This window comes from Aulonocara sp. 'chitande type north' Nkhata Bay, linkage group LG4 (assembly GCF_057382095.1).
Source record: "Aulonocara sp. 'chitande type north' Nkhata Bay isolate Kocher_YH1m ecotype deep benthic linkage group LG4, A_spYH_male_GT1.1, whole genome shotgun sequence".
Lineage (NCBI taxonomy): Eukaryota > Metazoa > Chordata > Actinopteri > Cichliformes > Cichlidae > Aulonocara > Aulonocara sp. 'chitande type north' Nkhata Bay.
Window position 1 is genome coordinate 14,976,302 of NC_141347.1, and position 108,939 is coordinate 15,085,240.

A 108,939-nucleotide genomic window follows, 5' to 3' on the forward strand; every position below is an offset into this window, starting at 1 on the left:
TGGGGAGGCCAATCCATGACTGACAGTGTTCCATTGTGTGCTTTTCTATCCATGTATCCATTGGCAGTGCATTTGTGGTCATTTTCATACTGAAAAATGAAGCTGTTGCCAATCAGAAGCTTTCCAGATGGTATTGCATTGCGGATCAAAATCTGATGGTATTTTTCTGCATTCCTTATTCCTAATTCTATCAATTGTCACCCAGAAGTCACTCAGAAGTTGCCAGTGGAAACTACAAATCTTGATTTGAAGGTAAACATACTCACAGTAGCATCGAGTAGATTGCTATGAGCTACGGTAGACTGAAGCAAGGCTACTGGCTTTTTCACAAGGGTTGGAAAAACCCCCCATCAGTGGTTATATCGTCCCAGCCACAGTTGTTTGTCCTGAAAATACGTGACAAAGTTTTATAAAAAACAAACAACATATCTTCATGCAAGGGTAATATGGAGTAATATGGAAATATGGAATCCTCATTAGAAGATTTTGATGAGATGCAGAGAGGCCAGGCCACCAAATCTGTAAGATTGGAGGGGATGATAATAATACTGTACTGGAGTCAGCAATAAATCACACTCTGATAAGGTCAGCATCTGAATAATGTTCATAATAATGAGTTCCAGCCACGAGACAGAGCCCGTGGACATTTCCTTTGGAGACTAAAATTGTTGGAGTGGAGCTGTTACACAGCGCGTATGGGACATTTTTATATGTGTTGTAGGTGTTTGTATGTGTTGGATTTATATGTGAGCAACAGTGCGCTGCAAAAAGGTTTAGTGAGAAAGCTCATTTTGGCAAGGCATCTGCCTTTCCCAGCCCCCGTAGCCAGAAAACAATAGCTCCTCTGCTAAATATAGAACGTCTGCAATTTACCTCGCCCTTCTTTCTCTCTTCATCCCACCTCTCTCTAACACTCTCTTATCTCTCTAACATATAACACAATCCTTCCTCCTTGCAATCTCACATCCTTTTAGCTTTTCTGGAGGCATGGCTCCAGGGACGCTCGGTCTGAATCCAACACTTTGATCCTTTTGGATTGCTGTGAAATTTGTTTCGACTTCTGCGGTCACATGGGGATCAATCCAGATGACTGTGGTGATTCACTGACTTGTCTGCTCTCTTACATTCTACTGTAGTTCATAACTAAAACCCTCAAAAAGTACTAGTTATTAAAATAATCAAGAGTCATTTATAATAGTTAATTTATAATCATATGATTGAGGACATTTTATGAGGCCATGATAAACATTCACTGTCCTTGAATTCTCAATTACATTACATACAAATACAACAGTTGGGGAACAGCCATAACATAAGGAGCTTGGAAAAAAAGTAATTGGACTTCTTTAAGTTTCTGAAAGACGTCTCACCTCTCATCCAAATCATGGAGACTCCCAGGTATTTAATCCATAGCGGGAGTTGTGCCTTAAGAAGATGGCTGACCCATTTTTGATCATTTGCCTCATCACATGAGCCAAGGTGTGAAAAAGGGTGTGCGTCAATCTTCTGTGTATCATAATCCAATTTTAGTGTACGCACTTGCTGAAGCAAGACCTTGCCTCACTCTATCATGTGACTTATAGAGATCAACTGATGCGAGATGTGAGTGGGCGTTAAGGCGTCTGGGAAGGGACCTCAAAACTGGATTGTAGGTGGCAGACAGTTGGTGCCGAAAACCACCCCCTCTTTTTAAAGATGGTCGTTCACAGTGAACATAGATGACTTTTTTCACTCCTCTTGTGTTTGGGAGTTTTGCCTTTGGGATGAACTGTTTTTTGTCAGAATGTGTGGCTGGGTCTGAAGTGCACTGGGATACAATACAATGCTGTTCCGATTGTCCTACTGTTACTCCCCAGTTGGTGTCTGACCTTCTTTACTAGGCATTTTTGCTGATTTGATGAAAGCCCAGTTTGGATAACCACATGTTTTAAGAGCTCTCTTTACATATGTGTGTTCCTTTTCTTTCGCTTCTGGCTTAGAGGGAATGTTTTCTGCCCGGTGTTGCAGGATCCTGATTGCTCCAAGTTTGTGTTTCAGAGGGTTGTGGGAGTCAAAGAGTACTGGTACTCATCTGTGTGTGCGTTGCTTTTCTTTTCAAGCTTCTTAGATTACTATGATGACCTGGATAACTGAGAACCTACACAGACATATAACCATAGAAGACAGACCCTTGTCACCCACTGGTTTGAGAAGTTTTTCTGAAGCCACATACTGAGTGTTTCTGCAGTTGCTAAGTTGATTGTAAAAAACTCGGATTTAAAGGAAGAGGCAGGAAACTGACTGCATACTCACTAGCTAACAACTTGTCAGTCTCAAGCTTTTGGCCAGTGAGTGTGTGTGTTTCATACCACACACCACATCTCTATTTTGAAACAGTATGACCAAGATTTACAAAACAGATTCCATTTTTTAATAAATATTACTCAATATAAGTGACTGGGCCCAAGACTCCTCAGGAAACAATCACAGCTATCGCCCCCTGGTGGCAGTCAGATTGAATGCAAATTTAAGGCACTTCTGCGGTGGCTTCGTTTTTATAACCTGGAGTGTTTTATACTGTCTATGGCAGGGCTGCCCAATCCCAGTCCTCGAGAGCTACTATCCTGCAGCTTTTAGATGCATCCCTACTCCAACACAGCTGAATCAAATGGTTTGATTACCTCTTCAGCAGGCCATCGTGTTTGGCAAAGGCCTGATAACAAGCCATTCATTTGATTCGGGTGTGTGGGAACAAGGATGCATCTAAAAGCTGCAGGACGGTAGCTCTCTAGGACCGGGATTGGGCACCCCTGGTCTATGGGAACAAGCTGTTTGCATAACATTAGCATAAGAGCATTAGCAAACATTTGCTTGTTTTTAGGATTCAGAGAGGAATGAGTGAAATTTTAATTTAATTTTCTTTCTGCTAACATTTAAGCATTATACAGGAGATGGCTCTGTTCCCTAGCTAGCTGCTAATTGTACTAGGGGTAGTCAGACCAGCTGACCTCCCACAGCACATATTGCTGTCAAGTTGTCATACATTATCATTTAATAGATTATACCTGCTTTATACTGTATTGTACATTTTGCCAAGTGCTTGACCTCATGCATTGACGCACGCTATAGCCATGCTAGTGTATTACAATCAAATTACTAGCACGCTAACTTCTTCTGTCTCACTGACTGTGTGTGTCCTAATATGTCCTGACCCTCTGTATACTATTGCTGAGCTGTGATCATTGTGAGCTCAGCTTTCTAATGCAATAGGGTCACACTGATGCGAACGGCTTTAATGCATGTTTTTTTGTTGCTCTATTATCGACCCCACTGCCCCCATTACCAGGCTTCCCCTCAGCACACGCTGTGTCAGCTTTTTGTGTGTGTCAGAGAAAGCACAGGTGGAAGCGTGTTGAGTTTGATTGCTTGTCGATGCAAACTGATTCATGTCATTTGCATTTTGCTGTGTGTGTCTGTCAAATATCTTTAAATGTTTGTCTCAGTACTGACTACGTGACATGAAGCACATGCAAAAAGCGCTACCAATTTTAATTTTAATGTACACACCTATCTGTGGTGAGAGCTGATGAGCATGTTGCTGCTGCTGCAGTTTTTAATTGAAATTAATATGTTAAAGCTCTCACTTGTTTTACTTAAGGTTAGGTAATAGGATGATATTACCTGTAAGCCAGTCTAAGCAGCCTATTTACTGTCTTTTTGCATCACACCAAATGAGCTCAGACAGATGAGCTTTTATATAAACTTGTAATTAAATGTAATACGGTGCCCTTAATATTGTAAAACTTGAAGATAAAGATGTTTTTAATATTCTTGAATTTTTGTGCTCTTCATTTGTGAAACTCAAGTCTAGGAACCAAAATGAAAGAATTTCAAATTATAGCTTGTGACTATAAAAATATTTGTTTGTGTGAATAATTTTGTGTATTATTAAAAGTCCTTAGAGGAAAGTATAACACTTAAAAAAGTACAGCAAAGAAAATCTAAAAATAAAACAAATAAACAAAACAGCAAAAATAAAAACCTTTTGCAACTGGTACAGAGTAAGAAGAGAAAATTACAAACAATAACCCAAGTAAATAACGCAGGAGACAATGAGGAAAATTCCTAGAAGAAGCTTTTGGTTTGACTGCACCTGTTTGCCAGTGATCGGATTTAATGCACTCGACCAGAAAATCCTGCCTTCAGTGAGGTATTCATCACGTCTCCACTGTTTCTTGAGTGTTCCTTATTTGCTGCCCTGGGATTTGCCTGGGGAGCTTAATTCAGTTTCAAAGTTTTCTGTACTTTGAGAAGTTTAGCAAGACTGAGAGGCTCACTTGACTGGCTACATTTATTTCATTTTGAGGATGAATGATCATCAAAAGATGAACCTACAGGGACAGGGCCGAGGAAGACTCGGGTGTGGTAAATAGGAACATCACTGGCATAGCCTGGTTAAGATAAAGGCCAATAAGTCCTAATTTATTATATTAAAAAAAAACATGAAATCAATTAAAAAGCTTAAAAGAAAAACACATTGAGACTAGCAGTGAAAACAACCTGATTGAATAAACTGATCAGGAAGGCTTGCTCTGTGATTGGCTGCAAACTGGACTGTGAACATCACTTAAACTGCTATGACAAAAGGATTTTACAAATATGGAATTGTTTTTATCTTTATTTTTTGAGCTGTATAAGGCCTCAGTAACAAAAACCTAGAGCCTAGCAACCACCGGGCAACCACCAGTCAAGAAAGGCAAAAAGGTTTCCATTGGTTGCAGGATGTTGCTGATAGTTTCTAGCATGAAATTGCTCACAAAGATATACAGTGCTGCACCGAAAAACCTCCTTGTGATTGCTTTGGTTGCTAGCTGGTTGCTGCTGTCACCTTTTATTTTTTTGCATGGAAGATGCTGGCTTGTCTGCAACCACTCATAAACCACTTGACAAGCGGCAGTGAAGCAGTGAACATCTGATGGACACTTGAAACACAGAATGTTTGGCTTGATAGTTGAAATGTGTGACCTCCAGTATTAACAGTAGGGTATTGGATATATTGAATGCCACAAATCATTTAAAGACACGGGACAGATATGTTTCACTAAAGGGCAAAGATATATGGTGATGGTGTGGTGGACCACTAGAGGGCTCCACTCACACCCAGTGTTGAGGAAGTCTGTTGCTGAGTTTTGTGGCGCTATGTGTTCAGTTGATGTGAGGTGGAGAATAAAGCTGAAGTGAGAACTGAGAGCTCCCGTGTCGTCTGTGCTTACCTCCACAATGGAAACATAAGGCCAAGGTGTCGCTACCCATGCTGACATGCTCCTTCTGTCTTCTCCAATACATAAATGACTGGTATAGATGGGACAGGCAACTGAGGCAAATGTTAACACCAACTGGAAATCTGTATCGTCTATAGCATTGTAAGTGTGTGTGTGTGTGTTTTCAATATGTTACGTAGTAACATTTAGATAGATAGATTTCCTGCATGCAAGAAGCAAAAGGCTTGGGTAATGGACACATTTTATTCAAATGGATCAGAAAGAGAGTCCTAGTGCAGGTCTCGCTGTTCTCGTCTGATTGTGTTCTAGATGATATTTTTACAAAAAAGCACAATCAGCAAGCTGGTTGCTGAGATGACACGTGTTTTATTCCCGCATAAAGATAAAAGGCTCTTTGATCTCTTTTTGTACCATTTTGTTTAAAGCTCTTTATGCCATCATGAATATTTAATTGTCATTTTACAGTGTGACAGGCAATTCAACTGGTCTTAAAGAGAGAGAGATATTACGGCTTTTTCCATCACATTAATGCTTGAAGTTGTATTCTCCCTTTATGGAACCGTTGGAATCCACACTCAGCCTTTTCTTTCATGGCCGGAGGACTTGATCTCTTTTCTTTTCTTTGAATTTTCTTTTCTTTAAAAAAAAAAGAAAGAGCCCGCTGATAACTCTTCCAAGTGATGGCATACAATCATTCCTTGTGCCTGTATTTCATTATTCTTCTTATAATTTCATTTTTCTCAATGTTATCATAATCTTCTGGAGTGGCTTCAGGTTTCAGCGTGATTGTTCGGTGGGTTACGGACAATATGAGGGTCGATTAGTTCCTTTCTGAGAGGGTTTGTAAAAGAGAAAAATATCATCATGGATTGATATTGGTTATCAAGTTATCTGTATTTATCCAATTTTGTCTCATTCCTTTCTTACTGTGCTGTACAGCAGGATATTCCCAGTTACTATTTGCAATATGTTGATGCTGCGGTTATATCAGGATAACAAGAAGATGAGAGAGGAAACAGAAAGAGTGGGGAACAATCTTCTGAGGCAAAAAATGTTTGTTGCTTAAACCACTTTCCTGTTGGAAAAGCACGTTCTGTGACAGCTGATGATCATAGAAGATGGTTATTTAGAGAATAACCCTCATATTATAAAAATTCCCAAAGAAAGTGGTGACACGGGGCTCTGCATTTTTACAGAAAATACCAAAACATTGTTTACATCCAGCATCACTGCAGCCTCTGTATTTACATGCTCGGCTGCAGTTATCTGGCAGGCCTGACACTGTGATCACAAGTTAAATAGCATGCTGCCAGACACAAATCACCCTGCCTGCTGAAGCATGTATTGGAAATCAATTCTGTGCAGGCAACCCATGCAGCACTGGAGAGGGGCTTTCCGATGTCCCTGTTTTGCCTTATGTGCTAAAGAGGTAAATACCATTGCTATGCTAAAGAAAGCCCAGTCTAAATTCTTGTCAAAATAAATAATTAGTGAGAGTTAAATGTTTTAAATGTTGATGGAAATCAAAAATTGTTATTCCCTTTTTTTGGCATAGAATATGCAAGAAAATCAGGCAAAAATAAATGAGATCCATGAAATATGATCAGCCAACCCTGATCCATTGTCCTGTGTACATTTGACACTATTGTCTTACTTTTGCTTGTCTGTTATGAAACTGCAGAATGCTTATTTTAGACCAAATTTGGGTTTAAAATATACTGCTTAAAAGTTTAAAGGGAATATTCAAGCTAAATGGCCCACAGTATTCATTAGGGCTGCCACAAACGATTATTTTGATAGTCGACTAGTCACCGATTATTTTTGCGATTAGTCGACTAATCAGATCATCATCCATTGGACGTACAGCGTACAGCTTATTGCACCAGCAGCATCTGGTCTTATATAACTATCATTAGCTTACAGCTTGAAGTGTTTGTGCTAACTAAAAATAAAGACAAGATGGTAGTTTATTAATTTTTAATGAAATTTGCAGATTATTTCGGTGAAGTTTAATAAACTCCTTGCTTTCTAAAATATAACAGGACACCGGAGTATATTCTCCAGCGTCTCACACTTCTGATAATCAGCTGTCTGCTTGACAGTTTTAGCTGTGCAAAAACTATAACTTTAATCTCAGCCAAACCGATTTACTCAGGAACAAATAAAATACTAAAGAAAGCCAAACAATAACATTTTTAAGTTATCTAAGTGACTTATATATATGTTTAACCTGACTAGCGAAAGACAGCGGTGGGTTTGAAAACGATTTGCCGGGAGTCCGGTGTTCTCACGGCTCTAGTTAGCCTTGCCCCCGCCTAGCTAACGAGCTAGTGGGTAACAGACGTCTCCGAAAACGTCGGAGCGCTTTTGAAAATATGTGGTGTCTTGATAAACTGAGCAGATATTTGAGGTTTACACAGCTACATTCAAACCTGAAAATATGTTAAACGTTTATTTTGTGCCCCAGAAAGAATAATAAGAGTAAAGTTAAAACTAACTAGCTGCCGCCATTGTTGACAGCTGCGCTATGAATTCTGGGACACAGCTTCTTCTTCTTCGGGGTTTAACGGCAGCTGGCATCCTTGTACATGCAGTGCTGCCATCTTCTGTTTCAGTCCGTTATTACACTCTTAAATCCTACTACCGGTACTCATTCCTGCGTCCTTTGTGATCTTACAAAGCTTCAAACGATGCGTCAACTATTAAATTAGTCGTGACGATTTTAATAGTCGACATAATCGTGACTAGTCGACTAATCGTGGCAGCCCTAGTATTCATGCTGACTGTATGAATACTGTGGGCCGTTCCCTCAGTTTGATAGCTACTATTCACAGAGCCCAGCTGTACAATGGGGCAAACCAGATATTATAACTCCTTCCTCTTCTTCATGGAGCACAAATGACAGAAACTGCCCAGAAACAGGCCCAGATGCATCTACTGGAGTGTGTGAGAGTCACACACATGAATATGTGTGTGACTGGATGAATGAGACTTGCAGTAGAAGCTGACTAGAGAGGTGCTATTTAATTCAATTCAATTCAATTTTATTTATGTAGTGCCAAATCCAAACAACGGTCTCCTCAAGGTGCTTTATATAGGAGAGAAAACCCCAACAATCATATTGCACCGTATAAGCAGGCGCTTTGGAAACAGTGGGAAGGAAAAAGTCCCTTTTAACAGGAAGAAACCTCCAGCAGAAACAGGCTGAGGGAGGGGCATCCATCTGCCGCGATCGGTTGGGGTGAGGGGTAGGTTACCAATCCATTTACCATTTATCATATATTCAGGTCTTCCAGAATTGTCACCACACACCTAGAAGGAAGGTTTGGTGGCAAAAATTCATTTACAAACCCTCCATGCCTCCTGTGCTCTGTAAACCAAAAAGAAAGGCCAGACGAGGCTGTCAAATCCAAAATGTGAAAAAGCAGACAAAATTGGGTGACGAAAACTAACCAGCTGGAGCGAAGGTATCTCACAATGTGAGATGCCAATCATGCCTAATACGCCAAATGCATAAAAGCTGCAGCAGGCTTCTGCTGCTGGAAGCTGAAGGTAGCCTTTAATCACAGCACAATGAGAGATCTTAGCTTGTTTAGTAAAGCTATACTTAAATATTCTACTGCTTGGATGTTTGTTCATTTATCTGATTTTCAATTTCGGACTTCGCATATTTGTTTTTGTCTCAATTTGTGTATCTGACATCCCTCCCACTCACAGAAGTGATCATTGTGCTTCAGTTTCGTTCATTATTGCTATAATTAGCCACTTTTCTCTTTACCATTCGTTTTTCTTTTTCAAAAAAGGCCCAGTGAATTATCTGTGCACAGAGGACTGCTGATTTGCAATGATGTCTTGCTCTCTTGGTGCAGGAAAACTGCTCTCTCTCTCTCTCTCTCTCTCCCTGCAGTGTTCATGGGGTGAGCGGCGAAGATTCAGAGAGTGATGGAGAGCAGAGTTGCACAGACCTTCTGTGGCTTCTAACTCTCTCCTGCAGAAATCTCTTTACCTGCAAATGTAGCCAAAATTACAGCAAAGATATTACCTCTATTTAATGCATGCGGTGATTTAGTCAAAGGTTTAAAATGAGACACAATAACACCGCTCAGAGAGTTAGCATGCTTTTATGAGCGTTCACTGGAAAGCGCAGTGTGTCAGGATTAGGGAGAGCTGTGCTGGTGCCTGAGCCCTGCAGCAGGGGTTGAGTGACAGGCCCAAAATTTGTTAAGTTGTATCATTTAGTCCAAACCTTAGAAACTGTTGAGTTTCACAGAGTGACTTTTAAATCACCTCTTCTTTGTCTCCTCTTAAGCAGCTTGTTTATTTCCTCCCCGATAGCTATTGCTGCTATTATGTCCCCTAAAGCAGGGTTTACTTCTGAGAGGAAATGAGGTGCTCTGCCCTGGACCTGCAATTGGTAACCCATGGCAACAGTTCTCTTTGCCCAATAAGCAGGTGAACATATGAGCCACTCAGTAGGTGAACTTATAGCTGACTGACCTGCAGAAGTCTGGAGGTGTAATGGAAAAGTGGCAAGCGCTGTAAACATTTTTTGTGATCACCTGGGAAATATAGGCAACCACCTGAGGTAGCAAAACTGTATTAGGGTGCATGGGGGTGATGTACATGGAACACTGAATGCCTTTTGGGACTGGATCCACTTCTACTCGGTGCCAAAGCTGCCGGAGGACTGTGTTTTCTCTCTGGGAATACTTGGGACCTTTGACCCCACCCAGGAGGCATGGCCTGACACAGGTCATCAGCCTTAAGGTCTTCAGTCATACCCTGCGGGAGTGTGATCCCATTATGACTTAGTGTAAGGATAGGTTTATTACTTAATAGCAGAACGTTAAAGAAAAACAGCACAAAAAAATCAATGACTGCTTATGTGTGTACGAGATGTTTTTGGAGGCAGAGTATACCTTTATTTGTTCACCGTTATCTAATTAGATCATTCTTTTTCATTTCTCTTTCCCAACAATTGAAGATAATTTATTGGAATTTCATGGTCGGGAGCACACCTCACACACTTCCCCTCTGGTTCTGAGAGTGTATATGACTTTCTGCAGCACAGCCTATTTGTTTTACTTTAATCCTCAGTTGTCACACCTCTGAGGATCGGCTCAGCCCAGTCCTCACTGAGGCCTTTCCCAAACCACAGTCTCAACCCTAGATCCATTTTTTTGTTCCATCCACCATTGTCTTTCAAGAAACACTGTCTAATTTCAGGATGTGGTGCCTGTTAGTGAAAATACATTTCCATTTTAATTCTCCCTCCTTCATAACACTGACCCTGCTTGGTTGGATTCAATAACACGTCTTCCTTAATTAAACCAGCTGTTTTCATCCCACCTTTTGTCTTATCTCCAACAAAAGTACTGCGTGGACTGCATGCCAAAGAGTCTGCATGGAAGAGGACATTTGATCATGCTCTGTGATCATGTACTACACCTGTACCATAGATAAGAAACAGACCAGTTATAGACTTGCATATCTAACCGCATTGCCATTTGAATTCCGTGTAAGAACACATACCTTCAGTGTCTTTGGGTTTTTCATGTGCTGACAGAGTATTCAGTGTCATTTTATGCAAAGCCATGAGTGGTTTATAAAATGCAAAGCTTTCCTATGTGTCTGTATGTATGCGCACACACATATTTCACCTCAAATTAGAAAGATGGATCCTCAAGATGTCATTTTCTCATCACCGCAGCTTATACCCATTTCCTTATTTGTTGTATTTTACAGATACATAAAATCCCCTCATTGTATTTTTGTTTACAGTGTTAAAACTGGCAGGTGTTATCTGTGAATAAGTAAAATACAAAATGATGCTGTGTAGAGAGGGTGAAAGAAGCCACATGAGACGGTAGAGGCTGGGACGGGAGGAAGAACAATATCCAGAATGGTATTTGCAAAGATAAGGTTTTTAAATGATAAAAGAAGAAAGTTATAATTGGAGGACATGGATAAAGTGTTAAAATAATTATGGAGAGGTGTCTGGATCCTTTGGTAAAAATGGGCAAAGTTAAGTATAGATTGAGTTCATGTTGTGTTCAGATAAGAGTGAAATTTGATTTGCACTAAATTTATGTAAGTCCCGTTTTAGCAAAGTGCAGCAAGAATGAACACGTCAGGATGAAAGAAAGGGAAAAATCACAGCGCTGTGGTTTTATCTTGTACTCTAGGTGGACGCAGTGAGTTTCAAGGGTTCCAGAGCTTCTTTAGCTCCAGTTGAAGTAAGTGACATAAGCACTAAACTAACACATCCATACACTGGGCTGGACTGACTGTTCTGCGGGAAATGACGACCACGAGTTGAGAATAAAAAGAAAAGAAAAAAGCTCTGCCTCTCCTGCTCTGATATCGATCCTTTTCTGTTTGTTTGTTTTTTCAGGCCATTGTGGGTCTAATGACATTATCAGAGCAATGCTAATTCATGCAGACCAGTTTTAAGAGCGAGGTCAGAAATGTCTCACCCAGTATTGCATAAAATATTGGAACATCAGCGCAGCTTTATGGTGCAAAATCCATTTCACTGTACATAGGTACTGGGTAGGTTAATTGTAGCTTAGAGCAAGTTGTGTAGTGAGGCGTGCTCTGTGGGATTGCTATTTGTGTTAGTCACAGCATCTAATCTTTTAGCAGCACCTCCTCCTGTTAGAGAATCTTCTTTGGCATCTGTGTGGAAACAGGTTTAAGTCTGGACTCAGTATCAGACAGAAGAAAGGGGCGGAGGAAACTGAGGAGATGTTTGAAATTTGAGGAACGAGTGAGGAATACGAGTAAAGAGGAGAGATTGTGAGAATGAGCAAAGAGCCTGAGGGTCTGATGCATAGTGTAAGTTTGACCTCAGATGGAGGAAGACATGAAATGAGGATATTTGTGGGAGTGCCGACATCAGCACATTTCTATTTGCAGTCATTCACATGTGTTCACCTCACTTCCTTGCAATTTAACCTTTTCCTTCCCCAGTGAGGAGGTCTGATAAATGATCAATCACAGACAAATACACACAGACATCTGTATGTGCAGTGCTTAACAAATTTATTAGACCACCAGCAAGGCCAGGGTTTATGTCACAGCTGCCCTAAATTACCAGCATATCTAGTTCCCCAAATCATTTTTATGCTACTCTAATGTTAATCCAATACCTGTGAAGCCAAGCATAGTATTTAAACAATATAATACTTGCACAGTTGATATTTTTGCATAAAAGAAGCAGCTGAAAATGTAAGAAACTATAATAGCTCAACAGAAAACCAGAACCAGAAACTCTGTGGCTCTGTGGTTATGACATAAAACTTTGGACATGAGGAGAAAGATGAGATCAGAGGAAAAATAATAAGATTCAAACTCCACCTTTAAGCTGTTGTCAGGGGAAATGTGAATTTGCAGAACAGGAGGAGGATAAGCTCTCTGCCTTGATCTTTACTCTTTGGGAATATCACAAACACCTTCTAATATCCTTGACTGAGAGTACAAGGGAGCGCAACTGACTCATTGATCATGCCAGAAGGTTTTCAGAGAGCGTGAGCGGGCCGGGGGTAAAGTAGAGACTCCCATCATTCTGTGGTTTTGCTTCTGCGTTCATTTAAGATGGTGCACACTGTGGAAATCTGGACAGGGAGATAATAGACTGAAATCAAGAACACGTTTATCCTGCCAACAAGCTTGTGTATCGCTTCGACCTGAATGGCTTCTTCTCTGCAGAATTTTATCATTGTCTTAAAGCAATTAAGGATAAAAAAAACAAAACAGGAAAAACACATTTGGCTTGGTCAGCAAAGTCTCAGCTTGTAATTAGCTGATTCTTAGTAATTAAATATATACTTACAACAGTGGAAGGGATCTTTGGAAAAACAGTATGTGATTAGAAAGTTGCAGACTGGTGTTTAGGTAACACACGAGAGAGTAAGTATCCACAGCACTGCCCATTGTAGTAAGATGGTAGTATTTCCCCTGTTTTCTTCTGCTGTTCTCATCTTTTTTTTCTAATTGCGGGGGTGCATGTGCTCCACTTAAAGTAGGTCAGGCAACACCTGCACCACAGTCATGCATCTTGCAACTCACATGATAGATAGGGTGGAAGGAAAAGACTGCTTCTGAAAAAGATAAAAGGGTGAGATCGTTCGGCCCTCTGTTTGTCTCAGCACTGGTGATAAATGCATGTTTGACGGGCCGCGAATCAAAAACATGACGTAACATATTTTACGAGTATTGATACAACAAAGACAACTGAAAAGCACACAAGTTGGATTTTGCATTATTTGTACATTTGTAGAAATTGCTATATATATTTTTTTATCATTGTCTTTGTTACAAACACATTTGTAAATCATTGTTTTTATTTGAAATTAGCTGCTCTGGTCACTGCCGTTGAGAAGCACACTCATAACAAGAGGCAATCGCTACCATGCTTCGCTGTATCTGTGGTTGTAGCCACATAATGAGCATTGTTCTGTGTTTGATGGGTATGACTTCTGCTCAGATATTTCAGTTTTTGACTCTTCACATTAGAGGATGGTTTCCATAGTGTCTTGAGTGCTCTTTGAATATAATATGGTAAACTTCAATGGACTTTAGCCAAAAACAATCAGGCCAAGATACACTAACATAAAGACCTGGCTGACAGTGAGAAGCTCAAATAGTTATCTTTTGACAGTTTCTTCCGTCACTGCAGAGGACTTTGCAGTCTCCCTGACCAAGGACCTACTTGCTCAAATACTCAATATTAGCTGGATGGTAAGATCTTCAAACAGTCGGCCACTTTATCATGTATGAGTGTGATGGACCGAGCAGCGAAGGAAATTTAGGCACAGGTTAAAGTCCCCAAAAAAAGATTTTTTATTTAACCCAAAAACACAATTGGTTAAATCATGCAAAAAGAATCAAAATCTTGGGCCCATAAAAGAGGTCAAAATAACAGCACTCTACTCAAAGTTGCCAAAACTACTGCTAACTAAAACAAACTGACCTAACTTAACAAGACAAAGGGGAAACTTAAATAGTGGCTGATCAGCCCACAAAAATACAAAGGGGTAAAACACACAAAACCTAACTGAAACTAACATAATGAACTCCAATTCCCCCCCCATGGTCCCGAGTTATGGAATGAACCAATTTGCAGTCTTTCTTTAAAGCTTGCTCTGCCCCTTTTCCACCTCTTGACTCCTCAATCAAGGGACTGGAGCAGCTGCAACTAAGGTAACTCAGAAAACAAAAGATGAATCATACATAACAGTGTAAACTAAAATGTGCGCACCTATTTTAGAATGCAGTGTTACATGGATATGTGAATTAATTCTGAACCAAACCAGTTATTTGTCCTGTAAATTAATTCCTATACTTAAAGACAAATGTGAATGCAATGTTATGTACACTCAACAAAAATATAAACGCAACACCTTTGTTACTGCTCCCATTCCCCATGGGATGGACGTAGAGACCTAAAATTCATTCCAGATACACAATATAACCATCCCTCCCAAACAGTGGTCACAAATCAGTCCAAATGTGTGGTAGTGGGCACATCTGCTATATTGAGATAATCCATCCCACCTCACAGGTGTGCCACATCAGGATGCTGATCTGACATCATGAGTAGTGCACAGGTGTACCTCAGACTGCCCACAACAAAAGGCCACCCTGGAATGTGCAGTTTTTTGCGCTATTGGGGGTCTGGGGACCCAGAACCGGTCAGTATCTGGTGTGACCACCATTTGCCTCATGCAGTGCAACACATCGTCGCATGGAGTCTATCAGATTGTCAATTGTGGCCTGTGGAATGTTGGTCCACTCCACTTCAATGGCTGTGCGAGGTTGTTGGATATTCGTGGGAACTGGTACACGCTGTCGTATACGCCGGTCAAGCACATCCCGAACATGCTCAATGGGTGACATGTCCGGTGAGTATGCTGGCCATGCAAGAACTGGGACATTCTCAGCTGCCATCTGCCCTGAACAATGTGAACCATGATTCATCCGTGAAGCGCACACCTCTCCAACGTGCCAGACGCCATCGAATGTGAGCATTTGCCCACACAAGTCTGTTACGGCGACGAGCTGGAGTCAGGTCAAGACCCCGATGAGGACGACGGGCATGCAGTTGAGCGTCCCTGAGACGGTTTCTGACAGTTTGTGCAGAAATTGTTTGGTTGTGCAAACCAATTGTTCCAGCAGCTGTCTGGGTGGCTGGTCTCAGACGATCTTGGAGGTGAACCTGCTGGATGTGGAGGTCCTGGGCTGGTGTGGTTACACGAGGTTTGCGGTTGTGAGGCCGGTTGGATGTGCTGCCATATTCTTTGAAACGCCTGTGGAGACGGCTTATGGTTGAGAAATGAACATTCAATGCACGGGCGACAGATCTGGTTGACATTCCTGCTGTCAGCATGCCAATTGCACGCTCTCTCATTGCTTGTGGCATCTGTGGCATTTTGCTGTGAGACAAAACTGCACATTCCAGGGTGGCCTTTTGTTGTGAGCAGTCTGAGGTACACCTGTGCACTACTCATGATGTCAGATCAGCATCCTGATGTGGCACACCTGTGAGGTGGGATGGATTATCTCAATATAGCAGATGTGCCCACTACCACACATTTGGACTGATTTGTGACCACTGTTTGGGAGGGATGGTTATATTGTGTATCTGGAATGAATTTTAGGTCTCTACGTCCATCCCATGGGGAATGGGAGCAGTAACAAAGGTGTTGCGTTTATATTTTTGTTCAGTGTAAAAGCCTCTACACTAATATGGTGATATTCCCACTGTGTGGCTGTAAGTGCAGCCATCACAATGAGTTATTATCATCGAGCTTTGCAGGGGTAGTTTTGGCAGCATGGACTGGGTTTTATAGTTGCTTTTTAAACTGTATAAAATCCCATCAGTTTGTAATAGTAAGGCGTTTAATGTATGTTTATGTGTCAAATCTAATTCATTACTCAACTGCGTGAGTAATGAATACAAAAAGTGATGGGGATTCAACAACTGCAGGCTGTAACGTGTGAAGGAAGTGACTCGTTATAGGCATGGCAAAAATAATGAAAGTAATATAAACTCTGTAGAACAAATCTGAGTCAAGATTTTGGGCTTTTGAGGATTGATGCCAAATACAGACAAATCAACATGAGTGAAAATGATGAGTGAGATGAGTTAACGTTGTGAGTAGACAGCAAAAAGTTCAGCTGCCATCTGTTAGGTGCTCACGCAGTGACCTCATAGGACAGAGAGCACAGGCTACATACTGCACATTATCATATCAGATGATTACATTAAAACAAATGCTTAAATTTATCTTCCATTAAAGTGTACTATAAACACAAACGTACATGCTATAGACTAGATGTATACTTACATACAGTAGCTACATACAAACACCAGTCATATACAGTACACAGCACACCTTATGTCTGAAGGCGCCCACTCCACAACCAGAGGAAGGAAGGACATGAAGGCTTTTGAGAGCAAACATTTAAACCTGACAGAGACGCTGACAAGAAAAACTGCACACTGCTGTAAACAGATGGGAGCCCTGGATGCAGAGCTACCAGGCTCTCTCTCTCTCTGCTCTCAGGCTCTGGCAAGGGTTCAGCAGTTTTATTGAGCAGAGGGGGAAAGTATGGAAGCTGTCAGTGGCCATATGATGCTGCCTCTGCAGTTTACACACAGAAACAGACCTTGAGATTGATGGCAAGGACACAGAGACATAAAAGGGTTCTCCTACAGATAAGTGAATGTGAAACACAGGGTTAAAGGTGGAGGTAAGCAACAGCTTTAAAACTAGACAATGTACTCCATCATTCCTCCACAATATAATATTATATTAAAAAAGAAAGAAACACACATACACACAAGAGAGCGTATTGAGCCTCCATGGGAGGAGCCTAAACAAGCCTGATTCATGTCCCTGTGCCAGAACCCACAGGACACCGCCAAAGGTTCATGCCCTGATGGGTCAGATGTTTTTTGGCAACATGTGAGGATTTAGATATTATTAGGTAGACAAATTAACAGTACAGCGAAAGTCTCAAATAATTGTGAGACTTGGTGGTTCATTTTCCTTTATTGTTTGCTGTGTTGTTACTTCACCTGTAGTTTTTTCCAGGTAATGTGTGTTGTTTGTGGTAAAGGTCAGTACTGTCTCCACCAGTTGGCTGACCTAGATTTAAAAGGCCCCTTTATGTGCTCATATGATGATGCACATGCTTTGTGTGTGTGTGTGTGTGTTTGTGGGTTGGTGGGTGGCCTGTCTCTGTATAATCCCGCTGGTAGAATTTGGTTTCAAGCATAAGTCAGAGAACAGTCACAGACACAGTTTGCAATACGCCTGACCTACATTGGCTGCTTACAGTGTGCTTAAGACGACACATGAAGTCACACTTACTGTTTCTCTCTGAAAAATATCTGCTTTCAAGAGCATGTTTGTGTGTGTGTGTGTGTGTGTGTGTGTGTGACTGTAGTCTGTTTAAACAGACATGCACACACTGAAGATCAACAGTTTAGTGATGACGGTAGTTTTGCAGAAATGCTGCTGTCATATTAAAGATTAGATTAAGCTTCTGTCACCAGGCAGCGTCTCGTCAGGTGGTTAACTGGAGAGGTATAATCGCCGTACGCGTACACACAAACATTCGTGTGCGCAGACACACACAGAGGCACACGCAGTAACAAAGCAGGCACTGAGACATAGAGACTTGACATGTCGTGTAAAAGCACAAAAATAGGGCGGAAACCATATTTTACATATAGATACTATGTACGCAAATATACCTACGCAAGGAGAAACACACGCACGCATTCACATACACACACTTCCCTCACTCAGTGCTATTTGCAGCAATGTGGCAGCAGTAATTAAAGGTGTGACAGCCAGACAGGTAGAGGTGATGATAATGGGCCGGAGCTATTTCTGTTCTCCTCCCTCCTGCTCCTGAGCTCTCTGTCTTCTCCCTCGGTCTCTCTCACTAGCTCATATCTTTTTATTTTTCACTGCCAAACACTCACCTCTGGTCCAGGTGGGACCGAAATGTTCTAGTGCACACACTCCAACACATGCATGTCTGAGTCCTTACACGCACCCTTTTCTCATCTCCCCCTTCACCTCTTCCTGGAGTCTCTCACAACATATCGCTCTTTCTCTCACCTTTCAAAACTGCACTTTCTTTGTTCCCTTTGTCTGTTTTGGCGTTGTCTCTATAGCTATAAATAGGGATTGCAACTATTTCCAACAGCAGCACTCATTTTCACAGTTTGGCAAAGGGGCAAAGATGGCAACTGAGATACACAGTGTTAAAAAAAGCACTTTAGTACGAGAGTCTATTAAAGTGATGTCATAGCCTTTAATAGGGGGCTTGCAGGCAGTTCTGTAAACTAAACTTCACCTGATTTCTTAGAATAAGTCCCACCAAAAGGAGAAAACCTATAAAAAATACATAAATATTGTACTTCATGTTAAAACTTTTGGCAAATAGATTTTTCCCTTACTCTTGCAGGGAAGTAAACAGTACATTCAGCATTTGCGTGCTGTCACCTTGCAAAGCTGATGTGGTGAATGTGTTAGTCAAGAGTTTACAGATGCAGCAGACGCAGCCCCTCTAACCACCAAACGTCCACAGACCTTTAAAAAGACATCTAAAGTTGGTTGGTAAGTAAAAAAAAAAGGTGGAAAGTTTTGTTTTTGTTATATTTTCTCAACTTTTTGCTGGGTAAGTGAGTGACATCAGCAGCGATGTGTCTGTCCACCGAACTAAACACTCACTTAGCTGCTGTGGTCTCCTGAGGCATCTGTATCTGGCTCTTTAGCTGCTAAATGTTCCGCTGTGTTCACCAGCTGGTCTCTAAATGTGTCTGCCTGTTGTTTGGTGCTACACAGGTGCATATGATGTTATTTTAGAGCAAAGTTTGAGAAGAGAATTAATCAGTAAAGTTGTGAGCCATAAAAACTTTAAAATGTAAATGATGATGAAGTGTTGACAGAGCTGACAGGGATGAAGGTTGGTGTGAAACTCTCCAGTTGAGTTCAGCGTTATGAGAGAACCCCTTCACTGTGTAAAATTATTGATTGATGTTATAAAAAGGAACCAGTGAAGTTATTAAAAACTAAATGGAGTTTACTGCGTAACGCATTTGTAGATTTCGATGATCCTTTTGTCACACAAGTTTGTGTCAATACTGAGATGTGCCGTTTTAGTTAATCAGCAAATGTATTAAATGAAGCCTAAATATGAGGGCCACTCGTTATAAACAGAATTTAATTTCAGCTTCTCATTTCTTATAGTTGTATCATTGCAGGTCTTTTAAGGTGAGATGCAACACGAGTCACTGGGCAGAAGCTAAGCACTAATAGATCGAATCAGTCATTTCTGCGTTTGCCCTTGAAGGTGACTTTCATCTGATGGCGGCCACACAACTCACGACTGCCAGACCTCATTTTCTAAACCTTCACCTTAGTTCAAACAATAGTGCAATAAATACAAGAGTATGTATGTGCTTGTACAGTCATGTGATAAAGAGTGATTTCTCAGGATTCTCTGCACTCCACTAAAAAAATTAGATACATGCTGCTTCCACAGGAATTAAGGGGTAAATAGCAGCAAGGGGCTTCTTATGGAGTGCAGTTGATTAATTGGTCATCAGTGAGTGTGAGTGTCTCTATAAAAGTGCAGGTTTTGGCAGTTAGCAAGACTGGAGCATTCAGGTGTGTCAATTCACCCCAAGCTCAGACTGTGCAATGTTCAGAGAAACTGCAAAAAACTCAGGAGCTACATGTCAGGCTCTACAGGCCTCAGTTAGGATGGTAAATTTTAAAGCTAACAACAGCACAATTAGAAAAAGACTGAACAGTTCAGCTCATTTGGAGAAGTTCCTGAGAGAAAAGCCACTTCCCTGTATGAAGAATATATCAGCATGGCTTAGGTTTGCAAAGTTGCATCTGAACAAAGCATAAAACTTCTGCAGCAATGTCCTTTGGACAGACGAGACCAAAGTGGAGATGTTTGGCAATAATGCATAGCATCACAGGTGGTAGACACCTAAGAAACAACCTAATGCGGCACAAACACATCATGTCAACCACACAAAATTGCAAACTGACTGAAATGCTGTGGCGGGAACTTAAGAGAGATGTTCATAAACAAACCCATAAACCTCTATGAACATCTTTTTCACATGTTTTCTTGTTTAAAAAGAGTTCTCCAGCCCTACTGTTGCTTTCCAAAAATCAGAGATCCATTTCAGGATCACAGCAGAGTGTTGAGGTTCTGCCTCTAAGGGTTCACTCACACTCGGCATGGCTGCCTTGTTCTTGCGCCCAAGCACAATTGTTCCACTTCCCCACTGGCCTGCACTCACACTGCACCAAGTACACTTCAGATTGTTTCAGCATCTTAACTCTTCCCTTTTGCACTCACACGCTCTCTTTTTCATGTACAGACATACTCACAAAAAAAAAATATATATATATATATATGTCTTTTGAGTATTTACTGAACCTTTCCATTTGTATTATCGACATCATGTCTGTTACCCACAACTGAAAGGAAGGAGGGGTGTGGGACTTCCATTCCCTCAGTATTAGTCTCTTGGCAACAATCCTAGTTCCAGTGGCCCCTGCAGTTTAACCGGGAGTAGCTCTGACGTCAGAGAACATCCAAAAATTACAAGTTCAGGTTCAGGCTGTAAAGGTTTCATATATGCCTTGGAGTACCAGTCAAAAAGTATTGTACCAAAAGCCTCTTAATGAGGGACAAGACCAAAAGGCATGAAACAATGTACCTTCTGCCCGTCTGCACCTGTCACAAATTGGAGAGATAGAAGGATAAATCTTGTGCAGTCTGACCTTAGAATAGTGTAGCCGGTGGAGGATTTTAAATTTAATTAATTGATGTTATAGAGCAGGAATGGATTTTGGACAGACACTTACTTCACATAGATTCGGGCACCCTCATCCCCGATTCTTTCTCCCAAGCCTGCCTAATCTCAACGGTATGCACTGCGATAGAGTCGCCAAATAATTGTAAAATCTTTTTGATAAGATGTGTGGAATCAGGTTGGCTCTTGAGTATTTCATAGATCCCGTGCTCCGAATGTAAAGTTGCAAAGTCTTTAAACTTAGTTTGAATGTAATGCCTGACCTGCAAATATCTATAAAAGTGTGAATGCGGCACATTATATTTCCCTTTTAGTTGACCAAATGACGAGAATTTATTATCAATATACATATCTTTAATAGACACTAAACCCTTGTCTCTCCAGTCATGATAAGTCTTGTCTTGCCAAGGAGGCATAAAATTATGATTAAAACATATTGGCGTAGGTACAGATGTGTCTGGCAATGCCAAAACTCTTATAATCTGATTCAAGATTCTAATGGTTTGTTTTAATACAAATCCCAGACATTTATAAGAGTCTAATTTTCCAAACTTGGTAAATAACATAGCCGACAGAGAGGAATTGTTCACTGATTCAGCTTCTAACCCACAATGGGGGCGTCGATGCCTGGTTATCTGGGGAGTCCTGCTGCCAGAACACTAATGCTCTGATATTAGCAGTCCAGTAGTAATGTTTAAAAACTGGCAGACCCAGCCCTCCTTCTCTCTTGGTTTTCTTCAAATGCATTTTAGAGATTCTAGCCCTTTTACCATTCCAAATATAAGACTGAATGACTGAGTCCAAATGTTTGAAAAAAGCTGCTGTAAGATAAGTGGGGAGATTTTGACATAGATATAAAAATTTGGGAAGTGAAATCATCTTAATTGAATTAATGCGTCCAATCATTGACAGAGGTAGTGTTTTCCAGTATTCAATGCTTTGCTTTAGACCTGACAGATACTCAGTCAAGCCGAGATAGTTTAGATGATTCCTAACTACTTTGAATGGAACTTGCTGCAGAAATTCTGGCGAGCTGTTGTTGGAAAGAGGCATAAACTCACTCTTTGGCCAATTAATGGTATATCCTGATTATTTACCAAAAGCTGCAATCAGGCAGAGGAGCAGAGGAACAGATTGTTCAGCATCCTGCAAGTACAGTATTACATCATCAGCATACAAGCTAATTAGTGATTCAACACCTCCAACCCAGAGCCCCTTGATATCTGGATGCACTCATATAGCCACAGCAAGAGGATCCAAAACAATGGCAAAGAGTGCTGGGGATAGTGGGCAGCCCTTCTGCACCGAGCACTGCAGAAGGAATGGGGCAGATTGGTTGTTATTTGTCAAAACAGAGCACATTGGTTCTGTGTAAATCAGTTTCACCCAAGAAATGAAAGATTCACCAAACCCAAATCTGCGCAGTGACTCAAACATGTAAGGCCACTCGACCTGGTCAAAAGCTTTATGTATATCCAAGGCCAAAACAGAGGCTCCCTTAGAATTTTTATAGTCAGAATAGATGATATTGAGTAATCGCCTAACATTAAAAAAGGAAAGTCTACCTGGGATTAACCCCGTCTGATCAGGATGAATAATGGATGCCAAGTGCTTGTTCAATCTAGTAGCCAGGATTTTTGTAACTATCTTATGGTCAGGATTTTGAAGTGCTATCGGCCTAAAATTAGTAGGGTCAGTCATATCTTTTCCCTTTTTCAAAATGAGAGTAATATTGGCTTGACATAAAGTTTTAGGCAATTTTCCTTCTTCTTTTGAGCTGCGCAGCATCCTAAGCACTAGTGGTGCAAGAATGTTGCAAAATGTCTTATAGAACTCTCGACAAAAACCATCAGGTCCCGCTGTTTTGCCATTAGGGAATGATTGTATAGCCTGGATAACCTCCTGAAGAGTAAACTCGCACAAAAAGCACTCTTGCAGAGCACAATGAGGCTGATGGTTTTATGCATTTAGTGGCTTAATTGGGGCCATTTGCAAAGCAATTACACACTGTCCACTCATGTAGATCTGTTAACTGCTTGACATAGATGTCTGAGGAGGTATTTGCATTACATGCTCTCCAAACAGGGCGTCGTACTCAGCAATCAGTCTTTAACCAAGCTTTAGGGGTACAGATCAGACAGAGGGAGTAAACTCTGAAGTTGCATGGTCTTAACAACGTAAAGCCCTTAAGATGGCTGCTGATGTAAGGTGGAGCTACAAAAATAAAACTGAACTGAAGTGCATTACTTCTGTGTGTGAATGCTGGCGTGTTTATATGTGTGTCCATGTACTTGCAGACATGTCTTACCCATTCACATGTGTATCTGACAGCCCGTGTCAGCATTTTTATTTACACATGCAGCTGGAGCTGAACTCTGCCACTTTAGTATAAGTGTGTCTCTTTGTATGTCACTAAACATGTCATCACTGATGGTTTCCAGACTGGTCCACATTTTGCATGTTATTTGTCATTTGTCATATATTCACCCCAATCTGTTAAACCTAAATCAATTTCACTCCTTCCATCCACCACAGCGGAGTCATGGTGTTGGCTCTGAAATAACCTCAGCTTTCAAAGGACTGTCAAATGTCCTCTAAAACAACAGCAGCTTCTCACGAGGTCATCACATCAGTGCTTTTGTTGTCTTAAACTGGAGACACACACACGGACTGTTAAGCCAATAGTAGTGACTCATCGCATGGAGATGGACTGAGTCTGATCCAGTTTGAGTCAGTGGGTGTTAACAGTCTGCAGATGAAATAGTGTTTGATATGCCTTCTTTAGTCTTCATGTTCACTTGCTACCAGTGATTGTCATGTTCGATGTTTGCGCCTGACATCTACACAACCAATTGCATCACTTTTGTGTTGGCTTCGACCCTATACTCATCTCCACCACATGTTTTTTTTGTTTGTTTGTTTTTGAGGAATTTGTACTGAGCCCTGCAAGGGACATGGGAGAAAAAAAAATTACGATGAACTTTTGCGAGATCTCGCAAAACAAACTTGGGATCTCGCAAAACTTTTGATGAAGAAATTGATGAAGCTGGACAGGAAGAGGTTAAAGAAGAAGTGTCAGGCCTGAAAACCATCCAAGAACAAAAAGAAATCAGACCTAAGATGCATCTGTACCTCAGTTGATCCAACTGTTCACTGAACCCTCACGAGAAATGGATCCAGTGGAAGGTTGGCAGTCAAAAAGCCATTGTTAATGAAGAGAAACAGGGACAAAAGGCTGTTGTGCCTAATTACACAAGAACTGGGCTGAAAATCAGTGGCAACGGGTCTAATGGAGTGAAGAATGCAAATGTGAAATGTCTGGTTAAGTTTGAGGGGATCATTCAGCTAATGAAACAGGAGCAAATGATACATTTGTACGACAGGCTGCTTGTAACTGTGCCTAAAAATACAATTTTAAATAGGTTCTTAGCTAATGTGTCTATTGTGTCTATTAAACAACTAAAAATGGATGAAAAAGAAGCCAATGTCCAAAAAAATTCCCTTTAGAAAACCTGGAGAGCTATTGCTCAAGAAGGATAAGGAACAGACTCTACTATCACTGTATCAGTTTCCTAGCAAAGTATAGACCTTTGTTACCACCACAATGTTGTAATCAGACATTGCTCTGAATCTTCTCAAAATATAAGTTTGTGCTCCTGTAGGAGTGTTATAAAACAGCCATTGTGTACTTGGAAGTCCACGTGTTGTAAATGTAGGTATTGTGTATATTTGTGGATGCATGTGTTGCTGTCTGTGTTTGGAAATGCTAACATACTTCCACATCACAAGCAGACCCCCTACTGTAATGCTGAGGCGCATCAAAGCATCTGCAGAATCACTTCAGGCTGTCTAATATCAAACCCCCCTGCTGTGGCTCATATGCCAAAGGTGAAGCTCTGCAGTCAGGAAAAGCGAGATAATGGGACAGTTTGCCGGGATGGAAGCTTTAAGGACATCTCCACAAGTTAAGAAGTTGTCTGGTGTGACAACGCAAGCTGCTTGATTGCACTGACGTCAGTCAAGATCAAAACTTGAACCACATCTCCACTTTTCCTTAAGTGAATTTTAAAACAGTTAACAATGATATACTATAAAGAGGAGCAAATGTGAAAAACTGCCAGTGCATGTATAGTTTAAGCTACCTAGTGATAATTTGCATAATTGCTTCAGAGCTTTAACCTTTCAGCATTTTTCTCAACTACCTCAAGAGCACACCCAGCCGTAATATTTGCTTTTTTTTCTAGGATGAAAAGAAGGAAAAAAGGACGAATGATGAAGGTGGAGACCAGCCGCCATGTTATGGGTTTGAGTGAAAGGCAATGGACCCCCACTGTGGAGTGCCCGCTCCCCTGCATTAGACTGTAGAGTATGTTATCATTTTCAAATAAACCTCCGTCTCCCTCATGGTGAGAGTCTGTGTGTATTCATCTGTGTTACGTTTCATATGTGATCTGTGTTATCAGTGATGTGACAACATATAATTCACCCCCTGTTCAAGTACTGAAATGCATTGAGGAGACACACTAGTGTATATGTGTACTGCATGAACACTGGATTGCATTCCTCGTTCTCCTGTAGGTCTCTATGAATTTCTATTTCTGAGATTCTATGCATCTTTGAAAATAAACAGCAAGCTTGTGGGTGTGAAGATAAGCCTGCAATTATCTTCAGTATCATCGGCTTTGCTAAATCAGAATATCAAGGAACAAACAAGCAAACCGGAACTAATCAAAGAATGAATTCACTGAAAAACTGTTTTATTCTGGCTTATAGAATCAAAGCTTCTGCTGCTGAGTGAGCGTGAGTGTGCTGTAATGGTTATCTAAAGAAGTCAATCCGTATCTGCAAGAGAACAGTTCAAGGTTTATTAAATGTACTGTAACATGTCTACTTTTACATTAATATTATTATAGCATATGTATTTTAGTGGGTACAAATATGATTATTTGATGATTTTATGAATTTCAAGATCCACATATAACAAATTATTTCCACATTGTTAAAGTTATATAAAAATAGACTCATGCTAGGTCCACAATGGCCAGTATCAGTACCATGACTGACATGTTTAAGTACGTACGTAGTTAATTATAAGCACTGATGGGAATAACGGCGTTAAGAGTAACGGTGTTGCTAACGGCATTACTTTTGTCATTAACGACTAATCTAATTACTATTCCCATCGTTACTAACAAGAAAATGCGGTGAGGTCGTGTTACTATTTTTCAACAAACAGACGGTCGAAGCTGTGTTCAGCTTACCGCATTTTATATCAGTTGCACGGAAGTAGCTGTAAGTAATCTGGACGCTACAGCTTTAAGCAGCTGCGCGTGCTCCCGCGGACGGCAATCACTTTCTGGTAGACGATCACTTTTTGACACAACACCTGGAGCTAAGGGGGCAAAACAATCACATGAGTGCTGCTGTTTGACTGAGGAAGAATAAAGTAGTCGTGGTAAGTCAATCACATGACCACTTCAAGACAAAGCAACAAGGTGACATACACCAGTTTATAAATTGTGTCGATAGACCACGTAAAACCAGAGTCATGATAAATAATATATAAGCGTGTTTTTCCTGAATAGTTTCGCTACGTTTACTGTCTAAGGACAGCGCAGCAAGCACTCTCTGCTTATGAGCCAAAAAATAAAAAAACAAAGCAAAAAACAGCCCGTTCGTTTTGGTGGAAAAATGTACCATGTCAATCCAAAAATGATATGGCAACATGACATTTGGTTGTTTAGGAAGAGGGGGAAGGTTCAGGAGAGCGAGAGAGAGAGATAAAGACAGCAGAAAAAGAGAGAGAGGGAGTTTTGGGATGTGAGAGATTTGTGACGTTTAGCGTGTTTGGAGCGTGTAGTTAATGTGTTGTCTTGTGTAGTTAGTGTGTAGTGTTGTGGATAGTATTGTGTTGTGTGTCAGAACAATGAGGCGACTGCTGTCTCCAGGTAGAGACAGGAGTGATACACCTGCTGCTGTCAGACCTGCAGGTATCAGGCTGTGATGTTCTCCTTCATAGTGGACAGAAATAGTTTTTTTGGAGTGGCACAAATAATTTGTGAGGCATCTTATTGAATGCAGAACAGCTGATGGTTCTGTAAATAGTTTGAAATGGTTATAAAAAAAAAGGGTAAAAGGTAAATGGCTGCAAATAACTTTGTTTGCAAAACTTGTGCAGAGGATTTTAAAATTGACAATTTATATTTGCATTTAAAATTATGAAATATGATTCAATAAACATGTTTGTGGTTGTTACAGTAAAAAATATAACTTTCTACTCGGATTTTATGTTTTTTGTCTGCTTTTATCAATTGTGTTAATACAGTATGTAAAAATGAAAACATAACTGTAAATTCAGACACGTGAGGTTGTGCTGAAAAGGATGATACCAAACAAGGCAAAGTAAATAGTTTTCAAAGGTGAAATGTGGAGGGAAAATTAAAAGTAGTTAAAAATGGCCAATTATACCCTGGACAGAGGGTTAAACATTTTTTTTAAAGTAATGCAATAGTTACTTTTCAATTAATTAATTACTTTTAGAATCTTGAAACTCAGTTACTAACTCAGTTACTTTTTTGAAGAAGTAACTAGTAACTATAATTAATTACTTTTGCAAAGTAACTTGCCCAACACTGATAATAAGTAAGCTTATTTAATAAGACATAGACAGTCACACAGCACTGTACACAAAAAGAGTGCAGTGGTGATAGTTTTGAATGTCTTCGGGCAGGTTTTCAACTTTTCTTTGTGTTGTAGCTTTTGCATTCAAACACCAAAGAAAGGGGGATTTTGTTGGTGTCCTCTTTAGGATAGGGATTTGTGTCAGTGTGGGTGTGAAATTTATGGTTTTCAGGGTTTCTATCGGTTTTTATCATTATTTCTTTTTACCGTTTTTCCCATTAACTCGGTTTCCCCAGGTCTTTTTCCATGTGTTATGAATAAATCTTCCTTTTTTGTACGGGTACTGATTTTATTTTGTTGTATTTATCTGCGACACCTTAAAGGCCGGTCCATGAAAATATTGTCAGACATAAACCGGTCCGTGGTGCAAAAAAGGTTGGGGACCGCTGGTCTAAAGGGTCTTTGCATCACCATCACCTGACTGTATGTGTGACCTTAGGACCACTGCCCACTTTCTACTCTTCTTCCATAGTAGAAACCTGAAGATTAGACAAGCTGAAAGGAAGCACAGACGAAGAGAGTTCTTCATCTGAAAAGAATAGTAAACAAAGAGCAACATATGAATAGTTAAAATAGAAAAGAGTAGCCTTTGGGACTGTCCTTTCTTTGGCACTAAAATGCAATAAATATTTCTTCCACCTACAACAGAATGCCTGAAATATTTTTTCCCACAGGGGAAACATGGTCTTATGACAGTTTCCACAACACTTATAAAATATTAGTATTGCGTAAAACAAATTCAAAATGCAGTAGCAGCTCTTTCATAGGAGCCAGAACATTACACATTTAGTACAATATAAATAGTAACGCACTGAAAAATGTAATGACATGTATATTGCATGTGCATGGTAAATTCAGCATATGTGTTCATGGATATCATCATAGTTGTCTACATTGCCTTCAAATGTTTTGTTGTTGTTGTTATTCTCAAGACAAATTAATTTCTGATCAAACAGCACCAAGAAACCTGAATTACACAAGAAGAAAAGAAGAAAATTAGAAACAAATGTGCCTTAAAATGGTAAGTGTTCAGTGTCTGAAATGTGAAATGACAGCACTAAAAGCTCTGATACAGTACAGGACAACTAAACAAGTAAAAAACAAAATAACTGCAAAAATCCTTTAAGAATAATTGAATTCAAAATAAGTGAATCAGACATCAAGAGTTTCTCCTTTTATATCATATCTTATTCTCTTTCATCATCACGTGTGCATTGATCATTTATAACAAGAGCAAACATAAAGACGGCTGAATACAGGCAATGTCCAATCCTTTTGGGGATCACTAATATACCATAAATACCAAACAGTATATAAACAGGAAGCACTGTGAGCATATCATACCAACAGATTCACACATTAAACAGAAATATAAAATGATCAGAGTTTTTTTTAAAATAATGTTTCATGTATTTACATTTATATCATTTTGGAACTCTAAAATAAACCCAAACAAAACAGTAAAACACTGGGCATCACACTTTATATTGTCAAAAACACTGATCAGTTCAACATTTTCTATTGAAAAAGTGCCAAATAAATTGCGGCATTGTTATTATATTGTTTATTTCCTCATTATTTTCAAGAACCAGCAGCTCACATATCAGTTTTCACGTTCCATACATTCAAAACCAGGGATTTGTCTTTGGCATACAGTTAATCTTCTATATAATGTATATAATATTTCTTTAGGAGAAGCTGGGCTGTGAATGAAACAATCAACAATTTTCAGTAGTTTCATTCCATAACTCTCCTGTCACAATCAATTTTCTATTTTCTTTTTTTTTTTTGCATAGTTTTATAAATTCAAACGCAAACAGTGCTGTGCAGTCTGGGTTTTTAAAACCAACATTTAATACCAACACTGTCATTGTTTTTGTTTTCCCCACTATACTGTGGGACTTAAGCCAAATACAGCCTTTAAACTCCCTTTATTGTAACACTGTTAATTTTGATGTAATAATTCATGATTGTTCCAAACATTTTGCATAAGCTAAGTGTGTACCTAAGTTTTGATGTTGTGCTTGGATGATTTTTGTACTTAATTCTGGAGATAGATGTATCCTGTACCACAACACTTATAACATATTAGCATGAAAATGCTTGTGAAATATCAACAGTTTGATTTTTCATGGGAATGAATCCTTGAAAAATCCAGAGTTCAGTTCCAGAGCAGTAGCACATACATAATGTGTGTAAGTTTGACTAGCACTAAATACAGTAGTAACACTTTTATGGCTGTAGCCTGCAAAATATCCAAAGTTATTTCCATAACATGGAGCTACAGTCATTGTAAATCCCACTATTATTAGCCAGCATTAGATATTTGATGATCTATCGGTATCTGCATTTATTGGCTGATGACTGAAAATTTTAAAGTAAAGAAGAGAAGGGAGAAACACCCTTCAACCATGTTATGTGGGTTTGAATTTGCATAGTTTGCCCAACAAAGGGCGCTTGCAACTTCCCTTTTGGCAGTAAATGTGTTTGCAACATCAGTGTTGCATCGGTGTCCCACTAGTCCAAGCAGAGTTGGGCAGTGTACAAACAAGTAAATAAATAACTACACATAGCAACTATCGAGGAAATCTGTTTGTGTTTTCTGTGCCTGAAAGGAGAAAAAATATCAGCCGATATATCAGAATATCTCATTTTAAAATTCACCCAATATTGGTATCGATCTTAAAAGTTTCTCCTTTAACTTTGGTTATTGATTACTATTTAAATTACAAGCAAGGAGATTGCATTGTCATTAGACAAATATCAAGTAAGTTTTCATACCTCTTTACTTGAACACTGTGTCTATGGTAAGACAAGAGTAATTTATATTTTTGGGGATTATGTTGGAGTTAAAAGCACAAAAGTGTCAACAAGACCTTTGCTAAAGATGCACTAACAGATATAGGACCTGCCTAATAAGAGCATCAAAATCAGTGCAGCAAAATATAAACAAATAAACAAAGGTCAAAGCTCTTGAAGATCCAATATCCAAATGTATGAGAACATAGAGACTAAGTGCCCTAATCAAATACTGAAACCTCAGCAATCAGTTGCATGTTTTTATGTGTAAGTGACTGGATAATGAGTAACTGCACCCATCTACATAGGATATCAGTTTTCCAGTAGCTCTAGGCTATAGGGAGAATTCCGAATGTATGTGCAGGTCAGAACTATCCAGGAAGTCTGTGGAAAAGACACTAGGGGGAGTTTGGAGTGATGGACTTTCCTCTTCTCTATCTCTTTCTGTGGTAAGATTCAACCAGTCCATACTGTCCAACCCTTGCTCCCATGACGCCGTGTCTGAGGTATCCATGGGAGAAAGGGGGTGGTTCAGAATGCTGGAAGTGCACAGCATTTGGTTGTGAAGGTCATCAATCAAGCTAAGTAGACCTCCGGGCTCCACCCCGAGAAGAGGCCTTCCAGTGGTGCTTTCGAGGAAGTCCTCAAGGCGCCCACTTTCAGCATGACTAAGGTGTTGTTTCTGTCCTGTGGTGTCGGCCACAGTTTGAAGCTCAGGCTGCAAAGAGGGGTCAGGGTGTGGAGTGCCACAGCAAGGCGGAATGGGGGGAGACGGGGGCAGCAACATCTGGAGTGGTGAGGGAGGAAGTGAACAAGCAGAGGAGTCTTGATTAAGGCGGTTCAGAGAGAGGTCTGGTGGAGGCTTACAGGAAGTTTCTGAAAGGAAAGACAAAGATAACATTAAAACAACAAAAATAGAAAGAACTCTAAACCAAGTATTAGGGGCAAAAGAAGATTATTTACATCTCTCTCTATTTCCATCTGCAGTAATTTATATTTAGTGGCTCGCTCTGTTCTGGAGCATATCTCCAGGGAAGGCTTAAGGCAGTGAAACCAACAGCACGACCCCCACACAGAACCCAGCAGGTATTAGTGACAACAAATCAAAACACTGATTAAGTCAGAAACCTACAGAGTAACTAAATATAGCTTAGAGCTTGACCAATCAGCGGGCCAATATTACTGGCTGATATATGCTATTTGCTGATAACTTTTAAATGAGATGTGATGAAAATGTGATGACAAAAAGCCAATAGGGGAAAAAAACAACAACTTTGGACCTCTTGAGCTTTTTCAGTGCCCCTGCTTCTCCAGATTGAGTTGAAAATGGTGATGAACATGTTGTTGAGGGCAAAAAACTCGAACATGATCTATCTATCTATCTATCTATCTATCTATCTATCTATCTATCTATCTATCTATCTATCTATCTATCTATCTATCTATCTATCTATCTTGAGATCTTGAGATCTTGAGATCTTACCTCCTCTCTGCAAGATGATGTCAATGAAGTCATCTTCATGATCTATGTCCTGATGAGAAACAACATGTAATGTTTTAAACTACATATAGTGTTACTATATGATACAAATGCCTCATGTGAAAGCCCATGATCAAAAACATAGTTTAAAAAAAGGGTAAATTTTGCGACTGAAATGTCTTTTTTAATCATCATACTTTGTCATCGGGAGATGAGGCTGCTGTCTGAACAGAAGCCGGAGATACAGGACTAAACAAGTCCTCCAGATTTGGGCACACCTCCTGGTAGAGATAAGATGAAGTGAGCGAAAATGAATGAAGAACTAAAAAGTTCCAAGTCCTGTTCCAGGCCCACCATGACAAATTATTCACATCAATGCTGGATTACTTACACCCTGAGAAGGAGATGAAGGGGTGTTTTTTCCTGAGGGAGCAGGCTCTTGGTCCCTGAAGAATGGCTGTAGACTGGGAGGTGCTGACAAACACTGAGCTGTGCCCTGGTGTGGTTTCTCTACAGACACTTGAAGTACTCCATTCTGTGTTTTCAATTAAAGAACAAAATTGGAAAGGACTGTAAGCACCGTAAAAGTAATAAAAGTCAGCAGTACTGATGTAGTTACCAGTAAATTTATTCATAAGATGTAGACAAGTTCTAAATCAAGTGTCACAGAAGGCAAAACGAGACACGGAAAAATTGCTAATCAGGATACAGTGTTCCACTAAATCCTGAGGTGTTTGAGGCAGGCTTTGGCCGAGTGACCACGCGCTCCAGCACACCTGCACTCGGCAGGATATACTGTGCATCTCAATTAGCCAAAATGCAATAGAGTCTTTGTTCTTCCTCCATTAACACCGTAAATCATCGTAATGGAGGATGTCGTAGGAGTAATTAGCAAAGCAATAATAATCAGCATCGGGCTAGTGTCAGAGACTTATCAAGGACCGCTGTCATTGTCTCAAACAGCATACATCATTAATTTTCGATGCGATTGCACTCACTAGAGCAGTTCCCTCACACTCTCATGTTTCTCTATCTCTTTGTGGCGCATTAACAGACTTGTTTCAGCACTGGAGATGGCTCAGGGTGTGTGTGGTTTTCATTGAGATTAAACTGTATAACTCATCAAATATAAAAAGAAATGGTACAAATATTTAAGAAAATTACTTGAGATCTTTTATACGGAAACTTCATGGATAGCAAATAAAAAGATCCCAAGGATTTTGGTTTTTCTCCTCTCACTGTAGTCTAATAGAGATAAATGATATTTAAAAATACAATTGCTTAAAGCCTTGAAGACGATGTGCCTTTTCAGATCCTTGATATGACAGATAATCTATATACCTCAGAGTCAGCAATTTTTATTACAAAATTTTGCTACAAAAGAAATATGCTCTGAGCTAAAACCCACTCAAAGTGGCATATTGACCATACTGATCTACTGTAGTGAAATGTAACACTTTAAGTTTTTCAATACAGTTACAATGGGGTAAAAAAAATAGCTGATCCCCTGTTGAAGATTCTCTAATTGTTATGGTAGTTTTGTGTTAATGGAGAGAGACAGAATATAAACCAAAAATCCAGAAATGTACATTGATTTTTATGTTAATGACCGAAATAAGTACTTGATCCCAAAGTAGAGAAACTGTTGTTGGTTAGCTCAGTAGTAAGGCATTTCTTGTAGAAGGTCACCAGGTTTGCACACATCACAGGTGACCCCCCATCTTTAAAGAAATCTTAAACTCCTTTTGGTTTCTTCGATGGCTCTTGGCAACTCAGAGCTTCAGCTCTCTCCACAGATCTATGAAGCGCCTTGAGGCGACTTTTGTTGTGATTTGGCGCTATATAAATAAAATTGAATTGAATTGAATCTTCTATAAGACTGAAGTCGGAAGACTGCCTAGGGTACTCCATGACATTAATGTGCGTCTTTGGTCACTCTTTTGTTGCCTTGGCGGTGTTTTGTGTCACTGTCATGCTTGAAGACCCATTCATGATCCACCTTCAGTGTTCTGGCTGACGGAAGGAGATTGTCATCCAAGATTTTACTGTACATGGCCCTGTCCATTGGCCCCTCATTGAAGTCATCATGTACCCTCAGCAGAAAAACAGCTCCAGTGCAGAATGTTTCCACCTCCATGCTTGACTGTAGCATTGGTGTTCATAATCAGCATTTCTCTTACTCCAAATATGGTGAGTTAAATTGATGCCAAATAGTTTGATTTTGGTTTCTTTTGACCACAGCACTTCCTCCCAAGCCTTCAAATTTAAGATGGGCCTGTACATGTGGCTTCTTGAGCAGGGGATCCTTTTGGGTGCTGCAAGATTTCAATCTATTACACCCCATGAGGTAAGATCTTCCATGGAGTGGCAGGCCAAGAGGGATTGATGGTCGTTTTAGATTTCTTCCATGGCGCCTCAACAGATCCTTACCTTCTCATCAAGTCTTGTAATCGATTCCAGCCTTGTGCAGATTGACATTGTTTGACAACTCTTGGCCTATGGTGGTGGAGAGGTGGAGAGAGACAGATAGCCTCACTACTTTTAAAGATTAGGCCTAACACTTTCTGTTTTGATAAAACATATAGTTAGGGCTGGATCAGGTGACCCTGAATTCTCCCTTAGTCATGCTCCAGTAGGTTTAGGTTGCTGGGGGGTTCCCATCATGACCTGAGTGCTTCTTCTTCTGTCACCTTTTTGACTCACTATGTGTTTATACACCTCTCTGCATGTAATTATTAGTTACTATTAATTTCTGGCTCTCTTCCACAGTGTGTCTTTGTCCTGTCTTCATCCCTTCACCCCAACCAATTGTGGCAGATGCCTGCCCCTCCCTGAACCTGGTTCTGCTGGAGGTTTTGTCCTGTTAAAAGGGAGTTTTGTCTTCTCATTATTGTTCATAGTTTCCTCTGTTTTTTTCTGTAGTATTTTTGGGCCTTTAGCTTGGAATATAAAGTGGAAACTGTTGTTGTGATTTGGCTCTATATAAATAAAATTGTAAAAGGTTAGAATGGAAGAAAGTGATGCTGTGTACAGGTGTGTTTTATGCACACAACGAGTTGAGATCTTTGATTGATTGACCGATCGATTGACCGATTGATCGATCTTTGTTCCACGTGGGCACATAGCACATCTGTGGAAGCCAGAATTCTGGCTGATTTGTAGGGGATCAAATAATTATTTTACTCAATGAGATGCAATTCAGTTCAAAATTTTATGTAATGTGTTTTTTCTAGAGTTTTGGTTGATATTCTGTCTCTCTGTTAAAATTAAACTACCATAAAATTTTGACGCCTTCCATTTCTTTGTACACGAGCAAACTTATGAATTCAGCAGGGAATCAAAGAATCATTTCTCCCATTGTATACACTACCTAAGCTTGGGCAACAAAGTCATATCAGAAATGTCTTGTTTTAATCCTCACCTTAGTGTGCTTTTTCACAAGCTTCACTTGCATGCTTTGCTGAGCTTTACTATCAGCTCTGGTCAGCTTAACAGGGTTGTGGCCTGGACGTTTGGCTGGAGTAGACTGGAGTCGCTATAGGAACAAATGAGGTAGTTATCAATGTAAGAAGTGAACGGACAGCAAAGCAATGAAACAAATTTCATGCAGTCCAGCTCAATTAACAATGATCTGCTTATCCGTTTTTGGTCTGCCTGTGTACACCACCAACCTAAAAGCTACTCGGCTTCCTGATGCTTCTACAAAAAGGCCAGCCTTAAGCAACATCCACCTGTAGGATCTGAATACAGCTTTGCCCTGAGTTGCTGAGTTGAGCTTGATACTTTTTTGCAGGAAATGCAGAGATCAGTGCCTGTGTGGCCAACATTAATGCTGTATAGACTATATCGCACTATATATTTATATAATAAATTAATCTATGTAAATATGACTGACAAAGCTTTTGTGAGTCAGTCCTTCAACATTTTAACACTAATGCTATCATTGTAAAACTTAAAATGAATCTTCTTAAACATTATGTTGAGAATTGCAGTACTGTTTGATATTCTTTACATTTAACTATAATTGTAATTCTGTAGCTCAAAAAGCAGCAAGATTGCATGCACACTGAGTTTACGTACCTGCAGTGTAATGTGATTGGTTGCCTTTCCCTCAGCAGGGTCCTTTATTTTGTTTCCAGTAAGGTGATTGGTCAGCGCGATCAGAAAATGGTTACCGTTGGTGTCAGTGACCAGGGTTGGGGTGGAGTCAATCTTAAGGTGGTCCAGTGAGAAAGAGGCACTTGAGCCTGACTGCTGTTTCAGGTATGCTTGAGGCACCTGTTCAACAGAAAAGAGAACTTTTATGGGAAGAACCTACACAGTCTAGTCTACACTTCACTGCATACCAGCATGGCAACAAATTAACTTCCGTTTTGATTCATCATACTCAGTGCTTGCTAGATATGATTGTTATAATTATTCTCTTTATTCTAAATTCTTACCAGAGCTGATTGTTCAGGATCCTTCTTAAGAGCAGAACTTTACAAGCAATGCAGTTAAATAAAACTCCAACCCCACACACTATAGATAAAAGACAGTCCTAACCTTAGATGGCTGCTGCTGCTGCTGCTTCACCTGCTGTTTGGGCACCTGTTGCTGCTTCAGCTGTATTTTGGTCTGAATCTGGATTTGCTGTAGTTGTTTAGTCTGTTGTTTAGTCTTCATTTGCTGTGGCAACATGTGCGACTTTTGTTGCTTCAGCAGAAGCTGTTGCTTCAGCTGCATCTGTTGCACGTGTTTTGACTGTTGATGCTGCTGTTGTGACTGCAGCAGGAGCTGCTTTTGCTGGTTTTGAGATTTTTTCTTTCTCTGCTGACAAAGTTTCTGCAGGTCGTGCTGATTCTCCAGCGTCTGATTCTGGATGATGTGCTGCTGCTGCTGTAGCAGGACTTTCTGTATGGTGTGTTGTTGAGCCAGCTGCTCCTCCTGTGTTTGGGTTGAGGACTGTGGCAATCCATGAGTGATTGGGGACTGGAAATTTTTCTCAGGTTTAACTTCTTCTTCCTCAATTACTTCCTGTTTCACAATTACCTTGGTAATATCCATCTCTTGTGAAATAGGTGATTTTTGCGAGGGAAATTGATCAAAGTCCATTGAGAAGGCAACATCGGGCTCATCGAGAGGTTCTTCTTTTACCCCGAGAGGACTGATTGGCTCTGGAGCCTTTCCTCTGTCTCCATTTTCCAGCTGCATTTTTAGCACCTCCACCAATCTCTGTTTCTGCCACAACATCCTGGTCAGCACCTCTATCTGCTTATCTTTCTCCTGCAGCAATCTGTCTTTATCAACACTCAGTACAGGAACTGTGCTCGTAGTGGCTGGGACACCTGAAGATACTGAGGAGCGTCTTTGAAGAGAGGCAGACTTTAAAGAGTATTGACAAGGAGCGGGAGTCGAGCATCGAGGCTCCTCTTTAACGTTTGTGGAGAGCTGAGCAACTGAAGATGGCTGGAGGCTCAATTGGTTGAGAGGTGAACTCATCTATTGAGAGAAGAAATAGGTCATCTATAAGTGTAAAGCAAACTGTGTGTCTGCAGTTTTAATTATATAATGGTTCACCTTACAATATACAAGGAGCTGAAAAATTAAAGGAAAAACTTGAATACTTATGGTCCAGTGCCTCTGTTACAGTGTGGGATCTGAGCGATCACCTTTATTCTGTCATTAAACATTTCTGGCTAATGCATGGGGGCTCTTCCAGGCTGATAGTGTCAGAGGGGCAGCTGAATAGTTGATGAGTACAGAAATAAGAGGAATCATGTGCTGTAGAATTTTTACAGAATTGAACTAATTTTGGTGACATGTCATGGTTTAACATAGCGGTCCCCAACCCCCGGGCCACAGACCGGAACCGTTCCGTGAGTCGTTTGGTACCAGGCTGCAAGAGTTGAGAGTTTTTATCATTATTTTTTTAGCGTTTTTATCATTAACCCTGTTTCCCTGGGTGTTTTCCTGTGTGTTATGAATAAATCTTTTTTTTGGTACCGGTACTGGTTTTATTTTGTTGTATTTATCTGCGAAACCTTAAAGGCCGGTCTGTGAAAATATTGTCAAATATAAACTGATCCGTGGCACAAAAAATTTTGGGGACTGCTGGTTTAAGACCTCACAAAGACATGTAAATTGGGTTTTCCTTTAATTTGTCATACAAATGTACTTCATGTTCATTCATTTTTTATGGTGGAACATGAGATTCACATCATGGATGTGCATCCAGAAAAACTGTGTGACGCTGTCATGTCAATGTGGACCAAAATCTCTGAGGAATGTTTCACTTTTTTTTTTTTTTACCATAGCCATAATGTTTATTTTTGCTATGTTTATAATTATTGTTTTTGTTAATATAATAAAATCTATCATCTTCCGCTTGTCAACTTCATTAGCAATATAAGTGTCTCATTATCAACACTTGTATTTTAGTTTTGATCTTGAACTTGTCAAACAAGGAAGTTCTGAGAGGAAGTGAATTTATCACTGTGACACTTAAATATGTGTAATGCATGGCTTTCTTCAGTAAATTTCTGAAGTCCTCTAAGGTTTATTATAGCAACAAAAAGGTATTACCAGCTCCCCTAAGAGGTCACTGTTAAAACTGGTGTCTTCTGGACTCATGGAGGGAATGAAGGAGACAGCTGAAGAGGCAAGGCTCCCATTGGAGGTCATGAACTGTTGAGGTTTTGCTGCATTTAGGCTCCCACCGCTGCCCACTTCAGTAACACAAAAATGTCCAGAAAGACTGGTATTAGACAGTTAACAGAAAGTTTATATACTCTTTCTAGGATAACCTCTATGCGTGTATTGTTACTGGTGATGATGAATGCAGCGCTCTTGGATGATTTTCCTGCTCCTTCAGCCCCTGGCCCTGTGGTACACCCTGCTGTTGGAGAGGAGGTAGTGTCACTGCCTCGGCTTAATTCCTGATATGTCCTCAGCCTCTCAATGAGGTCGTTTTTGGTGCCGGAGACGGGCAAGTTACGCAGCTTTAATTCGGACTTCAGTTCCGCAACCTGATGTAAAGACAGCATTAAAAACAGAATTGAGATAGAAGAAAGAGAGACGGGGAAAGCAAAGAGATTAGGATAAATTTGAAAGGGAAATCAAAACGGGAACAAGAAGAAGAAGTAATCCATCACTGTCTCATTGTTTAACTTCGCTGAGCTGGTTGGCTCCATCGAATGAAAGAAACCTTGAGGATTTTTTTTCCATGCATCACATCACATCTCCCATTTACTCCATCTAAAGGGTACGAATGTCAGGCCAGCTGCTCCAGCCTCCCTCTTCTCTTTACCTTAGTCTCAGTTCAGGAGTGGTTTCAGTTGTACCATTTGAATGGACCAGTCACCTTCAACTTCAACTCCACTACAACTCCAGATTGTAGAATCAGCTACTACAGCCGGTTAGTCTCATTCCAGCCTTTTGAATTAATCTGCAAACCTGCTTGTTTCACCCTGCCTCTCCTCCAGCTCTAGCCTCTCCTCCAGCCCCCCTGCCACTAGGGGTGCAACGATATTCGTATCGATATTGAACCGTTCGATACAGTGCTTTTGGTTCGGTACGCATATGTATCGAACAATACAAAATTTGTAATTTATTTTATCAACTTTCCTTCTGACGATGCTGTCTGTGTTGAGCGCTCAGTGAATCTGCATTCGACTACTCCGCCTAGGCTCGACAGTGCAGCCTAGGCGGAGTAGTCGAACGCAGATTCACTGAGCGCTCAACACAGACAGCATCATCAGAAGGAAGAGCGCAGGGCAAGCTAGTGAGACAGAAGTTAAGCTCTCCTTGCAACATGGACCTCCCCCACCCTCATTCAGATCTGGCGTTTGGAATTATTTTGGTTTTCATGTGACGTATGACCCTGAAGGTAAGCGAGTCATGGACTAAAGTAAAACAGTATGTTGGATGTGCCACGCAATGCTCAATTACATGGGTGGGAACTAGTGTGTTAGCCCAGTTAGCTCGTTAACGTGTTGGCCGTCTAGCCCCATGCACGGAGCGATCGGCGGTAGCTCGTTAACGGAGATTTGCCGTGTTGTGGCGTTAAGGTCATTTCAACGAGATTAACCTGAAAGCACTAGTGGGAACACAACGAATATGACTGCACATTTACGCCGACATCATCCTAGTGCAAAGACAAGTGGAAGCAGAAAAAAAACAAGCAAGCATGCTACTAACTTTAGCCGAGTCATTTAGACAGCTGTTAGCACATGATTCTCCTTATATGTTTAATATGCTGCTGAGAATATAGCCCAGAAGAAGCGGATAGTATAGCTTTTATTTTGGAAAGAGACATTTCTCTGTAATAAACTCTCTTTTCCAAAGATGAGTGATTCCTCAATCAGATATAGGGCTCGCAATATCGCTAGCCCGACGTCCTGGGGCTAGCGATTTTTTCAGTCGGGCTACCAAAATCTATCTCTGCCCTGCCCGTCGGGCTATTGTAGGAAGGAAAAATATATGTCAATGCTTTTGCATTCTTTCAGAAATGTAGCTGGGTAATTATGTCATTGGCATCGGTGAGCCACTGTCAATATGTGACATATTGCAATCGCGTTTGAATTTGCGCTTGTTTTTTTGCTTTCACTTTGCAATCGCGCGAACTGTGTATAGAGAGCGACAGCACTGATCTGTGAGTGATGATAATTTGTGCACCAATTCCTCTGACATCGTCTTATTAATTGTTAGCTTACTATGCAAACATGACAAGTGAAATCTCCCGCAGCAAGCTTAAACATGTGAGAGGTTGATCGCAGAGAATCGCTGAGCTTATGTGAGTGCGTGTGTAAAAGCAGCAGGATATATATTTTAGTTCTGCTGAACCAAATAAGACAGGTCAGGGTGAAGAAGTGACAGCCAAAGAAAAGCTTACCACAAAACGGAGAAGTTATGACAAATCAGACTATAAGGCAAAAAGAAAGTGCAGCTTTATGGTTTCATGGACAAAATAATTTCTGTGGCTGCAATATGACTAGCTAAATAACCAGGGCTGCACATAAGTGGTCCGCAGGTGCGCATTCGCTGTCAAAATAAAAAACACGCACAAGGGTTAGGGTTAAATTTAAAAACTGTACTTTTGAGTTAAAATATATATTTATAATTTTAATAAATGACAAATTAAAAAGGCATGAACATTTTTTTGTATCGAAAAAATATCGAACCGTGACACCAAAGTATCGAACCAAACCGAACCGTGAATTTTGTGTATCGTTGCACCCCTACCTGCCACTATATTTTTCAAGAGAAATCTCTGGATTCCCTGAACATATTGCTGCTGTGGCCCCCACCTGGCCACAGCCACCCACTTAGCCCTACCATTACTACACACTTTTAATACATCGTTTAACTCCATCCTTTATTGATAAATCGTCCGTTCCTGCTATAAACCTAGCTTGGTTCTGACAGGTCATAGCACAGACAGATATTTATTTAGACTCTTAATTCTTTACTGGATGCTTAGTATGCAGTCATGCATGTTACTCATATTATAAAAACGACACATAAGGTAGGAAAGGTTTCTCTGGGATGTGCATGTCGCTGTGCAATTTACCTTCATTTCATCGAGGTTTGGAGGCAGAGACACTGGTTTGGTTCCACCTAGCGGGACAGAACTTAGACAGGTGTGGACGAAATGTTTAGAGAAGTTTAAAGGTGCACCAGCAGGTCGAGGTGGGGAGGAGGAGGTGTGCATAGACTTAGAGGAGGAAGATGGCTGCTGAGCTGTCTGGGATCTGCTGGGCAAAAATACAGTGACACAAAAGTAAATCTTAACAGGTGCTCTTGAGTTCTGAAAACAGAAGTTTATGTCCAATGTTCCTTCCAGCCTTTGAACGTGCAATCCTTCAGACTCCACAGAAGAGCATGCATCTGGACTTACTTAGTTGGTGCAGGGAGGATGGTGTGGTAGCGCTGCTGCTGCTGACTGAGGATCTGGAGCTGCAAGAAGAGCTGCTGCTGCTGGAGGATCTTGGCATAGGATGAATCCAGATGAGGAGGAGGCTCTTTATCTCCCTTCTGATCAGGAGGGATGTACTGATGGTACTTTAGCTTTTTTATCTGGAAAGCACCCCCATTAACAGCAAGTCATTATTTCAGCACTGCAGTACAGCATTTCAGACAAATATTTGCCTTCTCTTAGCTGTAGCTACACTGGGTATTTGGAATGCCAGCATTAGAATAGTTTCCTCAGAGAAGGAGACGTTTCTACCTTTGGTTTGTCCTTGGTTTTCTTGTGTCTCAGGCCAGAGCGGTCACAGTTTGGTTTGGGTTGTGGCTAAAAAAAAAAAAAAAAAAAAGATGAGTAATTTTAATGAGAGTAAAATGAAACTTTAAACCACATTTTTTGCTTCCCTCATGGAAGCAAAATGAGAAACCCACAACACATGCGAGATTTCCTGTTACCACCAGAGTTCACTTCATCATCTGCAGTTCTGAACAGCTGTCAATAATAATTTTAGCAATTAGCACTAACAGCTAAAATAATCATTTACGAAAGCTCATAATTTAGTCGTCATTGTGACAGGACTGAAGCGGTCCAGTCTAATGTATGCGTGTCTAACAACTAACAGAGCTGAACTGACAGATGTTACCTTGTTGGCACCTGTCCTCAGGAGAGATGACGCCCCTGTCTCATTGGTCAGCTTGAGTGAAATGGGTGACCCAGAAGGAGCTGTAGGTGGGACCTGATTGGTTGGATGGAAACACTGGCTGATCATTCATGGCTAAACTGCAAGGCATCAAAAAGAATCATCCCATTTGAAAAGGTCTTCATTTTTTTAAAGTAGTGAACATCGAAGATTGTGGTAAATGTAAAATTACATAGCAGAAAAGGTTTACATACAAAACGCACAATGTTCACAAATGCTCAATTTGTCCCCCCTCCAGATGCATGGCAAATGTCCATATGACAATCAAACTCATCTCATAGATGTCTGGAGTCGCTGCATCCACTGCTGTTACTTAGAGGCTGGTGGATCGATCCAAATATAAATACTCTCAATACCGACACTGGTATTGGATGGATATTTTGTTTCTGTCCTCTAAGCTCTAACCCACTAAACTGTGTTTGCTAAATCATTATTTTTTGGAAGCTGAAAAAATAAACTTCAAACATGCACTACAACTATATGTTGACTGTCACAAGTATATTATTTATAGCTCATTTAAACAGCAGAAGATCCAAAGTGCTTTAGAGGCAGGAACATTTACAATCCAGTGAGTCATTACATACCGCTCTCCCCTACGTAAGCTGCCTTTGTAAGTTGGAAGTATCTGTATCGGTACTGGCATTAGCAACATTGGTCATGTATTTACTTGGTATGGGATCAAAACCAAAAATCTGTAGTATCAAATCAAATCAAAATCAAATCACTTTTATTGTCACATCACATGTGCAGGTACATTGGTACAGCACATGTGAGTGAAATTCTTGTGTGCGAGCTTCACAAGCAACAGAGTTGTGCAAAATACAATAATGTAAACAAGCAAAATACAAGAATGGTTACATCTGAAACTAATAAAAATATATACAGTATATATAATAGTATATGCATTTCTGGATGTTTATACTAAATATTTTTCTATGTGTGTGTGTGTGTGTGTGTGTGTACACATATTTTACAAATTAAATAGAGTACACAATAAATAAAATATATAAAATAAAATATACAGAGTGAGACATGTGCAAAACAGTGGCGTTACTGTACAGTATGGAGTGCATAATGTTAAAGTTCCAGTAGTGTATGTAACACGACTATAGCCTCTTAGCTTGGTTTGGAAGTACTGTTGTTGATGCACTTCAATGAGGGAAGAACTGGATTTTAATTTATTCAGTAAATAAATCTCCAGGTAGTTTTCACTGCTTTTTATTCAGTAATTAAATGATACAAAACAGTACTTTTCCGTGCATCAGATGGTTGATGTAGCGAAATGCTAAACTTGCTAGTGTGTGAGTGAGTGGGTGCTCAAAATGTTGTTATTTTCCCCTCACCAAAGCCTGGTTATCCCCTCTGTGACAACTGCACCCACTATAAACTCTCCCACACTGTGCTACACCACCACCAGTGGTAAATCTGATGCACGTCACATATACACAGACAAATGCACTAATTCACAGCCTCTACATTGCTTTTAAGCTGTGGATTTACAGTCTTGCATACATTCTGCACAGCATCTTAGTCCCACTCTCTGCGGTGATCCTACCTGTGTAGGAGACGGGATGCCATGGCCTGTCAGTGTTTCCTTTGGAGTGGGCAGAGGTCCCAGGCCCAACGAACAACCCTCCTCACTGACAGATGTGGACTGCTCTGGAGACAGACTGTCATTAGTGTCCTCATCAAATGAAGAGTTCTCTCCTGAGGCTCTTTGAAACTGCGTCTCTGAGAGGAGAAGCATTGTGGGGGAGACGAGGGAAGGAAATAAACATTATCTAGTTAAATTAGACCATAAAATAAATGTACTACCCAGTGATTCTAGGTCCTTGCCCAAGTCTGTGTGCCTGTGTAACACTATCACTTGCATTAACAGGAGCTGAGCCATTGGACTTCTGCTTGTGACTCTAACACCTTGTGGGCACCTCCAATCCAGACAAATTATCACCGGTGCCTCCTCCACAAGTATCGGTGACTCATCAAAGGCTTGCATTTGTTAATGTTCAATATCCTACAAAAATGCACACAAGACACTCGTCCCCAGTGTCTCGTCAACAACTGACACAGAGAGCGAGAGAGCTGTCTAAACTACTTAAACACTTTTCTGTAGTCATATCATGTCCACCAGAGCCAGTCCTAGATGCACTTGTGATGAGTCAGGTTTTTGTCAAGCATTTTGCTTTTCATTCATCTATGTTCATTTCCCACACAGCCAAACAAGGCTTTTATAACAGTTTTTATGTAACAGATGGCGTCTCTCTAAGGATGACGTTGTGCTGAGGATTCTGAAGGATCGTCTGTGTAATTTATGCGATGAATATTTGAACTGTTTATGTGACGGCTTCCCCTGTTTATGCCTGCTATACTAATAATATTCTCTTTAAAATATCTTTAAAATATGTTTCGTATGCAACAGATAAATGCAGCTGAGCGTGATATAATAGTAAATCAGATACAGCAATGTAAAAAACTGCAAAGAAAATTGTCAACCACATGCCCAAAGTTTCCTTATTAGCCAGCCACAGGAAGGTTAAGACATCTTACAGCATAGCTTTAATCCAAGCCTGCCAGCTTTCCCATGCGCCATATCATATAATCATTTCATTATTATGCAGACTTATGAGTCTTCACAGGGATTTAAGGAATAAAAGTACCCGCTAGGATCCCCAGGACTGCTGTAGAGCCATTTTTTTTAATAATAGAACTGAGTTATTAAATTACAGGAGGTGCTAACGGGCAGTAGCCCACTGCTATTTAGAACACACTGCTGTCCATTAATTTACCATCAGCAGGTAATGATGAAAAGACAACACAGGGCTGATTTAATAATGCAATGACTCGCTTACAGCTGTGCTGTGTGTGGGTGTGGGAGTGCATCATGCTTTGTATGCTCATATGTCAACCTCATCTAGCTAGTTCCTGGTGCTCCTACCAAAAGTGGCGGTAATGTAATTGTGTTTATTGTGTAGCAGTGACAGAGATGGATATTCCACTGACACAGTCTGTTATTAAATCTCAACCTTCTTCCTCTACACATCAATCAAGCAGCTGGACCCACTGATTCCTTGCTCCCACAGTACAAAGAAAAAAAAAGTGTTCTATATAAAAATCCCACTTAGACGATCCTCATCCTTATTTCAGGAAGTGTCTTTTATTCTTGGAGCTGTATGATGCCAGTGAGAGCAGACAACACATTCTCACTCCCAAAGTATAACAATTAAGGCTAGGTGACAAATCATATTACGCTTTTGGCCACCCAAAAGGTCCCTATATTACGAGTTCTGAAAAACGAGGAAACATGAGAACCGTTTGGAATAAATCTACACATGTACGTTTATTTTACTTAAATCGCTTTGAAAACACGGAGGGCTGGAATACAGGGCTGGAACACGTGTTACCACGGGAGCTTCCCTCTATTCAATTTCATCCATAATCCGCCGTGTAGCATAGGAAGGCGGAAGGTCACCATAGAACGCCTCGGGACGTGAAAAATCATCGGTATATCACGCGTCGGGAGTGAGAACGGGCTGGAGCAGATGTACTTGATATGGCCAACTCAAACACAGAATTCAAATCCACCTGCTGCGCAAATCTCTTGACTACAATGGGCAACCAAACATATAGAAAATGACCTTGGTGGGTAAAATTTCACTGCTATATGTCAGTAGACTGCAGTCAACTGAACTCTGTTTTCTTAATTCTCCTAATTTAAGTTCATAATCCTAGCCACCGTGGCATTGTTGGACAAACATGTTCAAGATAGCCAAGAAAGATCAAAACATTGCATTTACACCGGGCCCCATAACAGCCGTAGCAAAAAAACTGGAGTCTTTGATAGCTACAGAATGCCAGATGAGAAGTGTTCAAGTCTATTTACTCTGGAGGAGACTGTAAAACTTTGTGAAAGGAGTTGAACACGAGTCAATGAGTAAGTGAAAGTCACTTCTTTTGCTGAGGATATCCTTTTATGTCAGTAAGCACTGCTATTTTTGCCTGCACAAGTGAAACTTTTGTTGAAGTGGATCTAACATTGTTGGTCTCAAAAACTCTCATATGATGTGAGAAAGTTATCAAACTGTTTGTCAGAGGGGAAATGTGACTGTTAAGACACTCGAGTCTCACATTAGTTGACACAACATTAGCATATAACCAGCTAACTGTGTTGTTTAGTTGCCTCATTGTCAGCTGTCCAGAGATGGAAGGGTGGTATATCTGATCTGCTGACAATAAGTAATTGCAACAATATTAGAATAAAAAAGCATGTTTATGGACGTTTTCATGTGTTACTTTTCAGATGATAAAATATAGCTAACATAGCTAAAGACACAAATCAAAATTTGCGTTCGTTGCTGTGTATTTTTAATGGGTTGATTCTAAGTTTATGACAATGCATCTATTTGTTGGAAGATGTAGTTGCGCACTAATCAATGTATATTTATGAAAACAGCATTCTTTTTTTCTATTAAATTACCTCAAAAAATTACTGGAAAAGAGCTAAAAGCGCTCATTTCAGACTATAGATGAACGGAGGAAGCTCCATTAAGGGCCAGTGTGAAACAACTAAGGATTATTTTTTTAGTGATCTATTCTGAAAATATTAATATGCAATTGAATTAAGCTTAATAGGTCCCCATTATTTTAAAATGTCACCTCTTCAATTAGCAAGTGATTCTCTATTAACAGGCACTGTGATTGTTTAAAACCAACCGAGAACAGAGAAGGAAGCAGTATCTTCGTCTCTTGTCTGTTAAAATGGGAATCAGAGGTCATGCATCATTTACAATTACCCCCCTCCAACCTTTCCAAACTCATAGAATTGATCAATTGAAGTGTTTGCCTGTCAGTGCGCTGTTTGTGAAAAATTTGTATGTTAGGTGGTTCTTGTTGACAGGTATGGATGCCTGTGTGAGTATGTGGTGAGGACAACTGAAGCATCTGGGATCTGGGAGGAAACAGTACGTTTATGATAGGTGGAGGAAGGGGCCAGGAGGGATGTCCTGTCAGGAGCCTCACAGTGTGGGTGTGTTTTGATGAAAATCTATATCACACGTCCTTCTTCCACACAGACTGTGCGCAGGAAATTATATAGCAATGGTACACCTGTTGATTGTTGAGGGGGCAGAAATAATAAAACAAAATTTGCAAAGTAAGGCCTTCTAAAGTTGGCATGACTAATGTGTTATTGTGCAACAGCCCTACATATCGAGACTGTGTGAAGAAACATTGGTATTGGTTTGTGTACTGATGGCTGGAAAATAGAGACTTACAGACAAGCTCTTGAAAGGCTTACACAAGTTGTCCGCAATAACTGCATCTATCTGCTTAAGATCATTATATCTGGTCTCAACGCTTTGTTTGTGGGTTTTTTCTCTGCGGTCAGCTTATTGCAATCAACCATAAATAACTCTGCACTTATAACATTTAAGCTAATAATTTCGTCCACTCAGCAGAAGTAATCCTGAAACTGTTGCCTAAAAATAGTTCTCACTTACCTATGAAGGCTTGTTTAATACTGGAGTGAACGGGTAGAATGTTTTTATGGATCAACTCCATGGGCCCTGGCCTCTGGGCAATCTTATCATTCAAATCAACAGCGAGGCATGCTTTCTTCAGCTGCTTGACCGGAAGGAACGGCTCTGCATAGACACACAAACCAGGCATGGAAATTCTTTACGAGTGTGCATGGATGTAATGGGTCTTTTTCCATTAGATTGACCAAAGTTCCAGAGGTATGAGGCTCTGTGTAGTGTTTACCCTCCAAGATGTGCATCCTGATCAGTTCAGATTTCTCTGGTCGACTCCTGATCTTTCTCTTGAGATAGTCTTCCGTCTGGAGAGAGACCAAGAGACAAGATGAAGAAGAAGGAATGGAAAATCTCTCAGTTTTGCACTCACAAATCCTTTATTGTGCACTGTTAAACATTGTGGTTCCTCTCCTTCTTTAGGTGTAGTTCCACAAACCCTTCTCTTAACAATGTAGACCGTGCTTCCTAAGCTAACTAAAGGGCCTGTGTTTATCTAATCATTTTAGCTAGTTACTAATGGAGAATTACTTTAACCTACTCATCCATCTTCCCACGTACTCACTCACAACTGCTGATGATGTTGCCCTTGGGGCAAGCACTGATTTGGTGGATAGTTTCGCATTACTCTATACAAGTCTATTTGTCTGAGCCAATGGTCTTATCCCAACTCTTTTTTTGGCTTACATTAAAGCAGGAAAAGACAAATCAGAATGCTTCTGTAATGATGCCACGTGTTTTAAAAACTCTCAAAGCTTAAATTGCATCAGTTTTGACATCAGTGACTGATTTGAGGATGGCATACTCACCCGAGCCCGTTCCAAGCTCTTTCTCTGTTCGTGGAAGGCAGCTGAAGTTTTCAGTGCTAAGAGGATAAAAAGAGAGAGCATAGTAAAGAAAAAAAAATCAGGCAAAAAGAGTAAAAGTGTATTGATGCTAGTGGGGGTTAGCAAAAGAGCGTTTCATGGATCTTTGCCTCTTTAGTTCAATTTCAAGTCTATTGATGGTCTCAGCCAAAGCTTTTTCCTGAGTACCAGTTCAATGTAGTGCATAAAGTACAATGATGGCTGGGATACTGGTCCCCAACAACAGCTGCTGTAAAAAGCTTAAAAAAATCACAAAGTCAAAGGAGAAATGTAAAGGGATGAAGTCTGACTGCTTCGATCCAATGAGCTTCTCTACAGCAGTGGATTTCCTGGAAACTGTTCAGCATTCAAAGATGACTTAAGTAGGACTTGTGCAGGTTTGTGATTATGCAAAGCCTCAGGATTAGTGGTAATGGAAACCTTCGAGGTAATCATGACACCGTGATACTGAGTTAAATGCAACAGCTCAACCATTACAATATAGCTTTGCTTCTAAGCAGTCTAAGACAAAAAAGAGGATCTAAATCTTGACCTAATAAATATTCTACATGTGAGAACCAAATTATTTAGCAGCAGACAAAGAATTTTGTTTAAATATTTTAATAAATGTTTCAAACTTTTAAGAACAAGCGGATTTCCAGATACATTTGGTAATGTATTTGACAATACCTGCAAAACCAGCCAACTCTAATGTGTTTCAAAAATAACCAAAATCTGACTTTGTTTTTGGAAACTGTCTGTAAAATTCCTCCAAGTGGCACAGTTATTATTTTACCTTCTCTTTAAATACAATGGTCCAGGTGTCAAATTTCCAAATTGGCCAAGTAAAGCTTATGTTAAAGCTCAACGAGGAAGATCTGTAACCACTAATCTTCCTGTTTTCCTGGATGTTCAGGCTGCTAGTTTATGCTTTACATCACTTCCTCTTCCCCACACTATTAGATTCAACACTGACACCATTACTCTAGTTTGGTCATGTTCTTGGCAATCGGACTCTCACATTAACTGTCAGTAAATTTAGGTCTTGGTGTTTAAATTGCTGTAAAGAAAAACACCACTGTGGATGACCGAGTAGTCACATGTCTTGCACTGACTTGAAAATTTGGACTTTGATCCAAAATGTATGATTAATGATTCAGTCTGTGATCTTTCCATGTGAAGATACCATCAAGCATGGATTGGTGGGTGATGGTGTTGGGGGAGCTTCACTGCTAGTGATTGCAATTTATCCAGAATTCAATCTATCACAGTACTGTGTAGGACTACATGCCATCTTATCTGGTTCACAAAAAGATGCACTCAGTAAAATATTTCTATTTGCTGGTGGGTTGTTTTTTTTTTAAGTTGCAGTGTGTTTGACCTCTCAGGGCCACCATACAGGCAGCACATTTATTATATAGTGTCCCCATATCCATACTACATGTATGTGAGGACACTGGAGTTTTTTGCACTCAAAGTCTTAGACTCAACTTTAGCCCAATGTGTTTACATCACTTGTGTCTTAAACCAAGTATGAAGTTGTCAGTATCTACTAGAGATGGCACGATACCACTTTTTTATGTCCGATACCGATTCCGATATCATAAATTTGGATATCTGCCGATACCGATATGAATCCGATATAGTGTTTTTTAATCAACAAAACTGGGGTTTTTTTTAAATATCTTGCTGCATTTTGTATAAGTTCATACTCAAGTTTAAAACAACAACTACACTAAAGCTATTCTGTTATACCTGTATGCAAAAAAAAAAAAATTTCATAGTTCAGCAATACTGATCAATCTAATAAACTTAAACCTACACCATCCTCCCTATTCTGGTATTTTAAAGAGTACTTAGCGTAAATATTAAGCAACCTAACTAATAGGGTTCCAACTCCCAGGAACAACAAAAATAAATAAATAAAAAATAGGGAACCACCCCTCACGCTCCACCTCATGATGCTTAATCGACGTAATCAACCTTAATTTGATGCAGTGTGAAAAAAAAAATGCACAGAAATCAATTATTTTTCAAGAAATATTAAATAGATTCAACATCTTTCTTCAACAAAATTGCAGACTGCACAGATGGTACCTTCCCAAAGGAAAAAGTACTATAGCTTACTAGGGTATATTAGACTTAATAGTTACTATATACAGTAATTGACTTCTATTCATTTTACATCAAATTAAAACTTTGTGTGTCAGATAATTATTTATTAAAAGCTCGACATTTTAAATGAGAATAAGAAAGAAAAGTATGTCTTTGTGCCCCCTTTTCCCTGTTAATGCCCTATCGGCCCCCCTGGCTAAACTTTGCTAGATCCGCCCCTGCACAGTTACCAGCCGTCAGCTACAAAAGATCCTCGAGTAGAAAGTAATAATAAATACATTCTAACAACAGCTTATCAAGCGCTGCTGTTGTTCAGCCGCTGGTTTCCTCTTTCTGGTGCAAAGTGGGCCAAAAACAAACCAGAGAGACGGACTCGCGACAGAAAAGCCGATCAGCTGATCATTAAGCAGTTTCATGATTGAAGTAGCAGCAAGAAGAGGCAGTCGCTTGTTAAGCTTAACGCAGGAAAGCTTTACAAACATTCAGAGATGGACTTACACACTTGCTTTACTTCTCTCGGGGATAACTTTGTCGGAGATGAAATGCCGGGTTGCTAGCGAAGCTCCACATGCTATCCAGACCACCGACAGGTCACAAATGTCACAGCCGCTCTATCACGTGATGCATACTGCTCCGACTGCTAACGTTCTGAGGTGAGTTACGGCGTGTTGCAAGTTTTGTGAGGTGCTTTCGTGATATTTAATGGATCGGATTACATTTTTTATTTTTCTCCGATATCCGATCCAGTAATTTAGGTCAGTATCGGACCGATACCGATACGTAATATCGGATCGGTCCATCTCTAGTATCTACGATGAGGGCTGCATGTCATTTTCTAGTCACAATATAGTTTCAAATCTCATGCGGCAAAGCTAGGACAACAAAAAAAATGTCTTACTGTACTGTACTTCACACACACACAGTATGGCTGCATTATCAAACCAGGGGCAGAACTGCTGGTACCTAAGCCTCAGTTCACGTCACTGAGCACTGTCACACTGCCGGTACACACTCACTCTCACACACCCTGGAGAGCCCTCTTAGACCTCTCACCCATCCACAAGGAGGTTATGTGTCCACCTTGAGGGTGTATAAACCTGCCTGTCAGTCAGCTACACTGAAAATGAGTGATGGGATTGAGGGAAGGATGGCTGGATGAGCACACGGGGGGAGAGGGGGGTTAAAAGTGTGAGTGAAAGTGAAGAGGATAAAATAGATTTAAGGAAGATGAAGAATCATGAAAAAGATGTAGAGGAGATGGGGAGAGATGACAAATGAGAGGAGGCAGCTGGAAGAAAAATGGAACAACAGACCAAAGGGCAAAAGACAAGGAGGAAACAGAGAGTGCTGAGATGGGGTCAGAGAGAAAAGACCCCATTATGTGCACGAGTGGTTCCTTACCACCCTGCTAGAGCTAAGCAACAATCTTTAAACATTTTAACATTGAACAACATCACTTCCTCTGACAGCAACTGTTCAGTCTCCTGCTGTCTAGCACTTCCTCTTTAATGTCTTTAGCTGTCCTGCAGGTCAGCTGTGTAAAGTGTGATACATTTGCAAATACTGCACCAAGTATACATGCAATACTCAGATATTTACAGAGCTCATAATCTGTGGAGGAGCATCTGCAAAAGTAAATATTGCAATTCCATGCAACTAGGGCAGGTTTACTAATTAATGCTTTCAGTCTCTTTCTTGTGTTTTTGCTCATTATATCAACTGTGTTAACAATTCTTTAGAAATAAAAAAGGTCCCCGTCTCCTTTGTTTAACTCAGCCTGATCACATGCAGGTTAGTGTGAACTCACAAACTATTTTTAGTGTTTTTTCTAAGAAGTGTAAAAATTACAAACTAGGTGAGGTATCACACTGAGTGCTGTGTCAAGTTTCCCCACAAGAACAACATGGCTGTAGCATGGTTTTTACCTTACTAAGGTTAGAAAGAGGCTTAAAGCGAAGTGCAGTGCATACTGGGCCGAATGGTCCAGGGAGAAAGACTGGTCTGTTGTACTGGCTCTGTATATATACTCATCTTGCGGTCATGAAGGCAAGGCAAGGCAAGGCAAGTTTATTTGTATAGCACAATTCAACAACAAGGTGATTCAAAGTGCTTTACAGAGACATTAGAAACAAGAACAAATAAAAAGCATGATTTAAAATTGATTAAAACAAGCAAATAAACTAACTAACTAATTAACAAACAAACAAACAACAGTTTGTTTGTTTTGCATGCTCATTATTGCAAAACATGGCTGACTTATGAGTTTCTTTTTCTCTTAAAGGTTGTTCCCAGGCACCACATAAATCTAGTCAATTAGAACATGACAACAGCAAGCACACCACAGAGTTCAGGGGCGCTGCAATACAGCTTTTACGTGACAAAACTAACTTTCAGGTGCTTTCTCAAACAAAGAACTACCGGTAGTTGATTTTGTGCACCCTACCCTGGCTCAACTGCAACGTTCCTGAATACTTCTGCAGAAAACTAACAAAGCTACACACCTTTTGTTAAGAAGCAAAGAGAGGCATGGGATAACTGAATTAAAACATATGCACATAACATTCATCTTTGATCTCCATGTCAGTTTTTTTTTTTTTTTCAAACATTCGGCAGGAAAGTGGAAGCAGATAAGAACTGTGATGACTCCTGTGGTCACACCTAACATGACCACGATGAGCGTGGTGCGCACGAAATGCTGTCAATAAATAAAATGGAAACTTAACAGTACCAGCATGTTAACAAAGATAACATTTACATAATTCCATTTTAGAGTTGTTGTTTGTCTGCCCACAAAGATAAGATGACATTATTGTATTATAAATGCTACCTATAGCGAGGGAAAATAGTAAATGCATATTTGTGATGGCGAATACATTCAGCAGCAGTAAAGCGCTTGCATACAGAGTCCATATGAATAGTGTTCAGGCTCCCAGTTTAAACATCTACCACATGAGCAGGTAAATATTAGAATCATTAGCAGATAAGACACACTGTCTCTTCTGACACTTCCTGTGTCAGACTGCTTATAGACCTACTGTGAGAAGCATTGTCAGAGGAAGACTGAGCCTCATTTTCTGAAGAAAATAAAATGTGGGGAAAGCTAAAGTTAGCCACACTGAGCATAAAAAAACCACCATTAATAGTACCAGTTTGTAAAGCATTCAGAACTTTGTGCATTACATACTTATATTAATGCATGCACTGAACAACATATTATGCTCCCTAAAGTAGCATTAAATGGAAATTGTCCATTTAACAGGATAATTAAGACTCTATAAACCAAACAGAAAAAAGTGCCTTTTTTAAAAACTGAGCCAAAAGTAGCAGCTAACTTGGATGGCAGATGGGGAACTATCACAATCTGATAAGAAGCAGCTACGGATATGCATGATGGCAGCTGCAGTATGATCTTGAGTAACTCACTGTAAAGATTGAAAGGAGACAATGACACCTTTTAACTGCAATCCAAATCTCTTTAGAATAAACCTAAAATGGCACGGCGGACTGCACTCAGATGCTTCTGTTTTCATTTCATTACTAACTTGCATCAACTAATGTAGCTGTTATGCTGAAATGCATCTTTCTCTGTTCAATGTTGCGTGTTACTTGATTTATATGTTAAATTTTCTTGTGCTGCTTCCATGTTATTTTGTATGAGCCTATATGCAATCCTCAAACGTAAGCATTTGAAAAAGAAGCAAACTGCAACACATGGCACAAGCTTTTTATAACATATGGGGGGGATGAGTCTGCCTACAGGGACAAAGTGGAGCGACTGACAGCGTGGTGCAGGGACAACAACCTGCTCCTGAACACAACCAAGACGAAGAAGACTGTTGTGGATTTTATGGACATTAAACCACTTTACGTCAATGGGGATGGGGTGGAGATGGTGCCAGACTTCCGCTTCATGGGAGTTCACATCTAGGATGACCTGTTCTGGGGTGTGAACACAGTGGAGCTGGGAAAGATGCTCAGGAGAGACTTTATTTCCTGAGAATCCTCAGGGAAAACAACATCCCTCAAAAGCTGCTGGTGTCCTTCTATCATTGTTCAATAGAGAGCATCCTATGCTACCGCCTCTGTGTGTGATTGTAAAGATGGCCCAAGGGATCACTTTCTGTTTTTTACCCCCTCTAGATGAACTGCACTGCTCTCGTTGTCTCAGGAAAGCAGGAAATATCATAAAAGACTCCCCACACCCTGCTCATAATCTCTACAAACTGCTGCCATCAGCAATAGTCACACTGTTAAAAAAAACATCTTTAAAAAACGGTAATATTCCGGCAGCTGGGGCGCCAAAATACTACCGTAACATAACAGAAAATAACTTCCTCATAAAAATACGGTTATTTTCAGTAATGACAATACAGTTTGTTGCGCTAATTTTACATGGCATTCTGCCTTTTCCAAGTGCTTTTAGACATTAAATTAGGAACATCTTAACGTGATCAAACAATGAAATTACCTATAAATAAGGTCAATGAATGTGGCAATATGAATCATAATACGTAAATGTACAGAAATATACAGTTAACAGTTGGTTTAAATAATAATGGATTGCATGCCTTGGGACAGACTGACAGAGCCGAGGCTGCCATATCGCACCATCAGCCCATCACCAGTAGGTGAAGAGTCTTGACCACGGACACAATACCGAGAGTGTCCGAGCCGGGGCTCGAACCGGCAACCTTCTGATCACAAGGCAAACTGCCAACTCTTGAGCTATGATCGCCCTAAATAGCAATGATAATAATACTTATGTGATGTAACACAAGCTTATAGGGATCATGTTATATACTTTTCCATAGCATTACATTTGAATTCAACAGTTCAATCTTTCAAATAACCGACAGATATTTGTGAAATCATGATACATTTGTGAATGTATTTTTACAATCTAAATATGCATATGTACAAAAAAGTATATTTAAAAAACAAGTAAATTGTGTTTTACTATATTTACAGTGATGTTATGTTATTTTACCTTTGACATGTAAAATCACAGTCTACTTATGTAAATTTAATGATATTCTAGAAAGACAGTACAAAACTGTAAAATATACAGTAAGATACTTTGACATTACTATTTTTAGAACAGTGCAGTTCTCCCCTATAGTTGTTAGGGCTTTGAATTACAAGTAATCACTTCCAATACAACCTGACGAATACGGTCCAATGGATGACAGCCTGTAACATCCTGTGCAATAGTGTTTATGTGCAATAAGATTCTTTCCATTATAACTGAAAGACTATTTTATTCCTCTTTTTTATACTATTCTTTTGTAATTATATTAAAACCTTTTTCTCCTGACACCACAGGCACTCCACTTAATAAAGATAATTGGATTCTGATTCATTTTGCGTCATCTTATAGACAAAACTAGTCCTTCTTTTGTAGCAAAATACACATATAATTTTCTTTCTTTTTCGTGATTTGCCATTAATTAATTTTTTAACAAAAATTTAAATCCCATTTTTTCAAAAAATTTTATAAATGACCTTTCAGATAAAATAATATCTGCTACACGCTTAAATGCTATGTCACACCTTTAGTGAATCTAATGGACCAATGAATAAATGAGTGTAATGCCATGCAGAAGTCTTGAATCACTTCTTTATATTTTGATAGGGAAATGGCAAAGAGGCGCAGCAATTTACTGAAACATGCACACATGCATGGAAATAAAGTGGGCAATAAGGTAAAATAGAGTTTGTGCAATTCTAAAAAGCTTGAAAGTCAATATTTGGTATGACCACCTTTAGTCTTCAGTCTGAACTGTCTTAGGCAGCTTTCTTGTCATTTCTTTAAGTAGCCTTCAGGAATAGTTCTCCAGGCTTCAAAGCTTTGGATGTGTCTGCTGTTTGTGCTGATCTCTGTCAAGAAGACCCCACAGTGCTTCAATAATGTTGAGGTCCAGGGGAGGCCAATCCATGACTGATAGTATTCCACTGTGTGTTTTTCACTCATATATATATATTAAAAAACACCCAGCACGCCCCTGCGGGCGGTTTATCCTTCAAGCTCGGGTCCTCTACCAGAGGCCTGGGAGCTTGAGGGTCCTGCGCAGTATCTTAGCTGTTCCCAGGACTGCGCTCTTCTGGACAGAGATCTCCGATGTTATTCCCGGGATCTGCTGGAGCCACTCGCCTAGCTTGGGAGTCACCGCACCTAGTGTTCCGATTACCACGGGGACCACCATTACCTTCACCCTCCACATCCTCTCGAGCTCTTCTCTGAGCCCTTGGTATTTCTCCAGCTTCTCGTGTTCCTTCTTCCTGATATTGCTGTCATTCGGAACTGCTACATCGATCACTACGGCCGTCTTCTTCTGTTTGTCTACCACCACTATGTCCGGTTGGTTAGCCACCACCATTTTGTCCGTCTGTATCTGGAAGTCCCACAGGATCTTAGCTCGGTCATTCTCCACCACCCTTGGGGGCATCTCCCATTTTGACCTCGGGACTTCCAGGTTATACTCGGCACAGATGTTCCTGTACACTATGCCGGCCACTTGGTTATGGCGTTCCATGTATGCCTTGCCTGCTAGCATCTTGCACCCTGCTGTTATGTGCTGGATTGTCTCTGGGGCATCTTTACACAGCCTGCACCTGGGGTCTTGCCTGGTGTGATAGACCCCAGCCTCTATGGATCTTGTACTCAGAGCTTGTTCTTGTGCTGCCATGATTAGTGCCTCTGTGCTGTCTTTCAGTCCAGCTTTGTCCAGCCACTGGTAGGATTTCTGGATATCACCCACCTCCTCTATCTGCCGGTGGTACATACCGTGCAGGGGCCTGTCCTTCCATGATGGTTCCTCGTCTCCCTCCTCTTTCTTGGGTTTTTGCTGCCTGAGGTATTCACTGAGCACTCGGTCAGTTGGGGCCATCTTCCCAATGTATTCTTGGATGTTCCTTGTCTCATCCTGGACTGTGGTGCTGACACTCACCAGTCCCCGGCCCCCTTCCTTCCGCTTAGCGTACAGCCTCAGGGTGCTGGACTTGGGGTGAAACCCTCCATGCATGGTAAGGAGCTTTCTTGTCTTTATGTCAGTGGCTTCTATCTCCTCCTTTGGCCAGCCTATTACCCCAGCAGGGTACCTGATCACGGGCAGGGCGTACGTGTTGATGGCCCGGATCTTGTTCTTACCATTCAGCTGACTCCTCAGGACTTGCCTGACCCTCTGCAGGTACTTGGTGGTTGCAGCCTTTCTAGCGGCCTCTTCATGGTTCCCATTTGCCTGCGGGATCCCCAGGTACTTGTAACTGTCCTCTATGTCTGCAATGTTGCCTTCTGGTAGTTCAATCCCCTCAGTTCTGACTACCTTCCCTCTCTTTGATACCATCCGACTACACTTCTCCAGTCCGAACGACATTCCAATGTCATTGCTGTATAGCCTGGTAGTGTGGATCAGTGAATCGATGTCTCTTGGCATACAGCTTGATGTCATCCATGTACAGGAGGTGGCTGACAACTGCTCCGTTCCGTAGTCGGTATCCGTAGCCAGTCTTGTTAATGATCTCACTGAGGGGGTTCAGGCCTATGCAGAACAGCAGTGGGGACAGAGCATCTCCTTGGTAGATCCCGCACTTGATGGTGACTTGTGCTATGGACTTGGAGTTGGCCTCTAGTGTTGTACGCCACATCCCCATTGAGTTCCTGATGAAGGCTCTTAGGGTCCCATTGATCTTGTACAATTCTAGGCATTCCAGTATCCAGCTGTGGGGCATTGAGTCATAGGCCTTCTTGTAATCAATCCAGGCAGTGCACAGGTTGGTCAGTCTGGTCTTGCAGTCTCGGCTGACTGTTCTGTCTACCAGTAGCTGGTGTTTTGCGCCTCTGGTATTCTTGCCAATTCCTTTCTGTGTCCCACTCATGTATTGACCCATGTGCCTGTTCATCTTAGCCAATATGATGCCTGACAGGAGCTTCCATGTAGTACTGAGGCAGGTTATTGGTCGGTAGTTGGAGGGGACCGGTCCCTTCTTGGGGTCCTTGGGGATCAGGACCGTCCGGCCTTCGGTTAGCCATTCCGGGTGTCTCTCGTTAACTAGCAGCTGGTTCATTTGAAAAAAAAAAAACAAAAAAAAAAACACCCAGCACGCCCCTGCGGGCGGTTTATCCTTCAAGCTCGGGTCCTCTACCAGAGGCCTGGGAGCTTGAGGGTCCTGCGCAGTATCTTAGCTGTTCCCAGGACTGCGCTCTTCTGGACAGAGATCTCCGATGTTGTTCCCGGGATCTGCTGGAGCCACTCGCCTAGCTTGGGAGTCACCGCACCTAGTGCTCCGATTACCACGGGGACCACCGTTACCTTCACCCTCCACATCCTCTCGAGCTCTTCTCTGAGCCCTTGGTATTTCTCCAGCTTCTCGTGTTCCTTCTTCCTGATATTGCTGTCATTCGGAACCGCTACATCGATCACTACGGCCGTCTTCTTCTGTTTGTCTACCACCACTATGTCCGGTTGGTTAGCCACCACCATTTTGTCCGTCTGTATCTGGAAGTCCCACAGGATCTTAGCTCGGTCATTCTCCACCACCCTTGGGGGCATCTCCCATTTTGACCTCGGGACTTCCAGGTTATATTCGGCACAGATGTTCCTGTACACTATGCCGGCCACTTGGTTATGGCGTTCCATGTATGCCTTGCCTGCTAGCATCTTGCACCCTGCTGTTATGTGCTGGATTGTCTCTGGGGCATCTTTACACAGCCTGCACCTGGGGTCTTGCCTGGTGTGATAGACCCCAGCCTCTATGGATCTTGTGCTCAGAGCTTGTTCTTGTGCTGCCATGATTAGTGCCTCTGTGCTGTCTTTCAGTCCAGCTTTGTCCAGCCACTGGTAGGATTTCTGGATATCAGCCACCTCCTCTATCTGCCGGTGGTACATACCGTGCAGGGGCCTGTCCTTCCATGAAAAAAAAAAAATATATATATATATATATATATATATATATTTTTTTTTTTTTTTTTCCCCCTCGTTGTATATTGTTTTCTCTTCTTACTTTTGCATCTCTGTGGTCCAGCTACCCAATCTGGCTGTGCAAGAAACTGCACAATGACAATAAAAAGCTCTAAGTCTCAAAGTCTAAGTCTCTTTTTCTATCCTTTTACTGCATTGGTAGTGTATTTGGGATCTTTTTCATCTTTTTCATCATTCCAGATGGTGTTGCATGGTCAGTCAAAATCGAATCATAATTCTGTGTACATAATTCCATCAATTTTGACAAGATCCACAACAACACTCACTAAAATGCATCCCTAAACCATGACAGAGTGTTGTACAGACAGCTGTAGATACTCATGGTTGTACTTCTCTCCTGACCTCATCAGTATGTGTTGATGACAATTTCAGAAATTTTTAAAGGTCCTGTGTTACTGGAGTTTTTCCTGTTTCTTAGGAGATGACATTCAGATACTGTTCAGACTCTGTACATCATGCTGTTATATGTCATGACAAATAACTGACAAATAATTCTTTCAGAATTGCCTTTTTGATGTGAAATTCAGTTGTATTTATATCAAAATTTGCTACGTTTGACATTTTGGATAAATTCAACTGAAAAAATGGGAACAAAATAGATGTTCTTGTGATAGGCTGCCAGTAACAAACAGTCTATTTAAGTTAAAATGACTTCTTTGATAAGTTGCCCCTTATGTGTAGACACAACTCTGGTTTATCTATTAAGTTAAGTGCTTGAATGATTGATCAGTCAGTGTTTAGTGGCTTAACAAAGAAACAAACAAGCAAAAAGCATTCTACTGAAAATGGCGAGATACAGGGAATGGACTGAAAATCAGTGAAAAAGCAGCCAGTGTCCAAAGAAAAACTTTGAGCTTTCAAAAGGACAAATTAAAAAAATACAACAAAGTCTGGCTCTTTGGCAGCAAAATATAAAAAACCATACAGTGGGACCCAAAACTTTGGCGCAGTACTAGATGTGCTGGTTGTATCTACTAACAAGGTTATTGTAAGAGTTTACATCAGCTTCATTTTACAGTTCATATCAAAATATTTCTTAAAAGTGTTTTGTTGTAACTTACGTGGCATGATCCCCTGGCTGACGAGCTCCTCTCTGCTCCTTCTCTGTTGCAACTTCAGCTGAAGAACTGAACACCAAGATGCAAGTCAGTAGCGGCAGAATGAATGGAAAACATCATCAGACTGAGTGTGTATGCATGTTTATCTCAGTTCTCACCCACCGAACGCCACAAAGGTAGAGACATTACTAAGCAAATGCCCACGAGCAAAATGAAAGCAGTAGATTGAAGCAGTGATATATCCAAGTTACTCTATGAGGACTTTTCTGTCTACACTATTAGCTGCTACAAAAATTGTGATCTTTTATGATCGGATGCACAAAGGTTATGTAACACACTACAAAGGGAAGTCAGACACACACATGAACACACGTACTGGCAGTTTCCTGTTTCACGTTTTTGATGAAATGGCAGCCCACAGTCACACATTCGTGACATTACAAGATCCCACAGAGTGTGAGAAAAAAAAGACAGCAGACTGCTCATTTTGAGAGCACCTGGATTGAACTTGATGCTTGTTTGATTGTATTTTATAAATTATTGATTTGTTCACACAACTTTATTTATATCTGCAAAACATTTTGAGGGCTGAACTTCAAGATGATATGAAAATATGGACTGGCAGGAAAGGATTTTCTGTTCATCAGCACTTTGATCTGAGCAGTGAGTTGCAGTAAAATGCAGTAGCTGGAAATGTTTTGAGTGTGAAGGTCTTTTTCACGCACTCTGACTTTCTGCATCCACAGTATTAGTACACACAGTTGCCACATAGAAGTGTGGCTGAGGTGTTGCACAGCGTATTATAAGTTGTGACTATCAATAAGAAATAACTTCACCTACAATCACAGGTCTTTTCAGAGCAGATCAGGCAATATGACAATGTGACGTGGTGATTGAATGGGATTAATAAATAACTTTTGGTCTCAGCTGCAGGTTTTGGTTCCCATGTAGCAAAGCCAAACATTTATGTTTAGCTTGTTTCTTTTAACACAAATGAAGCGCGTGCATCTTTTGATAGTTTTTGGGGAAAATCTTATGACAAAGTGAGGAAATGCACAACAGAATAGCTGTGTTATAATATTCTTTCTTTTTGTTTTTTGCCTGGTCACATTTTGTTCTCATTTTCCTAAATAGGTTCTATTAAATGTTTAAATTTAACCTTCTACAGTAAGTACAAATCCAGTACTCAGTGCTGAGCCATAATGTCTGATCAGTGGTTTGAAAGGACATATCCATAAAGTGAAAATTTACTGCTGTACTTTCTGGGCTGAAGCTGACTGTCACCCCAGTGACATTCAAACTGTAGCTCATCTTTCCTCATCAGAGTATTCCTCCACCATGGGCTAAGACCCCATGTGGGTATGCTTGATCAGCACTTTGTCAATTTTAGACAAGTAAAAGAAATAAACTAATACAGAAATACAGTTTGGTTAAATGTAGGTGATTTTGGGCTGTCTTCGAACTGTTTTTTCCAGGGGGGAACTGATGTTAAAAAACAAGAATTGGGTAAAAAAAGTTTGAATTTATTATGGATTTTCTCAACACGGGGTCAAAAGTATACATATAGACTCAAATGTACATACACCACCATTAATATTTGGTTAAATGTCCCTCGGCATGTACCACTTTGACCAGAACCCTATGGTAGCCATCAATAAACTTTGGGCTGGACATCGTTCCACTTTTTCTTGACAAAATTGTTAGTTCATTTAAATTGGTTGGTTTCCTGGTTAAGATTTATTTTTCAATGATGGGCCACAAATTTTCAAAAGAGTTAAGGTTGGAGCTTTCAGAAGCCAGTTTCAGAAGCTTAATGTTACCCTTCAGCTATTCCAAAAAAACAGTTTTGCTGAATCTTTGGGATCTTTATCCTGTTGGGGCATTCAACTGTGTCCCGTCTGACCATAAAGATTATTGAATAAAGCAGGCTAACATTTAGACTGACCATTCCATTTTCTGGAATAGGCTTCCGAAATCCCCAAGTTCAAACCTATTAAAATGTATGTACTATTCTTTAAAAGCCAGGTCCATGCAAAGAAACCATCCAATTTACACTAACTTCAACTACCAATTCCTTCACGAGGAATGGTCAAATATCCAGACAGTCTCAAGCCAGAAGCTTTTTGGTGGCGACAAAAAGAAGCTGGCCGAAGTGAAACTTGCCAAGGGACATTTAACCAAATAATAGTGGGGGTCACAGAAAGTTGGTTCATCTGGTCATAGTGTTTATAGAGGAAGAAACTTTTCCTTTTTCATCCAAGTAACTTCTTCAGTCTCACCTGACTGCAGGTTTCCCCCACTTTATAAACAGTACATTTGTGTAATGACCGAAAGTAGCACCAATGACTAACAAAGGGCCGATAATTTCAGAAAACTACATTCGAAACCTTAGGGGTATGAGTTAATTGCTTCCATATGATAAATAATAGACATATTATTGCCCAGTTTGTTAGAGAACTGAAATCAGGTTAACCTCTTAAGCCCCAACGCCTAACCCCAAATGCGATCTCCTGCCTTTTGCCCCCGTATCCGGGGTGTTGGGGCTTAAGAGGTTAAAATAGATGAAATGCTGCACAGAAAACACTGAAACCACTAATTGTAATACAGTACTATGCAAACATCTACCCCTCATTTCTTCCCATTTTCTAGGAAAATGGGAATTAGGTTAAGCTACTTTTCTAAAACATGTACAAATTGGAAATATGGCACATAAGGCAAAAGTTTGTACAATTTTAACAAGCCAGAAAGTCAATATTTTGTAAAACCACCTTTGTTCTTCAACAATGTCTTAGGCAACTTTCTTGTCATTTCTTTAAGAATTCCTCATGAATAATTCTCCAGGCTTCTTGAAGGACATTCACAGGTCTTTGGATGTTGGCTGCCTTTGTTCCATTCTCTGTCAAAATGATCCCACACTGCTAATGTTCAAAGAAAAACTTTGATAGACTTTCAGAAAACCTATAGAACTATTACTAAAGACCACTTGAACAATGACAAAATGACAAGAAATTCACTGGAAACAATATATAAAGAAATGAGGGGCGAGTCAAGATTTTTGCACTGTATGTACTGTAATGAACAAGATTTGGATATTAACAGATTTCAAGTCTTTTCTAAACCTGAATCCAAACTTCCACATCTATCTCTTAAATCTCCTGTCTTCCTTTTACATTTTCAGGTTTTCAGGTTCATGTCTTCTGTCTTTATACCTGTAAAAAGTCTTACTTAATAAGGACAAGCTGAATGTTTTCAGAAATTTGAGTGTGGCCTACATTTTCTTCCCTGAGTTGGAAAAAATGGGACCATGCTGTGTTACTGTGGCCCATTAGAATCTACAGATAGTCCTTATGAGCGACTACAAAAGCATTCAAATCGCTTTGATTTCTGTGATGAGGACTTGGCTGACATGGATGGTGCAGTTTCTCCCCTTGGCAGCAGGAAAGATTTAACTGGCTCCTGCAGGGAAACATGGGCAGCCACACTAAGCAAACACTAACACAGATACTCATTACAAGCATGCATAATATTTGCATACGCACGCAAACATACATTGCAGTGCAGATGCACATTTTAACCTCCACTTATGGTGGCATAGTGTAATCACATATAAACACACACACTGACAAACACTTACATTTGCAAAGTGATGTTACTGTATGTATTGAGAAAGAATCTATGTTTGCACTCACTGGTCAAACGCTACTACATAAGAGGAAGTCTCGCTTTAGCCTAGTCATAAACAGTTTATGCACACAGCACTTTGACCATGCAAAAGAGCCCATTGTGCTCATTGAGTAAAATGAAACATCGGATCTATGTCAAAGGGGGTTATTTGACTGTTGAGGTTTTCTCTGTTTTATTGTAGGGGCTTTACCTTACAATACAAAGCATTCAGGCGACTGTTTTTGATTTGGTGAATTGAATTGCATTATCAGAAACTAAAATTGTCACAAGCTGAACAGGCAATGAAGCAACAAATTGCAAAGACTGCACTGAGCCTAAGAAATTTCTTCATGACTTAAAGTTGTTTGAGCAACATAATATGGACACCAGTGTTATTTCTCTATTTCATAGCCACTCCATAAGCCAGTTACGTGGGCATGTTAAAAAAACGTTTTTACATAGAAGGCATCACTGCTAGAAGACGAGCCTGGTGTCAAAATGTAGGTAAAACGAGACCATTCATATGCGACAACTTATTTTCATCTGTCACAAACCTCTTCTTCCAGAACAAAAAGACTGAGTGTTTATCAGAAATTAGTGAGGCTGATCTCCTGTACAGCTTACTAGGGTATCCTTGGAAAAACTCAGAAGTGGTCATGATCCTAGGTCTTTGACCCAGTATCTTCTGTGTTTGGACTTTTGAATTCTTATTTATTGGATATACTGAGTTTGAGATGGTTATTCCAGGTTTTGGTTCTCATTATAGCTGTAATTCCTTTGTTTTTTACTATTTGTATCCTCACGTCGTCTTAGTTTTGTTATCTTGGTTCTACTTTGCTTGTATTCTATGTTTTTTCTGTAATCATACTCCTCCTGTGCTCCCCATGCATTTTTGTGAAGATAGTCTGTCTCTGTGGTTGTTTAGCCTTCTGTCTTATCTGTGTTTCAGTTCCCGTGCACTGTTTCTTCCTGTTTTATTTTGGCGGTCTCACATCTCTTCTGCTTTGTATTTAGCTCTATTTCCCCTGTCTTGTAACCTGTAATTAGTTTCAGCTGTTTTCCCACCTGTTGGCTGTTCCCTCGTTATCCTCTGTGTTTATATATATTGTCTCAGTATTTCCTTGACCCTTGTCACATTCTTCCTCATGGCTGTGTCCTCCCTGCCAGTGTGGTTTCTTAGAAGATTTGTAGCTTCGGTTTCCTCGTTTCTAGTCTTTGATGTTGTGTGCTTTGTTCAGGCTCAGCGTTAAAGCTGCTTTTTAGTTTACTTTCTGTCCTTTGAATCCTGCATCTTGGATCCAACTCCTGTCTGACACACAGCCTCCCTGACAGAACCTGTTTAATGATGTCAATTCACATCTTAATTGATGCATGATGAGGTGTCCAAAACACTCATTGAGGACACAGAGGTACAAGTACAGGAGGTAGTCAAATATCCATCCATCCATCCATCTTCATCCGCTTTATCCGAGGCCGGGTCGCGGGGGCAGCAGCCTAAGCAGAGAGGCCCAGACCTCCCTCTCCCCAGCCACTTCCTCCAGCTTATCCGGGGGAACACCAAGGCGTTCCCAGGCCAGCTGAGAGATATAATCTCTCCAGCGTGTCCTGGGTCTGCCCCGGGGCCTCCAAATATATATAACAATAATACAATTATTTTCACATATTTGACCGCTTTGCATGTGTGACAGTGATAATGACTAGCCGATGTATCACATCTGGTTCACTTCTGTGTGAACAGTTCACTCAGAGTGCTTTCTACATTAAATTGAATGTGCATGGATTTGTGGACCACCTCTATTTCAAAGTTGTGGAGAGACAGTCAGTTACAGTGTGTATTTATCCATCAGTCTTTTCTTGTTTCCTAAGGAGTCTTCTGTATGGTAAACACGATGTAGTGGGCAGTTCAGACTCTCTTGTCTGCCCCCAACCTGTGGTCTGCCTCTGTGTCCCCCCTCTCTCCTCCGCCCCACAAGTTTTCTATTTCCGACCATGCTGTAACCACTCGAAACCCAATCCCTCTAGACCGCCCTGTGAATTAAGAGGAACATTACTGTAAACTGCCAACTCGCACACAAGTACATAAAGTGTAAGGACAGCTTAAAAGGTTGTGCACACACGGTCTGATGGGAAAACGTGAGAAGCGATGTGGTGAAAGGATGCATGGGCAGTCTCTGCTAGGCATAGCTGCGGCTGTTATTTTGCTATTTATTAGTTATTGCATATTTTTCAATAACTGAAACTGTGGCAATGCACCATAACATGCCTTTAAATTTTTAATGAAAAGAAACTAAAGCCTCTTGGAGTTTGTCCTTGTCTAAATTGGTCCACACTCCTCTCTGTCCAGATACTTTGATTCAAGGCCCAGGGACCTCCAGCCAACAGGTTGCTCGGTTCATCTGCTCAAGGCGACGTGTGCTGTGCCCAGGCTGGCTGTGCCCCAACTGTAACCAAGGCACTAGCAGGATATTTGATCCCATTAACACCTCGGCCCAGAAAATAAACCTCTATTCTTTGATGGGAAAGCCTAAATTTTTAAAACAGTTGATGTAATATCTACAAATATTCAGTGTACATTTTCACAAAATTTCTTTACTTAAAAAGAACTACTAATACAATCAAACTGAGCTACACACATTTTCAAATCCTCATGTGTTGTGTGAGTGCAGCTCTAAAAATGTTCATGTGCTGTGAACTGGAAACGTGACTAGAAACAGGTATCCCACCTTGTCTGAGACTCTGACAGGCTTGGCGCTCTAACTCAAAACACATATCTGGCTTATCCATGTTGCATCTGATTGGCTGAGGCCTGAAAGGGGCAGGGTCAATCCGGACACATGGAGGGTGCTCCAGCATGGCGAGCGTTAGCAAACTGGAAAATTACCCCTGAGTGAGTCATCCACAAAAACACCACAATAGGAACGACAGCCAATGGTGGACATCAGTTTAGTCCAGGTGCTGGATTTCTGCAGCCTTGAAATCCCCCCAAAACAAAGCAATCCGCTTAAAGAGTCAAGCTCTGGGAGACCATTGTTGTGACTGAAATGAAGGAATATCCTTCAAAGTAGAGAAAAGTGAAAGAAGAAGAAATCTGCAACATTTCTGGTGTCAGTCATGATCAAAAGAGATTTGTTCTCATCAAAACAGCCATTTCCAGCCACTTCTTTTGAAGAACTCCTTGGTTAGATTCAGCAAAAACAAAAGCGAGAATGTGTAGAAGAAAATCCTTAATAGAGTTTTTTTTTTTTTAAAAAGAGAGTAGATGAATGCAAACTATACAAACTCCAATGCTGTGCTTTAGAAGAGCGTCTCCTGGATTTGCTGTTGCTACAGGACTGACTAAGTCGCGTGTGCATGCCTTCATGTGTGTCGTATATCAGTGAAGCTGTGCTCGAGAGGTCTGTCACAGCTGTTGCTGTACTCAGTCACTCAGCCGTTGATAGACACAAGCAGGCGCATCTGAACACAAATACACGCACACGCGTTCTCCTCACCAAATTCCTCTCACTTTGCACTTCTGCTCTGAGCTCAGTGTGGTGTCAGTGATACATCCAACATCTCAACAGCTGCTGCCACTCCATGTGCCCGTCATCATTTTTTGTCAGCTTTTTTTAATTTATTTTTTTGTCTTTCTGTCCAGCTGTCTGACTTTTATTTCCTCTTTTTCTGCTCACAATGTTTGACAGAGTTTATTTGGAGTTTGGATTAGGAAAGTAACCAAAAATCGAAAAGTAATCATGGAAAGATACCAAACCCTCACCTTAGATGATGCGAATAAATTCACTTAAAAGATAATGTTTACTTTGAAAAAAACTAAACTAAAGTCTAATGACTATTACATGTAATACATTTTTGAATCATAAAAATGATCTAAGCAGGGATTATGCTTTCCATGTCTATGAGTCTGCTAGGGCCCACTCAGGACCCAGTGACATAAAAATTACATTATCAGATGGTTAGCATAATGGTTCTTACGGATGTTCGTGCACCTGATTGTTTTTGGGCACCAACTAGACCTGGTCCCCAGACGGCAGACCTCGAGTGGATGTCAAAGAAGTATAAAAAGAATGACTATTCCACTATCAGAGGTCTATCTTTCTGTGTCTGTGTCCACAACAGAGTATAACCTAGGCTTTAAACTAAACTGCACTGAAAATGTAAAATTAAATAAAAATAAATAGAAATTAAAAAATGCAAAACTATAATAGCTATCACAAAAGGAGGAGAAGGAGAAGGAAAAGGGCAGCTTTTCATCTATAAACTGCTTTAAAATCTAGTGAGGACAAGCTGTTTATGTGGCTTTTGCTCAAGCTACAGCCAGAGCCATGGCATGTGATGACTTATGCAGAAGAGTGGATTTGCATTTGATGTCCCAGCTCTATCATCCAGGCTTTGATGATAACACATTTACTTGCAAACACTGGCTCTGTTTCTACACATTGCAAAGAATAGCAACTGATCTCAGTGCACTGAAACCAAAGCAAACAGTAGCTTGTCTAGTTCACTAGTGTTCTATAAATTTCCCGTCAAACACGAGAGATTTATCTGCAATGCACATGTGCAACAACCAGAAACAGCTGCTGTCCTCTCAGCTCGACAAGCTTGAACTTTCAAATTGATAAACTTCTGCGTACTTTCAACAACAAAGATCTGTATGCACTTGCCTGCCTGTTTCCAAAGCTATTTGGGTTTTAGTCTATTATTTTAATCACTTCTTTCCCATGCTGTCAAAATCAATTCTTATTCTTCAGCTCTTCTCCATCTCCACTGCGTTAATCAGAGATCAATCTTCCACTTGTTCCATTTCTACTACCACAAGCATCTAGACTGCACAGGTCTTCTCCCGCTTCCTCCTCTGCTCTGCTCTGCTACCTCAGCATAGAGTCCAGTTGCCAAATAGGATATAATTATATTAATATAATATGATAAAAGCTTTGTACTTAAACAAATCTAGTCAATGTTTTCCAGTGAATTTCTCCTTATTGAAATTTCTGGTTTGGATTTCACTGGACAAGCACTGCTTGCCCTGTTGGACCACTGCCGCAAAAAGAAAATATGGAGCATCAAAGTAGGTTAAAGTACATTGTAATTGTTTCCAATATTGCTGCCAAAATATGCCAAAAAATGCTAGTTTCTAGTGGATTTTTTAACCAATTTTGTATTTCCATCTAGTGAACTGAAGGGTCTTCAGTTGTGGTTTTGACATTCAGCAGGAGAGTGTAGTGGTACACTCCTCTTGGAAAATACGTAGCTGTGTATCTCTTTCCCAAGATGATCTGTTTTCTCCCAGTGCCTAATTAAAGTGTATACAGTATACTTGCCTGCAGCCGTTCATGTTGCCTTTATCACTTTCCTTCAGCGTGACTGTCTTCTCCTCTCTGTGCCTGCATGTCAGTATAAAACACCTGTTCCCTTCCACTGACAGTTCCATTCATCTCCATTATTAACGCCCTGTCCCAGGTGACATCAACTAATATGACATGACATTAAAAGAGAGCCCTTTCAAGGTGAAAAAAACTAAGCGCTCTATTCTCATCTGTCAGTTAGCATTACAAGGAGCCGATGGTACTTGTCATGTTTGCATTATGTAAAAAAAAAATATATATATATATATATATATTATTGCCTGTGCTTCAAAAACAAAGAGCAAGCTGAAGATGAAAACACATGATAAAGCATGTGGATTTGTAAATGATAAGATCATATAGTGAGAATCTGCATATTTGTGTTAAACATGCAGGATGACTCCCAAGTGTGTTCTTGATACTGAGGGTGTTATTATGCGAGAAGTGTTGTCCCCAGGCAAAGAACTCCTCAGTGTGACAGGAGAGGGGAAAATGAATCAAGACTCTCATCCACCATTACTTCAGATAAGGCTCCAACCAAAATGCTTACAGGGCTAATCCTGCTCTGCTGCATGTGCTCGTGTGTTTTGTGTGTGCAATTGTTTCCTGTCACAAAGAGTCTATCTACATGCACAAACTGTTTAACTCTGCTCGACACTAATGTATCTGTATAAGCAATGTAAGTGCAAGATTAAGACTTATTATTAAGACTAAATATGTTTACATTGCTTTATATCTGAGTCAAACTTTTTAAAGTGCGTGTCCTGATATCAGTTGTAAACACTGAGATGAAAGCCAGCAAAGAGAATTGTGAATCTCCCACACAGAGGGCTATCTCTTGTTGTTCCAGATAATTGCAGATGATAATCTGTGGATTAAAAAACATAAATAAACATAACAGATCTCAGAGTAGTTCTTGAAGAAGTCATAGTTCTTGACCATTCAAACAAAGGAACAACCAGGGTGAATGTTTTAGTGACAGATTTTCAAATCACCATTGGGCCTCATAGAGGTAAGAGTGGTATTTGAGGGTGCCTGGGTGATTTGAAGAATAAGGTTTGGTGAAAAGTATCAACAATTGGCTAAATTAAAGAGAATAAAGCTTCAGCAAAAGTATAAAAGTATATAGAACAAGTTTATTGTTTGACTGACCTCAGCTTGTGGCCTCATTGGGGTTGTCATAAAGGTCGCACTTCTCCAGTTCATTCATCTATTGCCAGGGAAGCATGACTGTCTTTAAACCACATGAACATATTATCCAATAATGTCTCATTTGTGATCAGTATGTCAGACAGCTATTATTAATCATTTAGTTTTTTCTACTCTACATTTAACCTATTTTTTTTCTGTAATAGCTTATAATGAGCTTTATGAAACCCACAAGCTGAAATGTATTAAATACATGTTAAAATTGCCACTGGCGATTGCACCTCTTTAGATTTTAGTCGATACTCCAAGAACTTTGTAGTTGAAGTTGTGCCAGAAATCTCCCAAATCTCAAAATTGATCAGACATTGATATATTGTGCTGGCGATGATTCTCAATATGTCGTAAATGTATTGCTGTGGGGATCTGAAAGTATATTTGGTAAGTGCTGTATAACAAAGCACTGTTATGGAAGTCTCCATTCCGGTGCTGCTTTACAGCATTTGACAGGAACAAAACATTAGCTCACTCAACTAAAAAGCTTTGAGCTGTTACCTTCATCCTTGTGCCAACTCAGCCAGCATAATAACATGGGAGATATCTGTCTGAAGGACTGCTGTGAAGGACAGTAATGAAACTCCATGCTGAAATACAGTTCTATGCATCACTCTTGAGTCATGTCTGATTTTTTATATTTAGCTGGGAAAATGGGAAATAGGTGAAGGTGAATTATTGAAAACTATGCAAACACATATGGAAATACAGTACACAAGGCAAAAACATTGCTGTACAATTCTAATAAGCTCTTCAACAATTGGTTTGACCACCTTTATTCTTCAGCATTGCCTGAACTCTCTTTGGCAGCTTTCTTATAATTTCTTAAAGTAGTGTTCAGGAATAGTTCTCCAGACCTGGTGAAGGACATTCAAAGCTCTTCTTTAGATGTTGGCTGCCTTTGTTCTGTTGTCTTTGAAGATGATCCCACACTGCTTCAAAAATGTTGAGGTCCGGGCTCTTAGGAGGCCAGATGATGACCTCACTATTGTCATGGGTGGTCAAACTTTGTGTCGAGGAACAGACAATAGTGTTCCATTGTGTGTTTTTCTATCCAGGTATCCATTCCGAGGGTGTTTGGGATCATTGTCATGAATGACGGTGTTGCCATCAGATGCTTTGAAGATAGTATTGCACGGTGAATCTAAATCAGATGGTACTTTTGGTTGAAATGCAGCCCCAAACCATGACAAAGCCTCCGCTGCCTTTTAAAGATGGCTTTCGATGCTTATTGTTTTACCTCTCTGCTGAGCTCTGTTGTAGATACTGACAAATATTTGAAACAAATATTAGAAATGTTGATTCATCACTCCATCTGACCTGTTGCCACTGATTTCCAGTTCTTCTCTAATGTGGCATGCCTCAGCCTTTCCTCTCTGCTTCCTTCCATAATAATGGCTTCTTGACAACCAACCTTCTACTGAGACCATTTCTGGTGAGGCTTTAGTGAACAATAGGTGTATCAGTAGAGCATTCAGATGCATCTGTCAGGTCCTTTGTCAGATTTTTTCCTCTTCGTGACTTTCAGATGTTGTTCATCAGCTACAGATAGTTTTCTTTTAGGGCTGCTCCTCCTTCTTTTTCCCTCCACTTGTCCAGTTTCCTCAAATTTTTTAAGGACAAACTGCACATCGTGTTGAGATGCTTATGCTCATAGCACTTTGGGAATTATCTTGTTGGTGGAAAAATAGCAACAAGGTAATTGCCTGTCAAACTGTCTTAACTTTTGCATTTTTTATAGATTAAACTAAAGAAACTGCAACAAATGATCTTCTTGTTCAACAGGAAGCTAAATACAAAGTACCTAAGGATACAATTTGAAACTGGCGCTTTGCTACATTTAAACACAACCGTGGATCATCTCTTGAGTTAGAGGCCTATTTTATGCTTCCTTGAAAATGGTCAGGCACCAAGGCTGGCCTAAAAATGGATGAAAAAAGCAGCCAACAGAAGATCTTTAAAAAGCCCGGAGAACTATACAGAGCACTTTGAAAAAGCACGAGAAAGTCTGGCTCCTTGGAAGCAAAATATAAAGAAATGAGGGTAGCTCATAACTGGCACACAGTACTGTGTGCATCACCTCTAAAGGCAAATGTAAAGGCGTACATAAAAGGATTTTAGCTGGCACGTACAATGAAAAATACATTTCTCTTAACAAAAAGTTGAGGAAACAGTCACAACTCCACTGACCTTTAAAATCTGCAATAACTTGTTATTGGGCCCTGCACACATGGAAGCAAACTATGATAACCTTTTTCATTAGATGGTTCAAAGGTATAATTTAACATTGTGACATAGTCAGAAGTTAGTTCATTTTAGATACGTTTTTGGTCGCCTGGTGATATTTCCTTTCTTTCTGGCCTGTTTTTTCACCCAACCCTTCAGCTGCTCAGTGCTCTGTTATGCTTACCATAGTCTCAGATGACTGTTTCCGCATGCTGAGCAGTATTGCAGCCCCCAAGGCGCTTTATGTTATAAGGTAAAGATCATAAAATAACAAAGCGGCAGTCCAAACAAGTGATAAATAAACCAAACGTTGCTTACAACCAACGCAGTTGTAATTACTGGGCCACCTTCTCCCCTCTGCTCTCCGTCACTGTCAAACACAATGTGTTCATCAATATCTAAAATGATTCTCTGCTGTGTCACAAAGAGGAAATTATAAGACCAGGTGTCAAAAGTCATTGCCTAGAAGCGGTCGCAGTAATCTAATGAGTCATCTTGTGCGTTCATTTAGAAGCTGACTCAATACTACTGACAGACCTCGAATGAATACAGGAAATTAAAGGCTGCAGTACACAAAAGAATATGTATCCAGGTAGCTAGTCGATGGATGCTGTTTATTTATTTCAAGTCTAATATTTCATCATCATGTCACACAAACTCTTTAAATGGATTAAAAAATAAAACCAGGTCTAGTCTATTTTATCTTTGAAACCTAAACTATACTACGCACATAAATCAACCTCTTCTATATTTTCATCATCCAGACTGCTGCTCTTCCCCCTGGTGGTACTGTTATGTTATTATGACTGTGCCATAACCACTTCTGCCTTCTATTTATTTCTGCTTTCCTAATAAAGACTCCATTGTCTCCTGTAAGAAAGTAACTGAGCAATTACAATTTTAATTAGCTGTTGACTCAGTGGTATCCATTTTTGGCATGTTTATCTGTATCTTTTTTTCTCTCCCTTTGGGTCCCCCTGAGAAATAATTGACTGCAAAACCAAAATACAGTTATTAACTATTGATTCACGTGTCAGTCAACCTGAAGTGTACATGGAAAGCAAACAGAATGAATTAGAGGCTCAGGGTTTTTTTGCAAACTATTCACAATAATGGGACCTTGCTTTGACAGCTCAGAAAGATGCACAAAGTTCTGTCACAGTGAAAACTGCACTTTGGGTTCCGATCATTTTATGCTCACCGGTTTGCTTTCCATATTTTAGTCAGCACATAATTTTTTGTGATTTGTTTTTTAAGGTTGTGTGGATGGTCTATTTCACCTCATTTCTTTCACTTTTCTCTAACATACCAGTCTAATGTATAATGCCTGCAGCTATAGTGCTGTAAATACAGATCGATATAATGAAATACTCATAAAGTGATTTGCTCTTTTCTTGGCCCCTAAGTTTAACCCTTTTCCTCTGTCAACACTCAGCCCTCATATCTCCCCCACGCCTCCTCTGATATTACATCTCTCTTTCCTCTAAACTCCCTTACTCTCTGCCATGGGTTTAAATAGCAGGACCAGCTGGCCACATCAATATACGCAGGACCTCTTTATCACAGGTGCTGGGATTACAGACACACACATACATGTGCTGCAGAGCTTTAAAAATGGGACTTGATGGAGAGTAACACTTGTCTAGAGAGAACAGTGTGTGTTCATTAACCAGACACCATAGATTCGTATTTGTTTCTATCTTGCAGAAATGAGAGTTGTAGTACTTCTGCTGTCCAGCGGGTGGAGACGTGCCATTTTGAAAAGGGGCCCGCAGCATACTCCTGTCTAAATAGTACAGTCATTTGAACAGCTGTGTCAGATTACTGTGAGCTCACTGTAACACCTCTGAAACACCAAAACAAGGCTAGAGAAGAAGATGATACTATGGGTTAAACATTATCCACGCTGATTCTTTTTCTTTAATCATCTCCCTCATGTTCTCCTGCCATTGAAGTATATGGTTGATCTGAAAACTGCATGCTAAAATATTTTGAAATCTGGTTGATGATAACCCTCTGATACTTTCCACTAAGTTTTATGCCCATGGCTCAAAAACTCCAGCACCACCAATGGGTTAAAGTTGGAGGTGCACTTCATACAACAGTTTATTTTAAATGAATTCCACAAGAAGTTTTAGCCAAACACAGAGAAAAACTCTGCAAGCATTATCTCATAGCATTCACCAATTAAAAAAAAAAGAATGTTCACTCTTAACCCAAATAGCAGCAGCAATCGACCTTTATTTTATTTTATTTTATTTTACTTAGTATTACTAGTTGGAGAAATGGCATAATACACATTTAGTGTTAAAGTAAATTCATATTTTGTTCCTCAGTTCTACCACAACAAGATGTAGATCTACCAGCCCTCAGAAGTTGCAGCAAAGGTGAAACCACGAATCCATCCAACAGCTCTTAATAGTAAAATGCACTTTTGCAAAAATACAACATAGTAATTCCAACCCTGACCAAAAGACGCATCATTTCCATTACAAGAGCAGCTTTGTTTGTTTGTTTGTTTTTAAAGACTGGCCTTGAATGCCAAATCCTGCTGTACCTCCTCTTCTTTTTCTCCCTTCTTCGATTTTCATGCTTCACAGTCACACCTGAAAGTCTGGAGAGTAAGAAGAGGCTCTTACTCTCCAGAGTGGCTCTCAGACAGAGGACAGCTGTGACCTATCACTTATCTCTCTAAAGCTGAACAGTCCTTGCACACAGAAGCAGTTTAGGGTTCATTGTCTTGCTGAAGAGCACTTCAACCAAGACAAAGCCATGCACAGAGCCTCAAGGTGAAAACATTTCAACCTGACCTTGATAATATTTGGAAAAATACTGGTCATATCACCTAACATATTATTTGAAATCATAGATTTCATAGATTTAAAATAATAGACTATACAGTGATTAAACACCACAGTATGATATGTAAGCAATAATTGATAAAATAATAAAAAAGAAACCTGAGGTGACCCATGTGCAATTTATGTTTAATATTTATTTCTAAAATATTTCTCTATCTTGGAAAAAATTATAAGTATTAAAGTCTGTCACAAGGTGGCGACATATACATATCAAAGAAAAGGCTGTGGGGGAGGAACAATTCTTTCGGTTGCACAGAGAAAAGGGGACACACAAAAGTGACGGACCGTTATTGCGATGAAACGTTATACAAAATAAGTGAAAGGTAAAAATAACACGCGAGGTTTCCATGAAAGAGATTTTCTCATCCAAGAGGTTTTACATTAAATTGTAAAAACTAATTGGTCGTTTAAAAGAAACAAACAGGGGAAGTTGGCAGTAGGCTGAGCTTTTCTTAGTGAACCATCGTTAGCTCCTGGGAAGACGGTGGCTAAGTGACACCGCGGTTAATGATGTGGGGAGAGATCGACCCTCCTGTTAAAACACAGCCAAGCTTGTGTGAGACTGAAGACGAGAGGAAAATAGAAGAGATAATACTGCCACGGAGACGGAGATGTGACTCCAGCAGCTCTGAAGACACACAGCGGGTGGTGCAGGACATCCAGGTGAAGCAATCAGCGACAACAGCGTTTGTTTGTTTTTTCTTTTCAACCACAGTGTCAGGTGCGGTCTGCCATTATGACGCCTCGCTGATTTACTCTTTCTGCTCATCATACAGAATATAAACCTGAGCGAGTCCAGCTGTGTGAATGCCATGATGGAGGCCATAGCTGTGAGCGGCGTCTTGGTGAAGAGCCAGCAGATCGGAGAGGCTGAGCTGACCGTGCAGGAGCGCAGAGAGGAGCTGCTGCATCAGTACCGCAGCAGGCCGCTGGTGTTCCTGGAGAGGTACCATGTATGTGCCCACAGTTCAACGTGTGTGTGTGTGTGTGTGTGTGTGTTAGTGAAGGGCAACATCGCCCAATATAGATGCTTAGAGGCAATGACATTCATAAGTAAATCAAGGCAAACTTCTTTCCCAGTGACGTGCTGCCATTGATGGCACTCTTTATCACTTAATGTGTTACTCTGTTGGAACAAGGTGCCAGCATTGTAGTTCAATAGTAGTGACAGAGCATGAATTAAATTTAAGCAAAAAAGTAGCCTAGTTAGTGCTAGTGTCAGTAATTCCCACATCCCTTTTAGTGTTCCTGTCATATGGAGTGCAACCAGCGAGTGCTCAAATGACACAGTGGAGTCGTTTGTTGACATTTGGGTCACACATCATCAGCTGTTAGCATCTCCTCCTCCTTAGCCTGGCTGTACTTAGCTTTGTTTTTGCCTTAAGGAGTGAAAGAAGTGTGTCTTGTTTTCACTTTCAGTGGGAACAAATTCCTTGTATATTTTGCAGAGTACAGCATTGGCTGATGGTTGTTGAGCTATATATATTTTTTTTTAAGTACTAAATCTTCCTCTGTAGAGGTGGGCCTATCGATCTAAATATCATTTTGATACCAGTGCTGGCATTGGTATTGGGTTTGTACTAGTGCGATACAACTGATACTTCTGTCCTCTGAGTTTAGTTTGCAGAGCACTGAATTGTGTTGAATAAACTGTTATTATTGTTTAGAAAGAAAAGATGTACTTCAAACATGCACTGAGACTGTGTGTTGACTGTTACGTCTACCTATAGCACATTAAATAACAGAAGCTGACCCAAAAGTTCTTTACAGACAGGAACATTTACATTACAGGTCTGCAAAAAATCCAGTTTCAAAATACATTAACTAAATATTGTGGTGTTGGTAAAGAAGTGAAGAATTCCATTATTATATTTTGTTTTTCATCTTACAATTTCCAGGCTTGCCTGAAGCCTCAGCATCTCTCAGCATTTGCACATGTCAGCTCAGACCCACGAGCACAGCACTACAGCAAGGTGATACAGAGACGGGCTGCAGGACGCACCGACAGGACCAGAGTCAGGAATCAGCGCTATGCTGCCCTCAGGGCTCTGCAGAAGGGTAGGGGCAGCAGCAGTTAATGATACAGTGGACCCATGCAGCATTTGTGCAGATAGCTTTAGTCTTTGATAGTGCCATTCCTCCTCTTCTAGACGGCCAGTACTTCAGTGAAGAACAGATGCGAATGAGGGAGCCGCTGCTGTACGAACAGTATATCGGCCAGTACCTGACAGATGAAGAGGTGAGTTCTGTTTATCTTGCGTTTTATATGTGATTATGTTTTTGTATATTTCAGAGTATTTTTCTAATTACCTTCATGAATGCTTCAGGTGCTACAGCGCTCCCAGGAGGCCATGCTGGATGGTGCACAGGGAGGACCCGGGGAGCCGGGGCAAGGTACAGGAGGACTCGCCAATCTGCTCCTCAACTCCTACCAGGAACGACTCATCCAAAATCGTCTGCAGGAGGAGCAGGAGAAGGAAGACGGCGCACTGGAGGAAGAAGAGGAGGACGACGACTACGGTCAGTCAGAGTTCGGGTTGAAGAAAAAACTTCACACTGAAGTTAAGCAAAGAAGAAAATTTAGGCTTTTTTCTTTTCTTCTTCTTTTCCCTCCATCTTTTCTTATTCTGCTCTGTGTTTCATGCTGTAGATGACAGAGACCAGCAGAAGGAATGGGAGCCGACGCCAGAGGAGAAGGCTCTTCTCAGAGAGGAGTTCATCAGTCAGATGCACCAGCGTTTTCTGGATGGCAAAGACAAGGATTTCAACTATAGGTCAGTCACACAGCACACAGGAGCAGTTCAAAGACTTCTTCATCGCGTTGTAGCCAACCTAAAGCTGCCTTTGACAGCTCGAGTTCCTCAGACTATTAGGCTACGTTCACACTGCAGGTCTTAATGCTCAATTCCAATTTTTTGATCAAAGCCAATTTTTTTGTCTGCTTGTTCACACTACAAATAAAATGCGATAGCAAACGCGCTCTAGTGAAAACCCTCAAAGCGGCCCACATGCGCAAAAGAGGACGTCACACACAACACGCTCTGTTTAGACTCAGACCAAACAGTATTGTTTGGCCCTTAATATAAAGACTTCGGGCTTCACATTTCCCAATTTTTGCTTTAAGTTATTTTGTTATTTACATAATAATGTAGATAACCTAATAATGATCCTTATTGCTGTTTTAGAGGAGCGGTGCTTCAAAGGATAGTTGCAGATTTCTGTCAGAATGTGCAGATTATACAGTACAAATAAAATGTTCACGTTGTCTTCCCAACAGTTTCACTAACATCTACACTGGATGTCCAGGAAGCGTTCACGATGTGTTCTCGGGCGCTTCTCCGGAGCTGATAATTGGCGTCTGTCTTGTGTCAGTGACCGTTCAAACAGCAGTCGCTTTCTAAAACATCGGATATGTATCGGATTCAGGACCACATATGAAAGTGACCCAGATCGGATTTGAAAATATCGGATTTGTGCCGTTCACACTGTCATACCATGATCGGATATGGGTCGCATAGGGTAAAAAAAAAATCGGATTTGATGCGCTTTCGCCTGCAGTGTGAGCGTAGCCTAAGTGTATGTTTGTAGGTGTTTGTAATGTAAGATTTTCAAATTAGTAAGCAGGCTTTTTGAGAATGTTGCTGAAAAAATAACTAGTTTTGTTATTAAAGCTTTGAGATGATCATTCCTCATAGATTAATCAGTTCACAGAATAACAGAACTCCGTAATCTGCCAAAGTTATTTTTGTTAAAGCTCAGCGCAGTTTAAAGGCAGTTCATGAGGTACAGACGACCTGTATTTTATTCATTTGTGTCCTGGATCACGATTTTTCATCTGTCCGGACACATATACACAGATTTTTCTTTCCACAGTACTTTCCACGTGTAAAATCATTTTATCAATACCAAATGCATTACATGGTTATGTGCAGGCACTAAAAACAACTTGGTTGGTGTTAGGAATTAAAAGCTGCAGGTTTAAGTTTAGAAAACGATCACGGTTTGGCCTAAAATTCAACGCTTACTAATTCTTTTGAATCTGTAGCTTTATGTCTGTGAAGGTTCTCAGTCATCCAGGTCATTGTAGTCAAAGGAGCTTGCAAAGAAAAGCGTCTGGACTTCTTTAAGTTGCTTGAAGACGTTTCACCTCTCATCCGAGAAGCTTCTTCAGTTCTAAGGTCAAATGGTGGAGAGTCCCAGATATAAACCTAGTGGGAGTATCCCCCCACAGAGGGACAAAAGGACCCCCTGATGATCCTCTAATCGCCTGAGCCAAGGTGTAAAACTGGGTGTGGGTCCCAATCAGCCAGAGTTTCGGGTGTGTTCATTGTGAAACCTGGCCCCACCTTATTAAGAACGCCTCTTTGCATTCTTAAAGTCAGCAAAGAGGCACAGAAAAGAAGACCAGACACCAGCGAGGGAGGATAAGAAGGACAGACGCAACAACATTGTCATCCCCTATGTAGCCGGTGTATCAGAAAAACTCAGGAGAGTTTTCTCCAAGAATGACATCCCAGTGCATTTCAGACTCAGCAACACGCTCAGACAGAAACTGGTTCACCCGAAAGACAAAATGCCAAAACACAGACTTAACAATGTGGTGTATGCTGTACAGTGCAGCGAGGAATGCTCAGACCTCTACATTGGAGAGACCAAACAGCCACTTCACAAGCGCATGGCACAACATAGAAGAGCCACCTCCACAGGACAAGACTCAGCAGTCCATCTGCATCTTAAAGTCAAAGGTCACTCTTTCGAGGATGCCAATGTTCACATTTTGGACAGAGAGGACAGATGGTTTGAAAGAGGAGTGAAAGAAGCCATCTATGTCCACTGTGAGCGACCATCTTTGAACAGAGCCGGGGGTTTACGACACCAACTCTCTGCCATCTATAATCCAGTTTTGAGATCCCTTCCCAGACGCCTTAACGCCCACTCACATCCTGGGCCATCTGATCTCAGGAATTCGCATGATAAGGTGGGGCCAGGTTTCACAATGAACACACCCGAAACTCTGGCTGATTGGGACCCACACCCAGTTTCACACCTTGGCTCAGGCGATTAGAGGATCATCAGGGGGTCCTTTTGTCCCTCTGTGGGGGGATACTCCCACTAGGTTTATATCTGGGACTCTCCACCATTTGACCTTAGAACTGAAGAAGCTTCTCGGATGAGAGGTGAAACGTCTTCAAGCAACTTAAAGAAGTCCAGACGCTTTTCTTTGCAAGCTCCTTTGACCTGTAGCTTTATGGTTACCATAGTGACATGTTTGCCACTTGTCTGGGCATGTTGCGTGACACATGCTCAAAGTATGCTCCATACTGAAAATACATTACTAACAACTGAACTTTTTCACAACTGTTTTGTTTCATATTGACGCTGTGCTGCACAAGCTGTTGTGAAATCACACATGTTAATACAAGTTAGTAAAGAGACTCCAGAGGAGGGGAAAAGTTACAAACTGAAGTTCAGTGGAAAATGACAAAAATCCCACACTGTGGGCTTTGAAAGTGACTTAAGGTGTTTATGTGTTTGTGTTACAGGGAGGTGGATGAGAATCCAGACTATGACAACTTGGACATTGTCAACAGAGATGCAGAGGATAAATATTTTGATGACGAAGAAGAGGAAGAGGAGGAAGAAAATATGACAGAATAGTACCCGTGTTATTAATAAATGAATGAACTGTAAATATAAATGTACAAAAAGAGTTTCCATTCTATTTTTTAGTTTGACATCTGAACACAAACAAAAGATGTTTATTACATGTTTTTGGGGTCTTTTGAAAATTTGTATAAATATGATTTTCTTGTTCAAAACTCAACAGAAACATGTATTTATTTAGGTTTAGATGTACGCGTGTCAGATTGCTTTGTATTGTGTGGACTGAAAATGAGTGACAAAGCAGCCAATGATGGCTGGAGAACTTTTGCTCAAGGCCACTTCAAAAAATTCAAGGAATGTATTCTTCTAATTACAATGCTGTTCCTTACAATGATTATTACAGGTTGGGCAAAGTCCAAAGAAAACAGTTTGACAACATCTGCACAATTTACCGATAAAAAGCATCAATGTTGTTTATTCAGAATTTCAAGAAGAAAATATCAGCTGTATGTGGAATTATTAAAACAAAGTAAAACACGGTGATCAGCAGTGTGAAAGGAAAACTGAGACAAAGTACAGTTTTATGATTTTGTTGCTTTTCTCAAAAGTAACAATTAACCAAAGAAACCTCCAAATAACGCATGTCATTTGTGGACATACTGCAGCCATTTTTCAAATTTAGCTTTACAGAAGCATTAATCTTCATTTTTTAAGTTCTTTTATTATCAAAGTGTAACACTCTTCTTGTAATTTTAAGACCTTCAGTTGCATTTTTAGTTTCTCCCTCTTCAGTTGATCAAGATCCGTTGTATTCAAACCAGAGCTGACTGAGGGCCCAGGCGACAGAGTCTCTGACATGTGAGAGAAATTAATGCCGACAGAGGTTTGACTTGCTGGAGATGAGCTGTGGAAAAAAGTTAACTTTTAAGATTGTTTGACTAAATTAAAAATCTTTACCTAAATGATAGGACAGCTACATCTTACTTCCTTTCTGGCCTCGTGGATTGTAATGCAGCTACATTGTGGCCAGAGCAGTGGACATCTTTATGTTCACACTCATCTGACGCAGCCCGAGGTTCACAGGAAAGACCTGTACATTTAGAAAACATATTGGGGGAAAAAAGACCAGAAAAGATTAAAAATAATAATAAAAAATAAAATAAATACATGAATTTTTTTCTCTTAAAAAAAGCTGAAAGAAATCCTGCTAGTGATTTCAGTTTTTGAACGACTCACTCATTTCCTCTTCTGTTTTTTCCTCCACATTCTGCTGTTTGATTGGTGTGTTTCTTTCCACGTCTCTGGTTTTTACAGTGACTTCAGATTTTGGCATGTTAGGAGGATCGTCTCCTTCTTTCTCATTCCCACAGTTTGCTGACTGTGCATCTCCTCTCTCTGCTGAGCTTTCTGTACAAAAGACAAAATGTTACCAAAAAGTGAAATTAATACACACATAGAAAGTATTTACTATTTTCCATTAGGAGAATTGTGGGAAATATCACCTTTAATAACACACTTGTCAGTGTGGTTAGAGGCAACAGCAGGTACAGCTTCAGATCCCATTCCTCCCGTTTCCATTTCATCTTCCTCTTCTTCATTCCCAGCATCTTCTGAGTTTACAACCTCGTTTTCATGTCCAGACCCGACCTTCTCTTCAGCTCTCTGCTCTGTTTTCACTGCCAGCTGCCCACTGCTTAGAAACTGGTCCTTATCTTCAACAATATCTCCCCCAGCTTCTTCTGCAGGCTGTATTTTTGCTTCTTGATAGGGATAACAATGCATTAGATTTATGCATGTACACTTTATAATTATTTGTAATTACTATTAGTAGAATCAAATAATTTCTCAAAATAGTTTTCAAGTTAGCAGCACTCAAACTGTGTGGTCTTCTGCTGTTGCAGTTCATCTGTTTCACTGTTTGGTGTTCAGAGATGCTCTTGTGCATACCCTGATTGCAATTAGTCATTATTTGAGTTACTGTTACTGTCTTTCTATCAGCACAAAGCAATCTGGTCATTTTTCTTTGACCTCATTTTACACCAGAGAACTGCTGCTCACTTGATATTTTCTCTTTTTAGGACCATTCCCTGTAAACTCTACAGATGATTGTTGGGAAAACCCGAGTAGCAGATTCTGAAATATTCAGACCGGTGTAACTGACACCCACAGCCATGCCATGTTCAAAGTCACTTCCAGTTGTGGTCATGCATTGATTATGGCCATGAATGTACGGAAGAGGATTAGAACCACCGGAGGGGGAAAAAAGCGGGCACGTCTTCCTTTCCAGAATTCTGAGAAAAAGTCAGAATTCTGACTTTTTCTCAGAATTCTGACTTTTTTCTCAGAAGAGATAGTAGGAATCTCTTCTAGAAAAACACTGACAAAATAAGAAAGCCAAAACACATGCAACTGTTTTTGGGTTTTGAAGAACTCACTCAGTAGCACTTTTGGCACAGTTTGTATTGCCACATCTCTGGTATTTCCACTAACTTCAGACCTGGACATATCAAGAGGATCTTCTCTATTTTGTTCTTTGTCATCCCCACAGTGCACTAAATGGCCGTCTTCTCTGTCGTCCATCCTTGCATCTTTGCAAAAGTCAACATGTCAATTAATCAAATATATGAAAAAAATGCACAGTGGCTATTAAATATTTATTTGATGTTAAACTGTTTTAATACCAGAGTTTAAGACACTGGATTCAGTTTTATTCACTATTTCCAAAGATGTGGAAGCTTCCTGTTCTTTTCTTTCACTGCTTTGTGGTAACTGGTCTTCACTGGCTTCCCCATCACTTCCATTGATGGATAGGTCATGTATGTGTGAGGGAGCAATGAGTGTCGCTGCTGCAGTGGGTGTGTTAACTTTTGCTGAGCTGCTGCACTCTCCTGGACGGGTCATCCACTTGGAGTGACAAGCACCTGTTCCCTGAGGCAAAATTAAACATTTAAATTAGATTTACATTTACAACACCAGATATTCATTTTTAAATTACACAGGTCTACAACCAAAAAACTGCATAAGATTTCAGATTTGTTCATTTTTCATCATGCTAAATAAGTTCCGGATTTTCTCTGCTGTATAAGCCACACTCAGTTTACATCCTGCATTCAATCTGGACCATGCACATGTTTTAGTTCTGTATTATGGCTCCAAGAGGTTGTGTAATTTCTCCAGACAACTTTTGTTTTATTTGTGGTGAATAAACTGTTAACAAAGGAACACAAGTGATTTTGTGAAGAAAGTTTATTTTGCTTACTTCAAGTTGAAACTTGGGAATCAAGACAAACCATGGGCTCCTCACAAGGTGTGTAGAAGATGTAGGGAAGATATGTTTTGGTGGTTTAAGAGTAAGAAAAACTCATTTCCTTTTGGTGTGAACTGCAAAACCACACTACTGATTGCTATTTCTGTTCAGTAGATTTAAGAGGCTTTAATACTAGAAATAAAAAGAACATATCTTACTCAAATTTTAGTTCAGCTATCAGTGCCTCATACCTCAGAAATACCAGTTCTACACCCACCTTCAAGTTAGATGATATCAGGAGTGATTCTGAGGACGGAGACACATTACCTCACCAGGACAAAACTACCTCAGATTTTTCTGTTGATGAGGGACCCCAGCCATTTTCTCAGAGCGAGCTTATTGATCTAGCCAGAGATTTAGGCCCTTCCAAAGATGGAGCTGAATTGTTGGGTAAAGACTTTTTATGTTTTGCAAAAAAACTGTATGTGATGGAGGAAAATTGAGATCATTTTGGATTCAGCACCCCAAAAAACCCACCAGTGTTTAAGATTAAACAATGGAAAACTCGCATTTGCTGTTTTCAGTGTTTCTTTTAATTGCTGTATGATCTTGTATGATGGTAAAAGACTGTGAAATACTGAAAACTAGAATTTTGAGTGGTATAGAGTGGCACTGGTCCCAAGTTATATATTACTCTTCTGTTTTAAAGAAATCCAAAACAGTTTGAAAAGGATCTGTTTGGCAAAGGGGTCATTTTCCAGCATGACAATGATCCCAAACACACTGCCAGGGCAGTAAAAGAATGCCTGAATAGAAATGGATGGATTGGCCTCAAGACACCCCGGACATCAACATTATTGAATCAGGACATCTTGAGAGAGAACTGGTAGACAGAACAATCAGCCGAGACTGCAAGACCAGACTGACCAACCTGTGCACTGCCTGGATTGATTACAAGAAGGCCTATGACTCAATGCCCCACAGCTGGATACTGGAATGCCTAGAATTGTACAAGATCAATGGGACCCTAAGAGCCTTCATCAGGAACTCAATGGGGATGTGGCGTACAACACTAGAGGCCAACTCCAAGCCCATAGCACAAGTTACCATCAAGTGCGGGATCTACCAAGGAGATGCTCTGTCCCCACTGCTGTTCTGCATAGGCCTGAACCCCCTCAGTGAGATCATTAACAAGACTGGCTACGGATACCGACTACGGAACGGAGCAGTTGTCAGCCACCTCCTGTACATGGATGACATCAAGCTGTATGCCAAGAGTGAACGAGACATCGATTCACTGATCCACACTACCAGGCTATACAGCAATGACATTGGAATGTCGTTTGGACTGGAGAAGTGTAGTCGGATGGTAACAAAGAGAGGGAAGGTAGTCAGAACTGAGGGGATTGAACTACCAGAAGGCAACATTGCAGACATAGAGGACAGTTACAAGTACCTGGGGATCCCGCAGGCAAATGGGAACCATGAAGAGGCCGCTAGAAAAGCTGCAACCACCAAGTACCTACATATTTATATACATATATATATATATATATATATATATATATATATATATATATATATATACATATATATATATATATATACATATATATATGTATATATGTATATGTATATATATATACATATATATACATATATATATATACATATACACGGTTTATCCTTCAAGCTCGGGTCCTCTACCAGAGGCCTGGGAGCTTGAGGGTCCTGCGCAGTATCTTAGCTGTTCCCAGGACTGCGCTCTTCTGGACAGAGATCTCCGATGTTGTTTCCGGGATCTGCTGGAGCCACCCGCCTAGCTTGGGAGTCACCGCACCTAGTGCTCCGATTACCACGGGGACCACCGTTACCTTCCCCCCTCCACATCCTCTCGAGCTCTTCTCTGAGCCCTTGGTATTTCTCGAGCTTCTCTTAAACCAGATAGATAGATAGATAGATAGATAGATAGATAGATAGATAGATAGATAGATAGATAGATAGATAGATAGATAGATAGATAGATAGATAGATAGATAGATAGATAGATGTCACGTTAATCGTGATGATCCATGTTAACACTGACAGCCATAATTTTAGATCAAATTTCCAAGTTTCAGCAATTAATGCATTATTTTTTTATAGTTGTATTGGTGATATCAAGTTTAAATGATAGGCAAAAAGGAAATGAAACTTTGATGGAATTAAAATAGTTACTAGTAGAGTAACCAGTGATTTGTAGTATTACGTTTTACATTGAAATTCTGACCTGATGATATGGCCTGATTAAAAAATAAGGGTAATCTTATGTCATTAACATTCACACGAGGACCAAAAATACCAGACAGTAAAGTGTATTAAAATTTAAAAAAAAAAGATATATATATTTACCTGTCTTCCATCAAAACATCTCTTGAGAATAATTCTTAGTTCTTTCCCCCTGAATGGATGTTTCGCTGCTGTTGAAATTGTATGTTTTGTTGTCCTCTCTGAAAAGAGAAGAGTGATTTTCATACACAGACACTTTTTGTTAGGATAGTTACATGCCAATAGGAAATAACATCATTTAATTAATAACACTTTTGTCAGTATGGGGTAACAGCAGACACAGTCTCATCTTCTATTTCTCCCTCTGCCTGTTTCGCTTCATCTTCTTCACTCCCAGCATTTTCAGCTTCTACTCTCTCTGCTCTGTTTCCACGAGCATTTCCTCACTGTTTGAAAGCTGATCTTTACCTTCAGCATTATCATCTTCAGTTTCTTCAGAGCCGGATGATTGTATTTCCTTTTGATTCAAGGTTCAGGAAAAATGACCTTTAATTATCATTCTCAGTGTTGTTTTAATTCATTTTTGAAAATCAGAATTACAGTGCTCTCATGCTCAGATAAATTTCTAGTCTTGGATCTTCCTTTTCTGTATCCCTCGGTTTTTAGGTAACCTTTCTGTGAAAAGTTAGTTTGACAGTTTATTTAGTGAAATCTGATTTTCTTTGATTAATAGAAATGGGAAAAAAGTACCTTAATCCAATACTCCAGAGGTTGATCATCATAGAAAATAGTTGCTTTCCATTTTTTACACAATCCTTTCTCTGCAAGTATCTCAAATCTAGGGGGCTTATACCATTTGCCTTCATACTTAATACACGCCTTACCTAAATTGATCATCCAAACACACAGGAAAATTGAAATGACAGTAGAAAAGAACACTTAAAAAAATAAAGCTAACTTTTGACAAGTTAACATTTGATCCTCTTTAAAACAGTGCACATTGTTTAAAATTGTATATTTGAACCACAAAAGGAAAATGCTTTCTCTTTATTTTTTTCTTAATTCTTAAAGATGTTCAAAACACTCACACCTGATCTGCAATCCAATCCAAGGTTTAGAGATTTTTCTTTTTTAATGTAGGTTTGTATTTACTTTTCCCAGATGATTGATGGAGAGCAATAATGTTTCCCAGCTTTCATGAGATGGGGGGAAGGCAATTCAGCATCACCAATGCATAATCTATCATGCATTCATTCAGCTGGAGAGAAACTGATGACTACAGATCATTGAAGTCAAGTTCCATTTTTTATATACATGATTTTTATTTGTGGGCACAGTTTCAAAGAGTATAAAGTGTTTTCTTGTTTAATGGTTTCCATGAAATGTGCTTATGCTTCTCAGATGATTGTATTTGCTTACTTTGTTCCAGCTTCTCACAATCAAGGATGCCCTCTGTGGTTCCACAGATTACAGGCAAAAACTCTAAATTACAACAACAACAACAATAATAATAATTTCCCTATAATAAAATAATATGAATGTATTTTCATGCCATAAAATTAGAGAAACATATTCAAAAATCTAAAAAGATGTTCAGTGCTGGGTGACTAAGGACTTCCGTTTTCCTTCTGTCTTCCAGGTTTTATGATCCTCCTCCTCCTTCTTGTCTTCATCATCAGAAGGTTCATCATATTCAGCCTTCCATCTTTTCCTTAATCTACAGTCTTCTTGGTCTTCCTCTTCCACAAATCTTTTCCTCTCCATTTATTTTTCAAAACTGAAAATATAGTCTTCCTAAACAGATTTCAGGGTAATCATTGATTTGTGTCAAAAGGTCTTCCCACCCGAAACAACATGTGTGAGCCCTTACCCGAGCGACATGATCATAAAAAGAAATAGCACAACTCAATGTTGAATTCTTTGTTCGTCTTTTGTTGTGCGAGAGACGAAAAATGTTTGCTGACCACCGCACAGATCTCGAGTTCAGCTCATACCGATACTAATGGTTTGGTCCTGAAAACAGTTCTCAGTATTAACATTTTGAGGATTTGTCATTGTGGTCTGACGACATAGTTTTCATGTCTTGTTTTATTTCAGTTTAGACTTCATTTGACAAAACTCATTGTAACTTTCAAATCAGTCAATTAATCAGATAGATGACAGATAGATATGTCTTCTGTTTTTCAAAAAGATGCACAACACCATTGACTTTTTAAAATATTTTGTAAATTTTATATATGTATTAAAATGTAATCTTCCATTACTTTTTAACATATCGGACTATATTTGAATTCCTTAGTGCAATATAATTGCGAATTAACTTAAAGAACACATCAGCTTGGATTAGCTGCTTTCTCAGTTGTTTTCAGTGCCGTCCTTGTGCCTGAATATTTCAGAGGGATGTTTCTTTTAGATTGTTAGGCCCCTTAACACTGACCTATGAATCATTCAAGCATTAAAAACACACCTAACTCGAGGGACTTATATATACAGTGTTGTCTAAATAACACTGTATATATAACAAATAACTTAGCAAGGAACCAGTATTAAATTGTATCTTTAGGTACTTTGTTACTAGCAGCCTGTCACAAAAACATACGATTTCTTCCAATTTCTTTAGTGGAATCTCTGAAAAATGCCACAGATAACACAGTTTGACAGGAATTTTCTTTTTTTATTGTAAACCAACTGATGTCCAAAGAGCTATTAGCTGAAAACTTGACATATCTCCGCATGACGTGTCCTGGCTCAAGACTTTTGCACAACACTGTAACTCTCTTTTATTTATTTCACATTTTGTCAATATGGCTGGACAAATTTGTATGAAAATGTTGTTTTTGTTTTGTCTAACTTCTTTAGAACAGTTATATCCATCTGTCACAGACATGATTGATATATTACTCGCTATGCTTCAAAGTCAAAGCACACATCTTGTTTTTCTCTTGCAAATTTAAATCTGAAGACCTGACACGAACTGCTGTCAACACACTAAACACTTTACATCTACTTTAATGTAAAATACAATAAAAGTAAAAAGTGAAATACACTATAGGGACAAAAGTTCTGGTCCACCTACTCATTATTCCTACAGGAGCTGCTCATGACATAGAAACCCACGTCAACAGTTTTATCAAGATGTTAATACCAGAGGATGCTTACTCTATTACTGATAAGCAAAATTTGGCCACTTTTATGAACCTCGGCGACTCCACTCCGTGCGACTCCGTGTGGCCAAGGCGAGAAAAAGTGACTTCTTAGTGACTGCTTCACAGTGGCATACATACATACATATCTATCTATCTATCTATACACACACACACACACACACACACACACACACACAGGTATGTGAATGTGTGTGTAGACCGAACAAATTCTATGAGGTCTATCAGCAAACACATCAGCAACCACAGGAGAGCAAATAGAAAGCACATCTGCACATCAGTGCTAACAATCACATATCCATTATCCATGTATAAAAAACCCACTTGTTTTAAAAAAAAGAGATGTGAAACTCCAGAATAGGGACTTACCTCTGTTGCCGACTAGACAGCAAACGATGTCCCACACAGGAAAGTAAAACTTTACTTTTCAGTTACACTGAAAAAAAACCCCCACCCCCCAGTTATTAAAGTGTGTGCCCAAACACTGACTTCCGGCAATGACGGCAGGTTTTACAGGTAAGACGATTTAGACTGACATTTACAGTCGCTATTTATATATGGAGAGAAACCTCGAAACGGTTGCAAGTGCACGTACGATATGATTTACAAATGTGTATAATTTTGAGACGCATTTCACACTGCCCGCTTCACAGATATCCGCAAACTTAAGATGCGTTCATGTCCCAGTGTTAAACTGGGACATCTGACTTTCCTCGGTATACCTGCATTTTATCTATAAATTTATTCAAATAAAGTGGTCGCTTTTTCTAAATATAGCAGAAAATGTGATTTACCAATTAGAGGCAGTACACAGTAGCCCATAAAGGTTAATATATGGTTTAAATAATCTGATGCTACATGCTGGAGGATCTTCTGCTGGGAAAAGTCAGTCAGTGCTCAGCCGCATATGGGGAACACAATGGCTGTACATCACTTTGGATCAACTTCTGGAGTAAACATATGCTTGTCTTGGACAATCATTGTATATTTTTTAATATAAATATAATCCAGGTAATATGGAATTGACAATTCTCTAATTGGTAAATCTACATTTTCTAGTAAAGTGGTCAAGAGCTATTTAGAAAAAAAAAACTTCCAATTTATTTAAGAAAAACAAAACAAAAAGTCGGTGATGTCAAGAGAAATACAAATAGAAAAAGCAAGGAGTGCGATGTCGTGATGTCCCAGTTTTACGCTGGATCTTAATACAGCTTACTACACAGTAGTTTATGCATATTTCTCTCCATATCCATGTAACAAGATACATCCACATTAAAGGAGTATGTATAGGTTTCAAATAAACTGAGGGAAAGTTTTTTTCATCTGAACAACCGTTGAACCACAATAGTTTACTACGATTTAAATTTTAATGTAAAATGAACTGATGTGAATGTCCTATGATAACTTCAAATGTTACCTTTGAGTTTTTTTGTTTTTAGAAGGGAAATACATTTAGTTAGTTATTTATCAAAATATTTATTTTTGAAGTGATTGAAACAACACAATTTTCTTTGTTTATTTAGTTGAGCCTTAATTTGCAAAAATCATTGGGATTTTCCAACAGTGGCCAATCTACAAAATTTTACATGGGATGCAAAGGAGGGGCAAGTTGTCTAGGCAGGGTGGCACATACATCTTCAGTGAAGTGAAATCCCCCTGTTTAAATGGAGTCAACAATACAGCCACAAAAACTCTTTAAAACTATTTATTGTATCATTGTCTCTAAGAAAACAAAGAAAAGGTGATTTTTTTTTACAAGTTTTAAAGTAGAAAAACTTAGTGTAATAAAATCATTTGAATGTAATTATGTATGCCTTTATTTGAAGGGACAATAAGAAAGACAGTTTCATTTAGGCAGTCTTGGCTTGTGAAGAATGAATTTACACATGCTGATATATATTTGCATTTGCACAAGTAGGACAATAAGAATAGGGAATACCCTCAAAACAGTTATGTCACATTGATTTCAGAAGAAAACAGAAGATAAAGGGAATAACCCCATATCCCTTCTTCACCTAACTTTGACCCCCTTCTATTTCTGGACGTCACATCTTTTGAGATATATGAATTTTCATTCATATGAGTACGAGTACACTTAATTTCATGTCTTATTCAGGTTTAGCTATTTTCTCTTCAGTTAGGTTTACGATTAGCCAATTTTTACACAAACATCCATTCTTACATGATATGTTTTACAGATAAAAATCATGTTTATTCACATTCTACAGAAGAAAATATCAGCTATTTGTTTAATTCTAAAAGCAAAGTAAAACATGGTAATCAACAATGCTAAAGGAAAACTGAGTATAGCAAAGAAAAAGTATGGTGTATAAATGCAGCACACTTCTATGATTTTGTAGCTTTTGTCAAAAGTAATGTTCCACCAAATAAACTTCCAACTAACGTGTCAGTTTGTGGATATAAACACAGCAATCGTTTAATTTACTGTCTGCAATGTCAGCTTTACAGAACCATTAATCCTCATTTTTTAAGTTCATTTACTTTCAAAGTGTAATAGTTCTCTTGTAATTTTAAAATTTTCAGTTGCATTTTTATTTTTTCCCCCTTCAGTTGATCAAGATCCATCGTATTCAAACCAGAGCTGGCTGAGGGCCCAGGCGACGGGGCCTCCGTTATGTCCGCACTGCAAGTAAAAACACTCTTGTTTATGGAATTCTTTTTTTAAATATATTTTTTATACATTTTGTCTAGAAAGAAAACATATTCTTAACAAGCAATTTTTGCACAAGAAAATTAAGCTCATTCAAGAAAAATGTCTGAATGTTCTCAGTCATCCAGGTCATTGTAGTCTAAGGAGCTTTGAAAGAAAAGTGTCTGGACTTCTTTAAATAGCTTGAAGACGTTTCACCTCTCATCCGAGAAGTTTCTTCAGTTCAGAACTGAAGATTCTGGTTCTGATTCTTGAAATAAGAAAGATAATCTTATTCTAGAAGAATAAGATTATCTTTCTTATTTCAGGAGTAAGGCCACTTTAACGACTTTTCAATTTAAGAAATGCATAAAGGCAGCCAGCCCAGGTGTCACTGTTGGAGAAAGAAGACCCAGTCGCACACAGATAACAATTGATCACTTATCTGGCAGGTAATACTTAAATACGCAAACGGTCCAAGAATACTACCAGGCTTAGTGCAATACTTCAGCACTGACTGTCATTCAGCCACACCAATAAATAGTCCTGCCTAAGAGAGCGGCAGCACTAGGTAAACAATCGCCACAAAGCCGGAGAGAAAAAGGAAAGAAAAACAAGAACAAACAAACACAGGCAGGTCGACCAGTTGGGGAACCGTCCGGTCGACCAGGCTTGAGTCTGACCCATGGCCTTTTGTTGCATGTCTTCCCCTCTCTCTCCCTCTACTTTCCTGTCAGTTCTTCACTGTCTCTATCAATAAAGGCCAAAAAATAAAATATAAAAAATTTAAATCTAGACTTACCTATAGAAAGCTTTTTTATTTATGTGAAAATCTAAATTAAACACTAAAATAACAAAATAATTCTTCAAAATAGCTTGTTCAAGAAAGCATAATACTCATTATAGGTAAAAAAAATTTAATAATCAGTGTCTTTCCTTGTAATAATTCAAATTTTCTTAAATTAATCACACATTTTAGACAGTTTTGCCTAATTTAGGCATAAAACAGATTCATTTGCTAGTTTTAAGGATTCTAGCAAAACAACTTACCCAATTGGCAGATTTTTTTCTCTCAAAACTAGACAGTTTTGTCAGATTTAAGAATATTTGGCTAATTTCAAGTAGAGTTGCTTTTGCAGTGCGAGAAATAAATGCCGTCGAAAAACAACCCTTTAAGACTGTGTGAATAAATTCAAAATCTTTGCCTAAATGATATGAGAGCTTTATCTTACCCCCCTTCTGGCCTCATGGATTGTAAATCAGCTACTTTGTGGCCAGAGCAGTGAACAGCTTTATGCTCTTGCTGATCTGACACGGCCAGAGATTCACAGGAAGGACCTGTACATTTAGAAAACATGTTGGAAAAAGAAGACCAGAAGAGATCAAAAGAAATAATAAAAAATAAAACAAATACATGAAACTGGATTTATTTTTCTAGAAAAAAAAAGCAGACAAAAATCATGGTTTTTGAACAACTCACTCAGTTTGTCTTCAGGTTCTTTCTTAACATTTTGCTGTTTGATTGCTGTGTTCTTTACCACATCTCTGTTATTTCCACTGACTTTAGATCTTGGCATCTCAGGATGATGTCCAGTCTTCTGTTTCAAAGACAGCCAATTATATATGAGTATCCTTATTTATAATTTCGTTTGAAAATAATAAAACTATTTTGAACAACATTTAGTTTAATCAAAGTTTTATTTATATAACACAGAAACTATAAAGAGTCAGCTCATGGTGCTTTATATTGTAAAGACCCTACAATAATACAGAGAAAATACCAACAATTAGATGACCCCCTATGAGCACGTGCTTTAGTGATAGTGGTGTTTTAATTTGTCTTTATTTTGAATGCTAAGTTTTTAATAAAATAAAACAGTCTTACCTCAGGAAGGCTATTAACGACACCCTTTACTTCGATCTTCAGTGCAGGTTTCACAGGTGTCAAAATTGTGCTGGTTGTTGTCTTCTCTGAAAAAAGAAGGATGATTAAAATATGAGCATGTGCACTTTGGAATTATTAGAATTAGTTTGATGTTGATGTTCATTCTGAACTTCAGCAGATCATCTTGACCATGTCTCCATGTCTTTATTGAGTTGCTGTCATGTGATTGGCTGATTAGATTTTTGCATTAATGAGCAGTTGGACAGGTATACGCAATAAAATAGCCGTTTATTGTCTTTTGAAAGTACAACTATTCATTACAGAACACACCCGATCTGTTTTGATCACAAAGATATGCAGAAATAATATTTATTCAAGCTGCAAACAAAACTACTAGTTAGCTGTGTGCACATATGTGCTAACATATCTGTAAATGCTTACATAAAATAAAAAGGCTCCTAATTTTAGCACAAGCCTGTAGAAGGATTTCACTCATTGTTTGGAGAACTTCAATTATCATTTCAGAACTGAGCCAAATTAACTGTACACCCACACTCATCTCACATAATCAGAGGTTAAAGAAGGACGAACCTGTGAACTTAGAAAATAGATTGAAAGTGTTTTTCTTCTACTTCAACAACAAAAAAAGCAAAAAACTAAATAGAAGTTGAATACAACCTTAAAGTGCTTTTAGTATTTGAACAACTCACTCAGTTTCTCTTCAGGTTCTTTCTTAACATTCAGCTGTTTGATTGCTGTGTTTGTTGCCACATCTCTGTTATTTCCACTGACTTCAGACCTTGGCATGTCAGGACGATGTCTAGTCTTCTGTTTTAAAGACAACAAAGAATATATTTGTATTTATTTTAAATAGTCGGACTGGATGTTGTAAAAGCATACATTTGTAATTTGTCATGCTGAACCATAATATTTGCCAAATTTCTATCTTAATGATGGTGATGGTGTAGAGCAGAGTACTCTAAGATGGTTAACATACTCAAAAGTTCCAGCAATGCAAAGTACAGTGAAACATTTAAATAAAATAATCTGTCTTGCCTCAGGAAGGATGTTAATGATTTACCTCTTTCATCTGTAATGCATGTTTTCCAGGTGTTGGAATTGCACTTGTTACTCTGTCTGAAAAAAGAGGAAGAGTTATTTTCATACACAAACAAGGTCTTTGTTATCCAAACATACCAATAGGAAATATATTGGAAATGTCACCTTTGGTACTACTGCTGTCAGTATGGTTAGAGGCAACAGCAGGCACAGTCTCTTCCTCATCATTATCATCTTCTTCATCCTCATCTTCCTCAGTGCTACGCTGATCGTCACCAACATCATCTTCATCCATATCCTCATCTTCATCTTCATCAAGATCTTCCACGCTTTCTTCTTCTTCTTCATCAAGATCTTCCACGCTTTCTTCTTCTTCAGAAGCGTTATAAATCGGTGTAGCATCTTCATCTTCGTTTTTCTTAGTGTCAGGCTCATTATCTTCATCCATATCATCATCATCCTCTTCTCCATCATCATCTTCATCTTCATCATGATCCTTGGGTTCTTTCAAGAGATGTTTAAATGTTTAAAATATTACAACGTACATGGAGATTTTTGTGACTTTTTCTATGCAAATACTCTTTTTTTTCTGAAATCCTGTGGTGTATTTGACAAAACTACTGACGTCTTCAAACAGCTGATTAAAAATGATATAATAATGTTTGCATGCTTTTGATTCATATTCTCAAACATTCTCTGGTTTTGAGGCACAGATAAAATAAAAAAATAAAAAAAAGAGCAGACAAACCTGTTGAGAGTTTGTGGGACTCAAGGTCTGATGATTGTGGTTTTCTTTTCTTTGGTCTATATCCTGTAGTGGTTAGGTCACCTTTCTGTGATAAGTTAATTCAACAGTTTATTTAGTGAAATCTGATTTTTGTAGATAGATTCATAAAAATGCAACAAAGTACCTCGATCCAATAGCGTAGAGGTTTTCCTTCGTAGTAAATAGATGACTTCCAATTTCTGCATGACTCTTTTCCTGCAAGCTTCTCAAACTCAGGTGGAGTGTAAAAGGAGCCTTTATGTTTAATACATGCCTCACCTATATTTATAAAGAAAAAAGTAATCGTTTTTATGAAAAAGTTATTCATTGATTGATGTATTTATATATGTACAAAAGAGAAAAGGAAAGACTGGTAAGAAAACAATACTGTATGTACTTACCTTTTCTCATCTTCTCTTTATCCAGGATGCCCTTTTTGGGTCCACATTTTACACGCCAGGGTTCTGTTTTTTGAATCACCAAAAAAAGAAGAAGTACTTTCTCCATAAAAATATATATTAAATGTATTTTCATGGTCAATTTACAATGTACTAATAATTTGCAATTGTAGAAGTTGTATAAAGAGAGATGCCCGTTGTGGGAATATTTCCTACTTTCATTGTAATAGTTGTTAAATGTCACAGGGTGAACTTCCTGTTTCTAGAGACAGAGCGAGTAGTACATTTTGTTCTTTTCCTATTAAGAGTAAAATATGAACATATACTTTAATGCAACATAAAACTCATAAAAGCGTTTCCTCTTTAACAACCCCTTATGAGCAAGCACTTTGGTGACAGTGGCAAAGAAAAGCTTTTTAACAAGAAGACTCGGGCAGAACCAGGCACAGAGAGGGTCAGCCATTCTGTCACAAACAGTTGGAGTGAGGGAGGGAGACAGGACAGAAGACATGCTGTGGAGTTGGTTCTTCAGTAGGTGATGCTGCCTAAATGAAGTGAAAATGTTGCCTGTCTTATTGTCACTTTGGATGAAAACTTGAAATACATCAGTTTGCTCCATTATCCAACACTTTTTTGGGGGTTTTCTTTCCTTAAATATTACATTTAAATAAAGCCAAAAATGTCCTCCAGTTAAGGTATAATGTGATGCTAAGATCCCTGGAGAGTGTTTCCTAAACCTATATCTGCCAAAAACTTTGCAGTCACGTAAAATAATTTTAATGTAATTATGCATGTCTTTATCTGAAGGAACAAAAGAAAGGCAGTTTCATTTAGGCAGTCTCAACTTGTAAAGAATGAATTCACACATGCGTTTATATATTTGCATTTACACAAGTATGACAATGAAGAATATGAAATACCCTCAAAACTGTCATGTCTCATTATACCCTGCAACTTCAACAGCTTCAGAGAATTATATTTCGCATGCAGAAATATATTTTAATAAACAGATCTTTAAGGTAAAATGACGCAAAGGACTTACTGTCCTCATTTTTATCATCCGCAAATCTCTTTCTTTTCTTCAAGCCAATGCTTCCTTTTTTCCTTTTGGGCTTCTCATATTCTGGAAGCGGGCTTTCAAGGGATTTATCCATTTTTTATTTTTCAATATTGGATATCTCCTTCCTAAACAGACTTTAGAGAAGAAAAGTTATTTTCAGCTAAAATAACGCTCTTGAATCACTTAAATCAATTACAGTCACAATCATTTAATAAAAAAGTGACAAGTGTCACGAAGTACAAGGTGGACTCACGCGCTGGACTCCGAGGATGATGCACACAAGTGAATTTATTAAAGAACAATATCCAATGAGTGTATATACACAGATGCGGGGCAGTGCTATGTACAAAAGGTGAGGGAGGGGGGCAGGGCTCCTGGGAAAATCCAGGGGAACACGCTCGTCTCTCTCCACACAATCCAAACACGAATCCACTCGCACACCAGGGAAACAGTCCAAGGAATCTGTACACAAAAAAACGCTTGTTAGATTCTAAACACACACTGCACGGGAAAATACTTGCTGGGACGCTCGACTTTCACTGACGCGATTCTCACAACAATCCAGCGAAGAACAGCCGTTGCTTCCTGTCTTAAATACCATCCACACTGATGAGGCACAGGTGTTTCTTCCTCCGAGGGCGTGGGCCAAGGGCGTGAACCCATAATGAGTTCAGCCATGGCGAGAGAGAGAGGGAGAGAGAGAGAGAGGACTAGAGAGAAAGAGGGAGAGACAGCTGGGCCCTGTTTCAGGAAGCCGGTTTAGAAAACTCAGAGTGAAAAACGACACTCACGGTTGAGTAACCCCGAACTGTCCAACTCGGAATATTCCGTTTCAGGAAGGCTGATAACAATTAGTTCAATCAACGCGGAGTTGCTTTAACCCCAAGTTAAGCGCGCGCACGAGGATACATAAAGCCCTGATTAGTGGAGCACAGATTAAGCGAGTCACCATGGAGACGGAGGGAAAGAAGGCGCGGTCAATGCATTTTACAGCGCTTGACGCCGAAATTCTGATGGCAGCATATGCCGATAACATGCAAATTTTGCGGAAAAAAAGTAACACATTCTCAGCTGCAAAAGAAAGGGAGCATGCATGGCAAAACATAGCCGACAGAGTCAATGCGTGAGTGTTAATATAAACATTGATCGAGGGATTTCCACCCATTTAACACGTTATTTTATCATATGTTATTTTATTTGTTATTTTATACATTTTATTTTGTGATGTGATGTGAGCGCAGGTGCAACCCAACAGGCCCCAAACGTTCCTGGCGGCAAGTAAAAATGAAATATAAAAATATAGTCCAAACAGGTAAGGTGTAATTGTATTATGAGCCATAGTGCTTGGTCTGTTTGTCCGATGTAAATCAATTGCAGTTAGAGGCTACATTAATTACCTCTCTGTAAGCACTTATTGAAATTATCTGAGCACATTACAAGTACATATTTGCTTACTCTGTATGCTCAAATGTGACCCGTTATAGCCAACAGAAAAAAAGCGGAGGCCCGAAAAACAGGTGGGGGTCCTCCACCACCACCACTCACAGAGGCTGAGCAGTTGGCTCCCACATTTGTGATAATGTTGGCAGCATCACATATGATCTTCACAGTGCAGAGAACACAAATTAGCATCCATTACTATAATGAAATAATTTGTTAGTTTGAAATGCTACAGGGAACTATGTACCTGTACATTAATGCTGTGGAAAGACTTCCTGTTCACATAGTCTCCTTCTTTTACTGAAGGAGCAATAATTGGAATGTGAGTGCCATCTATACAGCCAATCACGCCTGGGAACCGTGAAAATAAATGTAAAATTTAAGTAGTAGTTCAAGTATCACCACATCATGAATTGAGTTTTGTTCATCCTAATACCTGCAATTTTGTGGCATCCCTCTTTGATAAATCTTGTGGGTCTATGACCGGGGAACACCACAAACGAGTACAGGAGACGTTTCAGTGCAACTGTAACATTCCTGACTGCCCGACAGACGGTAGCCTTGGAAACGTGCTCAGCGTCACCAATATTATACAGAAAGCTCCCGTTTGCAAAATAACGAAGTGCAATACAAATAATATGTACAGAACTGAGAGGATGTCCACGATGTGTCACATGAGCAATATTAGGCCTGAGGATGTTATTCAAATAAATTATAGATTGTGCTGAAAAACAGTAACGTTCACACAGGAAATCATCAGGAAATGATAAAATGTCCAAACGCGCTCTAATCACTCTCTCCCGGCGGAGAGCTCTGCGGAGAATTTGGGCTTCAACATCTACTGGCTCTTCAAGGAAGTGGCACGCCATGTCTGACACTTCCTACAGTTAGGTTTCCGACAAAGAGGCGGAGGAAGTCAGGGTTAGTTGAAGTAAACCTGCTAGGGGGCAGGTTAGCTTCACGGAGTGTGTCGTCATAGTAACTCACTCAGAATTAATCTAAACTCGCTTTGTGAAACCGAAAACCCAGAGTTTTCGTTAACTAAGGGTATACTTACTCAGAGTTTGCACTAAACCGGCTTCCTGAAATAGGGCCTCGAGAGCCGCTGTCCTGCAGGTTTTAGATGCGTCCTTGATCCAACACAGCTGATTTAAATGACTAAATTACCTCAACATTTCTTGAAGTTCTCCAGAGGCCTGGTAATGAACTGATCATTTGATTCAGGGGTGTTGATTCAGAGTGTTATCTAAAGCATGTGGGACACCACATCTCGAGGCCTGGAGTTGGCCACTCTTGGCCTGTTAAATTAAATTATCAAATGCTTCAAAACCCTTTTGAATTTTTAGCAGTTAATTTTTAACAATCAATTGGTGGTAATCCATCATCAGAAATGAGGAAAGGTGGTGTTGATGGAGACTCTACAGGGGGATACACTGGGGAAGGCCTTCCTACACGTCTGCCAGGGTGTTTTGGAGGCACTTGAATAAATTTAGTTTGCACTGGAGGTGGATGAGGTTTAATCTGTGGAGAGATCTGAGACGGAGTCGGAGTCTCCCCATAACATCTCCCCATCACGCCTCTATGGACCACCGGTGCGAGCTTTTGTCCTTTCTGTTTTTCTAATTTAAGCTCCAGTTGAGCGTCTTTCACTCTAGATTTTAGATGACCTATCTCTTTTTCTTCTTTTTTTTTTTTATTTATTTTTTTGTCCCGTTTGGATCTATAGCCATCAGAATTGTTGTCTTGAGGCCAAGAAAGATGCCAAGCGGATTTATTTTACCAAGTGGATCATCATGGCCTTGCCATATTGGTTGACCTTTATTATAATTATGAACTTATTTTATTTTCAGTTGCTACAAACGGGACAGACATGATTGTGGGATAGGTGTTTCATCGGATTTGAGGTGTTACCTCCTTTGACAGTATCACAGTATCAGCTTAAAGCACTTGTTGCAGGCTGCTGAGTTTGCATATTTTGCTGTGAAGTACAGCCAGACTTTTGACCGCTTCGCCTTGGACATTTTTAATCTGTAGCTCTGCATAAAAGAACGTACGTACCTGGCCCCGCCTACTATCCTCGGAAACGTAAAATGATTGGCTAGAAGTGTATCACAGCTCAGGAAAAAAAAGCACCGAAATAAAGCACCGAAATGTGCGCTGCTTTTCGGTCTGGTTACTACCGTTTATGGCACCGGACACCGGTACCCATCCCTAAAACTAGCTAGCAGTAAATATCAATAGTTACTAAATAATAAACGATATTGTGCAGCACGCAAGATAGACAGCGCACAGTGTGCTTTGAGGCAGCAGCCAAGAAAGCTGTAGTCCGCGTCTGTGAATACCCATGTGTACACCTGTGTGCATACCTGTGTGGATCAGCATGCTTGCATTCCAAAGGTTTCTCCATGTAATGATCTGCTAGGGAGTGTGGGGAGCCACAGCCCTGTCCTCTATGGTATCAAGCAGGTATGGAGGAGATCAAAACTCCAGACATCCAGAGGCCCCCAGAACACAAGAGACCAAGGAAGACCCACAGAGGGGCAGCCGCGCCACTGTCCCAGTAAGAGCTAAGGAGAGTCCCAGATGAGGGCTCATTCAGCAGCCGCGGAGCAGAAGCCAGGGGGAGTTGCAGTGACGCGCCCGTGAGCTCCGCCGGCAGCCAGCTGCGCCTGAGTGACCGAGCCCCAGGCCGAGAGGCCGGGGGCACCCCACCTCCGAAGTGGCCCGAGCGAGCCCCAATTAGCGGCCGCCAAGGAGTGAGCCGGTGTGTACCCGGACGCCCACCCCCAGATACAAAGAACCACCAACGCACCGACACCTGAGGGAGTCCGCCACCGGCAGGGGAAGTGGTGGTGGGTGGAGATAGGCCTCCAAACCTTGGAGGGCCCGAGATGTCCCCAGAGAGGTGGCGTCTGATACCCAACCTGACATATAGACACAGACATACAGGCACACACAGACACAAACATCCATTCCCACCCTCATGCTCTCATGTGCACTTCACACTCAACCGACGTGGAGACAGACATAAAGAGACGCTGTATACACGATCACACTCCCCAAGCGTACTCTACGAACCGGGTCTAGGTACCCTTGCCCCTGGAGGGGGGAACTGCACCCAGACCCAGGTGGTGTTACCCTTTTCCCTGCGGTGGGGAGAGGCAGACCGCCCCGACTCCGCAGCAGCAGGGAGGCCCCACACCCCAGTCGGACGGCCAACTCCTCCTAGCCCCCCCACTCCAGCAGGCCGCAGAGAACGGGGGTGAGAGAAGACTCCAAACCTCCCTCCACCCGCTCATTGTAGTGTTGATGCATGTGTGTTCTAAGGTGCATTTAAAACCCAGGAGGGCATGGAGCTACCTGCCAGAGAGCAGCAGGTAAGCGCATAGTCCCTCCTGCTAGCCCTCAATGTCTACGTGTATTTAAAATTGAGAGGTGGGCAACGATGCCAGGGGTGAGGTGTACACCCTGATGGTAACTTGGACTCCGTGTATCGTGCCCACCCCCAAGATCCTATATGTATGTGTAATGAGGGTGTGAGTAATGTGAATGTCTAAGTTGTGGGATAAAATTGAGGCAGAGGCAGCCAGAAGGGGACAGAGGGGGGGGGGGGGGGGGTAGCCTCCTCTGCACCCTGGTGACATACCCCTACTCCAAGGCCCTGCATGTGTGGGTGGTTGTGGTGGAGCGGGAAGAGGGAGGCAGCTGGAGATGGGGAGGGAAGGAAGGGAGGGGCAGGTGACCCCTCCCTGGGGCCAGCTCCCCCGCTGACTATCTCTTTTTCTTCATTGCCAGCCTTTTTGATCATCTGGTTCACTGGTCCAATGAGCTCCTCTCTTTGTTTGAATAAAGCGTCTTAGAAAGACTTTACTATATCATTGTACTGCTTTTTAAATGATTCCAGCTCCCGTGTTTTATCTAGTAAAGCTGCATCTAGATCCTTGCATCTGATACGTAGACAGTTCAGCTCTTTCTTAAGATTCTCCTTCGTTATTCCAACAAAGGGGATGCCTTCCACTCCGTCTACGTATTTCTTTTTCAAGTTGAGGAACATATCCCTAAATTCCACCTTTTCTTTTCCTCTGAAGTTCCAGGAATAAAGCTGAAAAGTGAAATAAACTAGAGTGACAAACGTTCTGGTCCACCTACACATTATTCCTACAGGGACTGCTTATGACACAGAAACCCACCTCAACCTAACTGGCCTATGATAACTTCATAAATATTACCTTTTAGTTATTTATAAGTTAATTTATTAACTTGTTTAATAGTAATAGTAAAGGAGGGGCAAGATGTCAAGGCAGGTTGGCACACCTCTTCAGTGAAGCAGGTGAAATCCCCCTATTCCCCTAATGGAGTCAACAAAATATCCACAAAAACACTTAAAAACTATTTATATGCATCATTGTCTCTTTTAAGAAAACAAAGAGAAGCTGATTTTTACAAGTCTTACAGTATAAAAACTGCATTTAAAAAATTGTGGCCGTATGGTATGCTGATCACAGCATGCACTAAGAAAAGCTACTGGAGCTCACATTAGAAATGATTGTGTTGTGGTTCTTTTACCTATGCTGAGATCCTATAGACTATAAGATCCCTCACCTACTGAATTTCACTTTAAACCCAGACTGTACTCATTTTACTTTCACCCTCTACAATCTAGGCACCAGAAAAAAAATTTTTTTTTTTTTTGTAAAATCCTTTTTCACTATGTAACGTATTCAATTGAAGCACATCCATTAGAATTAAATGTGAATATTTTTATCATCATGTACTAATAGTATTTTATTCTTATATTAAAATAACATACGAAGGTTCAGTTACCTTTGTACAAATATGATTAGTTGAATTGTGCTTTAAGGAGATTATTTTTGCTTTCATACTTTGAGTACAGTTCAGAGCCTGTATTCTTTTACTTTTACAGTATGGAACGCTATCAAACATGGTTTAGTTATATATTTCAGTTCAGTTCATTTTTATTTATAAAGTGAATTGTCACAACAACAGTTGCCTCAAGGCACGTTCAATTCTATTTCTATTAATAATAAGTATACTGTCTGTTTGAACTTATTTCAGTAAATATTCCTATAAAGAAGTGAGCTGTGGTTCAAGACTTTTGCAAAACACTATTTTTTATACAGTAAATTAATACAATTTATATGTTTTACATTTACCATATTGTTATTTTTATTTTATTTTTTAACTAAAATAATGTTCTTGGTCAATTACAGTCAAAATCATTAAAAAAAAAAAGGAGTGACAAGAGTGAATATTGAATTCTTTGTTCACTTGGTCAGCACAAGGGAAGAAATGCAAAGTCCATCCTGGAATGGACTTTGCATTTCCTGGACTTTGCATACAGGAATGGACTTTGCATTCCTGTATGCAAAGTTCCAGGGATAAAACTGAAAAGTGAAATATATAGGGACAAACGTTCTGGTCCACCTAAACATTATTCCCACGGGAACTGCTTATGACATAGAAACCCACCTCAACAGTTTTCACGAAGATGTTAATAAAAGAAGAATTCTTATGATGATTAAGAGTTATTATTGATAAGCAAAATTTGGGGACTTTTACACTACGCACCTCGGCGACTCCACTCTGTCTGGCACTTTGCATACAGGAATGGACTTTGCATTCCTGTAATAATAATGGATTGGATTTATATAGCACTTTTCAAGGCACCCAAAGCGCTTTACAATACCACTATTCATTCACTCTCACATTCATACACTGGTGGAGGCAAGCTACAGTTGTAGCCACAGCTGCCCTGGGGCAGACTGACAGAAGCGAGGCTGCCATATCGCGCCATCGGCCCCTCTGGCCAACACCAGTAGGCAAGTAGGGTAAAGTGTCTTGCCCAAGGACACAATGACCAGGACAGAGAGCCCCGGGATCGAACCGGCGACCTTCCGGTTACAGATGCGATTCCCAACCCCCTGAGCCACGGTCCATAATAATGTCCATCAGTTTCTTTAATGTCCTTTTCTCTGCCACTGACACCAGAGTGTCCAGCTTCATGCCGACCACAGAGCTAGCCTTCCTGATTAGTTTCTCCAGCCTGGATGAGTCCTTCTTTGCTGTGCTGCTCCCCCAGCACACCACAGCATAGAAAAGTACTCCAGCAACCACTGGCTGGTAAAACATCTTCAGGAGCTTCCTGCAGATGTTAAAAGACCTCAGCCTCCTGAGGAAGTACAGTCGGCTTTGGCCTTTTTTATAGAGGTGCTGCGTGTTGCATGACCAGTCCAGTTTATTTTCCACCCACAGCCCGAGGTACTTGTATGTGTTGACCACCTTCACCTCCTCTCCCTCTATCTGAACTGGCAGTGGACCTGGTCTGGACCTCCCGAAGTCCACAACCAGTTCCTTGGTCTTTGAGGTGTTGAGTTGCAGGTGGTTTGTGTGACTCCATGTGACAAAGTTCCTCACCAGACTTCTGTACTCCTCTTCCTGGTCATCCCAGATACACCCCATGATGGTCGTGCCATCTGCAAACTTCTGAATATGGCATAATTCAGGGTTGTAGCAGAAGTCAGAGGTGTACAGGGTGAAGAGAAGAGGGGACAGCACAGTTCCCTGTGGTGCTCCTGTGCTGCTGACCACAGTGTCAGACGTGGCCTGACGTACTGCGGTCTGTCTGTGAGGTAGTCAGAGATCCAAACAACCTAAACAATCCTGTTTAGTGTCTCCTGGAGCAGACAGGGCTGGGTTGTATTGAAGGCGCTGGAAAAGTCAAGAAACAGGATCCTGACCGTGCCTTTTCCCCTGTCCAGGTGTGAGTGGGCTCTATGTAGGAGGTACAGGATGGCATCCTCCACTCTGACATCCACCTTGTCGGTGAACTGTAGTGGGTCCTGGGCATGTTGTCGGAGGAGGCTGAGGAAGAGCCGCTGTAGAGTCTTCATAAGATGTGACGTCAGTGCCACCGGTCAGAAGTCATTCAGCTCATTGGGCCGGTTTTTTTTGGGGACTGGGACGATGCAGGATGTCTTCCAGAGGGTGGGCACGCTCCCTAGTCGCAGGCTGAGGTTGTAGACTCGTTTTAATGGCTCCCCAAGTTCAGCAGCACACGCCTTTAGCATCCTAGGACACACCTTGTCTGGGCCTGCTGCCTTCCTGGGGCGAGAGGGCTCTGTAGTAAAGGTGAGGGTGGGGTGGCACTGTATGCATCTCTCAAATTAGCATACAGTAGGTCAGTTGTCCTGTTGCTCCATGTGGGACAATTCACAAACTGGTGAAAGTCAGCCAGAGTAGAATCTATTCCTGAAGACTACTTAAAGAAATGAGAACAAAACTGCACAAGAGAGTTCAGACTGTGTCGAAGAATAAAGGTGGTCGTACCAAATATTGATTGACTTTCAAACTCGTTGCCATTTTAAAACTCTGTATTGTATTTCCATGTATATTTCCACAAATCCTTACATCTACTTTTTCCTAGTAGTATAAAGACTAATCTTTACTCTCTTTATTAATATAAAGAAAAAGAGGTGGGTCAATACTTTTGTGCAATACATTTTTACAGTTCTATTATCTGATTAAATATGAGATTAATGAGATAATATCAGATGACTATATTTTCTAACTATGGACGGAAAAATTTGTGTGAAAATTATTTTTGTTAATTAAATCAGTTCGATATATCATCTGTCACACATTTGAATGATAAATAACTAACACAGTAAAAGCTCATCTACTTCTTTTTGTTAGAAAGACCTGGTACTTTTCCTGGAATAATTGGACAAATCTTATAAGACACCACAATCAAAATGATTCCGATTCCACAAAGCCATTTAGCTGCTACCCCAAGATACCAACATAACAGTAGACACAATACAGCCAGTAACAGGATGCTCTTCATGAGGTAGGACTTGCTGCACAACTCACTGTTTCTTTAGAACTTCATGGCTTTCACATATTAGCCCATACTGTTGCATCCCAGTGCACAACCAGTATGAACCTTTTTATTATGTTCTTACATTGTGTACATAGCATTTATAATAGCATTTGTTGATGAATATGATAAAAAGCAAAGATTAATATGTTGTATGTGGTGTTGGGATACAATATATGGTTTGTTTTGTTTTTATATGCCTGTTGAAATATTTTTTCTTAGCTTACTTTTTCAGAAAATAAAATTTTGTATGATTAACCAAAATGATCCAGGCATTAATGATTCTTTTACTGCAGAAATTGCTATTACTAAATTTAACCACTGATTGTATTTATGTTATACTGATATTAGTCTTCTTATTATCCATAACTTAGTTGCTTTGCGGCAACAGATTCACTACTGAGCAGAGATCCAAGAGACAACAGGCTCCAGGTGGCCAAGCTGAGACGTGAGGGCGAAAGTTAAAATAAATTTTGTAATGGAATACATTTTAAAAGTAACCTTCCCAACACTGGCTATGACTTTAGCTATCCACGGATTGCTTAAGTACATAGTGTTTATCATCAATCCAAACAAAACAAACAAAAAGAATAATTACCTCAGTTATGTCCACAGGCAGCTGATGATTCCCAAAGCAGTAAAAATGAAACTAGTAACTCCCACTACCTTACTGAGACACCCGAAGAGCTTCCGTTTTTCTACACCCACAAGCTTATGTTCAAACAACCTCCAGGGGGGTTCTCTAGTGTCAGCCTTAGCTTCATTGAAAAGGTCTGTTTATCTCACATGCGCATTAGAAAGACAGATAAAGCCTCACAATCAATAACAACTGCGTTCTGATTAACTTAAAATAAATTATTCTCACAATTTATTTTGTCTCTTTTATTTCTCCATATCACATTACAGCCACTGACATTTATACATGTTATTGTGAAGTCATACTACTAAGAACCTAA

The 108,939-nt window shown here is 40.1% G+C and overlaps 4 protein-coding genes across 6 annotated transcripts; 1 reads left to right on the plus strand and 3 right to left on the minus strand.

The window, feature by feature from the left end:
• Positions 1–29,573: 29,573 nt before the first annotated feature.
• Positions 29,574–68,225, minus strand: LOC147332204 (myocardin-related transcription factor A-like). Of its 3 annotated transcripts, none has more exons than XM_086288650.1 (19): positions 67,640–68,225; positions 61,257–61,322; positions 49,067–49,122; positions 48,490–48,565; positions 48,228–48,371; positions 44,288–44,391; positions 42,676–42,768; positions 42,294–42,359; positions 41,964–42,142; positions 41,637–41,817; positions 38,892–39,093; positions 38,651–38,793; positions 36,632–37,567; positions 36,167–36,364; positions 35,508–35,621; positions 32,478–32,621; positions 32,284–32,367; positions 32,090–32,138; positions 29,574–31,482 (listed from the first exon to the last, which is right to left on the minus strand). In XM_086288650.1, exons 1-19 carry the CDS (start codon positions 67,767–67,769, stop codon positions 30,941–30,943), a joined length of 3,507 nt encoding a protein of 1,168 aa, XP_086144776.1. In that variant the 5' UTR covers positions 67,770–68,225; the 3' UTR covers positions 29,574–30,940. The 3 variants fall into 3 exon arrangements, with proteins under 3 accessions (XP_086144776.1, XP_086144775.1, XP_086144777.1); XM_086288649.1 differs by having other exon boundaries at positions 44,288–44,463; XM_086288651.1 differs by lacking the exon at positions 67,640–68,225 and adding an exon at positions 61,416–61,635 and having other exon boundaries at positions 44,288–44,463.
• An 8,556-nt stretch (positions 68,226–76,781) lies between these two features.
• On the plus strand, positions 76,782–82,692 carry ccdc97 (coiled-coil domain containing 97). Its single transcript, XM_086288653.1, has 7 exons — positions 76,782–77,208; positions 77,322–77,498; positions 78,444–78,603; positions 78,696–78,784; positions 78,873–79,065; positions 79,196–79,319; positions 82,089–82,692. The coding sequence occupies exons 1-7, from the start codon at positions 77,053–77,055 to the stop codon at positions 82,201–82,203; spliced, it is 1,014 nt and encodes a 337-aa protein (XP_086144779.1). The 5' UTR covers positions 76,782–77,052; the 3' UTR covers positions 82,204–82,692.
• On the minus strand, positions 82,489–89,878 carry LOC147332206 (uncharacterized). The gene is made up of 12 exons (XM_086288654.1): positions 89,273–89,878; positions 89,084–89,144; positions 88,415–88,548; positions 88,287–88,339; positions 88,133–88,182; positions 87,788–87,885; positions 84,831–85,077; positions 84,585–84,737; positions 83,652–83,909; positions 83,386–83,556; positions 83,134–83,239; positions 82,489–83,053 (listed from the first exon to the last, which is right to left on the minus strand). The coding sequence occupies exons 1-12, from the start codon at positions 89,426–89,428 to the stop codon at positions 82,852–82,854; spliced, it is 1,689 nt and encodes a 562-aa protein (XP_086144780.1). The 5' UTR covers positions 89,429–89,878; the 3' UTR covers positions 82,489–82,851.
• A 2,423-nt stretch (positions 89,879–92,301) lies between these two features.
• On the minus strand, positions 92,302–99,196 carry LOC147332207 (uncharacterized). Its single transcript, XM_086288657.1, has 12 exons — positions 98,900–99,196; positions 98,629–98,780; positions 97,590–97,652; positions 97,334–97,467; positions 97,171–97,255; positions 96,588–96,926; positions 96,445–96,500; positions 96,074–96,191; positions 95,364–95,449; positions 94,959–95,076; positions 94,711–94,816; positions 92,302–93,472 (listed from the first exon to the last, which is right to left on the minus strand). The coding sequence occupies exons 2-12, from the start codon at positions 98,738–98,740 to the stop codon at positions 93,310–93,312; spliced, it is 1,380 nt and encodes a 459-aa protein (XP_086144783.1). The 5' UTR covers positions 98,741–98,780; positions 98,900–99,196; the 3' UTR covers positions 92,302–93,309.
• Between the last annotated feature and the right edge of the window lie 9,743 nt (positions 99,197–108,939).

Coding starts and splice junctions, on each gene's coding strand:
- LOC147332204 (XM_086288649.1), bottom strand. CDS start 67,769: ATGCTGGAGCACCCTCCATGTGTCCGGATTGACCCTGCCCCTTTCAGG. Junction 49,123..61,256: donor CAGCCAGGGGATCATGCCAC/GTAAGTTACAAC, acceptor TTATCCTCTTAG/CACTGAAAACTTCAGCTGCC. Junction 42,143..42,293: donor AAACCAAGGACAAACCAAAG/GTAGAAACGTCT, acceptor GGTGCTTTCCAG/ATAAAAAAGCTAAAGTACCA.
- ccdc97 (XM_086288653.1), top strand. CDS start 77,053: ATGATGTGGGGAGAGATCGACCCTCCTGTTAAAACACAGCCAAGCTTG. Junction 77,499..78,443: donor TGTTCCTGGAGAGGTACCAT/GTATGTGCCCAC, acceptor TACAATTTCCAG/GCTTGCCTGAAGCCTCAGCA. Junction 78,604..78,695: donor CCTCAGGGCTCTGCAGAAGG/GTAGGGGCAGCA, acceptor CTCCTCTTCTAG/ACGGCCAGTACTTCAGTGAA.
- LOC147332206 (XM_086288654.1), bottom strand. CDS start 89,428: ATGGAGAGGAAAAGATTTGTGGAAGAGGAAGACCAAGAAGACTGTAGA. Junction 88,183..88,286: donor GGAAGATCCAAGACTAGAAA/TTTATCTGAGCA, acceptor CTTGAATCAAAA/GGAAATACAATCATCCGGCT. Junction 85,078..87,787: donor GATGTTTTGATGGAAGACAG/GTAAATATATAT, acceptor ATTTTGCCTCAG/GGAACAGGTGCTTGTCACTC.
- LOC147332207 (XM_086288657.1), bottom strand. CDS start 98,740: ATGGATAAATCCCTTGAAAGCCCGCTTCCAGAATATGAGAAGCCCAAA. Junction 96,927..97,170: donor GTCCCACAAACTCTCAACAG/GTTTGTCTGCTC, acceptor ATCTCTTGAAAG/AACCCAAGGATCATGATGAA. Junction 95,077..95,363: donor TCGTTAATAGCCTTCCTGAG/GTAAGACTGTTT, acceptor TCTTTGAAACAG/AAGACTGGACATCATCCTGA.